The sequence below is a fragment of the Pleurodeles waltl genome, chromosome 7 (assembly GCF_031143425.1).
Source record: "Pleurodeles waltl isolate 20211129_DDA chromosome 7, aPleWal1.hap1.20221129, whole genome shotgun sequence".
Lineage (NCBI taxonomy): Eukaryota > Metazoa > Chordata > Amphibia > Caudata > Salamandridae > Pleurodeles > Pleurodeles waltl.
In genome coordinates, this window is record NC_090446.1 from 70,810,461 (window position 1) to 70,954,639 (window position 144,179).

At 44.8% G+C, this 144,179-nt stretch overlaps 1 protein-coding gene across 1 annotated transcript; it reads right to left on the reverse strand.

Annotated features, from left to right (window-relative positions):
- Positions 1–11,372: 11,372 nt before the first annotated feature.
- Positions 11,373–80,586, reverse strand: M6PR (mannose-6-phosphate receptor, cation dependent). Its single transcript, XM_069242959.1, has 7 exons — positions 80,264–80,586; positions 54,286–54,447; positions 38,107–38,276; positions 37,716–37,825; positions 34,827–34,957; positions 34,324–34,450; positions 11,373–16,821 (listed from the first exon to the last, which is right to left on the reverse strand). The coding sequence occupies exons 1-7, from the start codon at positions 80,359–80,361 to the stop codon at positions 16,699–16,701; spliced, it is 921 nt and encodes a 306-aa protein (XP_069099060.1). The 5' UTR covers positions 80,362–80,586; the 3' UTR covers positions 11,373–16,698.
- Positions 80,587–144,179: the final 63,593 nt, after the last annotated feature.

Consider the following 144,179-nt stretch of genomic DNA (forward strand, 5'->3'; position numbering starts at 1 on the left):
TAATAGTGCCCATGCAATGGAGTGAATACGTATGTACATAATGTAGTTTAAAGTTATATATTTACAAATATACAAGTCTAATTTTTCTCAAATTAAAACGGCTACAGGCTCCCGGGGAGGTGGGAGGGCGCATGTGAATCTGCAGCATCTCAATGCCACGAACAGATGTACACTGGGTAAGTGACATTTTCCGTTTGATGGCATGTGTAGCTGCAGATACACATGCTGTGCATAGACTAGTAAGCAGTTATCTCCCCAAAAGCGGTGGTTCAGCCTGTAGGAGTTGAAGTTGTTTGAAATAAAGTACGTAATACTGCTTGTCCTACTGTGGCTTGCTGTGTTGTTAACACATCCACGCAGTAATGCTTGGTAAATGTATGAGGCGTAGACCATGTGGCTGCCTTACAGATTTCAGTCATTGGTATGTTTCCTAGAAAGGCCATGGTAGCATTTTTCTTTCGAGTAGAGTGTGCCTTTGGTGTAATAAGCAGTTTCTTTTTGCTTTTATATAACAGGTTTGAATACATTTAACTATCCATCTGGCAATGCCTTGTTTGGATATTGGATTCCCTGTATGAGGTTTCTGGAAAGAAACAAACAATTGTTTTGCGAACTTGTTTTGTTCTATCAATGTAGTACATTAATGCCCTTTTGATGTCTAATGTATGTAAAGCTCTCTCAGCTACAGAATCTGGTTCTGGAAAGAACAATGGGAGTTCAACTGTTTGATTTAAGTGGAACGGTGATATGACTTTAGGTAAGAATTTAGGATTTGTTCGTAGAACTACTTTATGTTTGTGTATTTGAATAAAGGGTTCTTGTATGGTAAAGGCTTGTATTTCACTTACTCTTTTGAGAGATGTGATAGCTATTAGAAATGCTACTTTCCATGTTAAGTACTGTATCTCACATGAGTGCATGGGTTCAAATGGTGGACCCATGAGTCGTGTTAATACGATGTTGAGGTTCCACGAAGGAACTGGTGGTGTTCTTGGTGGAATAATCCTTTTTAGACCCTCCATAAATGCTTTTATGACTGGGATTCTGAATAATGAAGTTGAGTGCTTAATTTGCAGATAAGCTGAAATTGCAGTGAGATGTATTTTAATGGATGAAAAAGCTAACTTGGACTTTTGTAAGTGTAGTAGGTAGCTTACGATGTTTTTAGCAGATGCGTGTAATGGTTGAATTTGATTATTAAGGCAGTAATAAACAAATCTTTTCCACTTATTTGCGTAGCAATGTCTTGTGGTTGGTTTTCTAGCTTGTTTTATGACCTCCATGCATTCTTGTGTAAGGTCTAGGTGTCCGAATTCTAAGATTTCAGGAGCCAAATTGCTAGATTGAGCGATGCTGGATTCAGGTGTCTGATCTGTTGTTTGTGTTGAGTTAACAGATCTGGTCTGTTTGGCAGTTTGATATGAGGCACTACTGAGAGGTCTAGTAGTGTTGTGTACCAAGGTTGTCGTGCCCAAGTCGGTGCTATTAGTATGAGTTTGAGTTTGTTTTGACTCAATTTGTTTACTAGATACTGAAGGAGTGGGAGAGGGGGGAAAAGCATATGCAAATATACCTGACCAACTCATCCATAACGCATTGCCTTGAGAGTGAGCCTGTGGGTACCTGGATGCGAAGTTTTGGCATTTTGCGTTTTCTTTTGTTGCAAATAGGTCTATTTGCGGTGTTCCCCATCTTTGGAAGTAAGTTTTTAGTATCTGAGGATGAATTTCCCATACGTGGATCTGTTGGTGATCCCGAGAGAGATTGTCGGCTAACTGGTTTTGAATTCCTGGTATGAACTGCGCTATTAGGCGAATGTGGTTGTGAATCGCCCAATGCCATATCTTTTGTGCTAAGAGACACAACTGTGTCAAGTGTGTCCCTCCCTGTTTGTTCAGATAATACATTGTTGTCATGTTGTCTGTTTTGACAAGAATGTGTTTGTGGGTTATTATAGGTTGAAATGCTTTCAACGCTTGAAATACTGTTAGTAGTTCTAAGTGATTTATATGAAGCTGTCTCTGCTGAGTGTCCCATTGTCCTTGGATGCTGTGTTGGCTGAGGTGTGCTCCCCACCCTATCATGGAAGCATCAGTTGTGATTACGTATTGAGGCACTGGGTCTTGAAAAGGCCGCCCTTTGTTTAAGTTTATAGTGTTCCACCATTGAAGCGAGGTGTATGTTTGGCGGTATATTAACACTAGATCTTGAAGTTGACCCTGTGCTTGTGACCATTGTGATGCTAGGCACTGTTGTAAGGGCCGCATGTGTAAGCTTGCGTTTGGGACAATGGCTATGCATGAGGACATCATGCCTAGTAGTTTCATTACTAATTTTACCTGGTACTTTTGGTTTGGGTGCATGGCCTGTATTACGTTTTGGAATGCCTGTACCCTTTGTGGACTTGGAGTGGCAATCCCTTTTGTTGTGTTGATTGTTGCTCCTAAGTACTGTTGTATTTGACACGGCTGTAGGTGTGATTTGTTGTAGTTGAGTGAGAAACCTAGCTTGTGAAGGGTTTCTATGACATACTTTGTGTGTTGTGAACACCGTTCTTGCGTATTGGTTTTGATTAACCAATCGTCTAGGTACGGGAACACATGTATTTGCTGCCTTCTGATATGAGCTGCCACTTCGGCAAGGCATTTTGTAAAAACTCTTGGCGCTGTTGTTATTCCGAATGGCAACACTTTGAACTGGTAATGTGTTCCTTGGATTACAAACCTTAAGTACTTTCTGTGGGAAGGATGTATGGGTATATGGAAATACGCATCCTTGAGGTCAAGTGTTGTCATGTAGTCTTGTTGTTTGAGCAACGGGATCACGTCTTGCAGTGTCACCATGTGAAAGCGATCTGATTTTATGTAAATGTTTAATGTTCTGAGATCTAGGATAGGTCTTAGAGTTTTGTCTTTTTTGGGTATACGAAAGTACAGGGAGTAAACCCCTGTTCCTTTCTGATGAATTGGTACTAGTTCTATTGCACCTTTTTGCAACAACGCTTGGACCTCCAGTTGTAATAGATCCATGTGTTGTTTGGACACGTTGTGTGTTTTCGGTGGGACATTTGGAGGGAATTGTAGAAATTCTATGCAATAACCATGTTGGATAATGGCTAGGACCCACATGTCTGTTGTTATTTCCTCCCAGTTTTTGTAAAAATTGGTTAGTCTCCCCCCCCACTGGTGTTATGTGTTGGGGATTTGTGACACTGAAGTCACTGTTTATTTTGCGGTGTCTTGGGACTTTGGAACTTCCCTCTAGTTTTAGGGAACTGTCCCCCTCTATATTGTCCCCGAAAACTTCCCCTCTGATATTGACTCTGGTAAGTGGGTCTTGTTTGTGAGGTTGAGGGTTCTGTGCTCTGTCCTCGAAACCCCCCTCTAAACTGTGATTTACTAAATGTGCCTCTGCTCTATGGGGAGTATAGTGCGCCCATAGCTTTGGCCGCATCTGTGTCCTTTTTAAGTTTCTCGATAGCAGTGTCCACCTCCGGCCCAAACAACTGCTGTCCGTTAAAAGGCATATTCAGCACCGCTTGTTGAATTTCCGGCTTGAATCCTGAGGTGCGTAGCCATGCATGTCTCCGTATGGTGACCACTGTATTTACAGTCCTAGCAGCTGTGTCAGCTGCATCCATTGCTGACCGTATCTGATTGTTAGAGATACTCTGGCCTTCTTCCGCCACTTGTTGTGCCCTCTTTTAGAACTCTTTGGGTAGATGTTCTATGAAATGTTGCATTTCGTCCCAATGAGCCCTATCATATCTAGCCAGCAAGGCCTGTGAATTGGCAATGCGCCATTGGTTGGCTGCTTGTGCCGCGACCCTTTTCCCTGCTGCATCGAACTTGCGACTTTCCTTGTCGGGTGGTGGTGCATCTCCCGAGGTGTGCGAGTTCGCCCTTTTGCGAGCTGCCCCTACTACCACCGAGTCCGGTGTTAATTGCTGCGTGATGTACACAGGGTCTGTTGGTGGAGGTTTGTACTTTTTCTCCACCCTTGGATTGATGGCCCTGCCTTTCACAGGCTCTTGAAACACTTGCGTTGTGTGTTTCAGCATTCCCGGTAACATAGGGAGACTCTGGTACTGGCTATGTGTGGACAACAGCGTATTAAACAAAAAGTCATCTTCTATTGGTTCTGCGTGCAGGGTGACATTGTGAAACGCGGCTGCTCTTGACACCACCTGTGTGTAGGCAGTACTGTCCTCAGGTGGTGACGGTCTCGCTGGATAACAGTCGGGACTGTTATCTGATACTGGCGCATCATAAAGATCCCATGCATCAGGATCATCCTGACTCATTCCTGTATGAGTTGGAGACTGCATCATTGGTGGAGTTGCTACCGGTGATGGTTGTGGTGAGCATTGTGGTGATGGTGGCGGAGTTATTTGTTTTGCCACCTTTGCTTGTGGTTGCTTGTCCTTCTCTTGGAAGGCAAGTTTCCTTTTAATTCTTATTGGAGGGAGAGTACTGATTTTTCCTGTGTCCTTCTGAATGTGGAGCCTTCTTTGAGTGTAATCTGGCTCCCCTGCCTCTAGTTCCTGTCCGAATCTGTGTCCTTGCATCTGTGAGGACAGGCCCTCTTCCTCGGTGTAGGAACTTGGTTTCGGCTCAGAGGCCGGATGTTTCGGTATCGAAACCTTTTCGACCGTCTTTTTCAGCTCTAAAGACACTTTTTTGCCTTTCGGTGTTCCAATCTCTCGGTGCCGACCTGTTTCGGTGCCGCTCTCTCGATGTCGAGATTGCTCTGACCCGGTGTCTCGGGGTCGAGTCTGTTCTGAGCCGGTATCTCGACCGGAGTTGGAGGACTTCGACACATGTGTGCCCTTTTTCTGTGCCGATGGCCGCTCACCTAATTTTCGGGTTAAGCCATGGCCTGTTGGCGGTGGCGTCCCCTGGGCTTTAGTGAATTTTCCGTGAGTCTTGGGCAGGGGCGTCTTACTCACGGTTCTTGGCGGCTGTTCGGAATCGACCTAGTCCGAATCCGCGATGGAGAATGTTTCTTCTTCCTCCAAATGTTGGTGTCCTTCCGGCGCCGACGCCATTTGAAGTCTTCTTGCTCTTCGGTCTCTTAGCGTTTTCCTCGACCGAAACGCTCAACAGGCCTCACAGGTATCCTCTTTGTGTTCGGGAGACAAACACAAATTACAGACCAGATGCTGATCTGTGTAAGGATACTTGTTGTGACATTCGGGGCAGAAGCGGAATGGGGTCTGTTCCATTAGCCTTGAAGATGCACGAGGTCGGGCCGACCAGGCCCCGCCGGGGAATCGAAAACCCTGAAGGGCCACAGGAGCTCTTCAAAATTCGGTGTCGATCTGTTTTAACTAACCCGATACCGAACGCAAACAATACTGTCGAATTTTCAGAGATCTAACTAACTTTCCGAACCGAAACATGGAGCGAAGAGGAACACGTCCAAACCCGATGGCGGAAAGAAAACAATCTAAGATGGAGTCGACGCCCATGCGCAATGAAGCCGAAAGGGGAGAAGTCCCTCGATCTCGTGACTCGAAAAGACTTCTTCGAAGAAAAACAACTTGTAACACTCCGAGCCCAACACTAGATGGCAGGATGTGCACAGCATGTGTATCTGCAGCTACACATGCCATCGAACATATATATATATATATATATATATATATATACACACACACACATATAAATATACACATATATACATATATATATACATATATATACACACATATATATACACATACACATATAAAATACCAACATTGCCAGACATCCAAGCCTGCTAGTTCAGTAGCGGCCCAGGAGTGGACCTAGCCATCCACATATTATTGCCAACAATCCTCCTGTCACATGCAGAGAGTTCCCGGACACCAAATGGAAGTCCAAAATGCTTGGAAAGGTCGTATGTGAAGTCTTGTGTTTGTTATGAGTGGAATATATGATGCCATCATGCCCATTAGCTTCATGACTATCCTCACTGTCAGAGACTGCCCCTTCTGGTATAGGTAAACTTCTTCTGCCATTGCCTTTATCCTCTTTAGGACAGCATATGCTCTTGCTATCTTTTGAGTTTAGGGTCGCTCTCAGGAACACCTTTTCGTGTTCCAGTTTTGGTGACAATTTCCTGTGATTTATGAAGAAACCCAGCCATTTTAGTTATAATTACTGCCTAAATGTCTCTTTGACATTTATATATTGTCTTTACTAGCCAATCGTCTAGGTATGGATATGCATGGATTCCTTCTCTTCTTAGGTAGGCTGCTACTGCAGCAAGGCACTTAGCAAAGACACATGGTGCTGAGTTTATGACAAATAGAGGAACTCTGAACTGGTAGTGTACGCTGTCTAATACGAATCTGAGGTACTTCCTGTCTCCTCGATTCATAGAGATGTGTAGATAGGCATCCTTGAGATCTAGGTAGTCCCCTTGAGATCATGTAGTCCCTTGTCTTAGAAGTGGGATGATTCCTTGGAGTGTTGTCATTTTGAAATGCTGAGTACAAATGAATTGGTTTAGGCCTAGGATCGGTCTCAGAGTTAGGTCTTGTTTTGGAACCAGAAGTAAGGAGAGTAATATCCCTTGGATAATTTTTTCAGAGGCACTCTCAATAACGTTCTTTTGTAAGAGCTCTTTCACTTCCTCTCTTAGTTGTCAGATTTCCTCTCCTCGAAATGTCTTTGGTTTTGGTGGTTTTTGAGGTGGTTCTTTGGTTATTTAGCAGTATGTATGAGTTTGCAATTCACCACTGAGTTGCAGCCTCCCTCTCCATCCTCCTTCCCACACTATCAATTTGTTTGCTCTCTTTATCTGGTGGAAGCCCTGGTAATGTGGGAGCATTGTTGCGCTTTCTTGCAGTAAAGACAATTATAGAGTCTGCTGATGCATTCTCCTGCATGCATTTTGGGTCTTGTGTTGAAAGTTTGTATGTCTTCTCAACTCTAGGCATAACTGTCTTTGCAATGGCAGGTTCTCTAAACGCCTCCTTTCCATGGTCCAGGATGCTGGACAACATTGGTACAGGTTCCCTTTGTGAGCAAGCATTAAACTTTCCAGAAAAAAACAAGAACCTCCTTTTTCCTCCTCTAGTTGTATACCATAGGTGTCAGTAGCCCTTTTGATAAGGTTACTGTACATGGAGAGGTCGTCTGTGGTGAAGGCCTCAAAGGGTAGATGTCCACCCCTTCCTCAGGGTAATCTGTATCCATTTCATTCCATGACTGTTCGCCGAAACCTCCAGCTCCTTCAGTCTGTTCACAGAATTCCTCTTCGGCTTCTGGCGCTGAGTGAGCTTCTAATGGAGGCTGATCGTCTTAGACGTCGAAGGTTTTGTTGGAATTTTAAATTCCCTCAAGGATTTATCAAATTCTATTTTTCTCTGTAGGAGCACTGCCATCTCTGCAATGGTCTTTTCCTGGGTATCGGCGGGGCTGTCGACGCAAAGGGTTTGTGCCCTCCTTTGATACCTTTGCACTGGATGTAACATAAAGGGTTTCAGCAGTGTTTTGGCTGTCTCTGTATCCCCCGCTCAGGATCTGTGGGCCTGTCCGTTTTTTGGCTGACTGTCAGTTGATGTTTTCGGGACCAAGGCACTCTTTTTGGGATTTCTGCCCAAGGACTTAAAATGTTCAATGCCTTTTGGTGGCCTTGTTACCTTTTGGGCCCTTTTTTCCAGCACCCACCCTGCTTTTTTTCTGCCCGTTTCCTCTCTGCATCTGTGGTGGATGTTTCAATGTCTGACTCCCTGCCGCATGCCATTTTGGCTTCCTCAATGTTTTCATTGTGGTAGCTGGACAGGCCCAAGTCCTTTAGCGATACCGGTGGTCTTTAGGTGGCCATGGTGTGGTGTTGTGCCTTTTGTCTTCAGCATGAATGTGGCGCAGGCCCCATAGTCCTCGTCCTTCGTGAGACAGAAGTTATAGACCTCATGGGGGAATCTCTCCACAAACTTTTGGTGGCATTTGGGACAAAATTTAAAGGGGGGATTTTCCATGAGCCGTACCTGACTTCATTCTCTGACCACATGGCTGGCTCCGGCGAGGTCCCTCTTCTCGGTTGTCATCCTCTTTGCGGTTTTTGGTGTGAAGGTGTCGATTTTCTTAAAGAAAACGCAATATTTTTGGAAAAACATTCGGAGCTTCTCTGTTGTTTCAAGGCCCAACGGCAGAAAAAAGAATCTGAAGATGGCCAATACACTTAGTAACACCTGGGGCACCTTCTGACATCATACACAGGATGAGCATTCCACCAAATGATGGCTGAACGAACATATACACACACACACACACACACCCAACGTGACATAGCTTTAACTACGAGGACCGGCCATTGACCGTAATGAAGTGTGTATTTACTATTCTAACTCCACATGCGCTTTGTTAGTAGGGAAGGTTATAAAGTGGACCGAGGCAACTATAACTGCACTTTCAGTTTTTTTTATACACTCGCTCGAAACTACTTAAATACACTAAGGGGACCGGTCCTCATAACGCACCGGTCCTCACAAGGATAGTGTTTGTCTTGAACTGACAAGAGTTTACCCACGCAATGAGGACCGAACTGTGTCTCACAGCGTGACACACAAAAAGAAAGACAATTCTGGGCTCAACCACTAGATGACAGAATAATGCAAAGCATGTGAATCCAGGAAAGGATTCATGCTGCAAAACTATCATCCCTGTCGGCCTGCAGAGCTCTATCAACCAGGGAATGGTTGAGGATACAGAGACTAATGGCATCCTCTTGGATCATTCTGCCCTGGTCCACGCTACATATGTATCCACTTGTTGAGCAACTGCAACCCAGGGTCACAGCAATATGACCAGGAGGCACCAATTAATTTATAGACACAGCAGTAGTGGTTGTAAGAAGAGAAGCTATCGCAAGGCTCTGAGAGACGTTCCAAACAGAATCTATAACAAACCTTAGTACAGGGGAAATGGTCAGTTCAACAAGCAGATGTTTCGTCCAATTTGAGGGAAATGAAAGCTGTTTTCCTGGCACTTGATGTTTGCTCCATAGCTACTAAATCACCATCTTCAAATCTAAACAGTAGGAAAGAGTTAAATCAATCATCAAGGTGGTTACCAAGTTCAGGTATTAAATGTTCTGGCACAGGAGATTGACTATATGGGCAGAAGTCAGTTTGCAATCTCAAAATGCAGTGCTTTTGTCTGGGAAGAATACAATTGGACAGCAGACCATTTGGAAGGAGTGTTTTCACTAATTTACACGTTGCTGATGTAGAGTGTATTCCAGCAGTTAGTGAAGCGGTTTGATCTACCAGAGGTAGAATGCTCTGCTGCCTTGCTTCTGCGCAATTACCAGAAGCATGGAGGATAGCTGTGATACAATTTCAATTAGATGGCCCAAAGCCCTGCTATGTTCTTCTGTTCTGATTTCCATGATCCTGAGGGTGTTGCAGAAGGTCAGGAAGGGCAAAGCCCTAACAGTTAGCAGCACAGCCTATTAGGGTAATCCCTTTAGTTCCTTATCCCCTGAAGGGATCCCAGCTCCCACACTCAGTGTTTCCTTGACTACAGATAGTAGCATCGCTGTTGAGAGGCTAAATTCAGTGGCAAGTGGTTGGTCCCATGGAGGGAGCGTATTCTGAACAACCGTCTAGGTGCTTCCTCTACATTAGTTATACTCTTGCCACTGGCAATCATTGGGTAAGCAGTGTGGGTATAGCCATTCTTCTGGTTTTGCAGTAGAACACATTACATTCCTGAATTTCTTGAAGGATAGATTGAATAATGCTGGGATTAGCAGCCTCTATTCTTTGTGTGAGCAGTTAGGAAATCTCAGCTATAGAATATGGTGAAATGAAGAATTAATCAGGGGAATTAAAAAATGAGACCACATCTAAAGGTGTCCTCACCTCTGCAGTCAATTCCCTCTCTACTATCATCCACCAAATGGCAGTGTTTGGGAAGACTAATCAACAGTACCTTGATAGAAAAAAAGCCTAATTGAATTTGTAAAGAAACCCAGCCTTCACGTCCCTCACTTTAGTGCGGAGATCCTGTCCCTCCAGCTTCATGAGTGTCATCAATGCAGTGTGGTAGAACAACACATCTCGGGTAAAGGCTAGGTCTGGGGAATCCAAAATGAATCTCAAAGGCATGTGAAGGAGTTATTTTGGGGAGGATGGAGTTCAGTTTGCCCCCTTACACCCCCATTGCTGTGAAGCCAGGGGATGCTACCTCTGCACCCTTCATTTTTTCTTTTTAAAATGCAGGGACCAATCCTCGCGGTCTCTAGGAGCAGTTGCAAACTATTTGTATGTTATGGCCAGCTAATCAGTGGCTTTGGGTCCGCTGATAATATAGGGGTAATTGGAGATAAAGCTTCCACTTCCAATTAGATTTATTTTTCTAATTTTGGGTCTAGTGATGGTTTACATAAACAGGTTCATACACCATCCCAACAGTCTGGATAAATCTAACTTCTTAAGCATTACAAGCTGCGGGACATTATTCTAATGCTATTTTTGTGAAAACTATTACATGTATTTACACCAAACCATGCAACAGCACTTCCTTGACTAATGGATTTACTTTCTTGACATGTTTCATTGAATATTGTTTACCTGATGTTTATTTTAAGAGGAGAGCAAACAGTTCTACAGGAGTTACAAATGAGAACATATTTTCCCCTCTTTCTTGTACGTGGCAGATCTGCACAAAACCTTGCCATGCCAAACCCAAATTGGATGAACTTTTTTGGAAAGTTTTGTGAAAATGTGAATGGTTTCAATGTTATTAAGAAAGCAAAAAAGCCTTTTTGAATTACAATTCAGAGCTTACTGTGTAACTGCAGAATCAGTATCGCTGTAACATAGAATAAAAGATTTTATTTTGAATGGGGATTAGCTGGGAGGAGGATAGAAATTGGAAGAGCTGGAAGGAAGGAAAGACTGAAAGAGGGAAGTGAAAATAATGAATGGTGAGAAAGCAAATCTAGCAAAAATCTCAGAACATTAAACTGCTTCAGTAACAGCACCAGCAGTTATAAGTGACCACTGTCGAAACTAGGCCTAGATCTAAGGCCATGGCATGCACCAGGAAGAAGGAAAATAAAAAGGGTTAGAGAGTTCTAAACCACTAAAGCCCTACAAAGCTCAAGCAATAAAGAAAAGAACATGATCCAAACCAGACAAGTTGTTGCAGGAGACACAGATGTTTTTATATTTAAGAAGGCGAAGAGTAGTTGTTTAAGTAAATGGTATGAGAGTGCTGTGCATAAAGGTCCAATAACTGTAATAATTAATGCCATACAAAAATAAAAAGGCACATTGTCTCACTGTTTGTTTATGGGGTGTCAGCAATAGTTCACTGTATATTTCAGGTGAAAGCACACAGTTTATTACAACATAATCGCACACTGACAGATTTGTTTTCTTCTTTAATTCTGTGTTGTACAAAAAATGAACACAATTTCAGTTTAATCATAAAAACAACAAAGAAAATAGGTTTGTGTTATCTATTTCACACTTGACACCAAAATATTCCCTGAGCCCCTCCCCAATCACCCGCTGGCGCAGTCCAAAGGTATGTGAAGGAGATGCTTCTGGGGGTCACGCATCCTGGCAGATCACATCTTATTATACAGAGCCATTCTGGAGGTAATAAATGTGCGGTTCTGCTATTCACGGGGACCTCTGTGAGCCACTCTGGTTCTTCAGTTCGTGTACAACTGGGGGATACTTATGTTCTACGAAAGCTTGAGTTTCTTTTCTTCTTCGCCCCCCTTTAAAAAACACTTCAGCTGTCTTGAATCCCAACATTCGCTGAATTCATTAGACAACCACGGTAGCACCTTGGAGAAGTTCCAAAGCTCTGCCAAAGTAAGAATGTTTATGATGGTCATCCGAAGGGGGGCGGGGTTACCTGCATTAGTCAAGTTTGGAATCAAGTAAGAAACTTTCATTGCATTCATCAGAATCCCATTCTGGAAGAAAAATGGCTGACACTTTCAGACACTTTCCACAAAGTGTTACCCCAGTCTGTTCTTGCTCCTCCCACATAGTGCCCATAATGCAAGATGCCAATGCCTATGCTGCACAACGGTATACGGAGTTCAAAGACAGATGTAGGTAATGCCGTGCACTGGCTATTGCAACACGACATACAGCACATAATGATCCAGAATATATGTGCTAAAATGTCAACACCTTAAACTCTCCTCACTAACTTTGTTTTAGGATTTAAACCGACCCACATAAAAATGTACTTCGCTTCCCGAAGTCTGGACTTTTTCATTCCCATAGGTTCAATGTAGGTACAGGCTCATTCAGCAGTCCATAACCTAATCCTATCTAAATGGCTTGCAGATGGTATCCATTTGTTAGGAACCAGTCTCTTATCCCCTTTTAATTTAAAACCTATTAGGTTATTTAATGGAGGAAACGTTAACTTGATATTCAGCAGGGGTTCCCTTTTTTAATTGGGATTCTGAGAACCTCGTGTTTTTTAGAAAACCTTCGTACAACTCTTCAGATACACTACAAAATGAAACAGGGGTGCAGGGTCCAGGCTCCACAGCATTTATATCTACATATCCACGAGAGGATGGAATCTTCGACAAATCCCTTCTCCATGCCAATCAAACCTTCCAGAGCATAATACTGCTGAATGAAACCTGGAACAAGACTCTTCAAAGCTATAAAAGCCCACACAGTATGACTGCCTGAGCTAACACAACTACAAAAGAACGCCAGCTGCCAACAGTGTGAATCCCTTCAAGCGTGAAGAGGGGGTCTCTTAGGGAAAAGGGGTACACAACACAGGTTTTTTGTTTACAGCATCCTACCAAAATATAAAAGTTTCTCTTCATATTTTTCTTTAATAAATGGCTTGGGAGTCATGTTGTTCGGGATCTGTTCCATGTTCTATAGTGAAATTGCACATAGTGCAGAGTAGACTCATAGTGCAGAACACATTTTATGACGCCTTCTAAAATATCACTGCGAGCGAAATCTAAATTTGCCACCACACTTGTCTCAAATTGTCTGAGTGAGATTCTGGTTAAATCAAAACAGTATTTTGCAAGTCACTTTGAAGATTCTTAAATATCCAATGAAAGGGTAAGATTGGCAAAATTCTGTGCACATGGTGCATGTATACAAGAATATGATAAAAAATATAAAATTTGAGGCTAAAAAGAAAAAGGTGGTGGAAGTAAAACAAATCAGAATTAGCAGGTATGGGCAAAGGCAAGCTTACCTTAGAGAGTATTCACTACTCTTGCCAATCTGGAGAAGACTACATGCTTGAGCGGCAGCTACGCCGGCGGAAGCAGGAAGAGGGCATCTGTTTCCATTCAGTATCACATGCCATGCTGATGTTTTGAAAAGTCAGTGTCATTAGCATGACAGAACGTGAGGCAAAGGGGAGGTCATAGCTAAAATGTTTGTTGTTTATAACCAGAATCTACCTCTTCATTCAATTGCTTATGCGTATTCACCATCATATTTAATGCACACAGATATCTGGAGAAGTCTAGGAGTTGGCGCAAAAACCATTATTTACATCTTGGAAATATTAACAAAAACCGGCACCGCCGGGTGCCCATCCCAGTACCAAAAAAATACACCCATAAATTGAAAAAAAAGAGCCCCAGCTCCCATAGCTAGTGCACAATATACTAATTTAGGGAAACCCACTACACAACAGCCAAAGCTGAGCAAGTGAAACAGAGCGGGTGACTATGTACATATAACAAATGTCTAAACCTAACAAATCAGTTCATGTGGCTGGATCTGGACTAGTCGCGCCACTGTGCACCATCATCATCATCTCCTCCACTTAAAGCCAGCACTGACCGCAGTCAGATCTCTGAACATGTTCCTAGCAGTAGTGGGAGGTTGGTTGGTTCCTCCAGACTGCTTTAATAGGGTGAAAGTCTTAAACACTAACTTCTCTAGTTGCTGGTCCCCTCGCTAACATTTGCTTCAAACAACCAGAGTCGGCTGATGACCCTCTCTCCACCCATCTTGAGATGTTTCTGTTTTTCGCTCCTGATCTTTTATTACCAATTCCTGCTCCCCATTCCTCTTCTAGGTCGTACGTGCTCTCTCCATCTTTTCTGTTTTGCCCCTTTATTTTTTACAACACTTTATACTTTCTTTTAGTCTTTTTTTTTTTTTGCAACAATCTTTATGTTTCTACCTTAGCTTGCCTATCTTTTCTACACACAGCTCACGGTAATTCCTTCCCATTTGTTCCACCTTTTGCAGCTACCACTCCATGGGCCCCTGGCCAAAGGTTTGCTTTAACCCCTGGAAGAGCACCCTAGGAAGGGTGTAAAACACATACAGAACACAGAACCACAGATTTAGGCGTTCACTACAACCTGTTGCCCTGAAGAAAACAGAGAAGCCTAGGTTGTGTCGGAATAAAGTTATACCGCCCTGTCCCCATGAGGGGCATGGGCTCACGGGAATAGAGATCCCGACAAAGCGGGGCAACCTAATGCACATTTGTTGCACACCCTTGCTTCCCAAACCACCCACCCCACCCATAGGGTTGTATCTGTGTCTCCATAGTGCAGATGGTGAGAGGCAAAATACTCCTCTTTCCTGCAGAGGACCAAGAAATCCGAAGTTTCTCATCTATACGTTAATATATGGACCAAAAGAGGGGCCTCTCCTTCACTGTGGCAAGGGACGAGGGGTATTCAAGAAAACTAAACAAAGTGTGACGTATTAAATTGTGCTGAAAGGAGGCATTGGGGCACGTCTTCATTTGTAACTTAGCCACAGGTCTTGCTACCCACACATTTTCAGAGTCACTCAGTTGCTGAAAAGCCAACATCTTTCTTTTTTACCTCAAGGAGGATGATTTACAAGGCTCTGTAGCAACCAACTGTAGGACAATCGTTAGGCCTGTTTGTGAAGCAATATTAGAGTACTGGTGACAAGTTCACAAGAAATAAACCAAACTTATGATCACATCCTCCTGAGCAGACAGGCTCAGACAGAACAAACGTAAGGATTAGAATACCCAAGTCTTCAGAAAACCAAAATTAAGTGGTCTAGTGTAGCTCAATTGATCTTAAATCAAGCTTTTCCAATGTTCTTCTTTCTTTACAGTTTACTAATTGTGTATTCCATTACTTGTTTTTCTTTGTTCTGTAAAAGTTTATTTTCAGTACTGACGTTTCCCTTTTCCCCAGAGGCTGACAGCCAAAGCTGCAGTTTTTCTAGGTACCTGCATTAGATTGCTTGAACAATCATAAGCCACATTATCACACTGGGTCCACAGACTGATGCCACAACCGCTCATCCACATCTTATCTGCATCACCCTCCTAGCCAATGATGGTGGGGAGACATTACCTTAATGTTCTTGAAAACATAAAGTACAACTAAAAGGATATGATTTGGTTGAGAGTGGAAATCTGTTCAGAACCACAGTTTGTAATTCAAACTACGCTACGCTTGCTTGGGAGGCCATGGTGATATTCATATGCACCAAAGACCGCGCTGCCCAAGTACTGGGTTACTACTCTTACCTATTTTTATATCAGGCAACAGAAATTATTGTTTGGACTTTGGCAATCCACAGTCCCACGCGTAAACGGCTTAAGGGATACAAGTGATCGAGTACAGACCTGTGGACATCCAAGTCCTAAACAGTGAGCACTAGCCTGTTCACCCGCATGCCCTGCAACAAAGTCCGTCACTGATGCTTGAGTAATCCAGCATGCACCTCTTCCCACTGCCCATCCTCCTCCCACATCTCACACGGGTGAAACACAGATCTTGGCGCTGGGGAAGAAGGTTCTGCAAGCAACAGATTCTGGAAGGAACAGCCTTCCAACTCTCCTGAAAATTCACTTACATGAAAAATAATCCAAAAAGTCATAGTTAAATGCAGAGAATAAAAAATCCTACAAGCACAATGGTTAAAGGTAGTAAACCAAATATTTAGCCCAGAGGTTTCTGGATTAAGTGTGGGAACAGGAAAAACGTTTCCATACAGGAGAATCCATGAGCATGGTAAACAAGGAAGTCAATACAGAGCAATGTGGGTAGGGATCAGGGAGTCTGCGCTCTGTAACAGGAGAGTCCATGAGCATGGTAAACAAGGAAGTCAATACAGAGCAATGTGGGTAGGGATCAGGGAGTCTGCGCTCTGTAACAGGAGAGTCCATGAGCATGGTAAACAAGGAAGTCAATAGAGAGCAATGTGGGTAGGGATCAGGGAGTCTGCGCTCTGTAACAGTGCTGCTTCTTACAAAGTTCTGGAAAATGAGCGCTCTTGAAAAATGTGCTATCCTGAGGCCGTGGACGACAATTCTGGAGGAGATAAGCTGACAACTGAAAGTGGTAACGTTCTAACAATAAGCGCAAGAAGCTGCGGGGAGCGGTCAGTTGCCACCGCTTTAAAGAAAAAGGTGCATCACTGAATCCCTGCAAGATCCAGCAGCACAGTGTAAATCTACACATCACTTGCAATTTCCCTGCTGCCAAAAACAAATCAACTCCACTGACTGTTCCTCTGCAATAATGCAGTGTCAAAAGATGGCTTCATTCAGACAGCTGTCCTCATACTAGTATTTAAGTGCTCAACAGTACAAAAATGCAGAATAGATGGTTGGAAGTCTGGAAAGAAATAACTGCAGCGTGGCTGTTGCTTCAAAGTCCCACAGGAACCCATCACGGCGAAGACGAGAAGCAGGAACAAGACTGATAGGGTCCTTATTTGCCAGGATATCACATTGGCAAGAGGTGGTCATCCCTCTCTTCTTGCTCCTCCCCCAGCTGGTCATCACCAACACCACGGTAGGCTGTGGTCACATTGCGTGGCTTAGACCTGCAAGCAAAGTCGCACCCATCCTACGAAAGAGAGAACAGACATCAGGTATTTGAGGAGAAATAAGGTAGAAGGAGAGTATCAGACTTGAGGTGGCGGGGGACCAGGGAACGAGAAGAGAGGAAACAGTATTAATAAGTAAAGATCAACAACACGGCAATGAGAAGGGATTCAGCAAAAGGGGAACGAAATGTGGGCAAATGCCATCATGAATAGAGGCAGGATTATATATCATCCTGGACACACTGTTCTGGGAACCATCATTTTGGCATCACAATGTGCATAATGTAGATCCACGGTGGCACCGCATGCTGATCTATATTCACTTGCAAAACATTCTAGGGAATCCTTGTAAGGGCACATTATTGAGATGAATACTTATTTAGACATCCTATCATAGATAACAACTAACCTGGCACATTTCACTGGAGAGCTTTCTATTTAATTTAATATATAATTGCAAACACTATTCTGGAAAATTTTAATTTTGGAACACTATATTAGGGAATATTTATCCAGGCACTCTATCGTGGGGATTATTTAGTCAAGCACACGGTTTTCAGGGAAAAAGGAACCATGCACACCACTATGAGGAATAATGAATTTGGACACGGTATCTAGGAAAGATGTATGTTATATACTCTAAGAATCTGTAACATATATTGCTTTAGACTCACAGGCTTTGCACACTCCTGCCATCTAGTGTTGGGCTGGAACATTTGCAAGTTGGTTTTCTTAGAAGAAGCTTTTGAGTCATGAGTTGTGCTGCCACTCCACAATGTGCAGGGTCACCGACTCTATGTTAATTTTTCGCACAACGGGTAAAAATGTCTATGAAGTGTCAAGTGAACCTAGCATGGTTCACCATGTGTATTGTGCAGTGCCGATTGAGTGATGGAAGTAGCGATCTGCAATCGTCACAAGCTTCTGCGAGAGAAGGGCGGGTGCATATGGACTTCCAGCATTACATGCTGAAAACAGATTCTTGCTGGGTAAGCAACATTTACCAATCGTAGCACGCGTGCCTGAAGATACACATGTTCTGCATAGACTGTAAAGCAGTGCCCTCCAGAACATTGGCAAGCAAGTACATGTTGCAGATGTCTAGAACAAAGTCATGAGAACTCTCTGGCTAACCGCAGCCTGCTGGTAGGCTAAGATGTCCACACAGTGGTGCTTCATAAGTGTGTGGTGTGTAATTGACCACAAACCTTCTTTGCAGATGTCAGTCTGCACAACGTTCCCTAAGAAAGCGATGGTTGTCTCTTTCGTACGGATGGAGTATGCCCTAGGGGGTACAGGTAAGAATCACTTAACTTTGGAGTTCGGGTGTGGATGCACTTGACTATCCATGTTGCTATATCTGCCTTAGTGATAGGATGATCTTTGAAAGGTTTCACGAAGGCTACAAAGAGCTAATCCGACTTGCAAAAAGGTGTGGCCCCGTCAATATAATAAAAAAAAGCTCCTTTGCCATTTAGTGTGTGTGTAACTCTATCCACTACTGAATGTGGTCCTCCGCGACTGGATATGTTCCTGGACGTTCGCCTTCTGGGGGTTTGTATTTTTCAAAAGGCAGTAATGGGCAAACCTTTTGCTATTGTCACGTAACAGGCATGTGGTAGGCCTATTTGCCTTCCGCAGAAAGGCTATCCATTCCTGGGGTTAGTTGAAATAGCCAAACTCATGGACATTAGGTGCCAGATCGCTAGGCTGAGCAGTCTAGGTGTCTGATCTGGCCTTGTCTATGGGTGAGAAGGTCTGGCTTGATCATAAGCTTGTCATTGGGGCTAAAAGACATTTTCAGAAGCATGGAGTACCAGGGCTCTATGGACTAAGTGGGAGTCACCAACATGACATCAAGGGCATGTCTTATTTTACTCACCATGCATGGGAGGAGTGGGAGAGGAGGAAAAGTGACCAAGAGCTGACGACTGGGCAGGGAAAGAGGCAGCAGCAGCTGGAATGTCAACACACTCTCGTGGTCGGGGTAGTTTTTCTCTTTAACAGCACTCAACACAGACATCAGGAAGTGTTGGATCTGTAAAGGTTGGACTTGATAGCATTTATGTGGAATCACAAGCTATGGAGCAGGAAAATTGCTTCTTAGCTGTGCACGATGGCACTGCTGTCTTTTGCCACTCTTGATCAGTCAATAGTCTAAACAGGAGAAGATGTGAGTGCGGAAACCTCTAGCTGATGGGCAACCACCACTGCTACGCACTTTGTGAACAACCTTGGAGCAATGGTGACCCCCATGATGTCTAGCAAGGTTTTAATATAGAGTTGTTCCAATCTGGTACAGAGGCCTGAGGTTCAGGATGGGCCTGAGGGAGTTATTCTGCTTGGGAATGAGGAAGTTAAGAGAGTTCACAACCTTTCCCTGGTTGAGTTGAGGCACCCTCTCTTCCACACCTTTATGGAGGAGCGCTTGTACCTCTTTCTCAACTAGCAGGAGATGGTCTCGGCTGAGGGAATATCTACAGTGTGGAATGTTGGGAGGGCTAGTGATACGTTCCAGGCTGCGAGTCAGAGGAGTGGCTGCTAAAACCCATCGGTCTGCCTTGGTTTCTTCTGAGCGGGAGAGAAAATCTTATCTTCTCCCTCAGACATGCGTCATGGGATTGGGGTTGTGGGTGTGGGTAAGTCACTGCATAGAAGTGGAAGTCCTTTTACTTATTCCATCTCTGACCTTGCCCTTGTTATTTTCTCAGTATACACCCCTGGCATACCCCTACCCTGCAGGTGAATTTTGTGCTGCTGTCTGCTATAAGACAGACTGGTTTAGAGATCTAGCACTGTTTCCTCCCCTCTGCTGCTATTTCCCTCGTGCAGCTGGAGTTTGCAGGGCACCAATGGACTTTGCGATCTCCATGCCTTTCTTATTTTATCTAGCATCTTGTCAACCTGGCGGCCAAAGAGATGCTCCCAATCAAACAAGAGCTTCAGGATATGCTTCTGGACTTTGGGGTTAAACCCAGATATATGGGAAGTTAGGCGTATCTCCTGGAGAGGACGCTAGTCTTAATGGCCCTGTAAGCTGCGTCTGCAGCGTTATCGCTTACTAAATGTTGGCTTATGAGATGGCATTGCCTTCGAACACTGTCTCATCCCCCTTCTTTCTATACTCATCTGGGTAGAGTTTGACAAGTTCCTAAATCCACCCTCACATGGAAATTAAAGAGTACCTGGAGAGGAGACTGACGGAAATGGCTAGTGCCAGTGTGTGTGTGTGGCTGCCCCTACTGATACTCTTTTGCCCACAGCATCTAGTCTTTTGCTCTCCTCACTGCTGGAAGGACAGCGGCTTTGGTGGAGTCTGTGAACCAGACAGTCAGGCGTAACCTGGCCCCAGATATAAATGGGGTTGCTTGGTGAGGGCCTATACTTTTTCCTTATACCCTAGGTGTCATCTCCTTAGACTTCAGCAGCTTCTTACAATTATCTGGGGCAGATTTAAGCATGCCTTTAAGCATGGGTAGAAACTGGATTTTGTGTTCAGACTTTCAAAGAATGGCCACTAAGAAGTCCTCTTTTGCTTGTACCCCACACATGCATGTCCACTTTGAGGTGTTTAACTCCCCTCTGGATGACCTAGGGTAGGCTGTGTCGTCTCAGGGCTGTTCATAAGGGTAGGGTGGTTAATATATCCTGCCAGGGTCTGAATAAATATGGGTGGTCATGCAACTCTGAAGAAGGTAGACAAGTGGTATGCTTGAGAGTGGTGGTAGAGGTTGGTGAGGTGGAGGCAGTGGTTGAAAATGCAGGAGATGGCCCAACGGATCTTCCAGGGCAGCTCTTCTTCTAAGGCGAGCCATGACTGAGGACGGTGTGTCTGAGGGCTTAAGTAGTGGAGATTTTGCCACAATATTTCCAGTGACAACATAGATAGAGACACTTCTGAGCGGAGTACAGTACCGCCTGCATTTTCAGCAGTATCAGTGCCTCCAACTCTGGATCTGGCTGTTGAAGCAGAGCTCACTGAAGGGGATTGCATTCAGGGGACAGGCAGAGATTGTAGACATCATGGCAACCTGACGAAGGATACTTACAGTTGCACTGGGGATAGTGCTGGAAGGGTGCACATTCCATCACTTCCTTCCGGTCTGAATTCTCTGGTGTTGACTTTCGAGGAAAAACTTGCAATCCCCAAGGGCACAAATAGGCCACTGCACCCGGTATGGACATCAGCATGAAACTCCGTCTCCATTTCTCCCTTCAGCATCCTCAGTGCCTTCCCTCTGTGGGTCCGATGGTGTTGGGAGAGTGGCGAAATCCGGCACCTGTTGCTTGGGTGGTCTTCGTAGACTCTGCGTCCTCCGGCGTCTGTCGCTTGGGCATCTCTCCTGTTAACGATCCCCAGGCTTCTATGGTCTCCTCTCTCCAGGGAGAATTCAGTGCTTCCTCTTTTGCTCTCCCACTGACAACGACTTTCGGGTCAGGGAGCTGGAAGATATAGGTCTAGTTGTAGAGGCCCTGTTTCTGCTCCTCCCCTTCCGGTTTCAGGGAGTTTTATTTAAAGATACAGTAACCCCGAACCTGTGGGGAAACAAGATGAACGTCCTTGTCACTGGCGTCCTGATGGGTAGTCCACAGCATGCAGTCAGGTAATTCCTCAGCCTGGTCACATAACTGCTCTCTGGGATTTTCCAAATTGGGGAGAAGGGGAAACCTAGAAAGAGAGTCTGCATTACCCTGGTCTCTGCCTTTTCTATGACCGACCTCAAAATGGTAAGGCTGGAGGGACAGAAAGCAACTCAACATTCTGTCATTGCTCCCTTTATTTCGATAGAGCCATGTGAGAGGGGCATGATCAGTGTACACTATGAAAGGTCTACCTTCCAGGTAACAGTGCAACTTCGCAATAGCCCACTTAAGCGCAAGACATTCTTTTTCAATTGTGGGGTAGACCTGTTCCAGAGGGAACCGGTTCCTGCTAATATAGCAGATAGATTGTTCTTGCCCTTTCGAATTTTCCTGAGAAAGGACAGCCCTGATTCCCATGGCCAACGCATCGGTTTGCAAAAAATGGTCTTAGTGGAGTCAGGGGAAAGCAGGACAGGTCCGATAGTAAGAGCCTATTTCAACTTTTGGAAAGCAGCCAGGGTAGGCTCTGAGGGCTGCTTGAAAGCTTTAGAGGAGATATTTGTTCTTTTCAGGAGATCAGTGAGAGGGGCTGAGATCTCAGAATAATATGTATAAATCTCTGACAATAACCTAAAAGCCCCAGGAATGCTCTCATTTCTCATCTTGTTGATAGGAATGGTGTACCTGTTATGACTTACTTTTTCCAAGTTGGGGTTCTATGACACCCTCATGCAAAAGATAAACAAGATAGTTGACCTCTCGATGGGCAAACTTAGATTTCTTTGCATTGATATGTAACTGGGCTTGTTGAAGTTCAGAAAAAATGGCTCGCAGGTGCTGCAAGAGTTCTGACGAGCTCCTACTATAAAACACAATGTCATCTAAGTAAGCAGTAGAGTACTGGTGATGATGTTGAAGTAGAGTATTCATGAGCCCTTGAAAGGTGGCTGGTGCATCATGCAGGCCAAAAGGCAGCACAGTGAACTGACAGTGGCTGTCGGGAGTAGCAAATTCTGTCTTTTCCTGATCTTTTTGGGTTTAATGTGACTTGCCAATAGCCCTTCGTGAGGTCAATGGTGATGATGTATTGGGCTTCTCCTAATTGTTCAATTAATTTGTCTACCCATGGTAGGGGGTAACTATCTAACTTAGAGACTTGGTTTACAGTTCTGAAGTCTAAGCAAAAAGGTATGCTGCTGTAAGGGTGCGAGCATGAAAGGGGAAAACTAATTACTGGTGGAAGGCACAATGACACCCATCTTTAACATTTGTTGTACCTCTGCCTGCAGAGCCTGACGACGGGTAGCTGGAATTCTGTATGGTCTTTTTTTTTTTTTATGTCCACCCCTTCTTGAGTAGTAATGGAATGGACTGCTAGATGTGTTCTTCCTGGTAGATCAGAGAAGATGCTGGTAGACAATCACAAGAGATGGTTTAGGTCTGTTTTTTCTGTCGCTAGAAGGCCCTGATTAATATTTATCCCTCTAACTGTGCTTTCGGTAGGTATAGTTGTCTGCACTGTTATAGGAGAAAGACCCAACCATTTTTTTAGAAGGTTGATATGATATATTTGTTAGGAGAGATCTCTAGGCGATAAGTAACACAACCGATCTTCTTGATGATTTTATAGGGGTACTCCAGGAGGTCAATAAGGTTTTTTTTTCTTCTGGTATACTTCACAGGTCTGACAGTATTGCTTGACCGGAGCATAAATACCAGCTCAGTAAAAGTAGCGTAAAATCGCCTGGCTTGTCTTTTCAGTCCCACAATGACCTGCCAATGGATGAGAGTTTGCGAAGAACAATACCTGTTCCCTAAATTCTAGATATATCAGCAATTGTGGCTCGTCATTCGGCCGCCCAACTCGGTATAGCAATCCCTTCTGGATGATGAATTTGGGGTATAAAGAAGTGGGGTTTTCTTGTTGACTTCTAGCTGTCTGCCACACATGCAGCAAGGAACTGTCATTCAACTGGCACAGTCTGAATTTTTGTTGAAAACCCAGGGGTTAGGTGTAAGGAGTGCATTTTGGGAAAAGGTTGGGCTCACCCTCGATGACAAGACTTTAAGCGTCTCTGCAAGAGGTCTAAAAAGAAGGGATTATGTGTTGCAAGGATGATTTCTTCCGGGAGAGTAGGAAGTACCCCTACCTCAGCGTTAGGTGAGCCACTGGGTAGGTCTTTATATCCCCATGTATGCAGCGTATTTCCACAAACTTGCCTTTAATGATCTGTGAATGGAGGATAAGAGAAGCCCTGACCACTGTCTGTCTACAACCAGACTTTAAGAGGGCATTTATCCAGTGGTCATTAACAAACAGAATTACATAATAAGTTGCTCCCATCTCGAGTGTACAGCACGAGACTGGGTGCGAAACTGATATCTATTGGATCCTCTTTGGTATTTTCTTTTCTGTGTTTACAGGAAAGAACGATATGACTCCATTCCCCACAATCATAGCACTATGGACCAAGAGTAATTACAGGGTCAGGTTTGTAATTCCTGCTTTTGATGACCTCTTGGTTTTTATACTGTTTCTGGTCCCCTTTGTAAGTTAAGGCTGGGATCATCTTGCCCGGTCTATCCAATTCGGAGAGGCGTGAAAATAAGACAGCCATTTCTACTGCGTGCTCAAGTGTTAAACTTGTGTGTTGTCTCAACCACTTCTGCGTGCGGAAGGGTAGCGCTTCCAGGTATTGCTTGAGGTATATTTTGTCCATTATTTCCTCTTTACTGGATTCCTGAGGTTTTAACCACTGGTCTGCAGCGGCCTTCATTTTATAGAACAGTGCTTTGGGCGTTTCTCCCCTGCTATTCCCTTCTTTCTAAATAACTTGAAGCAATGAGTCGGATCATCAGAGTCTAAATGGTCCATAATAACTTTTGTTGTATCTCCATAACTCGTGGTGCCATCCTTATTAGCTAAATGATAGGCCGCTTGAGGTTCTCCAGTTAGTAGAGGGACAAGACAAAAGGGCCCACGATCAACCGGCTAAGTGTTGGCTCTTGCAGCCCACTCCAAGCTGAGGAAGAAGGTCAGCAGATCCTCACAGAAACATACTTCTGTAGGGGTATGGCTGCCCCTAGAGCGGGTTAGTTTCTACTCTCAGCAATGCCAGTACTCAGTTGCATTTGACCTTCTGACAGTTTTCCCTTGTGCTCTTATGGTGTTGGTAAACACAATGCAGGCGATTTCTGCTTGATTCATGTCTTCGGCAAGAGCCCATTCCAATTTCATGTGTCCTTCTCGTAGCTGTTGCACAACGTTTTCCATCTTGTCCAGATGGGCCTCTGCCCGCATTCTCCACCACTTGTCAGATTTGGGCTTCCAAGAAGAAAGATACGCAAATGTATGTTTCTTATTAGTTGGATTTATTTATGAGGAGAGGACAGTGTATAGGATGAAGAAATATCCTGATTCCTGGGGTCTCTCCTTTTATCATCCAGGCGTCAGAGGTTTCCCGCTCAGACTCTCGGAATAAGCAAAGAAATAAGTGCAGGTAAGACTCCGCTCTCTGTTGACGGCAATACTCTTCATCAATTTCACCCAGAAATGGTGGTGTTTAAAAGTCATGTGGATTTTGGTATTTAGCAGTGAGAGGTATTGATGTAAAGGACACTTCACAGAGTACAAGTGCTGACAACCAATGACCCGTGGGATTATGATTGTACACCTATTGACACTTCCCATTTGCCCAATGATGTGCTGGTTAAAGGGGGAAAAAAAAAAGATTCACTAGTCCTCGACCCTTACGTACGCTCAGTATTCCTTTGGTCCCGCCGCCCCCATGTCAAAACCCTAGCACGCACTTGGTCTAGCCACGTCCCTTCTGTAACATGGATGGGATGTAGAGCCTGTCATCGTGAAACTCCGTGTCAGTTTCTCTCTTTGGTGTCCTCAGCTCCTTCCCTCTTTTGGTCCGGGGGTTTTGGGAGAGTGGCGTCCTCCAGCGTCTGACACCCGGGTGGTCTTTGTAGACTTGCGTCGTCGACTGGCGTCTATCGATTGGGCAGCTCTCCTGCTAACGATTTCCTGGCTTCTCCTGTCTGTCCTCTTGATGGGAAATTCAGAGCTTCCTCTTTTGCTCTCCCACTGACAATGACTTCTGGGTCAAGGAACAGGAAGATATAGCAGCTCTGCTCCTTCCGCTTTCAGGTAGTTTTGTTTAAAGAAATAGTAACCTCCGATCCTTTGGAAAAACAGGATGAACTTCATTGTCACTGGTGTCCAGTTGGGAGTCCACATCATGCAGTCAAGTAATTCCTCAGTCTTGTCACATACCCTGAAACCGGACCCACGATACTTGTTACCGGTCCAGGGAGGTACTGGCCTGGCAGATCGGGCTGGAGTGTTCCCATGGGGAGCAGGGTCAAGATTGATTTGAATATGGCTGGGTACAAACTGGGGTGGCGTGGCGAGCAGAAGCAAAAAAATGGCTGGATTAAACCCAGATCTGTGACTGGAGGTGAATGTTTGCATTGTTCCGCATTCCATCAATCATCTGTTCTTTCCAATCAACCTTCTCCTCATCATTGTGCAACAGCAACCTTTGACCCATCCCCTGCTCCTACGCCACTAAAATCTATCTTGAATCTTAGTCCGTTCCTGATTTTTCTCTTGCAGGGGCATCGAGTCTGCTCTCACTGGCCAATCAGAGGACGCTTAATGTGCCAACAATGATGGCAGCATTTGCTTTTGATTCCTTTTGGACTGTTCAACAGCATTCAACATTGATGACACTACTGAAAGGCCTACAGAATCCTGTAACACTGCCCTCTCCCAACCCTTCTTTTTAGGTTGAGCGTTAGCGTTCAGCCTGCTGTATACTAAAGTATACAATAGAGTGAGTTCCAATGTTCTGATTTGTTAGTTGCAGTGTCCTTCAAAAATCCTTGCTTGCTAGTGGTCAGTTCTGCCTCTTTGTCCTGCCTTTTTTCACTTTGGGAGCAGCACAAAGTACTGAGTAATTACGCTGTGTCCTGTTTATCTCTTCTGTAAGGGACTTTTTTTTGGCATTTGCCTGTTTCACCTCAACAGTGTGGGTGCTTGTTCAGTCCCTCCTCCTCACCACCTCCCTCTGTAAACATAAAGCAACAGCAGAGGGGCGTTTTTCCAGGGCCAGCTCACCCTCGCTCTCTTCCTTTTGTTATTTTCAGTCTGTCTGGCAATAAAAGTCCAGTCAGTAATTTACAACGCTCTGAGCTCTAACTCGAGCAAACACGAGACTATTGTATTCCAAATGTTTGTTCTGAAGTGTAGCGCTATGGAAATGCAGTTTAACGGGCACGCTGAGAGCGTTATTTATGGCCTTCACAAATGTGGCTTAACAAAAATTACTGACTTCACCCGACTGAACTTATCTCCTGGTGAAAGGGCGCTTTGCATCTTCGAAGCGGCACCTCAGCAGCGGAAATCAGTTACATTTTCAGGCAAACTCCATGGGGCCCTAAACATTAAGCCACAAATGAGTATCAGCCGCCAGGATCTGTCTTGTTCATGAGACACTCAACACTGCTTAAAAAACCCTTAACTCCTACCCCGAAGCGAGCCAAGCACGACATTCTGTGGTGCAAACAGAAGCTGTCCTGGGAACATCACGCTCAAAAAACACACAGAGAAGTTTTATTCTAAATAATCGAATCAGAATGGACGGTTTGCTATGAACTACATCGCGACAGGAGAAAGGAATTTTGGAAATATTGCCACAATCACTTAAGAAACATACTGCTTCATGGATGTCCACCACGAGCAGCCGCTGCTACCCCTGGTTTGAACTATCCTTGGCCTCAGACGTCACGGCAGATGCCGTAAACACATGAATACACAAGTTTTTATATTTACTTTCTGTATTTTTGCGTCCTTGCCCCACCGAAGCCGCCGACCTTACACACACGTCAGGCAACAGAGGGCCGAGTGGGGGGGGGGGTCAACTCTCTGACGTCATTTGAATCAAAGGGTCCTTGCGATAACTTCATTATCTTTTGCTCCAGCGCGATCTCGCTTGCTCCCTTTTGTTACTGCACCCCCTCTCGATCCATCTCTCATTTCCCCTTCTTTAACTCTCTCCAGTCATTTTTCTCCCTCTTGTGACTGATTCTTGCTATATCTTTCTCTTCTCGCTGCCCCTGTATTGTCACAATATTTTTGTCTTCTGCCGTCTCCTCGCTTGCTAGCAAACACTGATCACAGCTACCTCATTCTATTGTTGCTCCATCTCTCCGTTACTGCCCCTCTGTGTTCTGTCACTGTCCAACTCGTTTTCCTATCCCCAGAGCCGAATCTCTCTATTTCTAATCCCCGTACCACTCTCTGTACAGTTTCTGCACTTCCCCTCTTTTGTCATTGCCATCTCTCCTATTGATTCCTCTTCACATTTCCTTGTTTCTTAAATGTCGTGTTCTCTTAACACTTTCCAAACGGAACCAAAGTTACCCGAATGAACGTCGACCTCTTGATTAAAAGGGTGGTACTTGGCACACGTGCACACGAAAGGAGCCAGCATCCCATCCCCTCAGGCCCCCTCCGGTGCCTGTTGTATATTTAATCCTGCGCTTGGAGGCACAGTCACCGTCCCTCTTAGTAAGAACTCACGATTCCATGTTGCAAATCCGCCATTCGCATTTGCCCTGGAGTCACAGGACGTGCCAGCCATTTGAATTCAGCAGTAGGGCCGGTACAGAAAAGGAATCAAAAATATCTATTTTTATTCTACAGTTTTTTGTTTTTTAATTGAAGGGTGACTATTATATTTTTACGGATAGTGGATGAACAGATGCAACAGTTTTGGTAGGCCCTGCCATTGACACAAGGGTAAAAGAAGAGATAGCCTGAGGCACGTATTCTACTTACTGTTTTCCTGAGCATTACTCAGTTGACCCCGAAACGAGGGAAAGCACATGGGAGGCTTTGTAAATCAGTGAAATGGTTGAGGAGAGATACTAACAGACACTATAGCTGAGAAACCAAGACCAAAAAATAAATGTGGCATTGCGTGTTCTTTTGAGTGGATTGTAGAACTCATTAGCAACAGAAATGGGAACAAAAGCAGACCATGAAGTCACAAAAGATCTAGGGCAGAAACAGATTTGCAGTAGTAATGAGGTGGGGAAGACCAGAGCTGGAGACCAAGCTGATGGGCTGTTGTGTAAAAGGTAAGCATGAAGTAGAAGAGTGTTAATTGTCTGATACCTCCCACCTGGCAGAACATATATCCATTTCATTTTTAGGTCGGGCGCGCAATCTCTCTGACATTTTGTAATCTTATCTGTGGGCTTTTATCCACGCCCACCGCACGTCCATAACTTTCACTCGTTCATGGGCTTGCCTTTCAAAAATCCTTTGTTATCATTGGTAAATGCTTTATGTTTGTCCCTCCTTCGGGCAATTTTGTTACTCTCTTGGCCATCAACATTGTTACATGGATAATTACATGTTTTCAGACAGGTTTGACTGTGAGCAAACTTCTTTTTCCTTTTGTGTCTCTCCTTCGCGCTAATGCTCAAGGCAGCCATAGTGCTTTAAATTGGCTTGCTTATGTCAACTCTTTTACTTTTCATTTTCAATTTCAATTTATGTGGCAAAAAAAGTCCAGTTAGGAACTTACAATGCTAATATCTCTAACTTGAGCAAATGTGAGACCCATTGCATTGCAAATGCTTGTTTCCATTTGTAGTCACTAAGTTTTGTGGCATCAGACAGGTGTCTGCTTCTCCTCCAGTCCTCTTTTTCCAACTGTACCTGCAGCCATATGAAATCACGCCACGCAACATGACTTTTTATGTGTGCACTAATGTTGTGAAATTATATGAGGGGTAGTCAAAGACAGGTGAAAGATTGGATGAATAATATTGGGAGCAAGTGAGCCTCTGCGAAATGGAGACATTTCTAATTAATATCCACACTTACCAACCTAACAATGCAACTGCCAAAAATACAGTACCAGCCTTTATCTGCCCATTGCCATTAGCAGTCTCGATCCACTAAAGGTGTCAAATGCACTAGCTTGCCTCATCACTTGTAATATTCACAGCCAAACCATAGCGCAGGCACTTGATAGGCTGCTTGAGCACAAATGATTTGAATTCAAGGCCCCTGTATCACGAATGCTGTTTTACGATTTTGTGAAAAGGCCTAATACCATATTTACTTTTTCTATGTCTCCGGAGATTTAACTTTTTTCAGGGAGTGTTAAGTTTGGTCTCCTACAGAAAGCCCTTCACTAACATAAGATGGCATATTGCACTTTGGGAAGAACTGATTGATCCTTCTTTAATCTACCTACAAGATTCTTTACAACGTCATGTATATACGGCAGCTTTTCTGGTAGTATTTGTTAAGGCATGCAGCATTAGTTTTCTGCAGTTTATGACTTTTGCCTTCGGCACACTACTTTCTTATTTTCAACCAACCTGTAGGCCATTTACTATGCTATGGGCAAGAAAGGTTCTACTTCACTAGCTAGACAAATGAAAACCACAGAAAACCCTGACAACTGTTGGCAAATCGCACTCTTTGTCTAACAAAATTCCATTCCTGCAAGCAAATGTATAGTTCCCAAAGTAAACCAATGATACTAAAATATGTAGGAGAGTCCAAGACTTACACAGCCTGAGTTCGTCAGAGGGGGTTACTTGGCCACAAACCTGACAGATATCCCGTCCGCCATATTGCAATTCCATTGTAGCCTATGGGCATCGTAATACGGAGGACGAGATGTCCGTCACAATTGTAACCCCTCTGCCAAACTCTAAATCAGGCCCTTATGTTGCAAAAAAAAAAAAAAAAAAAAAAAAAAAGGTGCTCCCGTCACTTTGTGGATAGCTTTCTACTTACAGCATCCGTGTGGGAGTAACCGGGAAGCCTTTTAAACATGAACATTACTATGATATAAACGAGAGATTAATTTACCAGTATTTAATGTTCTCCTTCAAAGGAATCTCCTTTAAAGTCATTACACACCACCCTTTTATCCAACATCAGCGTGCGTATGGCAAACTCATTTTAAGCCCGCACCCAATGTTTCTGTCAAAATTAAGTAAAGTGATTGCGAGAAAGGAGCATGATGGCGTACTGGACTCCTGAGTACTTTTAAGGTATTGAATCTCGCTTTTCAGCTTCAGTGTGGAGCTGCTTACCTGGCTTCATTTCCCTAATTCTATTTACCCCCCCCCCCTTTTATGAGCATTTAAATTTTCATTTTAAACTCTTTAAAGTGAGACAGTATCTGACTTCCAGTCAATGTAGCCCATACGCAGCCTTGTAAAAACATATGTTGAAAAATGGGAACTATTCACTGTTTATAACCATCAGTGATGGATGCCATGATGCTGAACCATGCTTTAACCTAATGATCCAGTGCTGATCTTTGGCTCAAAGACAGCTTCTCCTGGCACTGAAGCACAAAGATAAGGCATGGAAATGTCATATTCTTATAAAATGTTTCTGATGGGCATGTATAGATCTAGGTTATAAAAACAAATGCTGAACTCATGAACAGTTATATGGGCAGAACACTATCCTTGCACAAGGCCAATGCCTGAAAGCCTATTTGGTATGAAGTAAATGCAATTGCTCAACCTTTAGAACAGTCTTAAAACAATACCCTTTATTTTTACCAATACTCTCAGAAATTTCACTTCACAAATAAGCACAACCCATGCTTTGAAATGCCTTCTGGACTTCTTTTTCACCAAAGTGAGGTGTGAATAGTGAGAAAAGAAAAAATGACAAATCCCTTTTTTGTGGCCCCCAAAGCATACTCTGGAATGCTCCCTCAATAAAATAAGTCACTAAGCTGTCGCTTAAATGTATTCGGCCTTGGCATCTTTCATAGACTTGCTAGCTTGAATCATTCCCTTTTGTCTCTGGTAATTCTAGCCAAAACATAATACAATATTAACGTGCCTTATGCAACAAAATGGTGTGTTCATTGGTACATTCACCTCATTTGTATAGCACAAATGGGAAGGCTTCAAAGACGGGAGAAGGGATGGCTACCTGTAAATCTATGAACGATACAAAAAGCAGGTGAACTGTAACTACAGGCAAGTAACTTATATCTGCTGTTGTGTTGCACTGTTTATTGATTCCCATGCTTTAATAAGAATGGAAAGCAGTAAAACTTGCACATACATGAAATTTGGTAGGTGGGTAAATAGGTACACCTTAACTGAAGAGGCTGCAGAGAACCAAAGTAGATTCTTCAGCTTCCTCCTGTTAAAACGGATCAGAGAACCCTTCCAACTTCTCAGGAATACCCCAGAGCTACCTAGAGAAGTGTGTAGCCAATAAGTCAACCCAAAGTGCAGAATTTCTTCTGCATGAGCAGCATCACAAGGCTCTGCACTTTCATCCTCACTGTCACACTCCTAGCCCTTTTCCATTTACAACAAACTCTTCGCTGATCAAGAGGAAGATGGCTGAACTGTAGACGAGGGTCAGGTGGACTAGTTAGTCAACTGCAGTGTCACAGCAGTTTTGGACAATCCGACCATGGTGGACAAGAAAGTTGTCAGCAGCATTTTAGGGAGTAAATTTTGATTTGTCCCAGAGAGACTCACAGCAGCAGTAGAAGGTTTTCTTGTATTTTGGAATCTATTTTAAGTTGTTTCCCTAGGGGAGGAGGTCAGTTCCTTTGAACACGCCTAATTTTCTGCCATCTTTGATACTGAAGTGTCTAAGTGCTACATTTGTATGTGACTTCTTGGAACGTGTGGATCTTCTCTACGTGAGTAAAGCAAACACTGCTCTCTATCCTTGAGGGCCTTGAATGAAAAAAATGTGGCACATTATATTTCTCATTGGCATGTGGTGAGACTGTGACCAGTAGAGGAATTATTTTTGAGGATCCTCAGAGTATATACTTTCCAGGTGACCAGCAGTGCATGACCTGAACCAAGATGTTCTCCCTCTATGGAGGCCTCAGCTATGGTCTCAAAATTGAGTTCTTTGGAGCAAAGGCCAAGAAATAACACTTTACAGGATAATAGGATGCAGTAGGGTATGGGGACTGACTTTCCAGGGAAGACCTAAAGTAAATAAAATTATCTTGTAATTGAAAAGCATAATTCGGCAAGGGACTCACACATCATATGGGACAGAAATTTGAATGATGTGGTCATTTGGGGGGATTGAGTACTTGGCAGATTCACCTTATTGGCTGGCATATAGCAGGTTTCAAAGAAGTTAATGTGATACTCAACAAACAATATTATATATCTACAGGCATGGATGTCTAGCGCCTTCTTCAAAGCCAGTCTCACTACGACAAAATTTCTGTCATTTGCCAAGAACAAGAAGCAAGAAATAGTAAAAATGTGGCCCATTTATTAACTTTGACAGCTTTGAACCCCAACGTTTACTGAATGCAAGTCACTTGAATTCAGCATGGGCACCAACCTCCCCTTCAAGGTAGACAGTGCCAAAAACACAAAGATGGCCTAGTACCAGCATGCTTCTCTAAAGATAGAGAAACTGTTTGTCCCAGAAAACTATTTCAGGACTGCTGTTAAACGATTTGTACTCTCATATATATGGATGGTGGCAAGCCCCTCTTCTATGGTCTCCCAGATTACACACTGGTGCTCCTTAAGGACATCCTACACGCTGCAGCACATTTCATCCAGGCCCTGAAGAAATATGATCAATTCACCCCTTTCCTATTAGAACTACATTGGCTCCCCTTACTAGACCACACCATCTTGAAAATCAGCTCCATCATTTACAAAGTCAGCACTACCAGAGCACCCCACCCACACAGCAGGACGCTATTATACTGGAGACTAAGATGTATAGAAGAGAAAAAAATACAAGGCAGCAGGCCTTTTCCATCTACACAACAGGATTCTAAAACAACATCTGCGCATTCATTAGGGCCACCACAACACTGCTCCAATTTAGGAAACAGCTGAAGATGCAGTCTTTTAAGAGCATCATGATGCAGTAGCAGTACACTTCTTTTAACAGAACCTGCTATCTCTCATCACTCGTTGACTGTGTGCTTGTCTTTGACCACCCTGTGCTCCACTCTGCTGCCTTTTGGCTAGGTTCACTCTATACAAATGTCACATACATAGAATTACTTCAATGTTTAGAATTACCAAGAATTACCAAGATGGCTGATACCTGATGGCTGGTAATGATTCAATATTCTGAATCTTCAAAATGTACAATGCCGGAGAATATCATTATATAAACAATACACATATTTTTAGGCCACCACCTGCACTTCTGAACCACCAAATACCCCTCTTAGGAGGAAAATCTGAAACGTTATCAGAAAAGAAGTGGGGTAAGGGAAAGGTGAGGGGTCGAAAAGGAGAAAATACAAAAGCTACAAGGGGAGAATAGACAAAAAAAGGGCACAATAGCGCTGAAGGAGAGATAAGAATACGATGAGAGTTACAAATTAGAGAGGCAAAGCAGGTGGGCAGAATGGGCAACAGGTGATGCATTTAAGAGGGAGGAAAGACAAGTGACAGACGGGGGAAGGTTCAGAGAAAGGGAAATTCACAAAAAGGTAGAGAGAAGGTTGAGACATACCATGCGAGCCAAAAGAGGGTGAGGGAAAGTAACACGAGAAGGGAAAGGGGGGTTCAGTCAGGCAACAAAAGTCAAAATGAAGTGCACATATAAGGGAAAAGGATAACAAGAGAATACATAGAAGAAGAGTTAGAAGGACAGAGCGAAGACACATGAAAGGCAATAGGGGCACAGATAGGTTAAGGAGAAAGTAAATGAGGGCAAGGTAGGGTGAAGAAGAAGGGGAGAAGGAGAGAGAAGATTTATCCGGAGGAAAAGACGAGGGGGTGGAGCTACATCACAAATAAAGAGCAGCTGGGCAAACATGCAGTATTCACAGGTGATGTTTAGAGCAGACACCTTCATTTCCCTCTCCTACCACATCTGCACCCAAAATGGACCCCCCCTATATACATACCGCCATAAGGTTGCCCAGGTCCTGCCAAAAGCTGTAGTTGGGGATCTGCTCCATCCCCTTGGCTCCAACAACTAGGCGTTGGTACAGAAAGCCTACAATGAGGTACAACGCAACCAGCGAGGCGAGCCTATGGACAGAGAGAAAACAGGTGTTAACAGAACAAAAATCTAGGGAAAAGTCACTCAGTCAGTACGAAGAGGCAGGAACAACAGCCCCTTGCGTGAGGAATGAAAGAGAGGATAAGAGTCTTGACAGGAAGCAAGCAAAGTAGAGTCTTCACTTTAGATCACAAGCTGGAGCAAGAAGGTTTTTTTGCACGGGGAAAGACAGGACAAGATTAGGATTCAGGCACAGGAACAAAGGTTTCGGTCTTGCACACAAGAAATAACGGGAATTATGGTTGGGCCCACACAGAGACAATAATTAGGCAGGATCTACACATGCATGACCACTAAAGTAGAGAACCAGAGTCAAATATTTTCATTCGTATGTAACAAACTCACACTATGAGCAAGATGGAGCCCACACTCAGCCGCGTGTCTTCAGGTGGGCAGGCCACACTGCTGTCCATCTCAAACAAATAAAAACAGGCCTCAACCTTGGTTCGCTCTTCATTCACCATCATGAAGTTGGCCTACAAACGGAGAGAGAGAGAATCACAACAGCAGTGCAAGAGAGTTAGTGGGAGGACAAAAACAGCAGACCTGCACACTGTCACCCGCTTCTCATAGGGCACTGGGGTACGTGGGCCTATTCAAAGCTTTGCTTTGAAAATAATTAGATTCAGTGGGGGGATTACCCCTGTGGCCACTATCACAAACCCCCTACATACTCAACAGGTTAGAGGCATCTCTACATTAGGAACATAATAAATAACAATGCCTAAGGACAGCAGTTGGAAACTCTTGTAAACTATGACAACGCACTCAAAAACTAGAAAATAAAGGATAAAGATGTCAATGTGGTCCCCAGTCTGAGCATTAAACACTCCTCGTCACCTTCTGCTATATATGGCAGCTGATTCCTCCCCAGTTTATTCTAGTGGCCCAACATGTGTTGTCTGGATCTTGTTGCTCCACTACAAAAACGTGGTTGTACAACAACAGCATTTTCCGGTCAAGGTTCAAAGGGACCTGCTATACCAAATATCCTAAACATACCAGGAAATAACTGTGCGGGGTGGTGTGGCCTGGGGGCATAATTTGTGTGTCAGAAAGGGTTGGTCAGCACGCAAGACTGCTTCTTCTGCAAAAGACACCTGGATAGCCAGTCCTAGAGTTTATTACTTCAATTCCCCCTAATCCCCTATTTTGTGGTTATTTCTTTTAGCTCTAACTCCATATATCCACCAATTAGCTACCAGAAACCTCTGGGGATCAGAAAGGGATCCTGATAGCGTAAGACCTGGGCTGTGGATTGTGATTTTAAATTTGATGTGTTAATGGTTTCCCCTGTCTCATGCCGGTCCTACTGAGGAGTATGCTACACTTCATAATTCAATATGTTACCAACACTTTTCCAATTTTTTTTTCTTTCTAACATTTAACATTCATTGCAGGGAGAGAAAGCCCATGCATGTCTGTAGAGACATGAGCCTCCTATCCGGTGTAACTCTCCTGGTGGTTTTTCGTTTACCTCAACAAGTTCAGAAATCATTCATGTCCAGAGAAGGCACTTCCTGTTTTATGGCTTGGGAATCCAGTGCTGTGGTGGGAGTTAATGGGGCAATACCAAACGTTTTTTCAGAGGCTGGCCAGTGCCCTTTCTATACAGACTTGGTGGGACTAGTGGTGGCGACAACATGATTAGTGGTGAATGAACAGGCCTTTTTACCTGTTCCCATCTGGGAGAAATGCCTACTGGATTCACCAGTGTATAAGGTCTGACATTCTCTTTTTATGAGGTATCCTTTATTTTACTATGCATGGGACAAGTATGGAGGAAGTATATACAGGTCTTTAGTTTTGGTGGAATATTTGGACTCTGTTTTTGCTACCAGAAATTGTTTGATGGATTTATGTTTGCAGCACCTATGTGCCATCTACTGCTTTCTTTTCTTGTAGTCTGTCCATCATACTCCAGCCTACTTTTCTAGGTATGCACAATATTTTTAGTTTCATGTAAAGAAATTCCTTAGATTGATTTACTGTCTCTGCCTGGGATGGTGTCATAGGCCTCCTTTGATTATATTATACTATATTAAACAAAATATAATAGAACAGTGGACACAATTTAGGCATGAAAACAGCCATCCCTTCTTTCAGAGAGAGTCCGCTTCTATCAGTTCTGTTGATATTTGTGATAATCAAAATGTCTTTGACATTGTTCACTCATTTAGAAGCAAATGTTGTTTCATCTCGGTAGACTCTTTTTAATTCATTGTTCATCTGCAGCAATATATTATTCAGCTTAATGCGGTTTACATTTTGTTGCTGAATCTCTTATTTCGCACAAAATACCAATTCAATTCGGCCTGGTTCTTCTTTTGTTTTGTCATTAAACAACGTTCCTTTGCAGGATTTCCATTTTTTTTTCAATGGCTTTTGTTAATTATTTAGGGTGACCTATATGAACTTTCGTTCATTTCCCTTCGAAAGATTCATTCTTGACCATACAAGCCTATTTTCTTGACTTATAGGAATTTGGAGAAAATAAAATTTTAAATCATATCAGAGATGAAAACTTTTTAAAAAAACAAAAACTTTTTTCAATTATAAAAATTGTTTTTCCTTAGGGTTTTCAATTAACTGTAGTTGAAGTGATTGCATTTTTCTTTATCTGACACATCCTGTAAACCCGATTCTCTCCTGATGCAAATATAACTTGGATATATTTGTTGTTAAGTTTTCAATTGGTTCAAACCATAACAATAATATCTAGCTAGTGTATCATCACTGGGAGTGGCATCCCTAATGGTGTCCCTAATTTATCAATAGATGTGATGACATCTCCTCACTGGTTTCTGTGTCATATTTAAAAGATGCCTCTGGGGTGAAGTTACTGAAAGTGAAGTACTCCAGGACAACAATAGCTTCTACTACCATCACCGAATGTGGCGTGGCTGAGTGGTCATTTCCATCATGTAAAGAGATGTTCTACAGCATCAAAGTGGAGCTGCTCTTTTTTTGATAAACACCAGAATTGCTAGGCTACAATAGAAATTCTCACAACCATAGCTCCTGCAGGACAGAACATGGTCACTATCATCACACTGTTTGCCTAACATATGTGAGGCACAGACTACCTACAACTGAAAACAGCATGCACCAAAACCATGTACCAAAGGGGCTGAACCTATCCTCCAACCCCCCACCCACCCATCCACACAATTCATCAAGTGTCAGCAGGAGTCCGGTACATAATCTCAAGTAGTTTCCCGTGTGAGGACTCACCGCTATTGTTTTTGGGCTGCAGGAGATCATGATCATGGCCCTGCGCTCCTCCCCACCACAGTGGTTATTGTACTTGTCACCTTTTCCGTACATAAGCAGTATCCAGTCAGCTACAATAGAAAAGAGGAGAAGTCAGGGAAGTGAAAGCGACTGAATCCAGAGACAAGGACACAACAATGCTGAACCGGATGCAGTGGCCTCTCCAGTCAGTCAGAGACAGTTCACCTTATTGGTGGCAGACGAGACCAGAAAGAGATCTTAACAGACTCATTCCCCAGGGACTTTCCTCTCAAAGTTTGAGATTATCACACATGAGTCAACCAAGATCTGTTCCGGAGTCAAATCTGGGAAACTCAATTCCATCGCCCTACAAAGAACAAGATGCACTCACTTCCCCTGACGATGTCGGTATCATCAATTCTCCCCACCACGGTCTCCTTTCCATCTTTATTATCAATTTGGACCAAACCGGCTCCAGGTTTAGAAGTGTTGCCAGCAGTGCCACACACTGTGAAATTGTAGGTGTAGTCACTGCTACCTTGAGTGATTCTTTGGCTGAACCTGAAAGGAAAACAAATGAAAAGGAACTGTGAAAAAAGCTAGTGTAAGTGTCTACTTAACAGCACCGTCAAAAACAGGGATTCCAAGTAGCTATTTATTTATGAAATCAGATTAAATACAGTGGAAACCAGCAGTCTGCCTGAGCTCAGGCCTGGAGATAGACACAGTAGTCAATCCAGGCGTGGCAGGGCAATGCAGGCCTTTGTTTATGGTGGGATCTTTGGAACAGACTTTGAAGGTCCCTACTACAAACATATAATATAAAGGGTAAGACCCATACATAAATATTAGTAGAAGGGATAAAAAGCTATTCATGGGGTTAATAACTCCCATTGCCTTACTTCTCTGTGTTTGGCACAGGCACTGCTCGCAACCTTACTTACCAGCTCCCCAATTACTATACTGGGAACTGCATGATTTATGTTTACGATTAAAAGACAATCCAGCATGTAGAAAATACTATGCACCAATTCAAAAGGCATGTTGAATATTTCCTGAACTGTGGAGATGTATTTACACTAAGCATATTTTTGTTAACAATACAATACTATGGATAATGGCTGCAAAGCACCCACTTACACCTCTGAATGTACTTGTTGAACAAGTTACTTATCTTCGGTAACGATTTATCTGGTAGAGATATATTCTACTTGCAGATTCCTTATCTTAGATTCAATATCACAGAATTTCCCCCCAGGCGTCAGACTGGATCCTGAGATTTTTCTTCGAGCAGTAACCTTGTGCGGCGTCAGGTGGTGTCTGTCGACTACGACTGCGTTGTTGGCATTGTGGTCGCCATGATTACGTCACGATCATATATATAGCCGTCACCCGGCACGCTGACATCAGTTCTTTTCTTTCTGCTCCATGCGCAGATCCGGAGAAGAGCTACTCTTAGTCATGGGGGAGCTTATCAACACCAGAAATGCAGCACTGAAATGCCCACTTTCAACCATTTTCTCTACATAGTAGATCCCTGCTTGACGATCTCCAGAGGTAGACACTACTAAATACTAGGGACACTTTCTGTCAGGGTGGGGTACAGAGGGTGAACTGCGACCCTGGACATAGGTGCGGTTCCTGGGCAAATCAATCATTCCCCTACCCCAGGAGATGGATATGAGGTGTTAACTTCCAATCTGCCTCCACAGAATGGAGAGAAAGCCCACAAGGTACCAGGTTATTGTCAGTGTACTGTTCATTTTTTTTTTTTTTTTTTAGGGTCGAGTGCATAGCGCTCTGTCCCTGGTGTAATCTCTCTATGGGCTTTTAAAGACGCCCATGTCACCCCCAACAGTTTGGTTGGTTCGTGGGCATGCCTTTTAAAATTCGCTTGATTTAATTAGTGAAAGGCATGCACACGTCATGCCTTTTCTGGTGTTTGGCCCTCCGCTAGCGCCCTGGCCGACTACTGAAAACATAAGAGGCTAAGAGGCTCAACGTTTTCCGTATGGTTTCTGAACTACTTTTTCTTTTTATTTTGTAGGCAGCGCGATCTCGCTAAGCAGTAATTGAGCGCTTTGCATGACATCGACCCTGTTACAAGGATAATTGCACTGTTGCCGGTTACCATGGATAAAAATTGCCCTTTTGCCGGTACGTTTCACTGCAAGAGAACTTCTGTTCCCTTTTGTGTGTCTGCTTCGCGCTCAGGGCGGCCGTCAGCTCGCTTACGTGAAACTGTTTTACTTTTCAGTTTCTGTGGCAAGAAAAGTCCGGTTAGGAGTTCAAAACACTAATAGCACTAACTCGAGAAAATGCGAGACCCATTGCATTGCAAATGCTTGTTTAGGGAGTGGAGTCCTCCTGGACATGGCCCTATGCTCTACCATCACCCCTGGGCACAACGGGGTATTTAACCCAATCTGCCTGGCAGGGAAGAGGGGATGGAAAACTCACTAGGCCGTTAGGGAATAATTTTTATTTACTCTACGAGGGTGGAGGGGCACCATCCTCTCCACCCCTGGACCGAACAGTTTTTCTGCCCCCTCCACCCCCAGGGAAGGTTCAGGGGTATTTATCCCTAATTCTATGCCCGGGATTAGCAGAACACCCACTGGACCCTCACAAAATGCTTGTATTTACTGTTCTGTGAGGGGGAGGAGGGGAGAAGATTGGTACTCCTGGTCATGGGCCTGTACTCCTCCTCCACCACCAGGCATTACAGTTTTTCTGTCCTCCTGGTGGCGGATAAGGGGTTTACTCCCAATCAACCCTGTGGGGTGTCAGTACTCCTCCCGCACCACCAGGCATTAAAGTATCTCTGTCCTCCGGGTGGCGGATAAGGGGTTTACCCCCAATCAACCCACTTAGCCTATTACATCATTACAAACACTTACTTCCTGTCAATTAGCATGGCAATGGATTGTTTATTGGCACTAAACTGATGGTAGGGATCTGCTAAATAGCACGGAATTATGGTAAAGGATTGCCAAATGGCACAGAACTGACAGCAGAGAATTTCCAATTAACACGGCAATCTATGTTTGTAGAGGACTGCCTATTGGCATTGAATTAACTGTAAGAAGACCGCCAATAAGTATGCTAACGGATTGACTATTGGCACAAACTGTAGAGAACTGCCAATAGCATGGAATTTTGATAAAGGACTTCCAGTTGGCTTAATGTGGATCTAACAGTAAAGAAAGGCAGAAGGCTTTACTGACATTTAGATATAGAAAAACGAGCGATCACTGAAAAGAAAAGCGATGTGTGTTATTATTTGCAAATGTTCTATTCTTTGTGTGGTAATCTTGACATGACTTTTCTAGTAATTGTCATAATGTATATTACGTGATGTCTGTAACTGGTATTTACCTTCATGGTATATTTGTTCAGTCTATTATTATTTTGTGTTTTGTTAACAATTTGTTTTTTTCGCTGTGGTGATTTTAAGATTTTTTCTTGAAGAATAATTTGTTTAGTGTGATATGCATTATCTGTATATTGTCTTGTATGAATGATGGAGTGAGTGTTTGTTTTTTGTTCCAAAAGATAGTGTTCTAAATATTAGGTAAATAAGCAGATTGTTTTTGAACCTTTGTACATTACAATTTATATTTCTGAATCTACAATTGCTTGCTTTAAGAGTTATGTGTAGTTCCCAGAATATTTCATTTGACTTTATATGAACATGAATAAGAGATATACATGCCTACATTAAACTAAACTGGAGAGACACTCTAGTTACTCTAGATGCATAGTCAGGAATAAATCTGGCATAAAAACTAACATAATACAATGCTTGCTTTGTCGTGTCACTATTAGAGTGAGTGAGAGTTATTTATAGAAAGCTATTTTGCTTTTTCTTTAACCTAGGCACCAAACTATGTTGAGTGCAGAGGACGAAGGACACTGGTAGACAGATACCCTTTTTTTTCTAGGTTATAATGTTGGGAGAATGTACCCAAAAGTTCCATAAAATTCTTCAGAAGGTCTCTCCTCCCTTCCTGGTGGATATATAATTTTAGTGAAATTAAATGGTCTTGCCTAACGTGAGGCCTAAAAATGCATCGTCTTATGTAGGCGATGCCTCCCGTTTTTCTTAGCAGCATACACATGGCATATACACACATTAGTGGGTGTATACGGTGCAAATTACATTCAAACAGGGTGTAAAGTATGACTGACCTATGGTATAAAGACATACATGATATATACTGCTTTAGTAAACACTGCCCCATACTGTCAATTTATGATGAAACGAACAGGTATGACTTAAAAGGTCTTAAACAATGGTAGGTGCGCACATATACTATTCGGCATATACTGCATTTCAATTCCACTCAATTTAAAATGTATTATATTATTACTTAAAACAAAATCAGAAGGCTGCTGCTTGAGCAATGAGCATAATTTAGCTGTGGAGAAGGCATGGCCAGAATACTAGGGAAGCGAGGCGTAGGAGTAGGCTGGACACACTGAACCCGTCTTCCATGACGCAGTGAGTTAATACAAAATTCTGGCAATCGATTGTTGATGCACCGCCTCTCACATGGACTAATTATGTGTGCATTTTAAAGGGAGAACATGAAATAAGTATTGGCAAAGCTAATAGTTCTCGGCAATGGACGATCTATTGCCTTTGGGAACAGGGTGGTGAACAGGAGGGCGGTAGGGGTGGTGAACAGGAGGGCGGTAGGGGTGGTGAACAGGAGGGCGGTACGGGTGGTGAACAGGAGGGCGGTTGGGGGTGGTGAACAGGAGGGCGGTTGGGGGTGGTGAACAGGAGGGCGGTAGGGGTGGTGAACAGGAGGGCGGTTGGGGTGGTGAACAGGAGGGCGGTTGGGGGTGTGAGAAACCAGCGGCACACGCCCTTCTCTGCTGCAGTACTGCAGGCAGAGGAAATGCATGTCCATTTCTAGAGATTGGTGTCGGGAATGTGGCATCTTAAACCAGAAACGCGTTATGTTATATCACAGTGGAGGACCATGACTAGGGGGATGAAAGGGCCTAGATAGCAACAGTGTATTACCAAATGTGTGTTCCCAAAACAGTGCAGATTAAAGAGATGGGTTCAGAGAACAGACTTGAATACTGGGGGGATGTGAGGGGGTCGGAAGAACAGTACTGGGATGTGTGTGCGTGTGTGTTAGCTAGCTAGTTAGTGGGGAAAGGAGGAGGCAGATTATCTCAATAACCTGAATCATGAGCACCATCAACTGAGGAGAGATAGGTGAATGAGGCCAGAGTGGTGCATTGTAGAACATGGAGCTATATTTATGTGCAAACATTTTATGAACTACTGTCAGATTTTGCGATTTTACTAATTCCAAACAGATTTTCTCACCACATACAAATGGCCCTCTCTGCTTGCTCTTTCCTGGTGAAAGATAACGTGCCAAAACACTAAAAAGGAAGAGAAAATGACTGGAGCCAAGAAATAGTTGCAGCAGCAGTCTCTATCTACATAGGCAGGTTATATTAGTTGCCTCAGAAGAGATACAGTTCCACAGTGTCTGCATAGACTGGTTCTCCCCTGTGCATGCTGGTAAATGTAGTCATCGTTCCTGCCTCTAAGGGTAAATGTGTTTTAAATCATTCATTCATTTACCAACCACACCGTACAAGTTTCACTCTTAGGCATAGCAGGTATATTAGGAGCACAGAACAGCCACTGCAGAAAGGGCAGCGGTGCAAGCTTAACAGCACCGAAATCCAAAGCAGTAAGTGTAATAAAAGGCAGACGCACGGGGAAAGCCAGACACGATTGAGGGCAGGAGTGGCAGATTATAGAAGAAAACATCGGCGACACAGGGTGTTGTATAGCTACTTTAGCCATATTTTAGACACATTATTTTAGCAAACCAGGCCTGCCGTTGTGCACTTTAGCCCACATATTTTATTCAGCATTGCTTTATCTAGCAATAGCCACATTTGCGGTATTGTTTTATTTCTTCTATCTAATTGTTCTTTCGCCTAGGAGAGCATCACGTTCTTAGCATTTCACGTTGTGCTTTCCTCAAGGCTGCAGTCAGACAGGGTTGCTGACAAAAGTAGCACGCTGTGTCTCCAAAATTCATAGAAACATACAACTCTTTATGTGGGGACATTTTCTCAGAACATAAGCTGTTTTATGATAGAAACACTCCTTTGTCCCATACAGGTTAGAGGAAGATTCCAGCCAGGTAACCACATCTGCATGCTTTGGTTCCTCCTCAATTTCGACATGTTTTTGGCTCTACCCTGTCACAGGCACTTGGCCCACCTACACAAGTGAGGTATCATTTTTACCGGGAGACTGAGGGGAACTTTGGGTGGAAGGAAATTTGTCCCGGTGCGCTGCTCCCACATAGAAATGAGGGAAAAATGAGTTTTTGTAAGCTAAATTTGAGGTTTTGCTCAGGATTCTGGGTAAGAAAACATTGGGGGATCCACGCAAGTCACACCTCCCTAGACTCCCTCGGGTGTCTAGTTTTCAGAAATGTCTCGGTTTGGTAGGTTTCCCTAGATGGCTGCTGAGCCCAGGACCAAAAACGCAGCTGTTATTTTCTGTAGGAAACCCTTGTAGGATCTACACAAATTACCCCTTGCTGAATTCAGAATTTTGTCTACTTTTCATAAATGTTTAGCTGTCTGGGATCCAGCATTGGTTTCACACCCATTTCTGTCACTAACTGAAAGGAGGCTAAAAGCACAAAAAAATAGTAAAAATGGGGTATGTCCTAGTAAAATGCCAAAATTGTGTTGAAAAATTGGGTTTTCTGATTCAAGTCTGCCTGTTCCTGAAAGCTGGGAAAATGGTGATTCTAGTACTGCAAACCCTGTGTTGATGCCATTTTCAGGGAAATAACCCACAAGCCTTCTTCTGCAGCCCTTTTTTCCCCATTTGTTTTTTTTAAAAACAAAATTTTCGCTGTATTTTGGCTAATTTCTTGGTCTCCTTCAGGGAAACCCACAAAGTTTGGGTACCTCTAGAATCCCTAGGATGTTTGAAAAAAAGGACGAATATTTGCTGTGGGTAGCTTATGTGGACAAAAGGTTATGAGGGCCTAAGCGCGAACTGCCCCAAACAGCCAAAAAAAGGCTTGGCACCTGAGGGGGAAGAGGCCTGGCAGCGAAGGGGTTAATCCATCACGTGCCGTCACCAATAAAGTATTGTCTTTAGACAGACACAAAGCTATTATTTTTTAATTGTCTTCTATAAGTCTTTTTTATCACTGACCAGAACAAGAATTATTCTGATCTTGCGGTCCTATGAGGAGCAGGTTATCCTGTGGGGCTACGGTTGAGTCCACCAATCCAGTATCATCTTGGTTTGGCGGGTTGGACTGGTCCATGATGAAGCATGCCACGTTTATGTGGGTGAGGCCTCTCCATCCATAAAGTAATATCTTTCAATGAAGAACCGAAAAAAAGCAAGGGTGTAAAGCTTAATGTGACATTGACCTTGGAAGTATGAACCCACTTCACTGTGTGATGGAATTAAGCATCGGTGGAGAGTTAGTGGAATTGTGAGATTACTCCTCTCTCTAGGTATGTATAATCAGCCTTCCACATCTCTCAAGCATGAGTGGCAGAATTTAAATACATTTCTGTTAACCATTTTTATTTTGAGAGTGTAACCGCCACTGGCTTCTTACCAACTACAGTAAAGGTATGACATAAAGGGACAAGAACCATCATTTCGTCACTTGCTCTGCACATAGTATGCATCACACTGCAGCAAACTCAATATTCAGCAAAAGCACCATTCTTCTACCTCACAAAACTGTTAGTCTCAGTGTCTCCTACAGAACATGTACATCATCTCCACGTCAAATAGCTGCATTGTGTCTGATGTCACACAGACATTATTTCAAGTAAATGATTAGCATAGCTTGATATTTTTGTGCGTGATCTGCCTTTTGCCTCATCTGTGAGGCCATCTTTCAACTGAAGGAGCACCATAGCTGCCTCAACTCCCTTGCTGTAAGACTGCAGCCCTTCATGCTGAAACAAAAACAGCCTGCAGAGATCCTTATGTGTGCTGGACTGGTCATCGTAAAAAAGGTAGCCCCCACCCCCAAAAAAGAAAATGTTGCTGCTTAATGTTATAATACTTGCCCACTGCTCTTGGGGAGGACTATATACTGGAAGAGGCATGACCTAAGCATGGCCTTGTCAAATGGGTAAAACAAAAAAATGGAGCGACGTTGGTGCCAGCAAATGAGAAGCCTATGGGCGGGCTGAAGCCCATGATGTAGATACAGCATGTCTCGGTTTGAGACCTCGCATTCGCATCGTCTAGAGCCAAGACCTAAAAACTGAATTCGGATTTTGTTCATTTTAAAATGTTATTGCAAGAGAGGTGCGTATTAGCAAGTGTGAGCGGCAGAGGGATGTAGGTTTTCGCAATCAGGAATTCATGTGCACATTTTCCTGTAGAAAGCTGAAGAGACAATTATGTCCACCCAAGTAGCTGGATATCGGTTCTGCAATCGCTACCAAATCTAACAAGCATTGGCAAAGCAAACAGGTGTGGTGCTGGCTGCCAGTCTTTTGACTTTGGTAATGCTTGTTTTGTTACGATTGTTATTGTCAAGGAGCTGCTTGGCCACTACAACTATATATATATATATATATATATATATATATATATATATATATATATTTTAGAACAGGTGACAGAAGAATTAGTTTAGATAAAGGAAATTTTGGATAAACACTCGGAAGTGATAAATACTTTTTTGACACTGATGGAGAAGAGGTTGGAAAAGTATGAGGAAGAAATTAAACAGAGGAAGAGACAAAAGTTTTAGAGAGATAAACAGGACTATGCCCAGGGGAGGGTTTTAACTTTTGGGTGTAGATTCGATGAGGCTATCAAACAGTATAAACATGTTGGTTCCTTGAGGAAACAAGAATTGGTAACATCGGAATCTAGTTCTGACAATTATTCGTCAGATTATGACGATGTTCAGGCAACATCTGTAAAGAATCTCTCCTTTTACTTCATTGGATGAGTATCGTTTTTTTACAAAGAAATCAGACAGCACAGTGTCAGCCACCAAGAGGAAGAGGAGGAAACAACGAAGGAGAACAAGGATACGTAGGGGCAACTGGAGGAGTCAAAGATACAATAATTTGAGGGAGGCCCATGAGACAAGACAAGAAGAAATGAAAGGGGAAGGTTCCCCTATGGTGAATAATTTATCTGAACATCAATTAACTATGGCAGAATGATCACTTTTGGAGCTTGGTCTATCTTTTTGCCCTACTGCTGATTTTGATCATTCCAGAACTAGAATTGATTTATTTCTCTTTGTACGCAAATTAAAATTGAGGAAGTTATTTTTACAGCAAGAGAATACGATGAGTTAAATGTCACTTCAGATGTCACCAATTCCACATCTACTGAATTATGTTTGAGTGATATAGATGGTTTACTGACCTTGGCTGATTTGGAAGAAATAGATACCTCTGGTATGAGTGAACATGATTTTCTTATATCTCTGGATTTGGAACTGAATAGACCAGAATCTACTTCTTTCAAATTGAAGTCTAAGTTTAATCCACCCACTATTCATGATTCTATTGATACTTTCCATGAGGTTGTTATTCGTGATTTGTTTGAAGTTTGGCGTAGTGCCAAGCAGTGTAAGTATGTGTCGAATCTTAATCAGGAACAAAAAACAGCCCTAAAATGTCTGATTGATGATCGTAGTATTGTGATAAAACCCTCAGATAAAGGAGGGAATATTGTTCTTTGGGATGGTAATAAGTATTGTAAGGAAGCAGCAAGACAACTCAATAGTACAGGGAATTATGAAATAACAATCATTCACAATTACTATAGATCGATACACCAATATCATAGTGAGTTATTTGACTGGAGAGACAGGGGGTAACTCAATATGGATGAATATCAATTTCTTTTGGTCAAAAAGCCAACTGCACCTTGTTTTTATATGTTACGAAAAGTTCACAAGAATTACAATAATCCACCTGGTAGACCCATTATTTCTGCAAACAACAGCCTTTTGGAACGTACATCCATGTATTTGGATTTTTTTCTTCTACCATATGTGATGGCCTTACCCTCTTATTGCAGGGATAGTATGAAGTCAATCTCTAAGATTGAGGGGAACCCTTGGGAACCGCATTTTTTATTAGTTACTTTAGATGTGGAATCCCTATATACTTGTATCCAGCATGATTTGGGGATTCAGGCGAGCAGATATTTTTTTCGTGATAGACCCCCTCAGTGAATATGATCATTCGATGATGTTATTAGATATGTTGGAATTTTGTTTGAATAATAATTTCTTCATTTTTAAGGATACTTGGTATCGTCAACTGGTTGGGACAGCGATGGGAAGCTGCTTTGCTCCAAGTTATGCAGGGATTTTTATAGGTTGGTGGGAGGCCACTCAGGTGTGGGTGGAAGAGAATGAAAAATTGACTAGACATATTTCTATTTGGACAAGGTATATTGATGACCTTTTCATGGTTTGGGAGGAAACATAACAGGAATTGGAAGAATTTCTGGATCATATTTCTCGTAATACTTTAAATTTAAGATTCACTAGGAAAATACATCCAACGAGAATGGAATTTCTGGATGTGTTATTGGAAATTCAGGATAAACAGGTTACATACAAGGTTATATCGTAAAGATACAGCGGGTAACAGTATCCTGCAGGCTAACAGTATCATCCTACAAATTTGAAGTGGAATATTCCACATTGCGAATTACTCAGGGCTAGAAGGAATTGCAGCACTCTAGAATCTTATAAAGAGGAGGAGAATAGGATGATAAAAAGATTGCAAGCAAGAGGTTATCCAAATAAGGTACTACGAATAGCCAGTAAGAAAGTAACCAAGACCAAAAGGGAAACTTTGTTGATAAAAAACAAGAAGAAGGAGAATGTAATCCCAGAGATGAGGATAATCACAATTTATAATAATGCAAGTCGAGCAATCAGGAGAATAGCGATAAAACACTGGCATGTGGTTAAACATGATCCTGTAATTGGGAAGACCTTGGCCTCTTGTCCACAATTTACGTATCGGAAGGCAAAATCATTACATGACATTTTGGTTCAAAATTATCTGGGTGGACAGGGTAATAAGAATACTGGATGGTTCAGTCAGCAGAAGGGTTTTTACAAGTGTGGCAGGTGCAAGGCATGTAGAAACAGTAGGAATGTTAAGACGTATAAAACAGCTCTGGGTGAGATTAGAAGGATCAATAAAGCTATCTCCTGTGTTTCAGATTATTGCATTTATGTATTACAATACCCCTGTGGGTTACAATATGTTGGCAGTACAATTGGTCCTGTAAAAAAGAGGATTTTGGAACACTATAGAGCCGTCAAGGACTATGACACCTCATACACGGTTGCCAGACATTGGTCGAAGATGTACAATCAAGATGCTAACTGTTTGGTGTATTTTGGAATTGACAAAATTGAGAGAAAGATACGTGGAGGTGACCGAGAGAGGCTCCTGAGAATAATCTGAATACATTATTCTCCTTGGGACTAAGACACCGGGGGGCTTGAACGAGGATGAGGAACGTTATGTACATGTAGGGTTAATGTGATAGTAAAATAGCGAATAGGGTTTTTTCCACTGATTTCCCCATTAGGCTCTCTTGTTAGATTTAATACATTGATATTGGATAAAATTTGTGACATTCTTATGTTAGTCTCATAAGTAAATGGTTTCATGAGAGAGGGTGTGTTTGTTCCGGTATGAAGACAGTTTATTTGTGGCCACAAGTGTGAATAATTGGGCGTTTGTTAATTTCAATAGGAATAGGCAATATGATTAAGCAAACAGGCAATGATGTTGTAGACGTTATTTCAGTTATATACCAAAGGACGAAAATTAGATTGTTTATTGTATTTTATTTAATTCATCTTCTTGTTTTATGAAATGATGGAATATGTAGTGAAACCATTTTAGTTTTCCCTGTTCATGGTAGTATTTCTTCAATGTTTATGGACCGGGGGTATGTAAAGTTAGAGGGGAATGTGCACAGATTTTTTCAATTTGGCCATGATGAAGACACTTTTGTGTTGAAACGCGTTGCCATCTTGGAAGTACTCTTTGAATTGTTATATCAAATAAAGCTTTAGGCTTGAGAAGCTGACACGTTGGGTGCGACTTTCTTTTTCTGCCATTTAACGAAGTGGCAGGAATAACATATATATATATATATATATATATATATATATATATATATATATATATATATAAAAAATAAAAAAACGCTGGCTGCTAGCAAACATTTTTTGAGGGGGGTGTTCTAAAAATACACATTGCCACCGTAGTACCTGCTACTGAAGCTACTGTGTGCGGATGTGACAGCTGTGAAAAGAAACAGCAGAATTCAGCCATTCAGTCACTCATACTGAATTCATCCCATTTTTGAAGAAGGATGACTTACTGCCCTCTGCTGTAGCTTTACTACAAGGAAGAAATAAGTGAATGACAGAAGAGACCAGATGCAGAGGAACCAATGGAATGTCCTATAATTTTACATATAACATTAGTGAAATTAAATGGTCTTGGCTAATGTGAGGCCTAAAAATGCCCAAAGCTAGAACACAAGTTACTTTAACACGTGCAGCATTGGCATAAGGAAATGGAGCAAAGGCAAAACACCACTAATTAGCCATGATGTCTGAATTACAAGATATCAGTGTATAACAAATTTCATAATGTTACAAACCAAATCCTTTTTCAGTTAACATATTACATCTCGGTAGTAATTAAACGTTGGGGCAGAAGAAAAGCTCTCCTGCCAGACATTGCAACAAACACTGGTCATTCAAGGGAATAATAGGTGACTACAGGAAAGTCAGGCAAGCTTGTGTGTGCAACCTATCCCATGCCCAAGTCGTGCATGCAGCAGTGTCCACCATTGAGCAAGGGCGGCGAACAGGCAGATGTAATGCAGTGCTTTGTCAACAGGGAGCTACATTATCTACAGTCAAATGTGGCTGGCATGGGGGAGGGTGGAGCCATAAATGTGCGAAGTGAGCCTTCACATACTAGTAGTATAACTCCATGTCTGGAGGACAGCGACCACCCTGTTCGAACAGGAGAGTAAGCATCTCCCAAATGATTATCGGCTATTTCCCAAGTCCAATCTAGGGTGACAAGCTGAGTGTGGAATTTACAAAAGAAATGCGCAAAGAGAGGGATGGGGATGTTAATGAAAAAATAAAGAAACTCGGGGAGAACCAGCAAATTATCAATAGCAATTCTGCCCACCATGGACAGTGGAAAATGGGTCCAAATGAGCACGTGGTTCTCAAGCCATATCATCAATTTATCATAGTTGGCCCTCCAAATTTCCTTCATGTCCCCAGAATCAACAATATCTCCAAATAACAAACCAGTCTATCGGCTCACTGCAAGAGGTATTCAGTGGTGAAGCGGGTCATCTTTGCACTGAGAGGGAACAGCACTGATTTAAACCAGTTTATATGGATGCCATTGAGTCTACTAAAGCGAACAACCTCGCTTAACACAGGAGGTATATTAACTTAAGAGTCTCACAAGTAAAGCACCACAACATCTACAAACATAGAAATTAACACATGCTTGTTGTGGAAGGTGAATACTATTTGTGGATGATGCTGTGGCATCCAAGCAGCCAAAAGCTGCAAGGCAATAGCAAATAGGATGGGTGACTGGGGGAATCCTTGTCTAGTGAATCTAGACATGGGAAAAAAGGCAGCGATTTTGCCATTAAAGTGCAATCTGGTACAGGGCAAGGTGTAAGAAGTTTAATTCAGTCAACAAACAGAGGACAAAGGCCTAAGCACCGCAGCAGCTGAAACAAATAGGACTACTCCTAAGAATCAAAAGTCTTGGTGACAGGAAGCAAAACTGCTGCTTCCTTAAGGTGGGAATCAATAAAATGCAGCAGTGCAAACATTGTGTGTATAATGTGGGACGTATAACATCTGGGCACAAACCCTAACTGGTCCAGATGGACAATGCCTGGCATCAATAGAGTCAGGCGGGTAGCAAGTAGCTTGGTGAGAAATTTGGCATCCACATTGATCACTGACAGTGGACAATAGGAGTCGCATTGAATAGGCAGCTTACCAGGTTTTCATATACTAACAATGATCTCTTCGAGCAATGTGTGTGGAAGGCTTCCTGTCCAAAGGACATCATCATAAACATCTAGTAAGTGAGGAGCAAGGACCTGCACATCTTCCTTATAAAGAACCTCAGTGAGGCAATCCAGTCCTGGCGCTCCAATGCAGCGGTACTCAAGCTGTCGCAGCTCCAGTTAGTCATGCGGGGCAGGCCTCTGTATAAACACGTGTCAGCCAGGAGGAGGCTTTGCCCAGTCCCCGATCAGCGCTGCGGGGCACTGCATGGCCAGCGGGTTCACTCATTGAGCACAAGACCCAGTTCAATGCCTCCAATCACCCACAGAGTACAGCAGCCTCGATCAGCAGCTCCAAGGAGCAAGCTGATCAAGTCTTCTCCAAAGATCCAAGCCAAGCAGGCTGCGGCACCGCAGGAGAGGAACCACTTCCCATCTGGCACCACTGTGGCCCCTCACGTACAAGTGGTGGCAGCATGTACAAGATGCCCTTTACTACGGTACCAGCCAGTAGGGGAAGGGTAAAGGAACCTCTGTACGGAGGATCTGTACGGATTATCTCCCAGTCGGTGGAGCTGCATCAAGCATCAGCTATCTGGCTGCGCAATCTGGCGGCCCACCTGTTATGCACACTTACATCTGAGTTTTTAGCCATGAAACACTGCATAAAAATGTGTTACAACTGGAGAAGAAACAAAATATACCAGAGTTAAGAAGGGGTTCCTGTCGACGTGGGGGAAACCCAAAAGCAGAGGTCACGCTTGTTTAATCAGATCTCTTTGCTAAGGTGAGTAAGAACGCTTAGGCTAAAAGGCATGAGTATTACGAATAGAAAATCTGAAACCTATATTTGTATCAGGAGGAATAGATATACAAGTAGGGATGTTTATGTGAGTTTCCATATCAATGTCTCAGACAACTGACTTCATTAAAATTGTATTGAGGTATTCACTTGGTACAAAAATCAGACAGGATTTGTGTTCAATTTATTAGGTAGTTGCCTGCAATATATTTTCTACTCCTACCTATATCTCACATGAGACTGTTACGTGCAAAGCATAATGAAGCTAAAATAAAGATTTCGCTAAAATACCTTAATAATCAGGATTTACAAGAGATTGAACTTGCATTAATAGAAATTGCCTGGGTCCAGTCACAACAGAACTGCAAACTTAATCTCTGACATAGACCAGATTAAGACCATTGGGACAAAAACCACAGTAGCCAAAAGAGGACATTACCCTTAAAGACGATCAGCATTTGTTATCCGATCCTTTTGCCCTCGCACAGTAGGCCATGATACACTCCTTTAAAATAAATTACTAGAATCACACACACACATCCATCCCTAGTATTGTTCAAATTTTTCCTCTACAATCGGAGTCAATTAAGCACAATTTAGTCCACAAAGTGCAGTTGTAATAGTGCACAGTGCCTCAAGTCTCATTCATACTATCAATATTCTTCAACATATACATATGCCCAGTAACTCAATTAATAGAATACAATTTGCTTACAATTCCAACTGTACACAGATATCGAAATCAACCTTGGCTTGAATAAAAATTTCAGAAAGAAATCAACTATCACAGAAAGCCTAAAACATATGCACCACTATAGCCTTCGAGCCCGCCGTAGAGGGCTACACTGACTAGTAAATGCCCGTTCCAGCGTTAAACAAGAAAGCGGGACTTTAATGGCAGGTATGGCTCAGCTACGAAGGACTATAGGGCTATGAGAACATTCTGCCACTAGAGGGCAGATTGTCTAATAAACACAACAAAGCCCTCACAGAGCCAGAGGGGACTGAAATCCCTCGGGCTCCGTGAGGCCGTTGGTCACAGCTATTGACGTGAACAAAGAAAATTGGAATGTTGAGGCTCCAGGCTTTTACCAGTCATTAGAAGCCCGGACCACTCCACTGTCTCCAACGGAGCTTCCAACATTCCAATGTTATAATAAAAATGAAATCCTGCTATTTGGCAGCGTAACAATCAATACAATTCCATCGAAATGGTCACCAGCACTGGAAAAAAATGTAAGGAACCTGGGATTCATTTTTTTATTCAGATTTATCATTCACCTTCCTTCCCCCTCTAGACCTCCCAAAACAACACAGAAGCTAACACTTGGAGTGCGAACGGCCACAGAACTCTAACTGATTAAAGAGAGAAAAGCAAGCACCTTGTGGCAACACTTTCTAGAAAAGGACACACTGGTGCTACATATTCTGGAGAACATATGCAATGCATAGAATGGGAAAGAGTTGGGGTTGCAGGGACTAAACATGTAATACAAAGAGGGGCAGAGAATCACAGCCTGCCAAAGGTTTGAGAAGAAAGTGATCCTGCTCTTCAGTAACCTCTCTGCTGCCATACCCTGCCCACTTCTGACAACCTTGTTCCTCTACTCCTTCCCATTGCCCATTCTTTTAAGACAGATGCCGCTTACATTCTATTTCTCAAGGGGGCCAGAGATGCCAGCACAGCCTTCTCCAACTCGGACTCCTGCTTGTCTTCTCCTGCTAAGTTGCAATCAAGGTCTCCCACTGCTCTTCCTGCTAGGGTGAGGAACATCACTGCAGACCAGCTGTAGATGGGAAACTGCGCCATCCTGAGGAGAAAAGAAACATCAGTTAGCTGAAGACTAATCCAACAGCTGCAACAAGCCCACTTCAAGGTGAAGCTGCATGCCCAGCACTCTAATCCAGTCACTAATCCTGCTTTACCTTTCAGGTGATTCATTGTTCATAGGAACATTGGAATGCTGAGAGCTCCATTGAAGACAATGCAGTGCTCCGGCTTCTAATGGCTGGTAGAAGCCTGGAGCTCCAACAATACAAGGTTTGCCTTTCACAGCAAAAGCAGTGAGCAAAGGCCTCACAGAGCCCCAGGGGATTTCAATCCCCTTGGGCTCCCCGAGGCCTTGGTTTTATTTATTAGAGCATTCTGCCCTCTAGTGGTGGAATGTTCTAATAGCCTTACAGGCTGCAGTAGCAGGCTATACAGGCCATTAGAGTCCCGCTCCCTTGTTAAAGGTCCTCATCTTCGGTTCAAAACTTTAACGCTGGAGTGGGCCTTTTATAGTCAGTGTAGCCAACTTCAGCAGACTTTTAGGCTATAAAAGATCATTTTTGGAAAGATAAACATCCACCTGCACCATTTCAAGTTATATGAAGAATACAATGGATTAACAAAAACAGTTTGAGAAACAGAAAAAGAAACAAACACCTATGAGCTGACTCACAGGAGTTAAATTAAAACTACTGAGATCTTCAATTTTTTGCTCATATTTCAAGTTCTCCTTTCCGGTTCATGACTCTAATCCACAGGACACTATTCTTCAGAACAGAACGACCAGGAGGCAGTTTATTCCGGCACATAATTCTTCTGGCTTTTTTTCCACAGAGCAGTATTATTTGGGCACTGTTTGAAGTATCATCACATTTTATACAAACTTTTCCCCCGAGGATTTCGAGAATATTCTCATAATACAGTACTCGGAGGCATCACTCTCACTGTTACATTATCTTATATGATTCTTTTCAAAAGAGCGTCTGTATTTTGATGCACTTTTTCAGTTAAAAAACCCTTGATATTGTTCACAAATGCATTGGATATTTTTAGAAAGAGCATGCACCATTTCAATGACCTTGAATCTCAGTGAAGTGACACTGCTCCTAGAGCAGCTTCGGCAGTTAGAGCAAAACAAGACATGCCTCAAAACTTGCCACTCATCAGTATATCTATGATGTTCTTTTGCAGATTATTCAATTTTTTAGAGTTGGGGGAAAAAGAGAAATGACACTTTTGAAAGACCAATAACATGAATATATAATTCCTATCTAAAAAGACTATTCTCTAGGTCAGTGTTTCCCAAACTTTTTTCGATCGACCCTAGGCTCCCTTGACCTACTGGCTGTGGGCCGCGGCTCCCCATTATGTTACTGTTTTTTTCATGGTGGTGGGATGTAAGCCTGGCCTCAGAAGTACTTTCATTTTTTTTCCACTGGAAATAATTAGGATGAAGCCGATGAAGAGATTATAATCATAGACTATGAGGCAGAGGCAATTTCAAGGGTGAGGCATACAAAATAAAGCTATTTTTGCTTAAAAAATAGGAAGCCCTCCCTCCTGAACCGGATCTATTGGCATGCATGGTTTGGGGAACGTCAACAGCTGGCCCTTGGCCCCCAGCTCAATGAGCCTACTGACCGCAAAACACAGAAAAATACAACATTCCATCTTAAGACTTAAAAAAAAAAAAACAGCGCTGAGTTTTTTTCGATAATCAGCCACCACTAGGTGTCACAATAAAACAAGAGAGGGGCTCAGTATCACCTTTGTGACCAGAGCACACCCAAAAATTCTGACAAACCTGCCCCATCTATTCACTAACCTTCTTTAAGTCTGATATCAAACATCACTTCATGTTAGGTGAGTCATAATCACTATGTGCTTACCACCCTCTGCTTCTACGTGCACCGGGCGTTGTACATATGTATATTGGACATTTGTTTGTACTGTCATGTCTGTGTTAAACAGAGAACTCTCATCACCTGATATAGCCTGCTCTATATCTTCCCACCAGCATTATAATTGCTTATGTACCATCTAACTGTTAATACTTACAGCATTTCTTGTGCCTTTTTGTTGCAATAGTTGCAATAAATAACTGAAAATAACAAATACAAATAATCTTGGAAAAACGATCGATCCGAGTAGCAACCACGATGTGATATTGTGAAATACAGGTACCTGGTACTTTTCACATTTTATCTTAGAATGGCATAAAAAGACTTCCTGAAGTGCATTCAGGTTGAATATTTTTAATGACTAAGATCAGCTACTAAAAGTCAGTGGCATAGCTATCTGGCGTGCAGCGGGTCCAGGAGCAGCAGGGATGCGAGGAACCACATCACTGGTAATGGTTTATTTAATTAAATGCTATCATGTTTTTACGAGACCCTTTTTAGGGCTTCCTCCGTGTTTGCTTTTCTCTGCTAGAGTGTTGTTCTGGGGCGCAGTGAAGAAAGGGGAACTCAGAGGCGCGGTGAAAGGCTAAAAGCCGGAGATTGCAGTTGCATGTCTGTTTATGAAGGTGGAGGAGAAAGAAAAATATACAGCAGACATGGAGAGTGCAGAAAGAGAAGAGAGACAGGCTACTGAGACAAAAGAAAGGGGGAAATAGGAAAAGAGGAGAAGGGCACAAGTGTGAAATGGAGAACAGAGAAGAAAGGGGGTAAACAAAAAGGAAAACTGGCACTAGCAGTTTAAGGAGCCATGAGAAGTCGATAAGACGAAAGCTAGAGAAAGGAGATAACAAGAAGCATAATGGCAAAGGGGATCATGAAATGGGGTAAGATAAGGATGTGAAAGAGAAGAAAAAAGATGGCAGTAGGAGCAAAAGAGTAAAGACAAGATGTAAATGGAAGAAAGGAATGCAGGGTGTAGACGAGGCTACAGCTTTGGCTCCCAAACTGTGTGCAGCGACCCTAGCTAGTTTTGACAGCGCACCGGGGAGCCGCGATGCACAGATTGGGAACCACTACTCTAGCCTATAGTGAGAGCATGGCAGTGTTAGCCAAATCTACCTGTGCAGTGTCCACGAGAATCACACACCACCCCTGTTACCTTGGTACAAGGTCTGGCCTCCGGTCTCCAGATCAGGGTCCATAGAGAGACAAAGGCTGAGGTCGGCTGCAAAGAAATATGCAGAGTAGATGGAAATCCTGGCTGGAACCCCCTCTAATTGCCTTTGGCCCACAAGGTGTTTTTGTAAGGACAATGTTTTCCTTTTGCAAAATCAGTCTGGCGCGCGTATGTACCTAAATGTTAAACCGTTTACGCAGTCTTGGCAATATCATAACATTATACTGTGTGGTTCTCATTCTGTTCTTGTCAATAGAGAGTGAAAGGACATGATGACAATTTAACATGCAGAATCACTGATAATGAAGCTTCTGCGTAATGGCAACTGATTGGGAAATAAAAACACTACCACTAAAATGCAAGCTGTGCTAAAATGAATAAATTAAATCAGAGCATGTTATCTAGGTCAAAGGGCAAGACTCAGCTAAGCCAGAACTTATGTGCCCAGGCCAGGAACTAAAATGGACACACAACACCCTCCTCTATTGCCGAAACAAGAGTCCAAAGAGTGTAAGAGTCCAAAACCTAAAAGCCTAAGAATGCTGTAACAAACTCTAAAAGCATACTTAAAAAAACAAACACAAGAGATACAAAACGACTAAGTTCACAAGCAAAGCAGGCCAACAGAGAGGCTGAATTAAAGGTAATTTGTTGTCACATTTTACAGTTTTTAAAAAGCCAATGGTCAAGTTTTTAACAGTAATTATGGTCCCGCAGGAAGTCCTTGATGTCATCAATAGAGACTGAGACCAGAAAGGACTCCACTTTGGCAGGCGACAAGTTGATCAATGCGTTGGCGGAAAGATCAAGGGAGCAGAAGTGTGCAGAAGCCTCAGTTGCAGAAGGAACTGTGAGGGCAGCACCATCCATTGTGCAAGATGTCATTGGGGCCCACAAATCCACAAGCGGTGGCTTATAGGATGCCTCGCAAATCAACCTCAGTCTGAAGGGGCATGTCTGTGAATGAACCCTCATAGAGAACATTAACAGATCCTTGTCCACAAGAGGCACAGGCTGTTCAGCAAGACACATTATTTGTGCACATTCGAAGAAGCATCAGATGCACTGGAAAACTGGCTGCATACACGTTAGATCTGGTCAGAATGCCAGTGCCCAATTCAGCAAGGAAGCTCCATAGTACTGCATCATGCGCTCGTGACCCACCTGGGCTGGTTGTAGCTCTATCACTCCGCTTTGCTGAGAAGGGACAACCACTGTGTATCAAAAATAGCAGCAGCAGAACACCTCCATTTAATGCCAAAGTAATTCGGAATCTACCAAACACACTTGAAAAGAGTGAAGGTATGGTGGAAGGTATGACTCCAAACACAGTCTGGAACGTGTTGACAAATCCTGAGCCAACAACATAAAAAAAGTGCACAATCCCCACAGTGTTAGATGCGTTGAGAATTCTGGTCACTAACTCTCCAAAATGCCTGGGGATATTGGTATTTAACAGGAACTGGATCTCAGCTGATGACCTTGCTATCTGGAGATCGCAGGGCTCTTTGGCTGATGCCTTTAGTCTGCTCAGCTTGTCAAAATTTATATTTGAAGTAGCAATGTGGGGCCACAAGTCTGCTACCCTTACATCGTGTGTGTGTGTGTGTGTAGCTGTGTGTGTGTGGGGGTGGGGGGGGAGGGAAACATGGCCGCAACAAGTTACCATTCGAGAAATCAAAATCACATTAGAAATTCCTGGACTCTTAGCACAACAGCTTTTATCGTTCAGCACCACAGACCTTCCATTAAAAAGTATCTGAAATACTGGATGAACCAAAGAGACAGGAGTACACTTCAGATAGCATGCCAAATTCATGATCTCTGTGTTGCCAAGGCCCTGCTTACAAATCACAGAATGACTAACAGTGTTCTCACATTTGCTTCCGCTGCTAAGAAAGACCTCTGTTTCGCTGTTCATACATTTAAAATCGAAAGGCAACTCCCACACTTTATGCATGTAACTGTCTCCTAGCAGCTCAAATCGGCCTACTGCAAACTGTTTTAAACAGTTTGTGAAACTAAAGGTGGTAATTGGCAGATTTATAACTCCATGTATTAACCATGCAGCCAAGGGAATTTATACCACAGTAAAAGGCATTTTTTCTAGATTCTCAATGTGAAGCATGATGAAACTAGCTTCTTTTTTAGCCATTATCTGTTGGTGTCTGGACAAATTAAATGTAGCAAATAATTTGGATGCGTTAACATGCTTCCAAGGCACGCAACAATTTTTTAGAACCTGCAATGTCCAACCTAACTGCATGATGAAGTGCAGCAGGCTTCGTCCATGTTATAAAAAGGAAATGCCATTCTGAATAGTGTCAATTGCAGAAGACACAATATTATTTAGGGTGTAAATTATGTTGGACAAAGTGTTCATGCCATTATCAACAACAGCTAAAGCCTTTTCCATGTTTTCTTTACCTATCTGCTTAAATGTGCAGCAGCTTCCGTTTGGGAAAGCTTCCAGATTTCGTTATATATGGCATACAGAAAGCAATTTGAGCTTGGTTTCCTGGGACATAAAAAGAGATCTTGTAAGTCAGCTTCCTCGGAAAGGAGACTAAGGTGTTCTTTAACAGCTGCTAAGGTGGAAGAACGTAACCATCCTTGGCACAATTTACCCACACTATGGCCCTCATTTAGACTCTGGCGGTCGTTTGGCAACCAGGGTTAATGTGGCGGTATAACTGCCAACAAGCTGGCAGTGTATACTGCCGCATTAGGAGTGCCGCTGCCAACCCGCCACATCTCCACTCATACCGCCATGGGTTATGAACTGCCAGGCCAGAGATGCACATCTCCGACCCGGCGGTCCACAGCAGACTGCCGGCGGCATTATGAGCCAGCCTACTGCCATGGATTCCACGGCGGTAGCACCGCCACGAAAACCATGGTGGTAGGGCTACCGGTGTCAGGGAATTCCTTCCCTGTCACCAGTAGACCCCAACCCCCCCCCCCCCAGCAAGCATCTAACCACCCTTACACAGATGGCGTCCCCCACCGCTCTACAGTCACAGTGCCTCCCTACTTACATGACGCCCCCACCGTGCTGCTTAAATGACACCGCCCCTACTTACATGACATGCACCCTCCCCGCACACATACACCCACCACGCATACACCCATTCACTTACATTTCCAGACACGCATCCACTCACACTCATCCATACACGCATTCACTCACACATACATGCATTCACTCACACATACTCACATGCATTCAGGCATGCATTCACTCACACATATTCACACGCATTCAGGCAACGCATTCACTCACATATACACAAATATATCCAAACAAGCATACTCACAAGCATACACACCGATTTGCAGACACTCACTCACTTCAACATTCATTCATGCCTTCACACACACGCATATGACCATGCGTACACCACAGCACTCAGAGTCACATTCAAACACGCGCATTCATACACACACGCAGACACCACACACAACACCCCCCACTCTCCCTCCCCTGTTGGGCTCCCGACTTACCTTGTCCGGCGAGGAGGTCGTCCGGCAGGGAAGGGGCGCTACCACTGCCGGCAGCGCCCCACCAGCAGAACACCACCTGGTCTTAATACGGCTGGCGGTGTCCTTCTGGCGGGGCAGTGCAGGTGGTAGCAAAGCCAGTGCGCTGCCGTCCATCAGCATGGCTACTGCCTGATTTCCGCCCTAAGTGTGGCGGAAATCCAGCAGTACCCATTATATGGCGGGCGGAAGACCACCAGCACTGGCGGTCTCCTGGTCTCCTGGCACCCGTGGCTTTGGTGGTCTTGCTTGGAGACAGCCAAAGTCATAATAAGGGCCTATATGTAGTAACAATATCTGAATATTGAGCCGAGACATAGTGATGGTGTGGCCTGCTTGTCCTGAAACATCCTAAGAAATTAACAGAACGTTCCCGGCAACTATTTGTGACCATTGGCCACAATAACCACCCGCGAGGAATTAAAGGTATTGTTCTGAACCCAAGCAGTGAGCTGATCTTCAGTGACATTCAAAAATGTTTGCCAATTGTGAAATTTAGCTGGTATGGGGATACTGGTCAGGTTTAATTCTTTTACTTTTGCCAACCCCAAACAGGAGGTTTGCTGGGCAGTGTGATTTAAAAATACTATTTGTAAAGGAATAAGGCATGATCTAAAAAAAAATCTTCCCTACCCTTTATCTGCCAATCTTTTTCCCCATACATTCTTCAAATCAATATGTATTTCCAGTACTCATTTCCTTCAACTGCAAGCCGGGGAACAAAGGAGTCTGAATAGATCAAATGTGTGTCTGTTAGCAGTTTTTTTCTCACTTAAGAAGGTGGCAATTTAAAGTAATACGACTCAGCATTTCTAGTGTCATGCCCAGTAAAATATGCAACCTTTTCAATATATGTTTTAGAGCTCCCCACAGGTGGAGCCGGACAATGTTCCCGTTGTGTGTGATTAAAGACGAATCTTGGTGTACTAGCTCTGTGCAGAATGTAATGTCCGTAATGGTGATAACAAAACACTTCTCCATAATTCACAGTGTTCATTTATACATCTTCACTTTCAAAGACAGCATAATATTCAAGCTCAGAAAGCATAGACTCAACTGTTTTATCATCCCAGTCTTCGGAAACAACACCAGGTGTAATAACATTACTTGTTGAAATTCTAAACAAGTATGGAATTTGAATGACCTCAGTAGGACCATATATATCAAAGGGCACTTTATCCCAAACAATCCCATCTTGAGTCGGAACTGCTGAAATGTTCACAAGGGACGTTTCTTCGGATGTTATTGGGAAGACAGGCAGGGGTGTGGAATTTATTAAAATATCTACTTGTCCAGGGGACAGGTTGCTTCTCAAATCTACTTGTCCTGTAAAAAGATCTACTTGTCCCTTTGGTACCATGTAGTGTGGCGACAAATTATGGCAGCAATTAATAGCCTCTCTGATTATGCCAGGGCTACTACCATAGTAGGGCTTGAATACTTGGAGTTTCAATCCCTACTGTAGCAATTTCCTTATTTTGCCACCTTTCTGCAGATCTGCATACTGGGGCTGGAGGAAGCAGTGAGCAATAGTTCCAGGGCTGGAATGCCTTTGAGTCTGCAAACCTACTAACCTGCATGTTTTAAAGATTTTTACCAGCTTCTCTCTAATATTTTCCCATAATAAGAAAGGTTGGACATTTACTCCTGACAATGGCAGAATTAGAACTTCTTCCAGGGTTGGGAAGAAAGTGGCTGGAGGGAAAATGAACTTGCAAATGCTCAATAGATTTTCACATGAGCAAATCTACACATCGTATTTACCCACGCAAAAATACAGTTCACAAATATTTTATAGGGGTATGACATATACCATGGGTGCACTTTTGTGACTTTCTTTAAGAATTTGGGGCCACAAGTAGGTAGGTTCAGATTTGTGACCTGCAAATTGCGAGTCGCAAATCCGAATGTAGGATGGTGTCCTTGACACCATCTGTGATTCGCAAGGGCTTCGCAAATGCCCACATCATGAATAATCATGAGGTGGGTCGCAATTTGCGACCCCCTCACGAATGGTGGCCTGCTGGAGACAGCAGACCACCATGTCTGTGACTGCTTTTCAATAAAGCAGTTTTTTTTGTAATGCAGCCCGTTTTCCTTAAAGGAAAACGAGATGCATAACAAGAACGAAAAATGAAACGTTTTCGTTTCATTTTTTCAGAGCAGGCAGTGGTCCACAGGACCACTGCTTGCTCTGAAAAAATTTTACAGTGACATTCACAATGGGAAAGGGGTCCCATGGGGATCCCTTCCCTTTTGCGAAAGTGTTAGCACCCATTTGAAATGGGTGCAAACTGCGATTGGTTTGCGCCCGCGTTCGCGGTCACAAAACAATCCTACATTGCACTGCGAGTTGCAATTAGGAAGGGAACACCCCTTACTAATTGCGAGTCGCAAACCCGTTTTGTGATTCGGTAACCAGGTTACTGAATCGCAAAACTGGGTTTGTGCATCGCAGTGTGCTTTTTGCACGTCGCAAACAGCGAAAGTCGCTGTTTGCGACATGCAAAAAGCTACCTACATGTGGGTCTTGGTCCCTAATTAGGTCTGGTGTTAACAAAGACATTTTGTTTTTATTAAACTTCTATTTCTCTCTCTTTCGGCTGGCTTTACTGTGAGTGATCGCATTCCACAAGGAGCATATTGCCACACAAAGTAGTTTTGTTCAGTGTCAGGAACTACAGTGGCAATCAGTGACGTAACGAAACTGGAGGGTGCCCCTTTGCAAAGAACATGGAGGAGCCCCCTCTCCAGACTCACTCAGGGCAGGTGCTGTGCTGACGGGGCCCCCTGGAGGGCGGCTGCGGGGCCTTTGTTATGCCGCTGGTGGCAACGTGTGCTTTAAGAGTTCAAAAACTTTTTTGGGGGGGTTTTGCCAATGTTTGTTACAATGTTGAGGGCCTGGTAGCTCCCACAACAATAAAGTGTTACAAAAGCCATGTCAGAACAAGACACGCATTGATGAAACTAAAAGACTTATAAAAATATGTCAGATTAGTTGGCTTTGTCAGTGTTTGTTTATTTTCATGCTTCCCATAATCGTGTTGAAAATGGTTACACTGATTTTCCATTAGAAATATTTTTGGGAAATACTAGCATGCATCAACACATTTTACTAAATGACACTTCATTTGCATATAATCAGAGAGCATTCTGGGAGCATTATACTTAGCCTCTTAGCCTAAACTTTTCAAACATGTGTGTACAAGTTTTTTTTTTTTGTACTGGAACCAACTTCAGTAGTGAAGTGTGACCTTAAAACATTTATTTACAGCACGCACCCTAATAATGAAGGCTTTCAAATAATGAACCATAAATACAAGTGCGAACAGCATTATCTTTTGGAAACACATTACCTCAACTGCAGAGAGTTCAACTCTCTGTAAACAGGCAGCCAAAGGGTTTGTGCTGCAGGGGGTTGGGCCTACTTGTCCCAAGGACAAAGTAAACATAAAAACTTGTTGCCCTTTACCCCAAACAAGATGTCCCGGGCGTCGGGCAATAGGAATTCCACATCCCTGACAGGTAAGGGGTTAAAACCACATCCACTGGCTTAACGGCAGAGCGTTCAGGAAGATAGTGACCATTTATTAAAAGAAAGAAAACAATGACGAAATCAATCCAAAGCAAAAATGCAAGCAATGTCAATAGTATCCACAGATAATACCATGGTTAAACCAAATAGTTATTTTTAAGCCATATGGACAGCTTATGTGTCTTTGATATAGTTTCTGCTGCAGAAGCAGATGAATTTGAAGAAAAGTTGTCAATGTCGATGACATAACCAGAAGCAGTCTGTGAATACACAGGAGCCGGCTCAGAGCCAGTGGATGGACCCTACTGTTGTGGAAGTAGATAGTAGACAATGATACCCGTCTATGTAGAATTGGAGTAGTAAAGCTCCAACATCTTGGACGTTTTTTGTCAGTGAAGTGGCAACAGGAATGAGCAGAAGCTCATTCACCACTCTTCCCAAGCTCCAAGAGGCAGGTATAGCATTGTTGGTTACATTGGTGCTTGCAAAAACGTTGTTTACTGCTTTTAGAAGTATATCCTGTTGGGTAGTGAGAGGACAGCAGGTACTACCCAAGGGACCTGTTGGTCTACAGCGCAGGATCGACCACATGGTGCAAACTGATGTTGTCAATTGAGACAAATGTGTTCCCTTTGGGTCCAGGCAGCAGTGGTAGGATGACAGTTCTGGCATCGTGTACTCCCAGGACTGAAACTAGTGCCCTGTAGGATGGGGATGAATTCCTTCTTCACAGCAATCTTTTCATGAACTAGATCCCCAACTTTGGGAATCCAGCCTGTAGATGTTGTTGGCAAATCCCTTATTCCTAAAGTGGCGGCACAGGCAGATACATTTTCATCACGGAATTGTAGCTCCTATAAAACAGCGACACATTCATTTATCTTAAACAATGTGTCTGGCGTCACCGCCTCAGGGCCAGCAAGATCCGGGACAATACATAGATATCCCAAATAGGACCTCATAAAGGGTGCAACATCCCAAGGGCCCTCTGGGCAGATTATTTAGTGTTCTCTGGACCTACTATAGATGATGAAGCCAACTACGGCCTGAACCTAATACCTTCGCTGTTAAGGATTGCTTTAAGTTTCGGATCCTCCTCTCCACGACCAAATTACCCTCTGGATGGTAGGGGGAGAAGTAATGGAGCTCAACACCCACTGCCCCCATAGTGTCCCTGAATGCCCTGGAGGCAAAAGCAGGACCCTGGTCAGAAGGGAATGTTGCAACCGCATATGTGCCGATAAAGACTTGCAAATCTTCAATAACATTTCAAGCGCCAGCCGGCCATTGTGGCCACAGGAATCTAGAACAAGAGTCAACAGCGACTAAGATGTATTTCTATGCCACATCAGGTTGTAAGGGACCGCAGTGGTCCAGGTACACCCATTGGAATTGTCTGACTAAGACTAAGAGGGATGCTGCGGTGGAGGTTTAATAATGGACCCTTTTATTTGCTGACAAATGTCACAACAAAGGACATATTGGTTGGTCCGTATATGTATAGACTTGGCCACCAAAAGCGTTTTTGTAAAAAACAAATTGTAGCCGCCACACCTGTGTGAGCAGAAGAAACACCCCCATGAACTGCTTTGGTGAGATCTAATCTCTGGTCATGGTTGGGGATCACATGAACGCCCACGCTTTCATAGCAGCCAGCCTCCCATTATCCAATGTTGTGTGAGAACGAGTAATTGGACCAACAGAAGCCGTAGCAATTGCAGATTTGGCAGCTTAATCCACCAAAGTGTTTCCTACATGTCCTACTACACTTTGATGGCCCAATGTATGTACCAAAAGAACATTGGTAGTCTGTCCTGAAGATCAGCTACTCTCCCCCAAAAGTTTGAGTTTAATGGTGTTTCCGCTTAGAACCTCTGAAGCCGTTCAGGTTCCAGTGATTGAGATAACCGCTACAGGACTGGACACAGTAATACGAATCACACACAGTTAGTGTGAGCTGTTCAGCATCCATATCTTGCGGTGCCAAGACAAGAGCCTTAAGCTCTGCTAGCTGTGCAGTGCAGTCCTCTAGGGTCCGCGTGTGGGTATTTTGAGGGTGGAAGGTACCATCCCTCACCACCCCGCTTACGGCTGCGCAGGCAGCTGAGTATTGATGTTTAGTACCTACAGCTGGTTGGGCTGAACCATCAGTGTAAATGATAGTTTGGTACTGGTCAAGTGGTAGCATGTTACTAGGCGCGGAGTACTCCTGTTCATGTTGGAGAAATTCTTGTGTCTGTAGTTTTGGGTCAAAGATGTAATCCACATTAGTGACAGTCAGAAAGATTGCCCACTGAATCCAAAGTGGATGTAATGCTTTAGCATTTGGGACACTAGCTTTGGTGACAGCCTCTAAGGCTGGTATCAGGGAAACAACAATAATGTGTTTTCCAAGTGGCCTCTTCTTAATGACAGCCATCTGTACAGCAGACAGTATTTTTTCTGTTGGTGCTAAATGTTGTTCTGCGTTCAAGTATAACGGGAGTACCGTGTCACCCTCCTTGAAAGTGGCATAGGTAAACCCAAAGGCACCAGCAATTTTTTTGATGATCAGATTTGTTTTGTTGTTTTGTGTGCGCAAGTGTTTAGCTTCTAACATGTCCTGTTGCAGTTCTCTGAGAATGCATGTGTGTTCTGGTGTCCAGTGTTGCATGAGAAATCTGCTGATAGCTCGAATCCCAAAAATAGGACACTGAGATAGGCAATAATAGTTTTCTTAAAATTGAATTTGTAGCCCTGGGCATCGAATCCTAACACAATCCGGTCCACCCTGGCCAGATGTATGTTGAGGTCGTCGTTTGATAGATAGTATCCACATAAGACTACACCTCTGGATCAATGTCATCTAATATTGATGTTACTCGGGATGAAAACAAACCTGGGCTGTTCTTATACACTTGTGGCAATCGACAAAAGCGCTGCTAAGAGCCTAATGAGCAGAAAGCGCTTAGATCCCGACTTTCAGGTACTAGATTTTGGCAGAAAAAAAGCACTGGAAATATCCAGGTTTTTATTGTATTTTTTGCGCACTATGTTGTTAATTAGTGCTGTGCTTTGTGCATTCTGTATGGCGTGAGTGTGTGTGTGACTGTTTAAGTGTCTGCAATCTAAGACTATCCTATGTGATTGTTTGGTTTTGCAACAGGGAATAACAGGTTATTCATTGCAGAGATGCAGGGCTCAATTACTCCCTGGTACTCGAGTTGTGTGAGATTCTCTCTCACTGGAGCATTAGCTGCATGTTTAATGGGATATTAAGGTTGAGGCTGTGGTGCAGACCTAATAGGTATTAGATGGTAGTAGGAATCTTTATCCCATCGTATATGGTTGCGATACAGTGCAGGAGCCTGCGCTAAAGCCCAATCAGCAGCATAGGCTTCCTTTACCACGTCTGGAACCAGGACTGGGAAAGAAAGCAAAATTAAATCTTCCCCAGGTGGGAGCTTGCGGGCAAATTCAGGAGGCCAATCTTTTTCTGCCAATAGTATATTGCAACTTAGTGCTTCCCAGAATATTATGTCAATGGTATGCTCAAGGCCCCCTTCCATTTGGATATTTAATTTGAAAAAACACTGTCGGGTCGGGAGGCGTGCCTGTCCGTTGTCTCGACTAAAAGTTAATTGTTTGTTGCTGTCACAGCCAGAAGATCTATAAGATTCTGGCGACATAGCGTGACTTATGCTGCGCTGTCTCGCAGAGTCACTGCCCACATCCTCTTCTTCAACAATGTTAAATTTAAATTTAAAGGAAATTATTTGCAGCTGCAGAAACAGCTAATGAATCAGGTAGAAAGGCAAAATTGAGTGCTACACAACCCTTGGAGCAAAGAGGTTTAAATATGAAAGATATTCAGAGACTGTGTGGGGGTTCAAATAAGAAGATAAGGATTGAAGAAAGTGATGTAAAATTCTTGAGATGGACTGGAGGAGAGGGGATGAAGCAAGGTAGCAAACTAACTAAACGTCCTCCTCCTCCTCATTCCAAAACTTGTGGCACCCTAAGTACATTTTTCACCTGTAAGTACCTTCTCTATATGAATCAGGGCAGATTTCATTGCAATCCTTTGGCAGGGACCAGCTTTGTAAAGGGGGAAACGTTGCCTACTAGTGACTTTAAACATATTAATGGAGTTAAAATCTCTTTAAAAAGGCACACACTAGCACACTCACAGACGTGTTCTCCTGTGAGCATTTCCTCCATCTTGGGAGGACGAAAGAGTAAATCAGTCTTACCATACACTCAAATGTCATCCCGGTCCAAAAGGAACCCATTTCTAGGACGTGTTCTTTCCCAAGTAATGTGTGTGTGTGTGTATTCTGGAACAGAGGAACAGTACCTCAGGTAGCTGAAATGTGATAAGGGTGTGTTTTATCATAAACACAGCTGATACGAGCCATAAAATCTTAGTGAGTATGGTAAACGAATGAGTGTGCGAGTATCGAAACAATAACAGCCTATCTCAAACACTGAAATGAATGACAGAGTGTATGATGTAGCTAAACCATGAGATTTGACACCACTTTGTTTCATTTAAGGACTATCCTGGCTGCAACTTAAGGCTGCATTTATGACTTAGTAAAGAATTACAGGCCTGAAATTGGGGGGGGGGGGGGGGGGGGGGGGGGGTGTCTACAGTTCTAGCTGCTTACTATTGGGAGATTTTTACTGAGATATGGGAAGGTTACTAATGCTATAATCCTGGGCCGAGTAAACTAGAATGACAATGGGAGAGTGGAAGGGAACCTGGCAGTGGAACAATATGATATTGCCCAAGACATGTTTTCGAACTAATACTATGGTGTAGTTATTTATCAATGCACAAATGGTATATATTATGAACCGTTATGAGAATCTGGGGCTTTTAGTTTATTTTATTACTTCTAGACAACTGCTGAGCTATTATCAAACGTCTTTCAGGTATTTATTTAAAACGGGATGATTCTTTTTTTTTTAATATTTACTTTATACACCAACCAGTGCCTAATTTGTGCTTGTTGTTTCCAGTGCCGAGCACCAGCACATATTCTTCTGCCTCAAGCATTTACTGCGAGCAAAAGACACATATGGGCAAGACGGAGGAAGATAAAAACAGAAGCGTCACAAAGGGAGAAAGCAAAAAGCTGCAGGAGTGAGCTGAAGGGGCAGGGATGGCTGTAAATGGATTAATGAGATCCAAGATGTCTTCGGGATTACTCTGCCTCAGTATTCTATGCATGCACACTTAACTGAAGCAGTCGCGTGCTTGAGAGGAGAGCTTTGAGCACCAGCACGTTTTTATTTACAAATTAAGCACTCACACCAACTTGTTAAATGAAACAGAGGTGACTGCTTATGTAAACTGGTGTTTCATATAAAAATATCAGTAGATCAACAATAAAAACATTCTAAAGCGCTGCTTGAATGTGACCTCAGGGTTTGACGGTAAGAACTCCCTCGGCCCCCTTAACACAGGAACATAGGAGAAACAGCGACTATAAGAGCACAGCACAAACGCACTGTAACAAGAGCTCTAATCTTTTGTTATTTCCACTGAGTAAACAATTAGCATACCACTAACACACACAAAGAAACGCACTGCGATTTCTAATACAACACAAAAAGTACAATAGGCGAATGCTTTTCATAGTTAATCTGAGATTATGCCCTTATGTGTGTTGTGCATGGGTTAAGGGAACGCCTTTAGACAGTAACACTACTTAGCCGTACCAAGTGCCATGCATCACACGTTAGAAGAATACGTTTGCGATCTTTTCCCTCATTACCGCAATGCCTGAGATTGTCACGCAAAAGAACCGTGTCCAGAACTGCGGTAAATCCTTCTAATTCCAGTTTCTCACTTTGCTAGGTATGCTCCTAGTAGTGTTTATCAAAGGCCACAAGGTGGCGCTGGTGTATAACTGGATGTATAGGATTATCCATATATTACAATATTTATACGGTTCCCTCGCCTTCATCGTTGGATTTTGCTTTGCGAGAAAGTGTCACTCATAGTCGGTGAAATATCGCTCATAATTACAATGAAATTATGAAAATGTCACACATAACAAACCTTGGCAGCTATGATCACAAGAGTGGACATTGGCTGTTTGGGAACCACACTCCAAATTTAGAGGCGCAGAAAGTGCAAATGACCGATATGTATGTAGATATGACTAGTTAAGAGAGGAGTAGGAAAGAAAGGCCGAAGATATTAGGGGAAAAAGTCACCAATGGCTGAAATTCTGCTGAGTCAGTGTTTGGTGGTGATGACTCATGAGGTCCCTTTTTTTTTTTTTTTTTTTTTACAAATTGGATGTTTTGTTTTACATCAGAATTGTATAATATCATTCTTAAGGAGTTAGTTGTGAAGGAGCCTGGGCTGCGACAGTGGCATCAAACAATACCCACCAGCTGGTATCCTCAATGTTTAGGTCTGCATGCTTCGTTTGTTTTAGTATTTTATGTATTGCCAGGTCTCTTTTCAATGGAAAATTATATATATATATATATATATATATATATATATATATATATACACACACACACACACACACACACACACACACACACACACACACACTATATATATACTGGCTTCAGACCGTAGTGAGCACCTTCTGCAAAGTACTTAACTACTATTCACAGAGGGTGACAGTAGGAACGGGCCACTGGCCCGGTGTTGCCAAGTATCCCACAATCCCACATGGTGTGCCACACAGAGACTTCCCTTAGTCTCCTTGGATCGATCACTTTTCTAATAGGAATGGGTGACAGGGGACATCTGTCTACATGGCGTGTTTGTTGGTGTGTGTAGATATTACTCCCTAACTCTGCATTTCTAGTTGGAATGAACATAAACTAGATGTATAGTTCTTAGTTGAGGGTGCATGTGACAACAGATGGTGTAAAGGTAATCACTGGGGGATGAGGGATCGTTAGGGAGTAGTAGTACTCAACTGAAAGGAGGATAAGAGGAGATAGAAGTTAAATGGACAGATAAGTGTGTTCAAATATTTTATTAACTCAGTGCTGTAGCGGCACTTACGTCCAGGCCTGGGCTAGAGATAACTTTAGCTATTTCACTTCTAAAGCCAATGTGTCTAGAGATAAAAACAGCAAAAGGTCTGACCCCCCGACCCATCATTCACCCGACAAGAATCACAACCAGGAAGCTGTCTCACAGGGACAGCTTGCCATTGCAAATCAGATACTACCAAAACTTAGGGGGTCGACATAAGATTGTCAAATAAATAAAAACATTGTTTAAAACAATTTACCACATATTCTTGACATTATAGATTGTTTTCTGGTGTAATACTAATTGATCTGGTCATATTTGTTATATCATTTTTTGGTCCATGAGACAAAACGGTGTGCCAGGTAGTGCTTAAAAAGATTTAAATAAATAGGATGCTCAAGAATGGTCATGTTAATATACGTACAGTCGTGAAGCTGAATTTATGCACTATTTTTCCACTACAGTAGTATTTTATAATAAGGTACCAAACAAATAGAAAATCAGAACTGGTTTCTGAGGGTTGTAAAATATTCATAACCACTAGACATAGAACATGTTGCCAAACCGGTTTAGCAGGCCACCGAACTGGGTGGCCTGGGGGGGGGGGGGGGGGGATGACGAGGGCGCAGATCCTTGTTTACTGTTTTCCCAGGTGATGCTTTTTGGCATCGGTTTCCTTCACAGTAACAGTAATCTGCCTACCAGCTGACAGAGGTGTGTTTGTTATGGTGTTCATGGGGGCTTTACCTGCTCTTAAGTGAGCTCTCTAAAATGCCTGACCCTGGCTCCTGCAAGTGATGCTGACTTATTTGCTTCCATTATTTGCCAGGGTGGTCAGGCTGTCAACCGAAACTCCTGCATTATATCAATCAGTTGAAAAAACAAGCATTTGCAATGGGTCTTGCATTTGCTCACGTTAGAGCTATTAGCGTTGTAAACTCCTAACAGGACTTTTCTTGCCACAGAAACTAATAATGAAAAGTAAAACAGTTTCACATGTGCAAGCCGATGGTCGCCATAAGCGTGAAGGAGACACAGAAAAGGAAACATAAGTTCGCTAGTAGTGAAACTTATCAGCAAAAGTACAATTATCCTTATAACCAGCAGAATGTTTACATATGTTTTCAGTAGTTTACTGGTGCACTCGAGGAGGGCTAACCACTGGAAAAGACATGACCTATGCATGCCTTTCACAAGTGGAATCAATCGATTTTTAAAAGGCAAGCCCACAAACTATTGAAAGTGACAGGCGTGACATGGGCGTGGTTAGACACCCACAGAATTTATTACGACATGGTCCAGAGCTCTTTCGCGTGCTCAACCCTAAAAACACAGTCAATGGGAAGTAAAACAGGTGAACGTGATCCTGTAGCTGGTACATGTCATGTAGGAATATGTACCATGGCAATGAAAAAGGTGCCCTTAAGTGACAACAGAAAACAAGCATCGGCAAAGCCAATAGGTCTGCCTCGTTTTAGATTACATGAGTTCCTGGATGTAATTGTTGTACGTCAGGTTTGGTTGCTGCCAGTTGACAAGTATGTATTACGTCTGTCTATGTTAAAAAGAGCATAGTGCAAGCATCCTACCTAAACTGGCAGTTTCAGCTCAAAAGAAATAAGCAGAGTTGAGCCTGCTTTAAATGCCAAATCCACAAAACTAGACTTAAATAATGTGAACTGAATATTGCATTTGTCATCTTTTCAGATGTGAACACTACATTAGCTAACCTTAACTAAAACATCACTCAAAGGCACTACCACAGGATTTCATCTGCCTTGTTTCCACTCACAAGTTCAGTGCCACAGAATGCAGTGGAATAAATCAGTCCAATATAATACTCATGGGTAACCTCCCTCTATAGTGTTACCACGCATTACCCACAACCCAGGTACACGATGCGCGGCACCATTACATGTTTCCCTAAAGCAAAGATATAGAGGCAGGTGGGAACAATAACAGTGCAAAACTGGTCACCCCTCCTGACTGACAACTCACACACACACACACACACACCCCTCTTCCCCCAAAAAATGTAGGTAACAGTGAGTGGGCATTTCATCACAGATTGCAAAAGAACACTACTTACAATGTAATTAAGACTATAAGCTTCCATTACCGTGCGTGTCAGGTTGTGTATGTGTGACTGCCTGGGTGTGTGTCTTATTTGTGCATGAGGATGTTTTCTAGCATAATAGTGTGCGTAACGGGATAGTTTCTGCCGTACATAATGATGCATTATTGTGGGTGTGTTGGTGTGAGGCTCTGTGGATCTGGGCTGTGTGAATATATGACGGGTATTAGTTAAACTGGTTGTGTGATTTGGCGTGTCAAACAGTGTGAGCATGTCACACGCGTGTGCATCTAAGTGGAACATGGTAAAGAGTAGGCAATGCTTCAGAACATGTTCCTGGTTCTATGTGAAGCATTTTTAATGCCCCAGGGCTAGGGTCACAGCTATAAATATCCTCAAGTAATTACATAAATCTACCTAGGAGGATTATCTAGGAGAGATGTCCAAGTGCTTTGGATGATAACGCCATGATCAAAGAGATGGTACACAAACACAACGTTATTCTCAACTTTTGCTTTGAATGCTGGAAGGCAAAAAAGATGTGGTGCCACAGTTTCTGTTTGTGTTTTGGTCTGGAGAAAAATTCTCGAATGAAGCATGAGAGGTCTGAGCAAACAGCCTCAATGGGAAAGATTCCATTTAACAAGGCTGCCGTAATACAGAGAGGGAAAAGTAATGTATACGTACTTAATAGCTACTCACATGGCACCATCGTGTCACTGGCAGTGTTTTTTGTTAATTCTTTAATGTAATTCTGCACCTCATCCAAATGAATAATTTCAAAAGTACAGCGTATCTGCACGAGCCAGTGCAAATGACCACTATTTTCCGCTTCTTATGTAATCCAGATTTAAAGAATAGTTCTTATTACTTGTGACAAACAACTGCTTCATCTGGCCTTTATCAGATTGGCCAAGGTGATGATCAATTTGGAAGAAATGCGTGCAACTCTGTTGTGAATGGCTGCACAGAAGACCAGGGTTTGTTGCAGCAGGACAGAAGGCCGGGGTACTTTTGCAGCAGGACAGAAGGCCAGGTTTCTGTTGGAGCAGGACAGTCTGTTGGACCAGGACAGAAGACCAGGACTGAGGCCGGGGTACTGTTGCAGCAGGACAGAAGGCCGGGGTTCTGCTGCAGCAGGACAGAAGGCCGGGGTTCTGCTGGAGCAGGACAGAAGGCCGGGGTTCTGCTGGAGCAGGACAGAAGGCCGGGGTTCTGCTGGAGCAGGACAGAAGGCCGGGGTTCTGTTGCGGCAGGACAGAAGGCCGGGGTTCAGGCCGGGGTTCAGTTGCAGCAGGACAGAAGGCCGGGGTTCTGTTGCAGCAGGACAGAAGGCCGGGGTTCTGTTGCAGCAGGACAGAGGTTCTGTTGCAGCAGGACAGAAGGCCAGGGTTCTGTTGCAGCAGGACAGAAGGCCAGGGTTCTGTTGCAGCAGGACAGAAGGCCAGGGTTCTGTTGCAGCAGGACAGAAGGCCAGAGTTCTGTTGCAGCAGGACAGAAGGCCAGAGTTCTGTTGCAGCAGGATGTAACAGCAGCAGCTTGTAAGCCCCTGATCAGGAGCCTCGTTTGAAAGATGCACATTCTGCCATTAATTAGGATAATAAACCACGCTTCACAGATAAAGGGCTGGATTGATATGGAATGGAATAAGGAATGATTATACATGCCCCTGTCGTTCTAGTAGTATTTAATTCCCCTTTCAAATGTTTATTCTACGTGCATTTAGAAATGCAGTCAAATCTAGAATTAAGAACACATCTATCAACAGATTATTTATAGCGCAAGTAAGGTTGTGGTTGAAGTGGTGGCACAGTTACTAATTACAATAACACTCTCTGGAAAAAGTATATTTTCCATTTGACACAGATTTTATACTTGCTTCAAATTCTTTTACATTTGTTTATAGATGAACATTTAACTGGGTGCGCCAAAGCGCACCAGAACAGACTAGGACGGGCAGACAGAATATGCATTCAACAGTTTTCACACAAAGCATCTGTTAGAAATGGGGTCGCCAGTTGGAAGTCGGTTTGCAAACTGTCCAAGTAGGGACCCTCACTCTAGTCAGGATGAGGGAGATACACACTCATATATCCCATGCTCACCCCCTTGGCAGCTTCGCATGAGCAGTCAGGTTTATCTCAGAAGCAATGTGTAAAGCATTTCCACATAACACACAGTAATAAATGAAAACACTACGAAAGGACACCACAACAGTTTTATAAAAATAGCCAATATTTATCTATAAGAAACCAGACCAAATACGATAAAAATCCAGTATACAGTAATAAAAAGATGAATTCTGCAAGATTTTCTCAAAAATACAGTTCCTTGAAGTCAAAAGCTCCACCTGGGGCTATCACGGCGTCATGATCAACAAAACCAACAGCTCAGGCCAGCTACGGTGTCTGGAAGGCCCGCAAACAGTGCCTTTGGAATTGCAGGGCACTGTGATCCTCGCGGTGAGCTCTTGAGAGTGGCGTTGCAGTGTCGGTTTCGGAGTCGGTGGGCCCTTGAAGTCACAAGCGGAGCGGATCGAACTCTGGGCAGATGAAGTCATAAGCGCTGGTGTGGATGGCGTCTGGGCAGTGGTGCGAAGCAAGACGATGTGATGTGCAGTGCCCACAGGGCACGGTGCAGGCAGCGGCTCTGTGAGACCAGAGCTGCATTGTGAAGCGGGGCAGTGCGATGTCACCAGGTCACGGTGCAGCCAGAGTTGTCGTTGCTGCTGAAGCGCTGTCGTCAGTAGGCCCAAGCCAGCGGTGCGGGACGGGACAGTGCTTTGTGACCCTTACAAGCAGTGTCCACAGGCCACGGTGCAGGTAAGGACGCCTGGTCACGACACTGGATTCAATGATGCTGGTGTCGGTGGACCGCGGCTGCGGTGTGGGACGGGTCGGTGCTTCGTGTGCCTCACAAGCGGTGTCCACAGGCCACGGTGCAGGCAGCGGCGCCGGTGTCAGCAGGAGTGGCAGCGTCGGGGATGCCCAGGCTGCGGTGTGAGCATACGATGCTGGAGTGCGGGCCCACAGGTCGCGGTGCGAGCAGCGGCTCGGTGAAGTCATCGGATGACTGAGTCAGTGAGACCAGGGTCGTGGTGCAAAGCAACTCTGTGCGGCGAAAGAGATGGAGCCCGAGCCCTTGGAGAACTCTCTCAAGCAGGACACACAGCAAAGTTCACCCTTTCCCCACTTTCAGGCAGAAGCATCAACTGCAGGCAAGTCCAACAAAGCAACACAGCAAAGGGACAGTACTCCTCCTTCAGCTCTTCTCCTGGGTGGAGGATCCTTTTGATTCCAGAAAGATTCTAAAAGTCTTGGGTTTTGGGTCCACTACTTGTACCCCTTTCTGTCTTTGAAGTTGGCAAACTTCTAAGCAAAGCCTCAAGTGTTTGCAAGATCCTTCCTTGTCCAGGTTAGGCCCCAGACACACACCCAGGGGTTGGATACTGCATTGTGTGAGGGCAGGCACGGTCCTTACAGTTGCAAGCGACCACTCCTCCCTCCACTCTAGCTCAGATGGCTCATCATGGTATGCAGGCTACACCTCAGCTCCCTTTGTGCCACTGTCTAGAGGAGAGGTGTAAACAGCCCAACAGCCAACGTGACCCAGACCGGGAATCCACAAACAGGCAGAGTCACAGAATGGTTTAAGCAAGAAAATGCCTACTTTCTAAAAATGGCATTTTCAAACACACAGTCCAAAAACCTACTTCACTAAAAGATGTATTTTTAAATTGTGAGTTCAGAGACCCTAAATTCCATATTTCTATCTGCTCTCAAAGGGAATCTGAGCTTTAAAGTGTTTTACAGGGAGCCCTCATGTTAACCTATGAAAGAGATAGGCCTTGCAACACAGAAACCCGAGCTTGGCAATATTTCACTGTTAGGACATGTGAAACACACCAGTACATGTCCTACTTTTTAAATACACTGCACCCTGCCAACGGGGCTACCTAGGGCCTACCTTAGGGGTGCCTTACATGTACAAAAGGGGAAGGTTTGGGCCTGGCAAGTGGGTACACTTGCCAGGGCGAATTGGCAGTTTAAAACTGCACACACAGACACTGTAGTGGCAGGTCTGTGCCATGTTTACAAAGCTAGTTATGTAGGTTGCACAATCAGTGCTGCAGACCCACTAGTAGCATTTGATTTACAGGTCCTGGGCACCTCTAGTGCACTTTACTAGGGACTTACCAGTAAATCCAATAGGCCAATCATGGATAAACCAATCAATAGTACAATTTACCTAGGGAGCACTTGCACTTTAGCGCTGATCAGAGGTAGATACAGTGCGCAGAGACAATAAAACAGCAAAAACAGAGTCCAGTAAACCATAAAAACAGGAGGTCAGAAGGCAAAAGACAGGGGAGACATGCCAAAAAGCTGCCAGTTCTAACAGCATTGTTTTAACATAATCAGGCAATGTAAATGTGTGGTTGTGTGCAGGATGGCAATGGAAGACACAATTAATGTGCAGGCTATATTCAATGATTCAAGCAAGTGAAGGCCCTGCTCTCCGCTGACTGTGACGCAAGCTCTGCTGCCCTATCACATGCTGCAGACAGCCAGATGACTTATGACTCATTCACGGCCTGGGAGGCATTATAAACTACATACCGCTAGGCCACTCTGAGAACCGGTACTCTCCTTGTCTAATGTAAAGCTCTGGTACTCGAGGGAAGACTACTGAAAAGTGCTCTTACTCTGTACCGGCCCAAGTGGAGCACTGAACATGACTGTACTTTGTTTGAAGTGATTATTTTTTCTTGAGTTAATGGGTGACTCTCGAAGAAGGGATGCAATTTAGTGCAGAAAGGGGCTTTCGGGAAAAGAGGTGCCACGGGAAAAGAGGTGCCAGCTAGGAACGGATGGGTAATGTCTGCTGGATGGAAGTGCAACAGTGGGTTTAAACATAGTTCACCATTTTAAAAAAATGTTATGGTAAGGAAAATAGCTTGGACAAACTAAATGTGTTTTAAGTGTCATAACATAGTGTAACCACTTTGTTGTAATGCAGACTATTCACTCATGTATAAATCTTCCAGTCCTTTATTCACACCACCACAAACTCCGGTCAGCTGAGTGGTGCAGGGTGACAGTTGGAATGTTCAGGTAACAGGGCATTACGCCATCAGGTGAAGGAAGTAACCGTGGGGGAAAAGGGAGATTGGGGTAAAAAAAAGTGAAGACGGGAAAAACCATTTTAGATGGTAGGATATAACAAACTTCCATTGTGCTTTGCAACTAAAGTAGTGCTGTAAATGAAAAAACATTACCCCAGTATTCCACAAATTGTGGGTCAAAGTGAAGCAGTGAAAGAGGCGGAAGTCAAGAAAAGCAGAGTCTGGCAGTCAACATTATATATATATATATTTTTTTTTTTTTAAACACTCTCACAAAGAATTTGGAAAGAAGGACAAATGTGACTGTAAATTTGCTCTGGCATACTTCATTGGTCACAAACAAACTGCGTTTTAAAATATCTAGCGAGGTTAAGGCACCTGCTCCGGAGACCTTTGTCGGCCCGACATATTTCAGGTGATTATATTAACAATAACATAACTGGTGACTCATGCACTTACTGGAGAGATTTGTGTTTTATCTATTCACAGTTTTAACCCATCATTAAGTAGCACCTAGGGTTAATGTCCCTGCTGCAAAGCACACCTTGTAACATGGATATCATAAATTAGTATTTTATGTAGATATTTGCTTTTGTCACAGAGATCCTTTTGTTAGTTACAGTTCACAAGTTTCAAACCTTTTAATATAGAAATATGAGCCATGACTTGGCATCAATGAGTTGCATGCAAAATGTAAGTAATCGGTTGAGATTCTTCTTGTTTTGTATCACAACCTTTTGTTATTCTAAAGTTCTAAGACTGATAAATGAAATGTTGGGGTAGTTACAATGTCTTGTTTATACAAACAACTCTATACACTGTATTTAAATATATATATATCCAGTAGGCATCTGTTTAAAAGTGTTCATTGTGTTGTTTAACATACACTAATAGGCTAAAACCAGGGACTGTTTACTGGTATCTACCATTTCCATAAAAAGTAATGATGCTGGCGTTTTTGTAAATGTATATACTTTTGGCCAGGTCATTCTTGGCAGTACAAGCAATTGACTGAGAAGGGGTGCAAGCAGTTGACTGAGAAGGGGCCACTGTACAATGTAAAGGCCATGGTGTGGAGTAACCTGTCTTTAAATGACGTAATTACACTGCAAATATTACAAGCATACATGTTAAACAGTTGGGGACCGTTGTTAAACAGAATGAAATCGATGTGTTTAATTTTCAATGGTTCTTTCTTAAGGTTCAAGTTATAAGCACCTGCACTTGTTGTTTCCATTTTAAGAACTGGTTCAAGGGGACGCTGAAGCAGCAAGAAAGTGATCTACATAAAGGAATAAATGTCGCGAGGTCTGCACGAGTCTTAGTGACAAAAAACAAGGGATCCAGAGTGAATTAGTAACTGCTGGAAGATGACATACCTAGTGACAGCCACTGCCCTATAATAAAAAGTAAAGCTCATGGAATGTTGTCAGACCAGAAGTGATAATTTAATCTGTCCTGGGGCTGTAGAGAGAGAAGTAGGTACCAAGGATGCCCCGAAACTCACCCTCTGCAGAATGTTCCCTTACTGGATTCCTTGGTGGCACCGCCAGGGAAGCAGATCCAGCCGTGCTCAGAAACTGCTCTCTTTTCTACTATCCCCATGCATTCCTTGCCCCTTCAGCAACCTGCTCATTTGGTGTCACCGGAAGTAGGAAGACAGATACGAAAGGGGCGGAGGGGATCAGTAGTAGGGAAGTTCTGCGCCAATAGCAGCGCGAGATCCGCCCGTGGTGGTCAGCCTTGGGTTAACACGTGTGTCAATCTAACCAGCGGCGGCGCCGGTATTCTATCAGACGTACTTCCCCGTTCAGTCTGAAGGGTGGGGAGGGGCTGTCACGAGGAAGTTGTTCACGAGGGACGTCTCGTGACACGGAAATGAGGAAGTGACAGGGGGGGCAGACAAATACAAGGCACGCTGCGCTTGGAAGCCATTGTGGAACGGGCTAGCTTAGTTGTGGTTAATAAGAAAAGCAGTTCCCAAGCGACGAGGAAGGGATCATTACCACATGGGTTTATGCTAGTCAACAGATACCGTATATTCTGCTATTAAATAAACTAAAAACGGTGTAAGTGCAATTAAAATCGTACATTATCGAAGGTGACTTTTCCAAGATGGAGACGGTCGAAAACGGCGCCCGTGACCCGTATTGCGTTAGGACCCTGTCCCTAGCTGCACCCCCGCCTGTGGTTTTTGCGCATGCGTACTATTGTACGCGCGCGCACTATGATATGTGACGTACACCCCGTCTGTGACAGTCTCCCTGTGTTTTGTGCGCTATGATGTATTAAGAACACCGTATGTGACAGACGCCTTGTGCGCATGCGTAGTGTGTAATTCGACAACTGCCTCGCACTATGCTGTTGATGGAGCTAGAGGAGCGAGTGCAGGCTGCTGCGGCGCTATCCTGCTGGTGCTCGTGCAGCGTCAGCGCTGCGACGGTCTTGTGCCTGGGGTGCTTTCGGTGCAGGTGGGGTGGTCGGGCGGCTTCTCATTTTGTCCCGTGACCCGCGGGCTGGCTACATTCTTGGCCAGGTGGGTGCTTTGGTCCCAGGGCGGCGCTGCCCTCACCGTCTCCCTCACCTCCGGACCCCGTACCCCAGGAGACGGCGAGGCCTCAAGGGCCTGGAGGGATTCTCTTCTCTCCGGGGTCCCACAGATTGCATATCAAGATGGGTGCTTAGATGCTCAACCGACTCTGCAGAGCATTCTGAATTGAGCGCTACAACAAAATGGAAGAAAATGTTTTTTCACCAGGATTGAGCATAGTCTATGTTAATGAAGCACATATATCACTGCGTTGTTGGAATACCACCTCTTAGTCATTTTCCCCAAAACGCTCTGTTAAAGGTAGTCAGACACCAGGCACACATCTAATTTGCTTTGGCTAGCTTACCAATTTGTTGAATATCTTTATGGTTTTGAGCTAACAATAAAAATCAGGCTCAAACAGTTTGCAAATATTCTGCACTTGACATCATGTTATCTTACAAAAATCTGACTGTAAATAGGGGAAAATTCATGCAAATTGTGCTCAGCTCTTGAAATTTTTACCTGTTTTTAATACTGTATCCCAACATCAAAAGAAGACCTTTCTGTGAAACATTTACTTGCTTTATAGCTTGTCCCTTATTGTTTGTTTTGGCCATTTCTGCAGGGTCATCCCTGGACTTTTTGCCTTCACCCTCTTGTTTTCTGGCCCTGCTTTTATTGGATTTTAGGACCCTGTGCACTTTACTATTGCTACAGTGGTGCTTGTGTTCTCTCTTTAAGACATAGTAGAATTGGTTTAGCCATGACTGGCATATTTAATTTACTTGTAAGCCCCTAGTAAAGTGGTACTACATGTACCTAGGGTCTGCAAATTAAATTCTGCTAGTGGGTCTGCTGCACTGATTGTGCCTCCCACATAAGTAGTCCGTCAAACCTGCCGCAAGCCTCCCATTGCAGCCTACATGTACATTTTTCTAAACTGCCTTTCCAACTTTTTTGCCAGGCCCAAACTCCTCTTTGTAATGCACATGCCACCACTAAGGTAGGCCCCTGGGGGAACCCAGAGGGCAAGGTTCAATATATTAAAAAAGTATAACATGTACTATCAAGTTTTACATGTCCTGTTACGGAAAACTCTTAAATACGTTTTTCAATACTGTAAGGCAGGCTCTTCCCGTATGATAATGTTGGAGTTACCTTATTACATTTAATAAGTGGTGTATTTTGAATGGGAACAGTTAACCAGTTCATGTTTGTTGTCTCTGGAATTGTAATGAAAAATCCTCCCTTATGGTGAAGTTGAATTTTTTAATGACAATTTTGAAAATGCCACATTTAGAAAGGTAGTTTTTTCCTGCCTTAGTCATTTAGTGCTCGTCCCGGCACTCGCAGCTTTGAACATTACCGTAAATAATCTGTGAGGAGCGAAGGTGTTTTGTAACACTGTTTTTCCTCATATTTAAAAATGCTCATATATTGGAATTTTATTGTTTTGGCCTTAATGTGTTTAAAACAACCTATTTTTATAAACCTGTGTGGAGTTTTTTTGTGGTGTGTTCATTGTCTTACTCTGAGTGTGTTGCAGCAATACTTTACACATTTCCTCTTTAGATAAGCCTGACTGCTGTGTGCCAGGCTACCAGAGGGTTGAGCACAGGTTACCGTTTTAGTGTGTACTTAGCTTGCCTTGAGTAGAGTGGTTGTTCGTGCCTGGCCTGGGTGCATACCTCAGCCAACCAGGAATCCCATTTCTAACAGGTAACATGGTGCAGAATAATTTGTCATAATGTCAATACCATCCTATACAAAGACTGTTTAATCTTCTCTGTTAATTTTTTTCATGTGCCAGAAAGAGCAATGTAGACAGCAGGCACCCTTGTCTGGTGCTTCTTGACTACAAAGACATCTGAAAGAAAACAAACACAATCTGGCAGTATTGTTCAAGTAGCTCTACTGAGCATTGCTGTTATATGTAGTAAGCAGGAACGAGGTAGGTTTCATAGATTTTATTCTGTGTAGCCAACACGTCTTCACCGTACCGCTTCCAATCGTAAAAAGTTCCCTGTTCCACCCCCACATTCCATTCTAAAATTCCCCACGTATTTTGATTCCATTTGTACGTTCCTTAAAGCGATCGCAAAGGAACTTAATAACAGAATACAACACATTTCCCCCCTTAACAAAATAACAAATGAAGTAACCACATACAGAGAAATTACTAAATTTAACGATATATAACAAGAACAAAGAAGAATGGCATAAATAACTACACATAATCAACTAACCGTAAAGATCTTTGTCTAATACGCCCATCAAACTTCACCCTCGATGCAGTAGAATCACCTCCAACACCTTCATCCATCCCACACCTTCCATTGCTCTCCCCATCTCTATTGTACACAGAACTTTCAGTCTCAGCGAAACATTCTTCTTCATTAATCACACCGCCAGCTCCACCATCAATTGCATCCACATCAATGGGTTCTACAAAAATCCCACTCACAATGGACCTCGAACCCGTAAGATCCAATATACCACCTTTTCCAGGAGGACACTTTGCTAGTCTGTTAACATTCCAAACTCTGCCATCTTGTGTAACCGCTTTCTTATTGAACACCTTTACAACCTTCATGGCTCTTCCAAACTTAGGCATGTCTTTTCTTATAAATCCTGGCCTTCTTACCCTGACCCAATCACCTACAATTAATGTAGGCTCTCTCACCTTCCACTTCCTATCATATGATTCCTTGCTCTTTTCCTGTTTTGACCTTATGTGATCTTTAACTTGCTCAATATCAAGCACACCATTACCTTTACCACATATCTTTTTGAACCACCAGGGACAAAGTTTAGAAACAGGATCTCTACCTCTTAACAATCTAAATGGACTAACCCCTGTGGTGCTATGTGGGGTAATATGGTACTACCACAACTTCTCCCTTATCTTCTCTTTCCAAGCTCCTCCAAAACTCCGTGCCCAACTAATACATTCTTTAAGTACGCGATTAAATCTCTCCACTTGACCATTCTCTTGTGGTTCATACAAAGAGGTGGTCACATGTTTGATGTTGCAGTACTTAAGAAAACTTTGCATCTCCTTCAAAACCAGTTGAACAGCATTATCAGTTACAAGAAACTCAGGATACCCTTCCTTTGCAAAAACTTCCTTAAGGAATTCAATGACCACACCCGAGGTCACCTGCGGAACCAACTTTACTTCTGGCCACTTGGAATGGTAATCAACCAGCACCAAGGCAAACCTCGTTTCATGAGGTAGAAACGAGAATGGACCAGAAACATCCAATCCTAATTTTTGCCTTGGGGAATCTGGCCACGGTACAGGACGCAAAGGTGCAGGTACGGTCTTCAGCATTTTTTCAGCGTTACTACATACACTACACTCCCTAAGCGTCCTTTCTGCCATCTTATCCATACCAGGCCACCAAAAAGAGGTACGTATCAGCTTTTTCATGGACGACATTCCCGGGTGACCAAGATGGGCCAAACTCAAAATCACAGATTGCATACCTATAGCAATGAATTCAGATACTACAGAAACAATGTCTAAATCTCCTGACTCACCTCTATCTGCCTTATCAGGGGCTTCTTGAGGTAGACGCGACAAACAATCTGCCACTGAATTGCTTTTACCAGGCACATACTCAACATCAAAAGAATATTCTTGCAGTCTCGATACCAATCTTGCAATCCGAGCAGTAGCATTCCAACCACCACCACCAGGGGATAAAATGCCCACAAGAGGCTTGTGATCTGTACGAAGTACACATGTGACCCCCATATCTAGTTGCGAAAATGCTCAATTGCCCAAACACATGCAACCAACTCCTTCTCGATAACTGCATACCGCCTCTCCGCATCATTCAAAGTGCGAGAAGCAAATATAACATTCCATTAATCTTTTCCAAATTGTTGTGACAAAACACCTCCAATACCATACATACTGGCATCCACTGTCACAATACACCGAGCTTTCATATTGAAAGGTTTGAGGGTAGGTGCACATGCAATTTCTTTTTTTATAGTCTCAAATGCACGTTCTTGCCTATTCGACCACTCAAACTCCACATTTGTACTGGTTAACTCTCTTAAAGGTTCCATTTTAGTCGCAAAATTCTCAATAAATTTGCTGTAGTATTCACATAACCCCGCAAAGGATAACAGTTTTTCACGATTGTCGGGCATAGGTGCATCTACTATTGCCTTAACCAGAGAACTGTTTGGCACAACCCCATCTCCTGAAATGGTGTGCCCCAAATACTCAACAGACTCTGCAAAAATTTTTCATTTTTTAAACTTCAGAGTTAGACCATTCTTATTGAATACCTCGCACACTTTTTCCAGATGGTCTCTGTGTTCTTGTTCGTTTTTAGAATAAATCAAGACATCATCCTGGAAACACTTAACAAACTTAACAAACTTATCCATTTCTTTAAACATTATAAACATTACCCTCTGGAACACAGATGCCACTGATGCTAATCCGAACGGCATACGTTTAAATTGATATAGACCCTGTGGCGTGATGAATGCAGTGAGATGACGAGAGTCTTCTGTGAGTTCAATCTGGTGATAGGCTGACCTCAGATCCAACGTAGAGAATATCTTTGCTCCTTCAAGCATGCTAACAACTTCATTAATATTTGGTAAGGGATGGCAATTAACTATGATATTAGCATTCAAATCCCTCAGATCAACACATAGCCTCAACGATTTATCTGGTTTCCGAGACAAAACAATGGGAGAAACCCATTCAGATGACTCCACTTCCTCAATGACACCCTCTTTCACTAACTCATCCAAACTATTTCTCAACTCCTCGCGTATACCAATGGGAAAGTTTCTTAATTTCTGCACAACAGGTTTGGCATTCTCTTTGAGCTTGATTCTATGGCTGTAATTTTTTAATTTGCCTAATGTTTCAGAAAATACTTTAGGAAACTTGGATGTAATCCAATTAGATTGTTCCCCAATCCCCACCAACATCACTGGATCAACCGCTCTGGGGTTCAGAGTTATACCCAACTCGGCTTGATCTCTCCATCCCAGGACATTAACGCCTTTTTCTGCAACATAGATCTTGATCACAGCAGTACGCCCTTTAAAACACACACAAGTCTCCACATATCCACGAATATTGATTGGTGTACCGTCAAACCCCTCAGCCACTATGTCGGAGGAAGCTAAGTTTGACACATTCCACAGTGACCTAAACTTTTCTGCAAAATAATCAAATGTGATGATTGTCCAAGGAGAACCAGAATCCGCCATGAGTTCCAGTTCTTGACCTTCAGCCACTATTGTACACTTCGGTTGTTTCACAACCTTTACAGTTTTGTCAATGATATTATTTTTAATAGAAAGCACTACCCCTTTTTCTCTCTCATCCTGTACATACGAGATTTTCCTCCTATCATTTCCATCACCGCTTTTAATATCCCTGCACACACTGGCAAAGTGTCCAGACTTTCCACACTTGTTGCACTCTTTACCAATAGCAGGGCATTGAGTAGAATTTGCAAAGTGACCCAAACTCCCGCAACTATAACATGACATTCTATCTCTTTTTTACTCTTATCATCTCTCTTGTTTCCTGTAGTACTCTTCAATGTGAATCTATTATAGCCAGAATTATTTCCAACAGCCCCGACTACATCCCGGTTCAGTGAGTTACTTTTTTCAGCATTTTGTACTGTCCTCATCCATTGTTCCGATTGTTCCAGTGCTTTGGACTTGTTTATTACGTCCTGTAATTTTGGATCCCCCATCACCCATAATTGTTCCTGAATCCTTTTGCTCCTCACATGTACAATGATCTGATCCCTGATCATCTCATCAGTGATGGGTCCAAAATTACTGTGCATTGATAAACTGCGTAAACTCGTCAAAAATTCATCAAACGCTTCGCCTTCCTGTTGAATTCTGGTATAGAATTTAAATCTGTTCAATGCAATGCTCGTGGTTGGCTTAAACCTATTCTCTAGTTTGCGTAATGCATCATTGAACACATCAATTTCTTCATCCTGAACTACCACTTGTGGTAATGTCCTAAAAATAAGCTGCCCTTCTGAGCCTAAGCAATGTAACAGAATGTTCTTCTTCCTCTCCTGAGACATTCCGTCTTCATCAATTGCTTTTAGGTAAGTCAAAAATTCTTCCTTCCACCTGGACCAAGGAATGGGTGGATCTCCTTTTATTTGTAAAAACTTTGCAGGAGGCTCAAATTGCATGTTGGTTTACATATGTTTGATTATCAACAAAATTAAATAGATCCAGAGTACTTTAAAGCTTGCCATTAAAAAGTTCCTTCTAAAAGGCAAGGGTCTGTAAAAAAACAAAACGCTTTTTTACATTAGGGTTCATAGAGATATGTGCCTTAGGTTGTAGACAACCAAAAATGTGTTCGCAAATCAAAAGAGAGTTAAGGGTTGCTAAACAATCCTAAATAAACTCAGCGGGTGTTTTCCATAATACGTTCGCTCACAGAAGCGTCATCGGTTGCTCAACAACCTGACATAAACACTGCGAGCATTTTCTAAACGTGCTCGCGCAGAAAAGCGTCATCGGTTGCTAGGTAACTCAACCGTCACAGCTTCCTGCCTCTCATTAGGTGGTCGAAATGAAAAAAACAAACAAAAAAAAACTGAATAAATAACACCCGAGGGCTACAGAATACTTGCCCGTCGGGAGACTTCGGCACGCCTGTGAGATTGCGTCCTATAAAGAATTAATGTATTTTCCGTTCAGATGTCTTCCTCCGAAAGTTCGTCGAGTCGCTTGCACTTCAGCTTCGTCCGGCAGCAGGAAATCACCGGAAATCACATGAGAAGGATTCCCAGACCCTCATCGCCAGTTTCTGTTATATGTAGTAAGCAGGAACGAGGTAGGTTTCATAGATTTTATCCTGTGTAGCCAACACGTCTTCACCGTACCGCTTCCAATCGTAAAAAGTTCCCTGTTCCACCCCCAAATTCCATTCTAAAATTCCCCACGTATTTTGATTCCATTTGTACGTTCCTTAAAGCGATCGCAAAGGAACTTAATAACAGAATGCAACACTTGCCTACATAATTTGGGCTTGTTCCATCAATCGATAAAGATATCACCATTTTACATAGTAAAACACCTTTCCAGTGTCCATGGATAAGGGTACTTTGTGGTTGTTTCAAATACACTATTGAAGTACAGGCATTCACATTTTGTTCCAGTATGAATTGCCTGGACAGTATTCACTTGTCAGTCAGCTTTCCAGCCACACTGACATACATGGATGAGGCACACGTAAACTGATGCTTATTTTTGGTTTGGAAACAGTACAAATGTTTTTTTTTTTTTTAGATGTGATCTGCTTAAGTCGTTCTGACTGAATTTCTCAGAGCCACAACAGGCTCATGTTTGTTTGTGGGTAAATTCAGTTTACATACAATATTAAGCATACTACAAGGTTTGGAAACCGAATGCCAAAGCCTGTTTTCCCCACTCTCAGCTCACAGAGACTGCTTTAATCATTTGCACCTCACCTGAGATGTCCAGTTGTTTACCATGTCCATCAATTCCATAATATTTTACTCTATTGTTCATGGCAGTTCATGTTAGGCCCAGGTGTGCAGTCCGCCCCTAGCAAGTTCCTCTCACTGGACTACCAGTCTCCTCCTCCTCCTCCTCCTCCTTCTTCTTCTTTTTTCTTTTTTTTTCTTTTTTTTCTTTTTTCCTTCTTTTTCTCTCTTCTCTTTTTTCTTCTCTTCTCTCCTCTTCTCTTCTTCTCTTTTCTCTTTTTTCTTCTCTCTATTCTTTTTTCTCTATTCTTTTTTTCTCTCTTCTCTCTTCTCCAACATAATCTGCCCGCTCCTATCTCACTCCAATTTAAAACAATCTGATCAAATCCACTTCTCTTCAGGCCCATTCAGTCTACTCTACCCCAATTCAATCAACTACAGTTTTGACTATCCCACTCCCAGTTTAGTCCACCCCACTCAGTCCATTTCACGCCTATCAAATTCACCCCTCCCCAATCTAACCCATTTCAATCAAACCACTACAATCTAATCCACTTCATGCACTCCACAAGATTCAGTTTGCAGGTAAGTACATACAATAAAAGGTACTTTGCATATATATCACCAGAATCTTTGAATGGAATCGACAATTTATACAGTTTTGTTTAAAATGGCAAAAAGCTATTTTAAATATTGGACAAGGTGCCATTTTCAACAGTTCCTGGGGGAAGAAAAGATAATACAGTTTTGCAGGTAAGTACACAACTTACAGTTCCTGTCTCTGGGTTTTAGGTAGTCCACCATTGGGGGGGTTCAAGTTAACCCCAAACACCCACCACCAGCAACACGGGCCGGTCGGGTGCAGAGGTCAAAGAGAAGCCAACTTAACGTGGGCTCCTTTGGAGACAGGGGGCACTCAGAACTTGGTCTGCTGGCAGGTAAGTACCATCAGTTTCGGAGGGCAGACCTGGAGGGTTTAGAAGAGCACTGGCAGGGCCCCAAGTAGGCACCAAACACATCCTCAGCGGCCAGGTGCAGGGTGCAAACAGGGCATCGGATCTTCAATGCAACTCTATGAGGGGACCCCGGCGGTCACTCAGAGGCTGCAGGTGAGGTCCAGGGGGCTTCTCGGGCAACCCAGCGGCTGGACAGGGAGGAGGGCCACCTGCTGGATGATGCTGCACCGGGGGTCAGAGCCTCCAAGGCCTGGGGGTTCGGGTGCAGTGTTTTTTTAGGCGTCTGATATCTTCGTCTGGGGCTTTCACGGTCAGGTGGGTCCTCGGGATTCCCTCTGCAGGCGTTGTTGTGGAGGGGTGCAGAGGTCAACCCAGAGTTACCACTTGCTCAGAGTCACCCGGGGATCCTCTCTGACTAGTTGGGCCATCTGGACACAGGCTGTAGGCGTTGAGAGGAGAGTAGTTAGGACACACGCATTCAGTGTGAAGTTGGAGTCCTTAGAAGCAGTTTCTTCTCTTCTTCTTTTAGACAGAGCTGCTGTCTAAGGGTGTTCTTGGTCCTCTTGGGTGCAGGGCAGTCCTCTGGAGCTTGGCAGAGGTCGCCGGTCCCGTTGGATGCGTTGCTGTTGATCTGCAGGTTCTTTGAAGCAGGAGACAGGCCGGTAGGGCTGGGGCCAAGTCAGTTGTCATCTCCTTTCCTTCTCTGCTGGGGTTTGACCTAAAACCTGCGGGGTCGGTCCCCTCCTGGTGCCCCCCACCACCCAGCACCATTATTGCCAAGCTTCTTAATTTTTTGACCAAGATATGATCCTCTGCGAGGTATGCAAGATGGGAGAGATCCGCCATGGTGGCTCTAGGATCATGATATTCACTGTCTACAGCCTGGAGCTGCAAGGTAGAGCCTTCGACTCAGTGAAGACAAAGCTCAATGCCCTATTCCTCCAATATACGCTGCTTTTTCCAGCCATACTAAAAGTCCTCTACAAGGGGAAATCTATCTTTCTCCACTACCCCGATGAAGCCTGGACCTGGCTGGAGGAATGCACCTGGCATGGCTTCACAGGCAAAATAAGTCACCTGACTCCTCACTCGACCGGCATGATGCCTATGACAGGTCAAGGGAGACAGCGCTTAATCCACAGAGGGGCCTCCACCAGACGGGGAACCCCCTTATTAGAACACAGGCTTTCGAAATGATACACTGGTCATCAGATGTGGATGGAAATCACTTGCGAAAAGTCAGAGCGCCTTGGAGCAGCTCCTCTTCGAAAGGGGCTCTGGCCCAAGGGAAAGACACAGATTCCTCATCGGAGGCGAAGAGCATCCACCCTTAATTAAAGACATCACAGAACTGGAAGAGGGCCAGGATGGAGAGGCCCGGCGGGCCCATCTCCACTCAGTGGATGCGAAGCTTCATACTCCAGAAGTGGCAACAGAATAGCCAAAGGGCACAACAGCACCATTGTGCAGGCTCTAAGACACCACCTCCCTCCAGTATCGCTCGTTTTGCCACAGTGCACTAGTGAGTTACCAGCACTGTTTCTTTTTTTCTCCATCTCCCCCCCCCTCTTCTTCACCCCTTTCGTCCTTGTTCCTTCCCTGTCTTCTCTCCCTTCCCTGTCTTTGCCCCTTTTCCTCTGTTGCCAGATTCTGTCCCTCCACCTCCTCTCCACTTTGTTACCACAATTTGACGTTTGTTTTACTTGGTTGGGATGGGGAGGGCGACAGATCCCCCGATGTTGATCCCTTTTTGTGTATGGTTTATATGTTTGGGGATTTTGTCTGATGCCAGGATGGGGATGGAGTGGTGTGGGGGCACCGTTACACAAACATGTTTTTGCTAAAACAATATTGTTGGGGCGTCAATAGACAAGATGATTGCAATGATGGCTTGGTTCACACACTTGGTGGGAGTAGACGACATACACTACCGACCAGACATGGCATGCTCCACTGATTGGGGGGAGGAGGGCTTCAGCAGCACTCTGTCCTTACATGGAACTAAACAGGATGGGGAGCAAGATCAAACTGGGACTGGTTCAGCTTACCTTAAACACCTCAAACTTGATGTGGTCCTTTTGCATGAGACCCATCTCAAGTAAACACACTGTCCCTTCTTGGGCAGAGGGACATACTCTGTACTGTCACATGCTGGCTTTATGAATGGGTCGAGGTGGTGATATTGATTAGGAAGTCCCCACTATTTTAGGAGCACCAACTCTGGCTAGATCCGTTAGGAACCTATGCCTCAGCTCAGGGAACATTGGGCAGGACAACAGTGACCCTGATTAGTGCTTACGCCCACCCCTCCCCTCAGACTTCAACCATACACACTAATTAACCTCACTAATATTCTACTTGAAATGTAATCAGCGCTACATATAGTGGGAGATGATTTTCAATAACAAAATGACCCCCGACATAGATAGAACGTGTGCATCAGTGCACCAGTCCAAGAACACGCCCCTAGCCTATTTTGCAGACACACTGCGCCTCACAGACCTATGGAGATGTCTCCACCCCCTAGTGTCACCTCTTCTTACTATTCCAGAGCACGCAGTGTTTACTCCAGACTCAACTACATCCTAGCCCCCGCTAGGAGGTAGCTACGATAGACAGGGCAGAATATTTGACACAGGGACTCTCGGACCACTCTTCCCTATGAGTGACGTTTGTGCAAAACCTCGGGACACTTCCTGGGCATGGAGACTCAACGCTGAGGAACTCACCGACCAATCCTCGATTCAGTACATACTGAAACTGAGCTGCATTTCATTACCAGTGTAGGCTCAGTGAAATCCCCTGCCGTGCTGTGGGAATTATACAAGGCAACAGTCCGAGATAGACTTCAAAACATTGTTACATTTAAGAAGAAGAAAGCTACCCAAGCAGTGGAAGCCATAGAAGCTAGACTTCTAACATTAGAAGCTAGACACACTACTTCACCCGACCCACTACTGACTCTCCAACTACAAGCCCTATGCCAGGAATACTGCAAAATGGCTACTGACGCAGTCCGTGTCCAAATGCTAGCCACCCGGCATCACCTCTACGAGGCCGGGTACAAGGCTGGGAAATTGTCGGCCTGGTTGAACCACTGAGAGCTAAAGACTAGATGGATTCAATACATCCGAGATGGGGAGGCCTCCCTCCACACCTTTGACGGGGCAATCACAACATCTTACTGTGCAGCCCTCTGAGACTCGTCCATTAGCAGACGCTACCCAGAGCAAAGATTATCTTGCAGAGGTAGATCCCCCAACTCTTTCAGCAGAGAGCTGCGACTTACTGGATGCAGACATTACCTTAACCGAAGTCCAGAGTGCTATAATTCGCCTCTGATCCGGGAAAATTCCGGGACTGATTGGCCTCCCCGCTGAATCTTTCTAGAAACGGGTAGATCTACTTGCTCCAGCTTTACTCTAGGGTGTGGGAGGAGGGGATACTTCCCCCATGCTTAACTAAGGCAACCCCCTGACCTCTTATGGCTCCTACCGACCGATTTCCCTGATAAATGGAGAGACCTAAGTCCTCGCCACCATTTTAGGCACCAGACTCCTCAGAGTTATCACCTCGCTGATACACAATGATCAATCAGGCTTCATGCCAAAACGCTGTACAAGGGAAAACCTGCATAGGCTCAATAACTGGCTGATGACAGTTATCCATAGACAGAATACCAACCTACTGGTATCTCTCGACGCTGAGAAAGATTTTGATGCCATTCACTGGCCCTTCTTGATTCATACCTTGGCACAAATGGGCTTTGGACCACACTTTAGGGTTTTGTTATCTTTTACTTTCTTGGGACCCACGCTTCAGAAACGATGAGTTCAGGATCATGGTCGATGAAATCATCAGGGTAGAGCCACAACTCCTACGAGCACAGGTACAGCAAACCTCCGTAGCCAGGAAAACAGAATTATTGCAGAGAATAGTCAATGGGGCAACTCACTGGGTAGCCATCCACACACAAGGGAGGACATCTGGAAGAGGTGGAACAACCTTAGGGGGAAGGTGCGTTCCATGGCTTCACAACACCAGATAGCCTGCAGAAGACTGTCAGTGGGCCGCCACATCCTCCCCTAGAGGTTCAAGGAAGAAGGTCTTGGACATCCTGAGGGCCTGACTGGAATACCCGGAGGACTGGACTCTAGTGAGTAACTACCACTCCCCTGGCACTAATTCGACATGTCCAAGGAAATTTTGCAGAGTTTGGCAGAAGCAATGGAAACAATGTTGCAGGCAGGGTCTTCATCATGGGTGCAGATTTGTCAGTTCCTGGAGGTCCAGATGCAGTTTCCTTGAGGAGAAGTTGAAGTGGAGGTTGCAGAGGAATCCTGCTGGAATCTTGCAAGCCGAATCTGAAGACCCACCCCATAGAGAGACCCTAAATAGCCCTGAAAGGGGGACTGGTCACCCAGCCAGGTGAATACCTATCAGGAGGGGGCCCTGACATTACCTGCTTGGCCTGACCACTCAGATTATAGAGTTCCCTGCCAACCTTGGATTTAAGATGGCAGAACCTAGGAACCCTCTGCAGGAGCTCTGAGCAACACCCCTGGGTTAGTGGTGGACAGGGGAGTCGTCACTCACCTTTCCATTGTCCAGTTTTGCACCAGAGCAAAGCCTGGGGGTCCCTGATCAGGTGTAGACTGGTTTATGCACGGAGGGCACCAAATGTGCCCTGCAGAGTATACCAGTGGCTTGGGGAGGCTACCCCTCCAAGCCATGTAACACCTGTTTCCGAAGGGAGAGAGTGTTACACTCTCCCCCTCCCTCTTTAAGGAAATCCTTTGTTCTATCTTCCTGGGCTTGAGCTGCTCAAGCAGCAGTAGGGCAGAAACCCGTCTGAGGGGTGGCAGCAGCTTGGGCTGCCTGGAAAACCCCAGAAGGCTGGTAGGAGCAATGCTAGGGGTCCTCTATGGAGCCCCTAGAGTGCATGATACCATGCTTCCAATACTGGCAACAGTATTGAAGTATGATACTGACATGTTTAATGCCAAACATGCCTAGGTTCGGAATTACCATTATGTAGCCGGACATAGGTAGTGACCTATGCCCAGTACACACACAAAATGGCATCCCCGCATTCACGACCACGAAAATGGGGCTGGAGTTCATGGTGGCACCTCTGCTCATGCAGGGGTGCCCTTACACACAGGTACTTGCATTCTGCCCTCTGGGCATAGGGGTGACTTACAGTGACCTGGTAGTGCAAGGGTGCATGCACCCTTTCACGCAGGCCTGCACAACACTTTGCATGGGCTCTCTATGGGTGGCATAATACATGCAGCAGCCCATAGGGATCCCCTGGTACCACAATGTCCTGGGTACCATATACTAGGGACTTACATGGGGACACCAGTATGCCAAATGTGGGGTGAAAAAGGTTCCAGCAACCATGTTTAAAAGGCGAGAGCATAATCACTGGGGTTCTGGTTACCAGGATCCAAGTGAACACAGTTAAACACACCGACAGGCAGAAAAATGAGGGTAACCATGCTAAGAAAGAGGGTTCTTTCCTACAGTACTCTTGCATGAGCAGGGTGCCCCTTCATACCCCAGGCCAATTCCTGGCGCTGTAAGTATGGAGAAGCCATCTTAAGGTATGTAGTGGACACTGGTCACCATAAGTGGTCCAGCTACATAACGGCTTCTCAGAACCGGGGCGTGTTTGGTATCAAACATGTTGGTATCATGCACCTGCACTAATTCCAGTGTTAGTTTCATGATACCATTTACTCTGGGAGTACATTAGACGATCCCCCAGTTTAGCTTGTGCAGCCTTACAGGTTCTAGTTGCCAGCCCACACTACTGCTGACCCCAGACACAGTTCTGCCCTCCTTCTGCTAACCAGGCTCAGCCCAAGAAGCAGGACAAAGGATTTCAGCTCCTCCCTTAGGGAGGTGGACAGAGCTCTGCCAGGTGGCCGCTTGATTCAGAGATCCTGGAAATAAGATGTGCAGAGGCCCCTGGGAGCATCTGGCTGGTTAGGCCAGGTAGATGACATCCCTGACCACCTCTGATAGGCGGGTCACTGCAGAGAGTGACCAACCTCCTTTTAGGGTTACTAATGGGCCCCACTGTGGGTGGGTCCTCAGATCCGTCGAGTAAGACTCTCCAAGGAACACTCTGCTCCTGGGCTCTGGAACCTCTGCTGGTCTTCGTTACAACCAAACAAGTCTGCTTCTGGTGGGAAGGCTCCCATTGTAACATTGTTTCTCCAGCTTCTGCAAGATTTATGGAATATCCAAGGCTGTGCTTCCTCCTGGGTCCCTTCTCCCCTGTTCATCTGGGTCCCTGGTGTAGCTACTTCTGTCTTCTGGGTATCCTGGTGTTGAGGCACTCTGGTTTCTTTGGGGTCCATTGGGAAGGGTCCTGAATTCTACAAACTCCAGCCATTACTCTCTGTGTTAGTCTATGGGACAACTGGGTGGGTAACTACTTCACTCCTGATTGCTGGGGTTACTATACTCACTTCTCGGGGCTCTTAACTGCCCCTCTCTAACTACCACACTTACCTTGGTTGGGATCACTGTTTCACCTTCCACTTTTTGTTTAGTGTACGGTTTGGCCCTCCTATAGGGGCCTGTGTGTTTGTAATGCTATTTCAATTTGTATTCTGTGTAAATATATTGTGTCTAGATATCTCCAAATGGAGATATACCAATGCTTGTCTAGTAGTAGTGCTGTGATAAAGTATCCTTTATTTTAGCCACATTAGTGTGACTCTTCCTTGTGAGTGATTTACTGTCTGACTACTATGGTATTGCTAGTGCTTGACCATCTTCCTGGATAAGCTTTATCTGCTCACCTCAGCTACCCGTAGAGACCTTTTGCTATCTGGTCACCTTTTCACTACCACTAAGGGTTGCCTGGACTCAGTATAGGGTGCCACACCTTAGGTGTACACCATAAACTGGGCCAGCCTCCTACAATGACCAACTATTCATGGGGTTTGTTGTTGCAAAGAAATGTTGGGCCATGCAGAAGTGGACCATTTCCAGCATTAAGATTTTTAACGTATTGCCCAAGCTGCAACATCCTGAAGCAGGCCTCCAGAAATCAACTCTCCCAGTTGCTATGGCAAGTCAGATTTCGTCTGGACCAGATATTTTAAAGTTTGCTCGCCTGTTCTGGAAAGCCATAAAAATGCCTTTAAATGTGGATTAAATCTGGTCACATTTGCTTTGAATTCAGAGGCAGAGGTCAAAAGTCAGTTTGTCTTCCTATATTCACCTTTCTTTCTCTCATAGTGAAGTTAGAGGATTTTGTGAAGTGAACTGAGTGAAAATCTTACAGTGCAATGCGTGTGAATAAAATGAGTCAGTAAGATTTCAGTCTTTTTTTTTTGGATAATCAACATTGAAATAGCTAATAAGTGAACCTTACACAAATTTTTGCAATATATTTTAGTAGTTATAAACGCACCTTTTTGTAATTATGTGTGGTGAATAAAAGATTGAGGATTAAAACAAATTCAAACACTGTGCTTGGTGATGTGCAAATGCTAAATATTTTTTTTTTAATCACAATCTTTAAACATTGTTTATGCGCTATATGGTCTTATCAGTAAAACTGCATGTTAGTAGAAACGTGTGTATCCTTCAATGGAAAATGTGCTGTTTGTAAATGACAGTACACTACCACATCATGCTTTAGTAATATATTTATTAAAAGTGAGATTTTAAACATGAATTAAGAAATACTTCTTCCCCTGCCCTGATGACAATGCTGTTAGTGAAATAGGAGGCAAGTCATAGGCCGTGTGTAGCCTTATGTGGGCTTGATTTTTATTATACATGGTGCAAACATTTTATCTATTAAATTATAAAAGTTTTTGTTTGTACAGCAGAAATGCTAAACTTGAATATTTGAAGGTGCTCTCATGTTTAATAATGAAGAAAGGGTGGCTCCATAAAATGTTTGCCTAGGATTACACAATGTAACACCAGTGTGAGGGTCAAGAACATTACAGTTAGGTCAAGTAGATTACTCAATGTACTAGACCTGCAGGCCTAGTAACATTTTTATGATTTTTTTCATGACTGTGAAGGTTTGCGAGTCCATAGGGATGGTCATTTTGCCCATTGGGCCTGCTGGACTTCCTCCTTTAAAATTGGATAGCAGATAGGCCACTGGGTTGGTATTGATTGGGTATAGTTTCTAAGGTTAGGAATCTGCAGCTAGCATAAACCTCACCTCCAGTCCTGCCATAGAATATAAAATGTCCTAGCTTTAGTAATGGAAAGTTTAAATTCTACTAATGACACGGATATGAGGAATATCACCACCCACAGCAAGAGGCTTCTCCCCTTCCGGTGACAAAGATGATAGAGGATACAATTGGGACTTTCCTATGGTATAAATATGACTATTTTGCCGTTTGAAAACTATATTCGAGAACATAAGGCAGCATTTCTATTTGATTTATTTTTTACCCTCTAATTGAATGCATAAAGATTCTGGATGGAAGAGTTAAGAGGTGTATTTTCTCTTCTAGGGAGTGACTGTTCCAAACAGGAATCAACACAAAGGAACTGACAGCTTTGATTGTATGAAGGAAGAGTGGGCATAAACATGGACTATTATGAACTCCGACTTTGGTTATGTGCAACACTCCTTCCATAAGGTTTCTGGGAAAAGACGTTTTTTGCAATTGTTAAAGCTGCTGATAAAGTGTACAAAGAAAATGCATATTCCTCCTCTCCGGTCCAGACATGGAATCATAGTTATTACTTGCAATAATTATCAAAAGTAAATGTGCTTTGCTAATGCACCTCTCATTAGTGCTGATCTATCTTTAGTATTTTTTCAGTGAAGGCTAACTAACCAACTGCAGCTTCAATAACATTTTGTTAATATGCAATATATTAGGTTGGATGTACTAGAAATTGGTATTCCGCAACAACTTCCTGGGGTATGTAAGTACTGTTTCCCACTCTTTCCTGGTCATCTCGCGACCCAGGTCCCTCTCCTACTCCCTATGGACTACATTTAACAGGTTGTGTCTGGTGTATGGTAGTGCACTAACAAACCAGGTGACAAGTCTACGGGTTCCACCCATTATGTACAGTGTATGTATGAGAGGGTGCTGATGGGGTGGCCAAGGAGCCAAAGATGGTAGGCGCAGAGTAACTCAACTCTGGAGCTTGAACACCGCAATCCACATTATTCGTGCCATAATTGGGCACCCCAGGAGGCTCCCTCCCCTCTTTCCAAAACACGGATGCATAGAGGGGAGCCGCGGGCTGAGGACGCGACCCACCAGCCAGCTGATTGGGGTCGCCCAGACTGCCACAACAACATGAGCTGGCCTACCGCATTTCCCCTCTCCGGACTTGTCTTACGAGCGGAGATGCCTCATAACGATGATCCATGGAGAGTGGGCAGCTAACTCTGGGACTGTACTGATACCGGACGTGAGAGATTTTGGTGCCATTGTCAGAAGACTGCCTTCCCCTCCTAGGCCAGCAGTGCTGGCCTGCTGCATCTCCCTGCTTAGCACCCGACCCTGTGCGGGGTCACACAACCACAACAGGCCTGATGGGAAGGGGGAAGATGATGGCGTGTATTGGTGGAAGGACCAATGCGGCCCTGGACTGAGAGGTGAGGAGCCCCAGCGCCCAAAGGTACCTCTACATCCTCAGCCCCCTGGCCTTGGGGAATCCAACCACCACCAGTCCAGCAACGTCCAGCAGGCGGCCCTCCTCCTTGTCCAGCATGTGGTTTCCCGGGACCAACCCCCTGGACCCAACCTGCAGCATCTTGGGGTCCCGCTACTGAAAAGCATTGGGAACCCAATGCTGTGTTTGCAACGTGCCACCCCTGTGGCACTGAGGGTGTGTGTTTGGTGCTGCCCTGTGTAAACCCCTCATCCCCAGGTCTGCCTCCTCTGAAGTTGCGGGTAGTTACCTGCTGGCAGATCTATTTCTGAGTGCCCCCAATCTCCATGGAATCCTATTCTAAATCCAACACCAACTTTGACCTCTGCACCAGGCCGGCCCCGTATTGCTGGTGGTGTATGTTTGGGGTCAACCTGAACCTTGACCTTTGGACATCCTAACCCCGGGAGACTGGAACTGGTAGTGTACGTACCACAAAACAGCACTAACACTTTTCTCCCACTAAGACTGTGTTGAAAAATTGCATTGTTGACTTTTTACAGTGAAAAGTGTTACTTGCCTGTAAACCGTTTTCTTTGCCAACTCTAAATAAAGTGATGTTGATACATATGCTTGATACCTACCTGCTAATGTACTTACTTGCAACAAGATCCTTTTGGTTCTTGAAATAAAGTAACAAAATATATTTTTGGCATATAAAAACAACTGGCCTGGAGTTAGTCATTGAGTGTGTGCCTCATTTATTGCCTGTGTACAACAAATGCTTTGCACTACCCTCTGATAAGCCTAACTGCTTGACCACACAAAAGCGAACATTCGTATTATCAACTTTAGCCTCTGTTAAGCCCCTAGGGGGGCCCCGGACTCTGTACACACTATCTCATTTTGATATAGTATATACAGAGCCAGCAGACTGAAACTTCTGGCAGGGACTAAGACAGTGCTGTATCATGTCATCGACTAGGCAGACCTAACACCGCATACTGTACTAGGGTGTGCACAGCACCCGGGGGAGAGGGACACTGGCTCCAAAGCCCACAACTGACACTCGTAGACTCTTACCCCGCAGGCAATGGCTGGAGTCATCCCACATACAGTGGTCCAGAAACCTGTTGGCTGGGCTGATCGGGAACACACCATAGGTAGGCTGAAATCAACAAAACCTCACTCCCGTCCACCCTCACACACTCCATCATGTGGAGGACCCTGGAAAAGGGGCAAGGACCTCCAGACCTCTATAGGACTCAAATGAAAAACTGGATGCCATCCTACTCGCCAATTAATCCTCTTGATCATCAGTAGAAATGTGCATGGATGAGAAACCCGTGGAATATGGTCTCCTTCGCAAGGAACAGCGAAAACTGGCTTCCCTGGTCACTGACACAGAATGTCACATCTCGTAGATGGTACTACAGCGTAATACTGAGGAACAGGCCACCCAAGACCCTCTAGACAAAGTGCAGTGGTTAGAGTTACTTGCTGAGGACGCTGATGGTAGAGCACCCCATTTTAGCAGCACACCACTGCCATCGACCAAGAGGGTAGGTGTATGTTCAACGAAGGATACCTCGACAGAGAGCACGTACTCCTAAGGTGCATTTACGCACCCAGGACAGAACAAGTATTATTCTAGGCTTCCCTGTTGGAAGTTCTGACACAGTGGGTGGGCATCCCATGGATGCCAGGGTGTGATTACAACAATGTCCTAGATATCACACTTGATGGAGCACACCATCCCCTTTTGAGTGCCCAATCTGCCAGCACTTGCAGTTATTCTCAAATTGGGCCCACCAGTGGGCATTACACACTGCATGAAGGGCCCATAATCCACAACTCCGCGTTTACTCACATTACTCTGTCCCCCTTGCCTCCGCTTCCTATGCTCCCCAGAGTCACAGTGTAGGAAAATGCCACTGTTGACATGGTTACCCCCTAACGTTTTGCCTTTTGTTGATGCCAGCTTTGACTGAAAGTGTGCTGGGACCCTGCTAACCAGGCCCCAGCACCAGTGTTCTTTCCTTAAAACTGTACCTTTGTCTCCACAATTGGCACACAGATAAGACCCTTGCAGAAGGTACCCCGGTACCAAGAGCCCTGTGGCCCAGCAAGGTCTTTAAGGGCTGCAGCATGCACCCCTCACTCAGCACATGCTTGTGTGTGCTGGTGGGGAGAAAAAGACTAAGTCAACATGGCACTCCCCTCAGAGTGCCATGCCTACAACCCACAGACTGTGGTATAGGTAAGTCACCCCTTTAGCAAGCCTTACAGCCCTAAGGCAGGGTGCAGTATACCACTGGTGAGGGCATAGCTGCAGGAGCACTATGCCCCTACAGTGTCTAAGCCAATTCTTAGACATTGTAAGTGCGGGGTAGCCATATAGAGTATATGGTCTGGGAGTCTGTCAAACACGAACGCCACAGTTCCATAATGCCTACACTGAATACTGGAAAGTTTGGTATCAAACTTCTCAGCACAATAAATCCACACTGATGCCAGTGTGGGATTTATTGAGAAATGCACACAGAGGGCATCTTAGAGATGCCTCCTGCATGCCAGCCCAACTGTTTGTGATAGGCTGACCGGTCTCTGCCAGCTTGCCACTTTCAGATCAGTTTCTGCCCACATGGGGCGAGTGCCTTTGTGCACTCTGTGACCAGGAACAAAGCCTGTCCTGGGTGGATGTGCTTCACACCTCCCCTGCAAGAACTGTAACACCTGGCGGTGAGCCTCAAAGGCTCAAGCCTTGTGTTACAGTTCCCCAGGGCACTCCAGCTAGTGGAGATGCCCGCCCCCCCGGACACACCACCTGAGCCGGTCCACCCCTAGGGTGACCAGAGCTGAAGTGATCCCCTCTTTAGAAAATCCTTCATCTTCTTTTGGAGGATTTAGCCCAAAAGGAATAGGGATGTGCCCCCCCTCCCCAAAGAGAGGAGACACAAGGAGGTTGTAGCCACCCTCAGGAACAGTAGCCATTGGCTACTGCCCTCCAGCCCTAACACACCCCTACATTTTGTATTTAGGGGCGACCCTGAACCCAGGAAATCGGATTCCTGACGACCTACAAAGAAGGACTGCTGACCTGAAAACTCCGCAGAGAGGAAGGAAGACAGCAACTGCTTTGCCCCAGCCCTACCGGCCTGTCTCCAACTTCAAAGAACCTGCACCAGCAGTGCATCCTGCGAGCCCAGCAACCTCTGCCAACTCAAAGGACCAAGAAACTCCAGTGGGCAGCGGACCTGTCCAACCAAGCAAGATCTTTAAAGGGACTCCCACCTCACTCCAGAAGTGTGAGTCCTCACCACTCTGCACCGGACGCCCCAGACCCGTGTCCAGAAAAACCAACGACCCAGAGAGGATCCCCAGGTGACTCTGACAATGTGTCCACCCTGGGATAACCTCCCTGCACCCCTATGACGAAGCCTGCAGAGGGAATCCTGAGGTCCCCCCTGTCCGCGACTGCCCGGGAAGAAGATACCCGACGCCTGGAAGAAGCACTGCACCTGCAGCCCCTAGGCCCGTGAAGAACCAACCACCAGTGCAGCAGTGACCAGCAGGCGGACCTCACCCTTGCCCAGCCAGTGGCTGGCCAGAGAAACCCCCCCTGTGCCCTGCCTGCAACATCTGAGTGGCCTCCGGGTCCCTCCATTGAAATCTATTACAAACCCTACGCCCAGTTTGCCCACTGCACCCGGCCGCCCCTGTGCTGCTGAGGGTGTGCTTTGTGTGCCTACTTGGTACCCCCAGTGCTCTACTAAACCCCCCTGGTCTGCTCCCTGAGGACGCAGGTGCTTACCTGACAGCAGACTAGAACCGGAGCACCCCCTGTCTCCATAGGCGCCTTTGTTATTTTTGCCCCTCTTTGACCTCTGAACCTGACCGACCCTGTGTTGCTGATGCTGGGTGTTTGGGGTTGACTTGAACCCCCAATGATGGGCTACCTATGCCCCGGAGACTGAACTTGTAAGTGCTTTACTTACTACATTAACCTAACTGTACTTACCTCCCCCAGGAACTGTTACATTTTGCACTGTTCACTTTTAAAATAGCTTATTGCCATTTTATGCCAAACTGTGTGCATTACTGTTTTGATTCAAAGTCCTATCTATACCTATGCAAAGTACCTTACATTTAATGTGCTTATCTGCAATTTGAATCTTGTGGTTCTAAAATAAATTAAGAAAAGAATATTTTTCTATATAAAAACCTATTGGCTTAGAGTTAAGTCACTGAGTGTGTGTTCTCATTTATTGCCTGTGTGTGTACATCAAATGTTTAACACTACCCTCTGATAAGCCTCACTGCTCAACCACACTACCACAAATAGAGCATTAGTATTATCTATTATTGCCTCTGTCAAGCCTCTTGGAGAACCCCTGGACTCTGTGCACGCTGTCTCTCACTTTGAGATAGTATATACAGAGCCTGCTTCTGCACACAGTCACTGATTATTTAGAACGGGTCCGCTCATATCATGCCGCACATTCCCTAGACATAATCTGATTCCCAATCTGTTTTATATGTTGAATACCATCCTAATGGCTGTAGCTACATAGGTGCTGCTCTGTCGAGCGTGCTTGTTCAGCCAAGCTAGAACCCAGAGGGGTTGGCAGGCCAGAATAACCAGTGTTTCTCACTCTCGAACCACCCACTCAGGTGCATTATAAGTGGGTGGCCCAATAGTACTTGAGGATATCTGATAGACTTCTATTTGCAGATTCCTTACCTTTGAATTTCCCCAGCCGTCAGACTGGATCCGGAGACTTTTTCTTTGAGCAGTACCTCTACGCTTTGCACCTCTGTCATTGGGTAGCGTCGGTCGACTCTGCAGGCGTCGTTTATGTTGTGCTCGCCGTGATGACGTCGCAGTCGTATATAGGCACCACCTTGGCACGCTGACGTCTGTTCTTTTCTTTCCGTGCCAGCCTTCGTGCAGATCCAGTGAAAGAGCTACCTCAGTCACTTTTTGACTGCTGCAACATTTTTGTCTAATCTTTTGGACGAGATTGTGGGTGCGTCAAGGGATGTCCTGCAAGACCGGTTTTAAGCCCTGTGACTCCTGTCACCGAATGATGTCGGTGTCGGATCCGCCCCTCGTGTGTCTCTGGTGCTTGGAGCACGATCACTACCCGAAGTCGTGCTCCGAGTGTCGGGTCATGAATCAGAAAGCTTTGAGGGAGCGGTCCCTAAGGCTAATGGCGGCCCAACACTCGACTCCGCGTCGCTCACAGTCTAGTTTAAGAGGAAGGCCTCAAGACCGTCTGCAGAGTCACCACCACTTCTCTTCATCCAAGTCATATGGACATTCGGGTCACAAGAAGAAGTCGAAGAAGGATAAACGTTCTTCGACTTCGCCCCCGACGATCGGACAATGCGACATGGGAAGAGCATTGATGCTCTAGGTCTCCATCCTTGGAGCCTGCACCTGGGTCTGGTCCGTGCTTCCCCGGCTTCCCAGGAGCCGGAGCCACCCCTGCTCAACTTAAAGAGTTTTATGAAGCCATGCGCCTCATTTTTTTGCAGACCGACCCACCTTTGGTACCCTCAGACACAGGTGAGTTGGTGAGGGCCCCCTCAGGTTCCAAGTTATTGGCTCCGGCCCGTCTCTGGAGGGCGCCTCCGGATCCGTTTCTGGATCTGCCCCGATGCCTGTCGTGCAAACGCGACCTTCCCCGGGTCAGACATCAGTTACAGGGGAGTGATGTCTTCATCCCAAGGGAGATTGCTTCTTCTTCTCGTGCAGGCTGAAGAGTTGCAGTCTTAGGATGCACAGCCGGGGAAATGTTGGAAAACTGGCACGAAATCTGGATAGAATGTTGCAGAAGAGTCATCCTCTTGGATCTGCAGTTTGTAGCTTCCTAGAGGGTCCAGTCTCGGTTCCGGAGGCCAGAATTCGAAGCAGAAGTTGTAGAGGGGTCCTGCTGGAATCATGCAAGCCAAATCTGAGAACCCACCCCAGAGGAAGACCCTATATAGCCCAAAGAGGGGGCTTGGTCACCTAACAAGGCTACTATCTATCAGATGGTGCCTATAATGAAGCACATGAGAAACAGCCAGCGGCCCATCCACTCACCGCCATATTGGTAGTGGTGGCGGAGGCCATCTTCAGCCCGGCGGAAAGGCCCTACCCGCCCACCATATCATGAAACACCACACTGCCATCAGTTCTGGGAGGGAACCACTGCGACACAAAGCTTGGTGGAAACGAACCACATAAAGGGAAACACTCACCCGGAGGCACTCATGGAGCGAGAGTTGGAAACAATGCCGGTGCTTCTCATTGCCATATTTCTCCAGGACCGTGACCGCCGACGAAGACGACGTCAGTAAGTACCTCAGCCTAGCACACATGGGAGGAAAGGGCACCATTACACACCGATCCACCCCGCAGCGCACACCCCACCCCTCCCACCACCGCTAGCCATACATACCCTAACAAAATATACTTTCCAGACAAGCCAACAAATACCTGCTCCAATGCACACACCTGTGCACACCCCCACAGTGAAACACTGCACAACGGGTCAATGTAGCACCAACAGGTCTGCGGGGCACTAGAATTTATTTTTAAGAAATAATAAATGTCCAAACAAGGCCATATGCCAGTCCATATTCAAGTCCCATAAAGGCAAATATAGCCCACACTTGATTCCCACGATGAGGAGGCCAGAGCCTGAAAAGATCTCTGTAGGCCAGACATGGCACCGTTTATGCCTTCCAGGAATGCATTGCATTGCTGCATCTCAGATGCCAGCCCCTGGATGGCATTCACAATGGTTGTCTGACCTACAGAGATGTTTCTCGGGAGGTCAATAGTCTCCTCTGTGAGGGCAGCAGGGCTGACTGGGGCAGGAGATGAGGTGCCTGGGGCAAAGGAGACGCCCACCCTCCTGGGTGAGCCGGCAGCTCGGTGGGGAGCTACTGGGGTGGCAGTGATGGTTAGGGGTGGGGGGTTGGCGGAAGATGGCAAATAATGGGTGGGCCCACCAGTAGGGTCTGCCACAATTAGGGAGCTGAGATCAGAGGAGGTGTCTGAGTCACTTCCTCCAGGGGTAGTTGCCTCCCCGTGGTACTCCCCTCGCCCTCCAACCCACTGGTCCCCTTGGTGTTGGTGGACTCTGCCTCCTGGGTCCTGTGGGCTGCAGCATCCCAACTCGCTGGTGCCTCTGCTTCCTCGCCAGATAATGCTAAAGCACACGAGGACACAAGAGCAAGGGGACAAAAGAAGAAAGAAGTATGTCAATACCAGGATAAATATACATGTTGGGACACATACACTCCCACCCATCTCGGGCACTAACCCTCAGCAGACACAATATGTGATATGAATGTGCCCCCTGACTGGCAGGCATGATCCCACAGTACACTACATTACAATCCTGGCCCTCTACTCTGCTACACTTTGTGATGGGAAACAATGAGAGACGTTGCCAAGACAACAAACCTGCAAATCCATGAGGCCACATGAAAACAAATTGCCCAAACAGGCGACCCCTCACAGGCCTACATTCCTAGCCATATCTACCTAAGGACACTATTCCACGGACGTAGAGGGGGGCAGGACTGCAGGGACACACCTGTCTATGGGTCTTGCACTACAATGCATGCGCCCCATAGCACCTAAGGGTCCGACGGGCACCCCCTGCCTCATTGGGAGGCCATCCCAATCTGGACCTCGACGTTTGTCCGGGCCCAGCGCCTCTGGTCCTGCTGCCGCTTCCTGCAGTGGGTGCTCCGCCGGTTGTAGACCGACAGGGTCCGCCCTTCCTTGGCAATAGCTTGCCACAATCCTTTCTTCTGATGGGTGCTGACCTGCATGGGAAAAACAGAGTAAAGAAACAGATGTCAGTATGGTTGTCCCATACACAAATGCCAGTTCAATCTGACATAGCCCATGGAGACATAATATAGACAATAGCCAAGCCAAAAACTGCCTGATACACTACGGGTAAGCATTCACACAGTCAACAAAAACACCTACAAGCATCCGCCACATTCACACACATTCAAGGAGGACAAATAGCAAATCACCTGGGCCTCTGGTCGCCCATACAGGGGTAGGAACCCGTCCACCAGCTTCTCCAGCTGCTCTGTGATGAATGCCAGGGCCCGTTCCCCTGTAGCACATGTCATCTCAAGGACCAGAGTCGGGACACAGCAGCACACGCAGTGGAATTCTTCCCTACGTGAGGTGCAGGAGTCAAGTGGCAAGGGCATGGCAAAATGGCAGTATATATCGCGGCGGTGTGCACCGTCACCACCGGCGGTGATCATGATTGGCCCTGCTTCCCCATTGACAACCATGTTAACCAATGATCAGGTGCACGGCGGTTAACACCGCCTACCGCCATGACGACTAATGCCAGCGGAATGAGGTCACTTCCTACACTAAACTACCTGTAATGCAGGGGGCTGCAATTTTGCATCCACCATGCCTTCATAGTCTGGCCGGGGTCGTAGTCCATGGCTCCATTCCCTCTCTTCTTTGTTGAGTACTGTTATGATAACTGGTCCTCCTCATAGAATCATGTTGGGAAGTGTATCTACACTGTGATGCAATAAAACATGAACACCTCACCACACATTACCTTGACAGGATTAAGACGTTCTTTATGTCTGTGTGAGGGACAGTTGTGTTGCATGTACAACTTGAATAGTGGAAGTGTATGTCACAACTCAATGTGTCTCTCTACCTCCCCACATAGGTACAGACCCATGTGGCGAAGGAGGACCCCATCTGTTTACAGACCCCTGGTAGATCTGGCCAGCATGGAGGAATGTCACATCATCATCAATTACCACCTGAATCGAGCCACAATCCTGGAACTCTGTGCACAAATGGAGCCTATTCTGCTACCAGCTAAAAGGAATCCCCATGCCATATGTACAACTGTGCAAATACTATCTGTGCTACATTTGTTGGCCACAGGCTCATTCCAAGTGACAGTGGGCATGGCAGCCGGTGTATCTCAGCCAATGTTCAGCCACATCCTGTCTAATTTTTTTAATTAATTCGTGCAACACCCACAAAGTTATGTCCGGTTTCCCCAGAAGGCTGATCTCACCACAATCAAATCAGGATTCTATGCTTGTGCAAATATCCCCCATGTGATAGGTGCCATTGATGGTACACACATAGCCCTCATACCCCCAAGAGTAATTGAACAGACGTTCAGAAATCGTAAAAACTTTAACTCCATGAATGTCCAATTGGTGTGTTGTGCTGATCAGTCCATTTCTCATCTCAATGCAAGGTTCCCAGGATCAGTCCATGATTCCTTTGTCCTGAGAAACAGCAGTGTGCCACACATGATGGGACAACTACAGGGGGACAGAGCTTGGCTCATAGGTGAATGTGTATGACACTGTATTAGTTACATACCTGACAGGCAGGCTATATGCAAGTAGAAAGTGTGTGTTTTCACCCACCTTTCCAGGGGATTCTGACTACCCAAACATGTAATGGATCCTGACACCTGTGAGAAATCCCAGGACAGATGCAGAAATCCATTATGATGAGGTACATGGTTGCACTAGGAGGGCGATTGATCGAACCATAGGACTCCTGAAGGCAAGATTTTGTTGCCTGCATCTCTCTGGAGGATCCTTGTGCTATGTCCATGACGAGGTGTGTCAGATGGTGGTGGCCTGCTGCATGCTGCACAACTTAGCTGTGAGTAAAGCTATCCCACTTCTGGAAGAGGAGGATGCTGTCCAGTCACCCCTGCCACCTCAGAGGATGGATGAGAGTGATGGAGAAGAAGAGGGGGAAGACATCAACTCCAGAACCCAGCTAATCCGGCAATACTTCCAGTGACTCTCAGGTATTTTTCTATTGTGGAAATGGGTTTACTGCGTTGTTTCAGGGTGACTTATGTACTAAGTGCTGTAGTGTCCATAACCAGTGATGTGGCACTTTATGAATGAAGAAACGGATGTGTGTTACAGCAGTGGAATGTACAGTGTGACATACTTCAAACACTACAGTCTGTTAGACTCTCCCCCTGCAATAAAAGCGGCATTATGATGGAAACTGGCTAATACATACACATTAACATGTGATTGCTAAAATTAAATAAGGGCAGATATTTTGTGTGTACAAGTGTATTTATTTGAAGATGAAACATACATGAGTGAACAGTGGACAGTGGAAGCGGGTGGGCACATGGTCTACAATATACTCAGGTACATTTCCACAGCTGTTGGTAGCACAGGGGCATAGTCCATAGGCCATTGGAATATGATGAAATGGCAGTGGCCTGTCAAGAAGGTAGCTCAGTGGCACACAAGGGAGACAGTTCAGGGCAAAGTCACTTCCTGGCGGTGGGCTTGGTCTTGGCTGGTGTTTCACTGGGATGTCCGGGCCTGAGGCCAGGTTTGCGAGGCGTAACCTGGGCTGCAGGAGAAGGGGTGCTTGTGTCCTGTGAGTCCTCTGGCAGTGCCACCAGTCCACTAGCTGCTGCAGATGTAGATGGCAGGACAGTGTCCTGGCTAGTGGAAAGTGCCAAAAAACAAAAATGATGGATGGAATGCGGAACCAAGCAAACATTCACCCCCAGACACAGATTTGGGTTTAATCCATCAATTCTTTTTCTCACCATTCCACCCCAGTTTCGACCGAGCCACATACAAATCAGCCTTGACCCTTTTCCCTGTTGGAACAGTCCAGCCAGGGCCTGCAGGTGGGTGGAGGACTCAGGCTTGATGTTGGTCTGGTGCTGCAGCACCCCTGCAATTGAGGCCATGGTAGCATTGAGCTGTTTCCATTGCTCCAAGGCCTCCTCGTGGTGTGCTACCTGCAGGCTCTGATTCTTCTCCAACGTGGCAAGGATCTGTCCCATCCTGTCCTGGGAATGGTGGTATGCTCCAAGGATCTCAACAATGACCTCCTGGGCAGCAGCATCCCTCCGTGGGCCACCCCCTGGGCCATTGATACCCTCTCACTGGCCCTGGCCCCCTGTGCCTGTGTCCCCTGCACTGGTCTGACAGTCCCACTTGCGCTGGGCCCTTCATCATCCTGCCTGGTGGTGGGTGGCGACTTGGGTCTCTGTACATGTGGGCAGACAGTCCGTGGCCTGGAGACACTGGTGTGGGGGCGTTGGGCCAGAGCTGATGGTGGTGGCTGAGTGGTAGGGGTGTCAGTGGTGTCCTGGGTCAGGCTTCTGCAGGGTGACTTTCCAGGACTGTGGGATGGGCCAGGGATTTCCTCTGTGTCCAGACATCCCTCTGCACTCTCCTGAGTGGGGCCTTCATCTTCAGGTGGAGGACTGGCACTCTTTGATGTCTCTGTCCGGGTGGCTTGGGTGGTGGTGCCTGTGCGTGAGAGAATAGAGATGTGGGTGTCCTGCACTTTCTTGTCCCTTGCAGCACTGCTCACCAGTAATTTGTGGTTACATTCCATGTAGTAGCATGCAGGGTCTCTTTGTGTTCTTTTTGATGCATTTAGTGGGGGGGTGCATTGTGGGTGTTGTAGTGCTCCTGACATTACATGCATGGGTTGGTGACTGTGCACACGGGTCTGGATAGTGATTTGTATGGGGGGTTGTGGGCATGCAGGAAACATAGATAGTACTGTCTGGGTGTTGTGGGCTGGGTAGGGGATGTGGGCATGGTGGTAGTGAGAGGGATGGGGTAATACATGCATTATAGGTGTGGTGACTGTTAGGGTACTGTAGTTGACTTACCCGAGTCCAGTCCTCCAAGGAGTCCAGTGAGGCTCTCCGGGTACAGGATCGCCAGGACCTTCTCCCAGTCAGTGTATTTGGGGGCCCACTGACAGTCTTCTGTACTGCGATGTTGTGTTGTGGTGCCATGGAATGCACCTTCTCCCGCAGGTAGTTCCATCTGTTCCTGATGTCATCCCTTGTGCATGGATGGTTTCCCACAACATTGACCTTGTTGACTATCCTCTGCCATAGCTCCATCTTCTTGGCCAAGGGCGTCTGCCACACCTGTGCCCTGAATAGCTGTGGCATGATCCTGAGTATTTCGTCCACCATGGTCCTTAGCTCCCTGTCGGTGAAGCGGGGGTGCTTAGGTGGTGCCATGGTGTGTGTTGTGGGTAGTGTGTTGTAGGTAAGTTGGTGACGGTGCTGTTGTTTGGTTAGGAGTGTGGTTTGTGATGGTGGTTGTGCAGTGTTTGAGTTTTGGTGGTGGTTTTATGAGTGTGACTTGTGTGATGGTTAGTTCAGTGTATGCGTGTTAAGATGTCAATATCTGTTGTGCTATTGGCATTGCAAAGGATTGTGGGGCGTGTATGTGTGTCAGGTGTGTGCTTTTCAAATTTGCCAATGTGTGCATTTGTTGTTGGTGGTTCCCATTGCTGACCGCAGCGGTCGTTACTGCCAATGGTTGTTCGACATTCACTGTGCCACGCTGATTTGTGCACCATTATTTGGTGGGTGGGGGTTTGTATGCGTGGTGGTGGCGGGGTGATGTGTACTGCATTTCCACCACCGTTGGCCCTGGCGGTGGGTGGAGGTTGTCAATCTTTTGGCGGGATGTCTCTTTGGCATCATTATATGGCGGTGTGCAATCCACTGCCACTGGCGGTATTTTGTTGGCCATCAATACGGCGGTCGGCGGTGTTTGATGCCAAGTTTTCAATGAGGGCCTTAGTGTGTTACTTCCCTCCTATTGGAGGGTTGCCTTTAGTGCTTTTAGTAATTGTCACTAAAATAAAGTACCTTTATTTCTGATAGAAACTTCTGGTTACAGATTCCTTACCTTACAATTTCCCCCCAGGCGTCAGACTGGCTGCTGAGATTTTTCTTCGAGCAACCTTGAATGTTGCGTGTTGTTAGGTGGTGTCTTGCGACTCCACGGGTGCCATGGTTGCCGTGATGACATCAGGAGTCGGATATAGATGCTGCCTCAGCGCGGTGACATCAGTTATTTTCTTTCCGGGCCATACGCTGATCCGGAGAGAGCTACCCTGGTCCATTTGTGACCGACCTCAAAACTTTTGTGGTGAAGTCCCACGCCATAGTGGAAAAGAAGGGTAAGGTCACCTATCTGGTAGACCTAGGCACTCCCAGAAGCCCCTTCAGGGTGCGTTATGTAGACCGCCTAAAGCGCTATTATGACAGGGCTGTTATGACCCTGCTCATGAACACTTATGAGGGACAGGAGGAAGAGAGTGACCCTCTCTCCGTGACCTCTTCTCCAACAGTGCAGTTGATATCTCAGTTGATGGCGTAGTCCTTGCTGACTGTCTTTGAGTCATAGAAAGAAGATTGCAGGAACCTCCTAGGACAGTTCTCAGAACTGTTCTCTCTAACACCTGGTCAGACCACATGGTGTGAACACACCCTTAATACAGGGGACAGTTTGCCCATAAAAAGTAAAATCTATAGGCAACCAGACCATGTTATAGACTGCACCAAAGCAGAAGTGTAAACAATGCTGGACCTAGGAGTCATTGAGCACTCTGACAGCCCCTGGGCTAGCCCAGTGGTGTTAGTCCCAAAACCTCACTCTCAAAATTGAAAAAGAGAAATGAGGTTCTATGTTGACTATAGAGGGTTCAATGCTGTGACAAAAACAGATACTCATCCAATCCCCAAAACAGATGAGCTTATAGATAGACTGGCATCTCCCAGTCTTGCTGCAGGTACCAGGGAAGGCCAGGACTATCATCTCACAAGCAGTTGCTGATGAGAGGCGAAGTTCACTGTTTGCTGTGGGCTGGATACGACTGACTCTCTGGGTAGATCGGTTGCGTCAACGGTAGCCTCGAGGCACCATGCCTGGTTGAGAACATCTGGTTTCTCCAACGAACCCTTATGGACATGCCCTTTGATGGCACCGTCTCTTTAGAGACAAGGTGGATTCAGCGCTTGAGGTTCAAGGAATCCTGGGCTATGGCTCTGTCCATCAGCCTTTCGACTACCCCTCATCTGTAATAGACGGCCTTTCGCGGCCATGGAAGGGGTTCCCTGTTGCTTCCATTACTTCAGCCACTGTGCCCCCCATGCTGTTCAGCCGCTGTGGCTGGGGATGCAGAATCACACAGGCTTGTGGGACAGGGAACCAGAGCCTTAAGGCAGGGTGCACTATACCATAGGTGAGGCGATAGCTACATGAGAAATAGGCCCCTACAGTATCTAAGTCCATTCTTATACATTGTAAGTGCAGTGTTGCAATATTACGTATATGGTCTGGGAGTTTGTCATTACGAACTCCAGAGATCCATAATGGTTGCACTAAATACTGGGAAGTATGGTACTAAACTTCTCAGCACAATAAAGCCACACTGATGCCAGTGTGAGATTTATTGTAAAATGCACACAGAGGGCATCTTAGAGATGCCCCCTCTATGTTAGCCAAACTTCTAGTGCAGGACTGAGCAGTCTGTGCCAGCCTGCTACTTCCATATGATTTTCTGACCAAATGGGCTGAGAGCTTTGTGCTCTCTGTGGCCAGAAACAGCCTGTCCTGAGTGGAGGTGCTTCACACCTCCCCCCTGCAGGAACTGTAACACCTGGTGGTGAGCCTCAACGGCTCAATCCTGTTGTTACAGTACCCCAGGGCACCCCAGCTAGCAGTTATCCGCCCCCTTGACAAAGCCCCACTTTTGGCTGTAAGTTCGCTGTTAAAATTATGGAAAGCAGGAAGGAGTGACCCCTCCTGCCAGGACCGTTCCTAAGGTGTCCAAAGCTGAAGTGATCCCCTCCCTGCAGAATCCTCCATCTAGGTTTGGAGGACAGGGAACAATAGGGTTAGGTTTCTGTCCCCCTCCCCAAAGGGAGTGCACACCGAAGGGTGTAGCAACTCTCTGGGACAGTAGCCATTGGCTACTGCCCTCTGACCCCTGCAATGCCCCTAAATCCAGGATTTAAGGGCTTCCCTGAACCCAGCTCACCAGATTCCTGGTGACCTGACAAGAAAGAATGAGTGCTAAGCTGAACCCCCAGCAGAGAAGGAGGAAGACGACAACTGACTTTGACCCAGTCCTCCCGGCCTGTCTCCCGCTTCAAAGAACCTGCATGTAGGAAGCTGGCTCTGTATATACTATATCAAAATAGGATATAAGCCCTCATTACGAGTATGGTGGTCAGCGGGCCTCCGTGGTGTGGGCCCGGCAGTGAAGACCACCATATCACAAGTACTGGGAAGGCACCTGCAGAACACAGCCAAGTTACCGTTTGGCCCTCCACAGCGGAGTGGCTGACGAGGCTGGTGGCAGCCATTTCCAGGCCGGCGGTCAGGCAGTATCCCACGACCACATTACGAGGTTGCACACCGCCAGGATTACTGGGGCGGATCCACCGACATCAAAAGCCTTGTAGAAATGAACAATATAAGAGAGAACACCCACCTTCAGGAACACAGGCAGGTCCGTAGGCGCCATGGGACACGAATTGCAACTTGTGCACCTGTAAGGCATCCAACTACATATGCAGCGGACCGTTACAATGAGGCCCACAGTTGTACCAGAGGGGCCATTGAGAGGTGCTTCGGCCTGCTGAAGGCCAGATTCCGGTGTCTACGTATCTCCGGGGGTGCCATGCTCTACAACCCACAGATGGTTTGCAGATCATTGGGGCCTGTTGCATGCTGCACAATCGGGCCTTGAGGCGTCACATCCGATTGCTGGATGTAGAGGAGGGAGGTAGCTGTACCAGTGGCCGATGGCCGATGAAGGGGATATGGGGTGTGATGAAAGGAGGATGAAGAAGGAGCTTACTCCAGGGCAGAGCTGATTTGACAATTGTGAGAAACTGGCACCTTGTTGCAGTACCCCCCACTTTTTGCCTGGTTTCTGAATGCAACTTGAACTGGAGTGCACTGGGATTCTGCTAACTACGTTCCCAGTGCCAGTGTTCTTTCCCTAAAACATTGTAATTGAATGCACCTTTCGCTACCACTTATGTCCCTAGTAAAAGGTACTTAGGTACCCAGGGCATGGGGTTCTATGGATAATCCCCTAAGGGCAGCAACACTGATTGTGCCACCCTCAAAAGCTATGCATCCAGATGCACCCTGCACTGCCATAGCAGGCTGAGTGTCCTGGTGCAAACCTAAAATACAAACTCGACATGGCACACTCCCTGTGTGCTCTGTCCACCCTACACTGCATATGTTTATGGGTAAGTCACCCCTCTAGCAGGCCTTCCAGCCCTAAGGCAGGGTGCACTATACTATATGTGAGGACATAATTGCTTGAGCAATATGCTCCCACTGTGTCCTTGCAAATCCTGGGACATAGTGAGTGAAAAGAGAAACCATTTTAATACATGTGCTGGACACTGGTCAATACGAGTTACCCAGCTACATAATGGCTACTCTGAACCCTAGGTTGTTTGGTATCAAACAACTCAGAATGATAAATCCAAACTGGCACTCGTACTGAATTTATTATAAAATGTACCAAGGGGTCACCTTAGAGGTGCTCCCTGCAAAAACTAACTATCCTGGCATGGTTACTGACTGGTTCCAGCATGCCTAACACATACAGGAAGCCAATACACAAACCTGGGTTTGTAAAACAATGCCCTTCCTGGGTGGAGGAGCTAACACCCCCTTCCTCAGGAATGTGCACTGCCCTGGCAGTAAGCTTCAAAGGACTACCGCCCTTGAAACTCCATCCCCAGGCCTGCTCCTAGGAGCAGATGGCCTCCACCTTTGCAAACCCCCACTTTTGGAGGGAGCAAAGGTGGGAAAGCCACACAAAGGGTTGGAGGAGTGGCCTCGCTGACCATGCACCACCCCTAGGGGCTTGCAGGTGAAGTGGACCCTTCATTTCATTTTCCTCCATGTTGGATGACCGGAAAATAGCCAATTAGGTATAGGGAAGTGACTCTTCCCACAGGAAGTGGTTAGTGTAATGGGTGTAGCCACCAAGGGGAAAGCGTCCCATTGGACAATACCAGGTTCCCCCTAAAATCCCACCAAATTCAGTATTTAGTAGGCTCCTCTGAACCAAGAAATGAGACTGGAAGAGACAAAGAAGACCAGCACCAAAGAAGATCCAAAGCAAGAGAACTGTGGACCTGCTGCACAAGAAAAGCTGCCAGACCCTGCCTGCTGCACCCAGTACCCGAAAAATCGCCACTGAGGAGGAGATGGACACTGGACTGACCCCAAAAACCCAGGGGACATCCAGCTTCAAGAATCACCCCAGATCTCCCTTCTGAGTGGAGGCACCACTCAAAAAACAACCAAGAACCAACAAACTGGTGAGGGTCACTTCACCGAACGGCCGATATCCCCGCAACCGGAAGTTGCAGCCAGACCTGATGACACACAGACGACTGCCTGGACGTGACCTACAAGTGTGCAATGTTTGGTGGCATTGCACCCTCCAGTGGTCAAGTTACGCCAATACCCTGGGTACCAGTCAGCTGACATCAGACAACCAGAAAACAAGCTCCGCCAGAGCTGAAAAAGAATCAGGAGGAAGCCTCAATTGAGGAATTTCAGGAACACCCCAGACCTCCGACGAGAGTGCCCCCGTTGTCCTGTAAGCAGTGCTCAAAGACACTCACCTCTAACTCCAAAGGACTCTGTTGCGCACAGTTCCGGGATCTCCCACCCGACCTGCACCTGGCCACCCTGGACCTTGCATTGCAGGATCTGCTGTGTGCCCCGGGTCTCCAAACCCTTGTGAGCTCAACAGCAGAAGGGGGCCTCAAGGCACCATCTTTAAATCTGCAAACCTGCTCAGTTTCAAGGTGGCCCCTCCTGGTGGCCCTGTGCCAAGAGACATTCCAACGCTGCTCCTGCTGGAACCAGGAGCCTCCCAAGGCTCTCAATCTAGCACAGTGTGCCCACTGACTTCTGCGACCACCCTGCAAAAAAAGAGACTGGTAACTCAACTGTACGATTCTTAATGCAGTTTTAAAAGTGCCTGCCTATTGATTCCAATGGTATGTAATTTATCAAAACTTTAAAAAGTCCAATCTCAAAAATTACTTAATGTATCTTAAAGATTTTGTTCTTAAAATTTATATAACATTCTGAATGATTTTTATAAAATCTGGTCTCGAGTTATTCATTGAGTGTGTGTGGTGCATGATTGGATTTGTGAGTACAGCAAATACTTAGACATCTCCTGGATTAGCCTAACTGCTTGACCAGCTAACTCAAAAACTGGAGCATTAGGTAGTCTAATTGTTACCTCTGGAAACCAATGTGGTGTTGCCTGGACCCCCCTGCACAGTGTGCCTAGTTTTGCCTGCTACATACAGGGCCAGCCTCCTACAACAGTACTTCGATTTAGATGCTGGTGTGTGTCAACTGTCTGGTATGTGCCCTCTACGACTGTCTGCTTTTGTCCCTGCTACCTCCTGTTGTCTGTGACCACTGTAGGTGTTGGTTTCAGCTCTGCCTCTGGCAGTTTTTTTCTGGGGGTGGGGCACATGTGCCCATGACTTAGGTAGTCACAGTGTCCAGGTCAGGCCTATAGTCGGGCAGCTGTTGTGCTGGTGCACTCTGTACAATGTTCCCTGAGCTGCCACTTCAAGTGCTCTGTGTGTGCCACACAGGGTTGTTGCATCTGTGCAGCATCTATCCTGGGAATCGACATTGGGTGGCAGTGCTACATTGTTGGTAGCAGTGGGTATGGGGTCAGGTCTGGCGCTGGGTGCTGCAAGGGTGGTACCATAGGACTGGTATGTGTTGTTTTTGTGTGTTGGTACTGGCCATATGGTTGTGGACTCGATTGCCATATCTTCCTTGGATACCTGTTCCTACAGTGCCCTTGTGTTGACTTGGCATCTGTTACTCCTCCAGTGATTGTTGTCACTGTCTTGCTCTACTTTCAGGACATTTTAGTGGTGTACTCTGGTCCCTGCCTGACCTGTTGCCTCCCTTGACACATATCTCCAGCCACTGGCTGTTTCACTATCGCCCTCCCTGTGTTTTGCTCCCCCCTCTGTCACCCTCTCATGCATGTGCTGGGCGATGGGTTGCCAGTTGCACAAGTATTGGGAGTTCCATTTGTACTCATGACAAATAAAGACGTAGGTAGTAACTATGCTCAATGGTGTTTATTTGGGAGGGACAAGTGCAAGGGATGATGAGTGGGGTCTTGGCGGCTGAGATCATCAGAACGGTGAGTCCAGCTGTGGGTAGGCCAGGTCCAGTATGCTGGCCATGGGAAAACAGAGACATAAGAGTGGACAGTGGACAGGGTGTCTCAGTCAAACACAAGAGAGAATGTTCATGAGAGGGTCACTTTTTTGCGGTGGTCGTGGTCTTGACATCATGTCCCGCTGGATGTCTAGTTGGATGTCCTCACTTTGCGTGGGGGTTCCTCAGCTACAGGCAGAGGGGTGCTGGAGTCCTGTGGCGTGGCCTCCATACCACTGGGTGCCGCTGATGTGGAGGGCTCTGATGGGATGTGACCAGTGAAAGGGGCCTGCTGGTGGGTGGTGGACTCACACATGATGGTTGTCAGGTCCTTTATCACCCCTGCAATGGTGGCATTGTGGGCCTGCCACTGTTCCATGGCCTCCTGATGGTATGCCCCCGCAGCCTCTGTGTCTTCTGCACAATAGCAAGGATCTGGACCACTGTGTCCTGGGTCTGCTGCTATATACCCAGAACTTGGTTGAGGGCCTCAAGGGCAGTCAGTTGGTGTGGCTGCCCTGACCCTTGAACCAAGGTTCCCCTACCCCTGGCCGTCTGTGCCACTGGCACAGTCTGGCCACTCCCAGGAGCAGCCGGGCCTTCTTTGTCTGGGGTGTGTTCCCTTGACTCTGGCCCCTGTAATATGGTCACACCTCTGATTGTGAGGTCCCTGGGGCACAGGTTTTTATGTTCAGGGGCTGGGTGTGGTGTTATTGCCACATGGGTGGGGGCGTGCGGTGCGTCCAGGCTGGGTCTGCTGCTGGTGGACTGTCCAGTGGCTCCAGATTGCCCAGGCAAGTCGTTCCCATCCAGACATTCAGTGGAGCTTTTATCCAGGGGAGGGCTGTCTGACCCTGTCATCCTCTGCAGGGTGGTAGTGTCAGGGGTACCTGTGGATGGAAACAGCAGAGATTAGTTGTGTAACTGTAGTTATGTCCATGTTGTGATGAATGCAGTGGCTCGGCTTGCTTCCCAGTGATGGCAATGACCGCTTCTGAACTGCAGACATTGAATTGGTGTAGGGGTTTGTGGCATGGTTTCCATGTGGCCTGGGGGGTTGTGGATGGTGGTTGGCATTGCTGTCATTGCCATATGTTGGGACGAGGTCGTGGCAGCCAGTTGATGTGTCCTATGGTATGGTTGCCCATGCAGATGTTCCACTGTGCAGTAGGTCTGTTTTGTGTTGCTTTGTGGATTGTGCTGGATTGTGGGAGCTGTGGTTCTCCAAATTGTGGTTGTCTTCCGTGCATTTGGAGTGAGTGAGTGGGGATGGTGGGAGTGGGATGGTGTGGTATGCAGAGGAGGGGCAAGGGGTGTTTGGGACGGGTGCAGATGGGTGAGATGTAGTAGGTTGGAGGGTGATGGATGGTGGCGAGGCATGCAGGGCAGGGTATCCCAAGATGTCAATATGAGGTGGGGGCCCCCTGCCAGTCTTGTTGATGGCTTTCTGATGCCTGGACGCTGTGGCCCGGACCTTCTCCCTGAGGTCAATCCCTCTTCCTGATGTCCTTCCTTGTGCTTGGGTAGGTGCTGACTTCGTTGACCCTGTTGATGATCCTCTGCCATAGCTCTGTTTTCCTGCATATCGATGTTTGCTGTACCTGGACTCCCATGAGCTGTGGCTCTATTCTGATGATCTCGTCCACCTGCAACTCATTGTCGGTGAACCGTGGGTGCTTCTGGCGTGACATGTTGTGTGGTGGGTATGTGGTGTGCATGTCAGGTGCAGTGTGAGGTGTGTGGTGATGTGGGGGTGTTTGGCTGTTGGTGCTGGTGGGCTGTGGTGGAAATTTGTACAATGTGTGCAGTGTGATTGTCTTTGTTCTGTTTGGGGTGTGCTTCGCGTCAAGTGTGTCTGCTCGTATTTGTCGCTAGGGATTGTGTGTGTGTGTGGGGGTATTTTGTATGGTGGTGTGTGCGTGGTGTGTGTATGAGTTTCCTGTGTGGGATATTTGAACTGGCCAATGTGGTGTTGGCTACTTTCGACAGTGCCTTTTCGTACCGCCGCGGTGCGAACTGCCAATGGTTTACCGCCATGCATGTACCGCTGTGCTGGAGTTTGGCTCTAAATATGATGCTCGGAATGGTGTGGGCGTGAAGGGGCCGGCGGTTGATCAGTCACTCTTTTGCCGTGGGTTGGCCTGGTGGTGTTGGTTTTATTTGTTTTTAGGTGGTTTATTGTTTCAGCGGTCGCTATACCGCTACCACTGGCAGTATGGTGGCGCCACTTTGCAAGGCGGTCTTGCCTGAAAACCGACACACTCGTAATGAGGGCCATAGTCTGCACAGAGTCCAGGGGTTCGCCAGAGGCTTAACAGCGGATAATGTAGATAATAATAATAAACCTATTGGTTTGGTGTTAAGTCATTAAGTGCGTGCTTCTTCTATTGTCTGTGTGTGTACAACAAATGCTTTGCACCATCCTCTCGACCACACTACCACAAAAGAGGGCATTAGTATTATATACTTTAGCCTCTGTTAAGCCTCTGGGGAAGCCCTGGACTCTGTGCACACTACATCTTACTTTGATATAGTATATACAGAGCCAGCATCCTACACCGATTCCTTAGCGACCCACCCGTTCTCCCCGCTTGCAAACTGATTTCTAGGGACAGGGATTACCCCTTTTCAGGGCCTTAGGTCTGGTGCCTAATTTTTTGTGCTCTTCATGGCTCTGTGTTTTGGTGTGGAAAGTCGTGATAAGAAACTGACGTCACTGCACAGAGACAGCGTCTATGTACGACCCCCAACGTCATCACAGCAACCACAACGCCAGCATCGCGTGCGGAGTCGTCCGACACCACCTAATGACACGCAATGGTACTGCTTGAAGAGAAGTCTCCGGATCCAGTCCGACGCCTGGGGAAATCCTAAGGTTAGGAATCTGCAACTAAAATATGTCTTTACCAGATAAAAGTGTGTGTGTGTTGGGGGGTAACCATGCCAAAATGAGTGTACTTTCCTAAATGGAGTACTCCTAGATGGGAAGTAACAAGGTGTTGTAATTAAGGGCCACGTGTACAAATATTTGGTTTTATTGTTCAGAAAACAATCATACATCGCACTGCGACTCGCAAATAGGAATTGAACGCCACTTCCTAATTGCAACTTGCAAACCGTATTTGCGATTCGGTATATAGATTACTGAATCGCACAATTGGGATTCCTAATTGCAAATTACAAACCCTTTTTGCGATTCGGTATATAGATTACTGAATCTCACAATTGGGACTGTGCATTGCTGTAGGAAAATGACTCTCATGGCATGGTAACACCCTAACTTTTCCCCTTTTGTTGATGCTATTTGTGATTGAAAGTGTGCTGGGACTCTGCTAACCAGGCCTCAGCACCAGTGCTCTTTCCCTAAACTGTACCTTTGTTTCTACAATTGGCACAGCCCTCGCACAGAGATAAGTCCCCTGTAACTGATACCCCTGGTACCAAGGGCCCTGTTGCCAGGCCCAGGACCGAGAGGAACCAACCACCAGTGCAGGAGTGATCAGCAGGCGGCCCTCATCCTAGCCTAGTTGGTGGCTGACCCGAGAATCCCGCCTGTGTCCTGCCTGCATTGCTAGAGTGACCCCCAGGTCCCTCCATTGCTTTCAATGCAACAACTGACACCTACTTTGTACACTGCACCCGGCCGCCCCTGTGCCACTGAGGGTGTTTTTTGTGTGCCTGTTCGTGACCCCTCCAGTGCTCTACAAAACCCCCATGGTCTGCTCCCCAAGGACATAGGCACTTACCTGCTAGCAGACTGGAACCCGAGCACCCCTGTTCTCCATAGGCGCCTATGTTATTTGGGCCCCACTTTTACCTCTGCACCTGACCGGCCCTGTGTTGCTGGTGCTGGTTGTTTGGGGTTGACTTGAACCCCCAACGGTGGGCTGCCTGTGCCCAGGAGACTGAACTTGTAAGTGCTTTACTTACCTGAGAAACTAACCAATACTTACCTCCCCCAGGAACTGTTAATTTTTGCACTGTGTCCACTTTTAAATTAGCTTATTGCCATTTTTGCCAAAACTGTGTACATTACTGTTTTAATTCAAAGTTCCATACTTACCTGTGTGCAGTACCTTGCAATTTATGTACTTACCTAAATTCTGAATCTTGTGGTTATAAAATAAATTAAGAAAATAATATTTTTCTATATAAAAACCTATTGACCTGGAGTTAAGTCTTTGACTGTGTGTTCTCATTTATTGCCTGTGTGTGTACAACAAATGCTTAAAACTACCATCAGATAAGCCTACTGCTCGACCACACTACCACAAAATAGAGCATTAGTATTATTTAATTTTGCCACTGTCACCCTCTAAGGGGAACCCTTGGACTCTAGTGTGAGTGCACACTATCTCTCACTTAGAGATAGTATATACAGAGCCAACTTCCTACAATCGCCAAATGCTTGCTTCTTGTCGCAAACTCCCACATTTTACGAATTGGGCCGTTTGCGACAAGACAAAAGCTTTGTCTCTGGAGCACCAAGTTACACTTTCCCTAAGATATGTTTAATATCATTTTTAGATAAAGGAGTCTGATGCTTGCCAAAAAGAACAGCCAGCACTCCATGTTTCATCTCAGTTACAGCCAAGTAAAGTAAGTGTTCACTTTTAAGTTTTTCTAAATGGTTAACCTTATGAAAGCCGTAAAATGAAATGGTATCTTGAAAAACTTAGTCTTTGATAAAGATTAGTATTCATATTGTTTTGTATAATATGTGACAGATTTGTACTTATCAGATGTGTGTTTTACAATAGGTGAAAGAAGTCTGGGAACTCATTATAGTTGATTTAGTAGGACCTCTTCCTACAACTCCGACAGGCTACAAATATATACTAACTTCAAACAACGTTTTCGAAAATGGGTGGAGGCATTTCCCACAAAAACTATGAGTGCAGTAGAGGTTGCTTCAAAACTTCTCACCACGTACCTGCGCCATGGAAGTCCCAAAAGAATCCTTTCCAATCAAGGGTGTGAGTTTGTGAACAAAGTGAGTACACAATATAAGATTTCAATGTTGAAAATTAAATTTTAGAGCCAAGAAAATTGATTCTAAAGATAATTTTTTTTATTAGCTTTACTATAGGGAAGTTGGAACTCTAAGAAGAACATTACCTTGAACTAATGTGTTTTTGTTTATGTAATTCAAATACATAAAACTGATGTATCTGATGTAGCTTTCTTAAAACAATTGTGGGAACTTTTAATAAAATTTTGAATCTGTTTTAAAAAAAAAGTGTTTGAGAAAAATAGATCAGTAAATGTAGATCCTTGCTTTAAAACAGCTCTATGCCAGTCTTGATAGTCCTCATCTGGTAATGCTCCTAATAGTAGGATTTCGACTTGGCAGCAAGAACCGTTTTCACTTGCAGTTCACTGTTGGAAGGCAGAGGAATCGCTACTTTGAGTTACGTATTGCTAGTGATATGTTTATTTCTCTCTGCAGTCCTTGATACAGTGCTTGTTGTATCTACTACTCAGCTTTCTCTAGGGTTCCCTGTTCCTGGATTACAAATCATTTATAATTTCACATGTGAGTGTGAACCCAAAGGCAGGGGTATGTAATTCTGTAGGCTGCCATTTGAGTGTTACAATTGGAGGTAAACAAATAGTATTGAATTACAACTGGAAAGGAGAGTGCTCAATTTAGTAGGATTTACGGTTCGAGAGATGTTCCACATCTGTGTATTGATTAATTTGTTTAACTGCATCAAATTCAACAATTCCTCCTGTGATATCAAAGTTTCTAATTTACACAAAAAAAAAACTTCTATTCCCCAGGTGAATTCTGAGTTGTCCAAACTTTTGCAAATTGAACATTCTGTTACAGCAGCCTATCATCCTCAGACAACTGGCTTGGACGAGCGAACAAATGCCAACATAAAGAGGTGGACTGAATCAAAGCTATTAATACAAGAAGATACTGCAACTCATTTTGTAATGAGCTATTCCTCTATTCTTGTTTGTATGACAAGTATTGATGTTCTGTGGCAGTTTATTTCTTAATATTATAACATTCAAACAAAACATTTGTACTTTGAATTTTGTGTAAATTAACTTGCAAAATGAACAGGAAATAAACGGATTCAGAATTTGTATCTACAAAATATCTATTTTTATTTACAGCACACTTGCCAAATATGTCAATGAGCATCAGAACAACTGGGACCTCTTTTTGGATCATCTCTTGTTTGCCTTGTGATCCAAGCCACACAGCACGACTAAAGTGTTGACATTTCAACTAATGTATGGTCGTGAAGCAAGATTTCCATGCAAGGTTCCAGAGGAATTGATAAGAACAAGGTCAGTTGCCTTACATAGGATGATGTGGTAGAACTATTATTCAGATTCCAGAACAACATGCATCAGGAAATCAGCATTTTGGTACTATGGAAGTCAATTTCAGAATGACCATAATGACATGGCAGTCGGCGACAGACCTACGACAGAAGAAGTGGAGAAGCGCTGAATGAGCATTGCCCTCGTCTCCCTGACCTTCCTCAGGTTTGTGTGTATTCGGTCTTCTTACCTCTGCCCTTCTTTACACTCAAAGGAGGCTACCCAGCTGACACTTGAAGCAATTTAATAATGTTTTTTGCAAATACAAATCTTGATCTGCAAACTACAGACAAACAAATATCTGATTAGTTTTGTTCTGTTTTTCAGAAGGTAATATGTAATGTATTCCTAAGATTGAGACATATGTGAATGGAAGCAGTCGAGACGGTCTTCAAGGATTCACGGAAAAAGCCAATTTTAGTTGTAGAAAAGATAGCACTACTCCTTTAGCCATAACCATTGTGTGATCAAACAGCCTATGCGAACACAAACCATTTCAGTGCTACTTTGAATTTGCTATTTTAGAATTGATAATGTTAATTTGCTGTATTTTTGTTTTTGCTGGTAAATTGAATGATTATATATACACACACACTCCCCCAAACCTCCTCCCCTCCTGTGATTTCTACTGTGTCAAGGGCATCGTTCATCCATCCAGCATCCGGCACTTCTCTGTATCTTCTGATTTTGTTATAGGCAGGTCTGTCACAGACTGCTCTGTCAATATTGTCATTCTGCGTCTGGCTTTCAACGCCTTTGGCCACGGTCCATTTCTGAAAAGAAAGGGCATCTCTTAAGATGCCCTGTGTGTGCGCATCCAGGTTCATCATTTGTGTGAGGTTGCACTTTTTGAGTAGCTTCTTTGGGAGTCAGATTGCCTCATTTTGGTTGGGCCCCACCTGCCCCCATGCCTGCTGCCTAGCTGTTTCAGCCCCACTAGTGGGGGATGGACCTAACAGAAATAGGCACTGCTCTATCAATATTGTCATTCTGCCTCTGGCTTTCAAGGCCTTTGGCACTGGTCCGCTTCTGATTAGAGGGGGCATCTCTTAAGATGCTCTGTGCACGCACATCCGGGCTCACCGTTTGTTTTAAGTTGCACTTATTGAGTAGCTTCTTCGGGGGTCGGATTGCCTCATTTTGGTTAGACCCCACCTGCCCCCACACCTGCTGTGCCTAACTGTTTCAGCCCAACTAGCGGGTGATGGGCCTAACAGAAATAGGCCTGTCTTCCTACAAGAAGATAAGGAGCAGGCATATTGTCTTCTAGGGAGTGACTTCACACACCCATACCCTCACCCCCACGTGACTTCTATTGGGTCGAGGGCAGCGCTCTGACATCCAGCACTTCTCCATAGCTTCCGATTTTGTTATGGGCAGGTCTGTGTCAGATTGCTCTGTCAATATTGTCACTCTGCCTCCGGCTTTCAAGGCCTTTGCCAGTGGTCCTCTTCTGATTAGAAGGGGCTTCTCTTAAGATGCTCTGTGCTCACGCATCCGGGCTCACACTTTGTTTAAGGTTGCACTTATTGAGTAGCTTCTTTGGGGTTCGGATTGCCTCATTTTGATTGGGCCCTACCCGCCCCCACACCTGCTGTGCCTAGCTGTTTCAGCCCAACTAGCGGGTGATGGGCCTAGTAGAAATAGGCCTGTCTTCCTACAAGAAGGTAAGGAGCAGGCATATTGTCCTCTAGGGAGTGACTGCTTGCTGACACTCACACACACCAGTCTGTGACTTCTATCAGGTTGAGGGCAGCGCTCTGACATCCAGCACTTCTCCATAGCTTCTGATTTTGTTATGGGCAGGTCTGTGTCAGACTGCTCTGTCAATATTGTCATTCTGCCTCCAGCTTTCAACGCCTTTGGAACTGGTCCGCTTCTGATTAGAGGGGGAATCTCTTAAGATGCTCTTTGCTCACGCATCCGGGCTCACCGTTTGTTTTAGGTTGCACTTATTGAGTAGCTTCTTTGGGGTTCGGATTGCCTCATTTTGGTTGGGCCCCACATGCCCCCACACCTGCTGTGCCCAGCTGTTTCAGCCCAACTTGCTGGTGATGGGCCTAACAGAAATAGGCCCGTCTTCCTACAAGGAGGTAAGGAGCAGGCATATTGACTTCTAGGGAGTGACCGCGCCTACATGCATCACAATGATCCATGGAGAGTGGTCAGTTGACTGGGGCTGTACTGATCCTAGAGGTGGGAAAATCTAGAACTATGGTGCCATATTGGCATGTAAGCAGTCTGAAGACTGCCTCCCCCTGCTAGACTAGCGGTGCAGGCCTGCTGCATCTCCCGGCTCAGCACCTGATCCCCCGAGTGGGAGTGGGGAGTGGTCATACAACCCTTACAGAACCCGGTGGGTGCATATATTGATGGAAGGACCCATGCCGGTCATGGACAGAGATGTGAGGAGCCCCAGCGCCCAAAGGTACCACTGCACCCACACCCCCCTGACCTTAGGGAATCCGACCACCAGGCCAGCAACGTCCAGCAGGCAGCACTATTCCTTGTCCAGCCTGTGGCTTCCCTGAACCAACCCCCTTGACATAGCCTGCAACATCTTTTAACCCCCGGGGTACCTCTATTGAAAAGTATTAGTAGTGCTGTGTTTGCACCCTGCATCTGGCTGACCCTGTGCCGCTGTTGGTGTGTGTTTGGTGCTAACCTGTGCACCCCCCCAGGTCTGCCCTCTGAAGTCACAGGGAGGTACCTGATGGCAGATCTATTTCCGAGTGCCTCCCCCTCCTCCGGTCTCCTTAGGATCCCATTATAAATCAAACACCAACTTTGACCTCTGCGCCCATCTGTCCCTGTGTTGCTGGTGGTGAATGTTTGGAGTCTATCTGAACCTTGACCTGTGGACATATTAACCCCCAGTGACTGTAACTGTAAATCAAGTACTTACCACAAAACTGCATGAACACTTTTCTCACCCTGGGAATGTTTGAAAATTGAAGTGTTGACTTTTTAAAGTGAAAAGTGTTACTTCTCTGTAAACCATTTTCTTTGCCAACTCTAAACAAAGTGGTGTTGATACATATGATTGATACCTACTTGCTAATGTTCTTACCTGCAAGAAGATCCTTTTATATATATTTTTGCTGTATAAAATGCTACATAAAAACAATTGGCTTGGAGTTAGTCATTGACTGTGTGCCTCATTTATTGCCTGTGTGTGGACAACAAATGCTTTGCATTACCCTCTGATAAGCCTAACTGACCACACTACCACAAAAGAGATAAATAGAATTGTATTCTTTAGCGTCTGTTAAGTCCCAGGGGAACATCTGTACTCTGTGCACACTACATATCATTTTGAACTACTATATACAGAGCCAGAAGACTGACAATTCCGGGAGGGACTAAGCAAGTGCTGCAACGTGCCATCGACTCAGCAGACCTAACACTGCATACCATGCAGGGGCGTACACGGCACCCAGGGGGTAAGAAGGTTGCTGTCTCCAATGCCACAACTGACACTCGGACACTTACACCATGAGCAACGGCTGGAGTCATCCCACATACAGTGAACAATAAACCTGTTAGCTGGACTGATCAGGAACACGCCACAGGTAGACTGAAATCAACAAAACCTCACTCCTGTCCACCCTCTCCCACACTCCATCCAGAATCCACTCATTAGGGGACAACCCTGGCCGACTGATGGTGTGGTTGGCCTAACCGGATTCGCAAGCCCAACAATAACAGAAATCACCTTACCTACATACCAGGCACTACGTTCGCAATCCGCCATGTTTCAGTATGTATTACTGTGACCTCACAGCCAGCCGCCCACCCCTATAGTAGCCGCTGCCTATTCCGTGTAATGATTCAGACTTCCCTGCTATATCCTTGAGTGGCCTCTCTGATACTCAATATAAAAAAAAAAACCTTTTGATTAACTCTGCTGTGAGTACCTGTTTGCGACCCTACACCTAACTATTATACACAAACCCCTTTTCCACAGTCCAAGTTGGCTGCCAAATCATGCCCCCCCCCCCTTTTCCTGATGGTCGTTTCCCACAGTCCTGGGCCTCCCATCTTGGAAATGATTGAAGCAGTGGAGCAAGACTGAAATTAGGGTTCAGTGCAATTGGAGTGTTGGAGGAGGGAACGGTAGTAACCCCCATTTACTAAATCCCAATCTGTCTTATATGTTGAGTCCAGTCCAAATGAGGGTAGCTACATAGGTGCTGCTCATTCAAGAGTTCTTGTGTAGCCTTACTAGAACTCAGAGAGATCGTCGGACTGATCCATATGGAACCAGTGTTTCTCACTCTTGTAGACCAACCACTCAGAGATGTATTGTAAGTGGGAGGCCCAGTAGTACTTGAAGATATTTGGGCAGGCCACTCCACCACTTTCTCTAGGCCGCATCAGTAAAGAGTTACAGGTCCTCCATTGCTTACCATTCTTAATAAAACAGCAAATGTCCTGCTGTAAGTGAGTGATATCATCTCGGGCAGCCTGGCTCTGGCAAAGACAAGCATTATGGTGAAAACAGGACTGCCTTAAGCTGACAAAAATGAGAAGCAGCAAACTGCTCTCTAATGGGCCATCACTAACAAGTTTTGTCATTTACATCCAAACTTTGGAGTGTGTGCCAAAAGGGAAGGGACTACAAATACTCTTCAAAACCCCGAGCCCACCCCCACTTCTAATATTCATACTGAGAATACTTTTGCACGTTTGTTATGTCTGCCAGACCAGCATAGTATGATTGGCATCATGTGTTTGAGTGCATGTTTGAAAACATTAACAGAAGTTTTCTGCAATTAGGAAAATAGTTGAGATAGATTTAAAAATAGCCAATGAAACTGAATGTCTGTGAAAAATTCAGAGGGGTCCACAATTATTTTGCCCCCACTGGGGGAGGGAGTGGCCTCACATTAAAAAGTTTGAAGACTGGTGGTGTAGAGTGTAGTGACTTGGTGCTGGTGCTTGGTGCTGGTGGAGTTGGTATTGTATACCATTGTGTGGCGTGGGTTTGCAGGAAGTGGCATTGTGTAGCTTAGAGTGTACTGGCATAGAATGGAGTGATATTATGTGGTGTGAAGTGAGGTGTGGAATAGTGTTGCATTCAGTACGTTGGAGTGGCACTGTGTGGCTTGGAGTTGCATTTAGTGGAGTACAGCCACCCTGAAACACGCAGATCATGTATAAGGATGGAATTATGACAAAATCAAAAATATCGACATTCAGGCCATAGAAATAAAGGAGTACACCATGTACGAAAAAGCATTGCCAATGCATTTGGTCTCACATTTGCTCAACTTGAAGCTATTAGCATTGTAAACTCCTAACCGGACTTTTCTTGCCACATAAATTGGAAATGAAAAGTAATACAAGGTCGATGTCCAATGCAGTAACCAAACTGCCCCAAGGAGGGACAATAGTAAAGCATTTACCATTGATAACAAAGAACTATGAACGAGCGATAGTGAGGGGCATGGTTAAAAGCCCAAATAGATGACAACGCGTCAGAAAAGCATCACTTGCACACTGCTATGCTCGACCTCAAAAGGACTACACGTTAGAACTTGAATACAACACTATTAAGTCAATGCAGTAGCAGCAGGAGAATAAAACTTTGCAGACTAAAAGGTGAAGAGTGTGAAAGAAACACACACACAAGAGACAACCAACAACAAGCGTCAAGTGATGTAAATGGACTGTCATATGGCAGGAGCATAGTGCAGGTTAGAGTGGAGAAGAGAGGGGAATATAGTAAAATGGAATATATTGAAGTGAAGAATCCTTTGCAAACCTCAAAATTTGTCTGAAAAAACATATTTTGCTCGCATTTCAGTGATGCAAAGTTCGGAAACCTGAAGGGAGCCACAAACTTCCTTCCACCCAACATTCCCTGAAGTCAATGGTACCTCGCTTGTGTCGGTAGGCCAAGTGCCTGCAACAGGGAAGGCCACAAAAGGTACTGTAGCGATAAGGATAACTGAAGTGAGTGTACTAATTAAGCCTGGGATCTGAAACCATTTATGGTCACCTACAACACCTTGTAAAGAATAGACACCCAGGGGAGTGCATGGAGGTGTGGCTTGCATGGTTTTCCCAAAGTATTTAAACACAGAATACCATGCAAAGGTATAACATTGAATAAAAACACTTTTTCCTTGTAATTACTGTGAAACTACAGAAATAGGCAAGGATCCATAAACATCTTACCGCCTAGCCTTCCTCAAGTTGCACCGATAAAAACGCTATCCTACTTGTGTGCCTGGGCTTAGTGCCCATAACAGGAATTGATAACACAAGGGTCAATGGTAGTCCTTGCATGAGGGCTGCTGTTGAACCTGGAGTGAGCCATTCGTAATGCAGATACTAGACACAGGCAAACAAGAGGGGTTGTGTTTTTATCGGGACAAGTGGAGAAAGAAAGGGTGGTATGGTTTTTGTGGATCCCTGCACCCTCTTGTAGTTTACATAAAGGAGAAGAAAGGAAAAATAGTGTTTGTAATGAACGTTTCACCTTCGCAGGGTATTGTGAGTAAGCTAAGTTTGTGGGATCCACAGACGCCACATCTCTGTGGAATGCCCCGGGTGTCTAATCTTCAGGAATTGCTGGGTTTCGTAGCTTCCCCTATATGGTGATGGAGCCCAGGACAAAAGACACAGGTGAACATCTTGCAAAACCAGCTGGTTTTGTGATAGGTAATTTTGATCTCTCCACAATACATTTTGGGCCCTCACCTGTCATGGTCACTTGCACACCCAAACAGAGGAGGAAACGTTCTCTGGAGCCTCAGAGGAATGCTAGGTGGTAGGAAATTTGGGGCTGCCTGCAGATTCCTGAACTTTCCCACACAGAAATCCAACAAATTACTGCACTCACAACAATTTACCATCACCAGACAAGGACCCATCACATTCATACACAACAGGACAGAATAATTTTGACCAGGAGCTTCATCCACCACTCTCACAATGTCTTAGGCTTCAGTTGTCGACAGGCGTTCCAGTCATCAGTGTTGTGGTTGGTGCCAAGGCACCACATGCAGATTGGGGTCCGTGACGACATCTGCCGAGCACATGACCCACAGGGCTTAAAGCCAGTAGGCATATACACTCTTCCAATGTCACGAAAAAATACTGTGAAAAAAGTGAAGGCCAAAAATGGCCAGAAGAACTGCTTCTCCAGATCCACGTAGCTGCACAGAAAAGATGCTGATTTCAGCGCATCGGGGGAGGGACTATATTGACTGAGTCAACATCATAAATACGGAGTTGCACAACGTCCTCTAAACGCACAGAGGTACTGCTGAGGAAAACTTTCCGGATCCAGTCTGACCCCTTGGGGTTATTTGTCTCTATTAGATACATTTTATTTTTCCTAATCATTACATGTTATTATATCATTATGAATTATTATATGCATCATATTAATATGTTACATATAAATGTCATATATATTGTATGTGATTATAAATCTTATTATATATCATATAGTTATTATGAACAAATACAAATAATACTTTACACCCAGGGATTCATGATAATCAACAATTTCCTTTCACTGTGGGAAATCGCATCTAACTATTATGTCCATATAACCTGTGTTTTTTAAGGTAATTATTATAATATTCAATAATATAATTTTTCCTTCCACTGTGGGAAACCTCCTCTAACTATAATGATATATATATATATATGTTCGATGGCATGTGTAGCTGCAGATACACATGCTATGCATAGGTCTTCCGACATCTAGTGTTGGGCTCGAAGTGTTATAAGTTGTTTTTCTTGTAAGAAGCTTTTTCGGAGTCACGGGATCGAGTGAGTCCTCTCGGTTCCAGTGCGCATGGGCATCGTCTCCATTGTTAGATTGTTTTCTTCCCGCAGTTGGGATCGCACATGTTTCCTCTCGCTCTGAGATTTCGATTTGGAAAACCTCAGAAAACCTTCTAATTCGTTGGTATTGTTTTGATTGTGTTTCCCATCTGGCATCGAACCAGTAGTACCGTTGGAACCTTCATATTCGCCCTCCGGGGGGCGTGCGCCTGACTCGGGCCTGTTCGGGCCTACCGCGTGGGACGCCTAATGGATCGTACTCCATTCCGATTCTTCCCTTGGGGCCACGCAAAGTACCGCTATACAGACCAACACTTGGTTTGTAATTTGTGCCTTTCTCCAGACCATCGGGAGGAAGATTGTGAGGCCTATTGATCATTTCGATCCTCAGTAATCGCAGAGCCCAGAGACTCGAAATGGGGTTGAAAAGCAGCGAACATCTCGACGTCATGGAGGAAGAGCAGGCGCAGATAGCAGTTTCCATCTGAGACACAGACTCCGAACAGGAATCGGAAGACGACAGACCCATCACAGCTGGCCAGCATGTGAGTACGTCTGCCCCTACCCCGCTGCACAAAAACCATTCAAAGGCTTTGGGTACACCACTGCTGGAAGGCCATGGTTCGGCCCGAAAAAAGACTGCTGGCGACCGTCCTTCGGAGTCGGCGCAGAAAAAGGCCACTCCTCCGTCCACTTTGGAGTCGAGCAAATGTGTTAAAAGCACAGTTTCAGACTCCAGTAAAAGACCCCATTCCTCAGAGTCAAAAATTTGGCAATCGGCTTCGTAGCCAAGACCTTTTTCGGGACCTAAAAAAAATTACACACCTCTGAGCCGAAAAAATCCTCATATACAGAGGAACAAGGACTTTCCAAAAAATTAAGACAGATTACAAGGCCAATCATGGAATCTCATAAAGCTTCTGAGGAAGAGCCTGAGTTTGAACCAATATTACATGTTATGGTTGAGAGACAGTCCAGAATCCATATTCATAAGGAGACAGAAAGAATCATCACATCACCTCCTTTAAAAACCAAAAGAAAGCTCACTTTCTAAGAGGAACTAGACTCTGTGCAACCACCAGCGAAGGTGCAAAATCAAAAGGAGAAGCCACTACCTCTCCATACTTCTCCTCCTCAGTCTCCACAGCTCTTTCTCACCTCAGAATAGCCCACCACCACTGCCTTATCCAACACATTCTTTATACTCACATGGAGATACAGCACACCCATGGGACTTCTATGACCCTGATCCCATTCCGGACAATAATCCAGACATTTATCCATCAAAACCTTCTCCTCCAGAAGACACCACTGCAAAGACCCAAGTAATATCTAGGGCAGCAGCTTATCATGGAGTAACCAGGCATTCTGAGCCATCAGAAGAATACTTTTTATTTAATACACTGTCTTCTACTCATTCCAGGTACCAGTGTCTCCCAATGTTACCAGGAATGGTTAAACATGCAGTCCAAATTTTTTATGAACTGGTAAAAGCTAGGATTATCACCCCTAGAATTGATAAGAAGTATAAACCTGCCCTTACTGACCCAGATTACATCACTCATCAGGTCCCTCCAGACTCAGTAGTAATCAGTGCGGCAAGAAAGAGGGCAAACGGCCAGTCACCAGAAGATGCACCACCTCCTGATAAGGAGAGTAGAAAATTTGATGCAGCTGGGAAAAGGGTTGCTACACAAGCAGCAAATCAGTGGAGAATTGCAAATTATCAAGCACTTCTAGCCAGGTATGAGAGGGCCCATGGGGAGGAAATGCAAGATATTATACAGCATCTCCCAAAGGAGCATCAAAATAGAGCACAACACGTGGTGGAAGAGGGACTAGCTATCAGCAATAATCAAATAAGATCTGCCTTTGATGCTGCTGATACAGCTGCAAGGAGTGTAAATACTGCCATCACAATTAGAAGACATGCAAGACTGCGCTCCTCTGGTTTTAAACCAGAAATTCAACAGGCAGTACTTAATATGCCTTTCGACAAAAAGCACCTCTTTGGCCCAGAAGTACACACCACAATTGAGAAACTGAGGAAGGACTCAGATACTGCGAAAGCAATGGGCACTTTATAAACCACCTCATATAGAGGCTACTTTCGCAGACCACAGTTTAGAGGAGGCTTCAAGCCACAATCCTCATAAGCTTCCACCTCCCAAACAAGCAGGCACAACAAACCCAATATCAACAAGGTGGGTTTAGAGCATTCTATAGAGGTCAATATTTCAGGAATAGAGGTAAATTCCAAACCTCTAAACAGACAACAACACAACCTAAACAGTGACTTCCTTCCCTCCATTCTACTCCACACATCTCCTGTGGGGGGAAGACTACAGCAATTCCACCCTCATTGGCAAAATATCAACCCCAGACAATTGGGTATTATCAATTATCTGCAATGGCTATTGCCTTAAATAAAATTCCACCCCTCCAAACATTCCACCACAATATCACAAATTGTCCCCAGAACACCTGCTCTGTTACAAGAAGTACAATCTCTACTATTAAAACAAGCAATAGAATTAGTTCCACATTCTCAAAAAGGAACAGGAGTATCCTCACTATACTTCCTGATTCCCAAAAAAGACGGCACCCTCAGGCCCATCTTGGACCTCAGGCCCCTCAATCTATACTTCCTGTCAGAGCAGTTTCACATGGTAACTCTGCAAGATGTTATTCCACTACTACAAAAACAAGATTACATGAATGCTCTAGATCTCAAGGATGTGTATTTCCACATACCCATCCATCCAGCCCACAGAAAATACCTCAGGTTTGTCATAGCAGGAAAACACTACCAGTTCAAAGTGTTACCATTTGGCATAACAACAGCTCCAAGAGTGTTCACATAGTGTCTAGCAGTAGTAGCAACCTACTTTAGAAGACAACACATCCATGTCTTTCCATATCTAGACGATTGGCTAATAAAATCAAGCAATTTTATACAATGCCAACAACACACTTGTTACGTGATAGAAACCTTGCACACCCTAGGGTTCACTCTAAACTACCAAAAGTCACACCTCCAACCAGCACAGGAACAACCTTACCTAGGTGCTATCCTAAAAACTCAACTAGCCCTAGCTTATCCAAATATACAAAGGATACAAGCTTTCCAAAATTTCATACCACTCATACAGCCAAATCAACAATACATTGTGAGATTTATCATGAAGATTCTAGGAATGATGGCTTCTTGCATAGCGATAGTCCCACATGCAAGACTAAACATGAGGCCCTTACAACAGTGCCTTTCACAACAATGGTCACAAGCACACAGTCAACTTCAGATCTAGTGTTGATGGACCACCAAACTTATATGTCCCTTCAATGGTGGAATCGCAGCATTCTAATGAAGGGGCGGTTATTTCAAGACCCTGTGCCTCAGACCATAATCACAACTGATGCATCAATGATCGGTTGGGGAGCTCACCTAAACAATCAGACTATTCAAGGGCAATGAGATGCCAAACAGAAACAGCTACACATAAACCACTTAGAATTATTAGCTGTGTTTCTTGCCCTAAAAGCGTTTTACCTCTACTCAAACAAAAGAATGTTCTTATAAAAACAGACAACATGACAGCCATGTATTACCTCAACAAACAGGGCGGGACACATTCATCTCAGCTGTCCCTTCTAGCCCAAACAATTTGGAAATGGGCAATTCACAATCAAATTCATTTACTAGCACAATGTAGTCCAGGGATAGACAATCAGCTGGCAGATCTCCTAAGCAGTAATCACCAACAAACACACGAATGGGAGATTCACTCAAATCTTCAAAAGTACTTTCAAAGGTGGGGAACACCAGACGTAAATTTATTCGCAACAAGCGAAAACGCAAAATGCCAAAACTTCACATCCAGTCTTCCACATCCCAAACAGACCAGATTTGTTAACACAAAGCAAAGGTCAGATCAGGCATCAAAACCCCATTGCTCTCAATCTAGCGATTTGGCTCCTGAAGTCATAGAATTTGGTTACTTAAAACTTCCACCAGAATGTATGAAAGTAATTAAACAAGCACGTAAACCTACTACTAGACAATGGTACGCAAACAAGTGGAAAAGATTTGTCTACTACTGTCAGTCTAAAAACACTGATCCAATTACAGCATCTATACAAGATATTGTATGCTATTTACTTCATCTGCAAAAATCTAATTTGCTTTTCTCATCCATCAAGATACACCTTACTGCAATATCTGCATACTTACAGACTATTCAACATACTTCTCTATTCAGAGTTCCTGTTATTAAAGCCTTCATGGAAGGATTAAAACGCATTATTATTCCAGATAGAACACCACCTGTTCCATCGTGGAATTTAAATATCGTACTTACCAAACTCATGGGACCACCTTTTGAACCCATGCACTCTTGTCAAATTCAATTTTTAACGTGGAAGGTCGCCTTCCTTGTAGCTATTACTTCTTTAAGAAGAGTTAGTGAAATACAAGCATTCACTCTTGAAGAACCTTTTTTCCAAGTGCACAAACATAAAGTTGTACTTAGAACAAATCCAAAATTTCTACCAGAAGTAGTATCTCCATTTCACATCAACCAAACAGTGGAATTGCCAGTCTTCTTCCCACAGCCAGACTCTGTGGCAGAAAGAGCTCTTCACACCCTAGATCTCAAAAGAGCTCTTATGTACTATATAGACAGAACTAAAGATTTTAGGAAAACAAAGCAACTTTTCGTTGCTTTCCAACAACCACATACAGGCAATCCTATATCAAAACAAGGTTTAGCGAAATGGATTGTTAGATGCATACAGACATGCTATATCAAAGCAAAAAGACAACTTTTGATCACTCCTAGAGCACATTCTACACGAAAGAAAAGTGCGTCCATGGCATTTTTAGGAAACATACCAATGGTTGATATATGTAAAGCAGCCACATGGTCAACTCCCCATACATTACAAAACACTACTGTGTTGATGTTTTCTCACAGCAACAAGCCACTGTAGGCCAGGCTGTCTTAAGAACATTATTTAAAACAACTTTAACTCCTACAGGCTAGCCACCGCTTTTTGGGAGGAATAACTGCTTTTTAGTCTATGCATAGCATGTGTATCTGCAGCTACACATGCCATTGAACGGAACATGTCACTTACCCAGTGTACATCTGTTCATGGCATGTAGTGCTGCAGATTCACATGCACCCTCCCTCCTCCCCCGAAGCCTGTAGTCATTTAAGTTTTAAATTTCTACATATGTATATCCATTTACATTTGCATGGACATCTCTTTGTATTTCTATACACTATCACTCCTTCCTTCACCCTCTACAGGAAAACAATCTAACAATAGAGTTGATGCCCATGCGCAATGGAACCGAGAGGAGTTGTCACTCGATCCTGTGACTCCGAAAAGACTTCTTTGAAGTAAAACAACTTGTAACACTCCGAGCCCAACACTAGATGTCGGAAGAGCTATGCATAGCATGTGAATCTGCAGCACTACATGCCACGAACAGATGTACACTGGGTAAGTGACATTTTCCATATATATATCTCTATATATATATATATATATATATATATATATATATATATATATATATATATATATATATACATATATATATATATATACATATATATATGTATATACATATATATATGTATATATATATATATATATATATATATATATATATATATATATATATATATATACGTATATATATATATATATACGTATATATATATATATACGTATATATATATATATATATATATATATATATATATATATATTCGATGACATGTGTAGCTGCAGATACACATGATATGCATTGCATTGCTTCCGCCATCTAGTGTTGGACTTGGAGTGTTACAAGTTGTTTTTCCTTTGAAGAAGTATTTTCAGAGTCACAGGTTCGAGAGACTGCTCCTCTCGTTGATACGGTTCGGACGTGTTTCCTCTTGCTCCGAGATTTCAAATCGGAAACTTTAAATAACTTTCTTTGACCGTCGGTATTATTTCGATTGCGTTTCCACCCAGAGTCGAACCAAAAGTACTGCTGAAAACCAAATTTCATCCTTCTGGGCATGTACACCCAACTCAGGCCTGTTTGGGCCTACCACGTTGAAGCCTGATGGATCGGACTCCATTTAGATTTTGTCCCCAATTCCACTCAAAATTTCCATACACAGACCAACACCTCGTATGCAATCTGTGTCTCTCTCCCGAGAACCGAGAAGAGGATTGTGAGGCCGGAAAGCCAGGAGACTGGAAATGGCGTCGAAGAGTACCGAGTATACAGACACCATTGAGGAAGAACAGGTGCAGATGGCAGTTTCCATCCGAAACACCGACTCCGAAGATGACTCGGAGGAAGATACACTCATCACTGCATGTCAGCACGTGAGTACGACTTCCCCTACGCCCAGTCCTAAAATGTTCTCGAAGGCCTTGGGTGCACCACTGCCAGACAGCCATGGTTTGACCCGCAAGAAAATGTTCATCGACCGACCTTCGGGTTCGGAGCCGAAAAAGGCCACACCTCCGTTGATACCGGAGTTGAGCAAGTCCACCAAAAGCTCAACTTCCGAAGCGAGCCGGCATCCAAACTCTTCGGAGCCGAAGCCTCGACGTCCTGCCTCGGAGCTGAAAAAAACGGCTGTATTTTCGGGCCTGAGAAAACTGTCATCATCGGAGCTGAAAAAGTCTTCTTATTCAGAAGAACAAGGACTATCGAGCCATCTTAAGCAGAAATCTGAATCATTTGACAAACAGTCCTCTAAATCATTGAAACAATCTGAATATGTTTCTGAGGACACGGAGATTCAACCCATTCTTGAAATCATGGGTGAGAGACAATCAAGGATCCATATCCATAAAGAGACTGGCAGAATAATTACTGCACCTCCTCTACAGACTAAGAGAAAGATGGCTTTTCAGGAACATTTAGATACTGCTCCACCACCAGCAAAGATTTTCAAACGGAAGGAGAAACCATTACCTAAGCATACTTCTGCCCCTCATTCACCACAACTTTCTTTTTCACCATCACCCACTAGCCCCCACCACCTTTGCCTTCACCAACTCATTCACAGAAATATTCTCATGGTGATACGGTTGATCCTGGGGATCGGTATGATCCAGATCCTATACTTGCTGATGACCCGGACTTATATCCTTCCAAACCTTCCCCACCAAAAGACACTACTGCATACAAGCAGGTTATTTCTCGGGCAGCAGCGTACCACGGGGTACTTGTGCACAGTGAGCCTTTGGAAGAGGATTTCCTTTTTAATACCTTATCCTCCATGCACTCACGATACCAGTGCCTCCCAATGCTACCTGGCATGATAAAACATGCAGATGAGATATTCAGTGAGCTGGTTAAAGCAAGGGTTTTAACACCCCAAATTGACAAAAAATATAAGCCTGCACCTACAGACCCTGCTTACATTACCCACCAAGTACCTCCAGACTCAGTGGTTGTGAGTGCCGTTAGAAAAAGGGCCAATAGTCAGTCGTCAGGGGATGCTCCTCCCCCTAACAAAGAGAGTAGGAAATTCGTTGCTGCTGGCAAGAGGGTAGCTACACAAGCAGCTAACCAATGGCGAATTAAAAACTCACAAGCTTTGCTAGCAAGGTATGATAGAGCCCACTGGGACAAAATGCAGGAGCTGTTACAACACCTGCCAAAAGAGCACCAAAAAAGAGCTCAACAAATTGTTGAGGAGGGTCAGGCCATGAGTAATAACCAAATACGGTGCAGATACAGCAGCTAGAAGCGTGAATACTGCTTTCGCCATACGCAGACACGCATGGCTACGTTCCTCTGGATTCAAGCCAGAAATCCAGCAGGCAATACTGAATATGCCTTTCGATTAAAAAAACACCTGTTTGGTCCTGAGGTTGACACCACAATAGAAGCAATGGGAGCCTTATATAAAACACCTTATAGAGGCTCCTTTCCTAGGCAGCAATTTAGAGGAGGATTCAAGCCACAATCCACAGAGGCTTCTACCTCCCAGTCTAAACAAGGGCAACAACAGCAGTACCAAAGAGGGGGATTTAGAGGATCTTATAGGGGCCAGTATTTTAGAGCCTGAGTGTGAGAAACTGGGGCTGATTGCAGAGGCCCCCTAACTTTTTGCCCCCATTTTCCACTTTATGCTGGTGTTTTCCTGACTCTGCTGGTGCCCTGGGTACTGCTAACCAGTCCCAGGGCCTGTGCTCTGTGTAAAATGGATATGCAAATTAGGCTAATTATAATTGGCTAAGTTAACCTACCTATAAGTCCCTAGTATATGGTAGGGCATGTAGGTTTAGGGACCACAGCATAGGTGGTGCACACCTAGGTGCATTGCTGAGGTGCCCAGTGTCATTTTAAAAGCAAGCCTGCCTTGCTGGCTGCTTTTAAATTAAAGTTATATGCAAATTCGACTTTGGAATTAAAGGTACTTCCAAAGTCTTAAACTACCTTATTTTTACATATAAGTCACCCCTAAGGTGTGCCGTATGTGCCCCTAGGGCTGGGTGCCATGTAACTATAAGCAGGGACTTTATAAAAATAGATTTATAAGCCCTGGTGAGGTAAAAACAGCCAAATTCGTTTTTCCCTCATTGAAGTAAATGGCCTTCATAGGCTAGAATGGGCAGACTTTATTTTAAATTTTAAAGTCTCCTTAAATGTTACATACCAAGAATTTGGTATCAAATTGATTGTTATAATAAATCCCACAACTTCCAGTTGTTGGATTTAATATAACTAGTGCAGGTAAAAAGTTTAGACTTTACCTAAAAAGTTGCCAATTTCAGCTCTGCATTGTTTTTGCTGCTGTGCTCTGATTGGCCAGCCTGCAGCAGCTTCTGCCAGGCTACTTTAATGAGGTGTGAAGTGGCCTGACTTCACACAAAGGAATGTGCTTGGGGGAGAGAATCTCCCCTCAGCAGATGGGGAAGCAGGAAGGGGGAGGGCTGCCAAACTGGTCTTCAAAGGCAGAGAAGGACATCTGGAGCACCCAGCAACACCCCCACATCCTGCAACCCCAGACAGCTAGGTGCCCCCTTGATTAGATTAGGAGAGGGCAGGAGAGGGGTGTGTTTATGATTTTTAGCCACACCAGTGGGTGGGCTCAGCCAGATCTCTCCTCTAAAAATCAGATTCATCCATTTTGGATTTTTAGAGACTGTTGCCTTCTGGGATGGATTTTTGCCACACTTCCCAGGAAGTGGTCATCACAGGGGGACGACCCTGTCCCTGATTGGAGGACCAGGGCCCCCCTGCTTTTCACCCAGGAGCAAGGATAAAACTGGCAGACCTGCACCCACGCCTCAGATCCCCACCAAATTTCAAGAAGAAAGAACTACAAGGAGAAGAAGGACTGCCCTGCTGGACCCCTGGCCTGCACCTGGACCCTGCACTCAGAAAGACTGCACCAGCTGCACACTTGGGCTTCACCACAAGAAGGACTTTGCCTGGCTTCCACTGGTTCAAGGAGGGACTCCCTGTTTGCTACAGGTGAAAAATTGCTAACCAGAGTCCCCTGCACCAACTCCTGAAAAAGTGACCAGCTGACCACTGCCCAGTGGCCAAAAAGGAGTTTGCGCCAGGTGCACTCTGGGAGTTGAAGTCCGCACTTCCCAAGGACCATCACAGAACTTCTGGACCCTTGGGGTGAGCTGTGGACCCCAAAAGAACCTTAAAAGAACATCTGGGTGAAGCCCCAGAAGTTTGGAAAAGATTGGAGAAATTTTGGAAAAAAGCTCCATAAAGTGACCGACCCGACGCGGAAATTCTAGCCGGCTTGCCTCAACCGCGACCCGGCCTGACTTCGTGGTTCGTCCCGGTAAAGAAAAACATCAGAAAAATAGACTAAGTCCGAACGTAAAAAGTTGACCGGGACCTTCCAGCCATCGTATCCGAGAAGGGCTCCACGGACGTCGGATCAAGATCCAGGTTTACCCCGGTCGAAGGATTTTCATCTCGAAAAAACGACTAAGTCCGAAGGTAGAAATCACCACCGAGGAAACCGACTTCGCGTATCCGGACAAGGGCTCCAGGAGGTCGGATCCAACTGGCAGGTTCGTCCCGGTGAAGAAAAACTTCAAAATAAAGACTAAGTCAGAAGGTAACTTTTTAACCGAGGCTTCCCGCGACCTGTAGCCGAGCAGGGCTCCATCGCGGTCGGCCTGAAAGTTTGACTTTGTCCCGGTCCTGGTGCAACCAGATGACCCGATTGGCGCTTTTTGTTTCTATGCGCTAGAAAATAATAATACTTTAAAAATTCATATCTCCGGTTCCCCTGAACCGATTTTAATCGTTTTTGTGTCATTTTAAAGATAAAAATATAAGCTATTTTTATAAATTGGTTTTGGATTTTTAAACTGTTTCCTGTGTTTTATTTAATTACTGTTTTGTGATATTTGAATGCTTTACACTTTGTCTCCTAAGTTAAGCCTTGACGCTCGATGCTAAGCTACCAAGGGTAGAGCTGGGATTAATTTACTGAGACCTAACTGTACTTTTGTGGAGGTTTGTGGCTTGTTGCTAGGTGTAGGTACCTACCTGCCCTATCAATAACCTATTTTCCAACATAATTGGAAGCAGCGACGGGATCCTGTACTTGTGTTCAATATCACGTTACAGTTTTAGATAAAACAAATTAAAAATCCTTTAAATTGTCCTAGTGCAAAAATTGTTTTTAATTTTTAATTTTAAATTTTTTTTTTTTAATTAATTTGGATTAATTTCAATTATTGAATTTTTGTAATTTTTCTAAATTCTTGTTTCCAATTTTTGCAAAAAGTTTTTGTTGACACAAAACTAGGGAACCATGGAGCTTGATCTGGCTAGCCTACCCACACTGACAGTAGTCCAGCTTAGGGGGTTGTGTATTGAGAGGGGGTTGCCTGCAACCCCTGATCTCAGGAAGCAAATCCTGATTAAATCCCTGACAGCATGGGCTGAGGCCCAAGAGGTAGAGACAGAGGAAGCTCCAGAGGGGGAAGAAAAAGAGGAAGATGCTAACTCTAACCACTCAGGGGAGGGAAGGCATCAGACCCCAAGTGAGGAAGAGGAGGAACGGTCCTCACTGGATACAGTCACTAGGGGCAGACCCAAAGCTAGTGGTAGGAAGAGGGTCCTTTCAGGAGGAGAGAACCCATCCATCAGGGAAAGAGAGCTGGAAGCCCAGCTAGCCTACATAGCTTTGGAAGCAGAGAAGCTGGCCCTAGAAAAGAAAAAGTGGGCATACAAAGAGAAAAGAGATGGAAGCAGCGATAAAGAAGCTGAGGTGTCCATGGGTGGGGGAGTTTGCCCCAGATTACCCAAGGGGGTGGTTCCTGCTTATGTAGAGGGGGATGACATAGATAAGTGGCTAGGGGCCTTTGAGAGGGCACTCCAAATGAGAAAGGTTAAGCCTCAATACTGGGGTTCCCTTTTGTGGGAGTTGGTCCCCAACTCAGGGAGGGATAGGCTTCTGACCTTAAGGGGGGAGGAGGCAGATTCATACCCTAGTATGAAGAGGTGCTTAGTCAAGAAGTTTGGTCTGACCCCAGAGCAATATAGAATGAAGTTCAGGGACACCCAGAAGGTCAGTACCCAGTCTTGGGTTGACTTTGTGGACA

What these genes read in the sequence shown, in the direction of transcription:
- M6PR (XM_069242959.1), bottom strand. Translation starts at nt 80,361, where the DNA reads ATGGGGATAGTAGAAAAGAGAGCAGTTTCTGAGCACGGCTGGATCTGC. An exon ending in AAGGGAACATTCTGCAGAGG is followed by an intron (nt 54,448 to 80,263) that starts GTGAGTTTCGGG and finishes TTTTCTCCTCAG; the next exon opens with GATGGCGCAGTTTCCCATCT. An exon ending in TACCGACATCGTCAGGGGAA is followed by an intron (nt 37,826 to 38,106) that starts GTGAGTGCATCT and finishes TTTCTATTGTAG; the next exon opens with CTGACTGGATACTGCTTATG.